General features: G+C 38.4%; 2 protein-coding genes across 10 annotated transcripts; both read right to left on the minus strand.

Moving 5' to 3' along the window:
• Nucleotides 1-25,037: 25,037 nt before the first annotated feature.
• TAF2 (TATA-box binding protein associated factor 2) lies at nt 25,038-89,337 on the minus strand. 6 transcript variants are annotated; one of them, XM_052787138.1, is made up of 26 exons: nt 88,451-89,337; nt 86,886-86,939; nt 85,972-86,132; nt 76,347-76,462; nt 74,853-74,994; nt 74,256-74,487; nt 72,839-73,023; nt 72,152-72,265; nt 70,708-70,807; nt 68,963-69,048; nt 64,205-64,340; nt 62,590-62,744; nt 60,377-60,491; nt 60,167-60,276; nt 59,326-59,391; nt 57,093-57,345; nt 53,497-53,637; nt 52,070-52,180; nt 50,241-50,434; nt 49,521-49,660; nt 44,061-44,130; nt 42,390-42,499; nt 39,782-40,011; nt 36,948-37,100; nt 36,424-36,535; nt 25,038-26,074 (listed from the first exon to the last, which is right to left on the minus strand). In XM_052787138.1, the coding sequence occupies exons 1-26, from the start codon at nt 88,502-88,504 to the stop codon at nt 25,809-25,811; spliced, it is 3,606 nt and encodes a 1,201-aa protein (XP_052643098.1). In that variant the 5' UTR covers nt 88,505-89,337; the 3' UTR covers nt 25,038-25,808. The 6 variants fall into 6 exon arrangements, with proteins under 6 accessions (XP_052643098.1, XP_052643096.1, XP_052643099.1 ...); XM_052787136.1 differs by having other exon boundaries at nt 76,347-76,465; nt 88,451-89,335; XM_052787139.1 differs by having other exon boundaries at nt 36,430-36,535; nt 76,347-76,465; nt 88,451-89,332.
• A 1,296-nt stretch (nt 89,338-90,633) lies between these two features.
• On the minus strand, nt 90,634-105,331 carry DSCC1 (DNA replication and sister chromatid cohesion 1). 4 transcript variants are annotated; one of them, XM_052788401.1, is made up of 9 exons: nt 105,094-105,331; nt 103,032-103,200; nt 100,446-100,580; nt 97,378-97,468; nt 95,916-96,054; nt 94,868-94,920; nt 93,474-93,631; nt 92,762-92,910; nt 90,634-91,963 (listed from the first exon to the last, which is right to left on the minus strand). In XM_052788401.1, exons 1-9 carry the CDS (start codon nt 105,261-105,263, stop codon nt 91,855-91,857), a joined length of 1,173 nt encoding a protein of 390 aa, XP_052644361.1. In that variant the 5' UTR covers nt 105,264-105,331; the 3' UTR covers nt 90,634-91,854. The 4 variants fall into 4 exon arrangements, with proteins under 4 accessions (XP_052644361.1, XP_052644363.1, XP_052644365.1 ...); XM_052788403.1 differs by lacking the exon at nt 105,094-105,331 and adding an exon at nt 104,902-104,982; XM_052788405.1 differs by lacking the exon at nt 105,094-105,331 and adding an exon at nt 104,792-104,880.
• Nucleotides 105,332-111,911: the final 6,580 nt, after the last annotated feature.

A 111,911-nucleotide genomic window follows, 5' to 3' on the forward strand; every position in this document is an offset into this window, starting at 1 on the left:
CCAGTTAGAGTTATAGAAGTACTAAATGCAAGCAAATATTTACAAAAATAAACATTCTGCAATATCTAGAAGGAAAGTATCTGAACATCTTAACGCAAGGGAGCAAAAAAAGTACCTAAGAAGAAAAGACTAATTAGCAAGATCTCCCCACCTCATAGCAGGCTGTTCCCAGCATTGTGCTCCCTAATACTTGTTTGAATTCCATTTAAAAGAAGATGCCTATCACTTCCCTTAGAAGCTAATGTGCAGCCTGCCGTGCCATTGACAATATTTTATCCTTTGATCCCCATCTGACTTTAATATAATTTTTCATTTTTTTAAATTTCAGCTTATCACTTCTAATTAAGTTTTGCCCCAGGAAAATACATCTGTGCTACACCAGAGGGGCTTAAACACATTGTTATAAGTGCTTTGCTGAATAAAGACATGTTTACATAACAAACCAAACGCTTTCTCCACATTTACAGAGTTTATATATTACCTGTATTTGGCGACAAGCACGAGCTTCCCCACTTAGTCTCGTTTCAGCGTGGTTCACAAGAACTAGCACGATTTAGTATTTCCCAATATATTCATTGCAATCTAAAAGTACTTTGGTAGATCTTTACCCTTGTTTAACACCACAACATTCTTGGTCATACGGCTCTTGACTTCTTTGAGTCATACTCAGTTAAAATAAATCTTAGTCAACTCTCTCTCATTCGCATAAACAAACTCAGGCTATTTAGCACAACAGAAGCTGCTGTCTCTAGATGTCATGGGGAGCAGTGGGTATTGCTTTAGATAATGCTTCATCAGAATTAACGCACACTAACTAGCACAGTTCAAGCAGGGGCAGTGGCCCCGGGGCAGGGCACAGTCAGAAGAGTGCACAACGCTGCAAGTGGAAGCCAGTGTCCCGTCCTTAAGGACCCAAAAGGCATAGGAAGGGCTCTAGGAATGGATTTCTACCCATAAACACATCCTTTTTATACGTATAAATCTAAAGAGTTAGTTAAGATCCCTAAGAGGGGGTCTGTGCAGTGCCCCCACCACTCTTTCACAGACTGTGGCCATCACTGCCTTTTATCAAACATCCTCTCCCTGCGGTGCATCCCCAGTGAGCTATGACCAGAGCTGTTGGATCAGCTTTCTGGACTTGGCTTTAGGCAGCAGTGAGATACAAGCTGCTCAGGTCAGGGCAGGGCTGGACATGCACAGGAATATAGCTGCTGCACTTAGGAAATGTCCAAGTGTCGCAGGCAGCTACTTCACATTTGAAGGGGCAGCTCAGCTGGACAGGCAGTGGATTAGAAGTCTTGGATGAGGAATTAAAAATCCCCCAAAGTCCTATTTTGATCATGCAAAACATCCAGTCTAATGAAAACCAAAACACCAAGTTTCCAGGTACACTAGGTTCAGAAATTAGTATTCAGGAATTTGATTCTACAACAAATGCACTGAGGAGAAGACTTACTGAGGGGCATAGTTTCATGCTTTCATACGTAGCCCAGGCCAGGCTGTACTGGAAGGTTAATGAAAACAATAAAAAATATTCTTTCTTTTTCAATATTCAGAATGTAAGGAGATAATAGTGCATGAGACTGAACCTCTGCAGCCACATAGGAGAAAAGATTATACAGGCTCAGATTTAAAGCAGCTGTTCTCCTCATCAGAATCAGAAATCTGAACATGTCTTGATATTGTGCAATCAGAGGGAGTAGCTATATACTTAAATCAGGCCACACATTGAGCACCTATTATGGATTTCTGGAGCTAACATTAAGATCCTATTTTTAAAAGCTGTGTTTACAGATGCCCCAGCCTGCTAGAAATAAAGACCTTTTGAACTTTAATCCTTGCATTTTCTGCATCCATTTTTAAACAGTATTGTTGCAAATAAATTCATCAGAAAATTATACTGGCAGTTAGATATGCCATGGGTCATACAGCACTAAAATCAACCATAAAAAACAGCGCTTCAAAAAAAAAAAATCGCACCGTAGATAGTCAAGAATAAAAGAAGATTGTGACTTACAAGAAATATACAACCCCTCCTCCTGTTAATCTGTTCCACATTTGATGACTGAGCATGAATTACTGTTGAAAAATATCCCGGGGGATTACTTAATATACCGCCTAATCCAGCCATCCACCCCCTGCAAAGTACAACCTCATGCGGTTTTGCTTCATTAGGAGTTTCTCTGCAGCTCCAATGTCCCGGCTCAGTTTCACCTCCTGCAAACAGGTCTGAGCATGAAGAAATGGCTTCTGTGGCCAGAACTGTGCAGAAATATGTAATTCTGTACAAGCATAATTGCATGAGCTGAGCTAATGGAAAAAACATACTTTGTCCGGCTACCTTCTAGGCATGGCTGGAGTTACCCCTTCTGCAATCTGAATGGATGATGTGGTCTTGTATCACTGGCTTTGCTTTGGCATATTTTCCTTTTCTTAACCCTTAGTTTACAGTATTACAGCTGCATAACAGCTTTGCTCAAACTCCAAAGGTTTACCACTTCTCCTGTCCAACAACATTTTTCCTGCCATGAAATGTTGTTTTATTTCCACTAGACTTTGCCCACCAGTGGGGATGTTATGGTATCCTTTATCCTCAGTTTATGCAAAAACGTATCTTCACTTTGAAAAGTCATCAGACCCAGAGCTTCTAAAGATCCTCTGTCAAAAGATTAATTCTTCCCTCCTGAGCTGTTAACCACAGTATACCAGGCTACGAACAGCTATAAAGTAGCACAGCTTTAGAAACCTGCACCAGCAGGATCCATCTCCTTGAGGGTATCTGCCATGAGGATTTTGGGATGGAAGAGAAATGGCCATAAACCGTAGTTGTGGGTAAACGTGTGTGGGGAGACGAAGTGTGAATATGTGAAGAATCATAAAGATTGTAAACTAAAGCTCAGTTCTCCCTGACCAGTATGAAGAGGCTCTGCATGGGCTGAAGGTTTTCTCTGAGAGAGAGCATGACCTTGCTGAGATAGCTTAAAGCTTTATCACTTGGGCCATCACGCAGGGCACGCCAGATCCTAGATAAGGCCAGAAAAGGGCCATAGGGGAGAGCAGAGCATTACCAGCATCAGACAAGATCCTGCTCCTTGGCTTGAGGGCTGACACCATGGCTCCTTTATCTACTTTCCATATCACTAAAACATTGCTTTCTACACCTCCTATCCTTCTCTTCCTCTACGGGTTTTCTTGCCCAAAGCCAATCCCTATGCCCTATCCCAAACAACATCTCTGTAATCCAACACAGATACAGCTCCACCTCATTTTGAAGTTCCTAGTCTTGTACAATATCATAGAATCATGGAATGGTTTGGGTTGGAAGGGGCCTTAAGGATCCTCTAGTCCAACCCCCCCTGCCTTGGGCAGGGACACCTTCCACTAGACCAGGTTGCTCAAAGCCCCATCCAACCTGGCCTTGAACACTGCCAGGGATGGGGCATCCACAGCCTCTCTAGGCAACCTGTTCCAGTGCCTCACCACCCTCACAGTGAAGAACTTCTTCCTTACATCTAATCTCAATCTACCCTCTTTCAATTTAAAGCCATTACCCCTTGTCCTATCACTACATACCCTTGTAAAAAGTCCCTCTCCATCTTTCTTGTAGGCCCCCTTTAGGTACTGGCAGGCTGCTAGAAGGTCTCCCCAGAGCCTTCTCTTCTCCAGGCTGAACAACCCCAACTCTCTCAGCCTGTCTTCATAGGAGAGGTGCCCCAGCCCTCTGATCATCTTTGTGGCCTTCCTCTGGACTCACTTCAACAGGTCCATGTCCTTCTTATGTTGGGAGCCCCAGAGATGGATGCAGTACTCCAGGTGGGATCTCACAAGAGCAGAGTAGAGGGGGAGAATCATCTTCCTTGACCTGCTGGCCATGCTTCTTTTGATGCAGCCGAGGATATGGTTGGCTTTCTGGGTTGCAGACACACCTTGCCGGGTCATGTTGAGCTTCTCGTCAACCAACACCCCCAAGTCCTTCTTCTCAGGGCTGCTCTCAATCCACTCATCACCTAGCCTGTATTTGTGCTTGGGATTGCCCTAACCCATGCACAGGACCTTGCACTTGGCCTTGTTGAAATTCATGAGGTTTGCACGAGCCCACCTCTCAAGCCTGTCAAGGTCCCTCTAGATGGCATCCCTTCCCTCCAGTGTGTTGACCGCACCACACAGCTTGCTGTCGTCGGCAAACCTGCCGAGGGTACACTCAATCCCACTGTCCTTGTCACCAACAAAGATGTTAAACAGGGCTGGTCCCAATACCAACCCTTGAGGAATGCCACTCGTCACTCGTCTCCACTTGGCCATGGAGCCATTGACCGCAACTATTTGAGTGTGACCATCCTGCCAGTTAATTATCCACCGACTGGTTGTCCTGGTTTCAGCTGGGATAGAGTTAACTGTCTTCCTAGTAGCTGGTACAGTGCTATGTTTTGAGTTCAGTATGCGAAGAATGTTGATAACACTGATGTTTTCAGTTGTGGCTCAGTAGTGTTTAGACTAAAGTCAAGGATTTTTCAGCTTCTCATGCCCAGCCAGCGAGAAAGCTGGAGGGGCACAAGAAGTTGGCACAGGACACAGCCAGGGCACCTGACCCAAAGTGGCCAAAGGGGTATTCCATACCATGGGACATCCCATTTAGTATAGGAACTGGGAAGTGGGGGCGGGGAATTGCCGCTCGGGGACTGGCTGGGTGTCGGTCGGCGGGTGGTGAGCAATTGCACTGCGCATCATTTGTACACTCCAATCCTTTCATTATTACTGTTGTCATTTTATTAGTGTTATCATTATCATTATTAGTTTCTTCTTTTCCATTCCATTAAACCGTTCTTATCTCAACCCACGGGTTTTGCTTCTTCTCCCGATTTTCTCCCCCATCCCACTGGGTGGGGGGGAGTGAGTGAGCGGCTGCGTGGTGCTTAGTTGCTGGCTGGGGTTAAACCACAACACTGGTCCACCCATCAAATCCATGTGTCTCTAATTTAGAGACAAGGATGTCATGTGGGACAGCGTCAAATGCTTTGCAGAAGTCCAGGTAAATTATATCCACTGCTCTTCCCATATCCACCAATGCTATAACCTCGTTGCAGAAGGCGACCACATTTGTAAGGCACAATTCACCCTCAGTGAAGCCATGTTGGCTGTCCACAATCACCTCCTTATTTTCCATGAGCCTCAGGATATTTTCCAGGAGGATCCGCTCCATGATCTTGCCAGGCACAGAGGTGAGACTGACTGGCCTGTAGTTCCCCAGGTTTTCTTTTTTTCCCTTTTTAACAATGGGGGTTATGTTTCCCCCTTTTCCAGTCAGCGGGAACTTCACCGGACTGCCATGACTTCTCAAATATGATGGACAGTGGCTTAGTCACTTCATCCGCCAGTTCCCTCAGGACCCACAGATGCATCTCATCAGGTCCCATGGACTTGTGCACTTTCATGTTCCTTAGATGGTCTTGAACCTGATCTTCTACAGTGTGCAGTTCTTCATTCTCCCAGTCACTGCCTTTGCCTTCCGTGACTTGGGCGGTGTGGCTGGGGCACTTGCCGGTGAAGATTAAGGCAAAAAAGTCATTGAGTACCTCAGCCTTCACCATGTCCTGGGTAACCAGGTCTCCTGTTTCCTTCTAGAGAAGGCCCACATTTTCCCTAGTCTTCATCATTGACGTACCTATAGAAGCTTTTCTTGTTGCCCTTGATATCCCCAGCCACATTTAATTCTATCAGGGCTTTAGCTTTCCTAACCTGATCCCTGGCTGCTCGGACAATTCCTCTGTAGCCTCCCAGGCTACCTGTCGTTGCTTCCACCCTTTGTAGGCTTCTTTTTTGTGTTTGAGTTTGTCTAGGAGCTCCTTCTTCATCCATGCAGGCCTCCTGGCGATTTTGCCTGACTTCCTCTTTGTTGGGATGCATTGCTTCTGAGCTTAGAGGAGGTGATCCTTGAATATTAACCAGCTTTCTTGGGCCCCTCTTCCCTCTGGGGCTGTATCGCATGGTAGTCTACCTAGCAGATCCCTGAAGAGGCCAAAATCTGCTCTCCTGAAGTCCAGGGTAGTGAGCTTACTGTGCGCCCTCCTAGATGTCCTAAGGATCTTGAACTCCACCATTTCATGGTCATTGCAGCCAAGGCTGTACAAGTTATCTCAAATTCCACATTCTGAACAAGATGTACAAATTTCTTAAATGAAACAGTAACTCACAAATTGTAACTAGGGACCAAGTTAATAAAATCCTTCAAGAAAATTTTTATATATATATATATATATGCCCCAAAAGGGAACACCACGATTTCAAGGCTGCTTTTATGTGGTACAGAAAATCCAGTGTTGAAACCTGAGTGTAAAGGCTTGAAAAGAGATATTCCACTAGGAGTAAGGGATACGCAGATAAAATTTAAAAAAAATAAAAAATAAAAAAAAGATGAACCAATAGGATAGCTACACACTCCCCATGAATTGTACCCTTTTTACCTAAGAGCAATGTACCAGATGATAACACTGATCCACAGGTGAGAGTAGCCAACAAACCCAGCCACAAATACAGCCAACATACCCTACAGAACTGAGAAGTCAAGAAACGCCAGAAAAGGCTTACAGAGGAAGGAGTGATGACTTCCAAGGGGTCCCACTGCAGGACAAGGTTTGGCCACACAGATGGATTTGCAGGTCATACAATAAGACCAGCCTTTGAAGCATGATGAGGAATTTCAACCACTCACCATCTGCTGTGCTAGCAAGAAGCTGTTGGTCCAACAGCCATGTCATGACTTGGGTTGTTCATGCAGCATTTGTAATTCAAGACCAGCAGATTGGCCACCATTACTATACTGCCTGGATTTTCATCTTCTTGAAAAGAAAGTTACAATCTGGAGAGAACATAAACATTTCAACCTTTTGGGGGTCGGGGAAATCGGTCGATTTTTTTTGGAAGAAAAAAATAATAGTAATTTCTTATTTCTTATCACCTACAATTGGGGTATAAAAGCTACTTCAAGTGAATGAACAACTCATCTGTGCATTTCAAGTGAAGCCCATAGAAAATCCATTGTGAAAGGAAGCTACAAGCCCCACTGCAATGTGGATTAGGGTCTTCTGAGTGCTTGACTGAGCAGGTATTGACAGCTGCTTCTGCACCGAAATGCACCCGATTCTGGGGAAAAAACTGAGAGCAAACTGGCCCGTTCAGTTTTGGACGCTGCAGAGAGGAGCCGCTGTGCAGTGAATGTTTTGGGGCTACACAAACAATTTCTGACTTGAATTTTACATATAACCATTTGAGACTTTCAGAACAACTCCAGTTTGTTCGCAAAGCTTGGTTTATATTCCTGCTTACAATTTATCTTTTGCTTTTGATTCCTCACAACATCTGTGTCCTTTTTCCAGACCCCCCTGCATGGTTTTATTCACTAAAGCTTTCAGAGTTTTGTTTTTGTTCTAAAGTTTTTGCCTTCTAAGTTGTTTTTATTATGATGTACACCACACTGAGGGCTCTGGCAGCCTGCGAGGGATGTTTTCTAAGAAGAATAAATTATGGGCATTAATAAAACAAAGCACAGAGCTTTTGAACATTTGGTTTCAACGTGGAAGGATTCTCTTTCATATGAGAATCATGTTGAGGATTTATTTCTAGGGGGACTTTTTCTGTTATTAAGATCTAACAAAGCAGTATTTTACTGAAGGCTTTTTGTTTTTTCCTTGCCCACTCTGTCATGGTTATTGCAAAGCTCTTCTGCTGTTTCTCATTTGACTGCAAGGTACCTATGTGCATATGAAAGGTATACTGTGCAGGGTTTGCTTTCAAGTTTTCATTTAAGTGGGGGCAGGGAGGTTTTGGGGGTTTTGTTTGAGCTTCTTTTGTGGAGAGGGATTAAGGTAAGGATACGGAAACCAGGGGCAAAGTAGTTCTTTAAAATAAATCCAGATCTCCCCTCTGTAAATACATGCCAACCAAATATACAAATTATCGCAAATTGGTTGGCTGTGTTCACAACTGGGTTAGTGCTAAAAAACAAGAGCACTATAAGCATGAGTTACAACGTTTATTTGGACCTCCTTGAAAAGTCTTCCTTTCAGTAGGCTCAACTCCTGCAACATAAGCAATTTAGCTCTCATGAGTAGTCCCATTGACTAAAAGCAGGGCCTGGATTTACAGGGTCACCTAAACCAACAGAAGAGTTTTCAATGCAACATTTTCCCATAAGTCACTTCCCATTATACCCTTTTGCCACCTGGACTCCATCTCCTTAAATCTGCTTTATTAGTCCCATATGCCTTTATTCAGCGAAGTGCTCGAGCTTTGATGGAATGGAAGGGACGTAAGCGAGCACCAAACAGCTTTCCTGAACTGGTGCTGCAGCCGTACTCACGATTAATGCCTCCTTTCATATAGCTGCGTCCCCACACTACATGCAGGGAACAGCCTCCCACTTGTAGTTCCCAAACACGCTGGCTTTCTCTTCCAAACTCGCCCGCAAAATCCACGGCATCCCGGCTGCCTCCAGCTCACAGCTTTGTGCCGTTGTCCTTTACACAATGGAGGCACCTTTTGCTAAGTACCTTTGAGTGCTTGACACCACCAAGTGCTTAAACTCCCAGGGGGTTCGGTCCCCGCTGGTTCCTGAGAGCAGGGTCTCACCCACAGCCCAGCAGGTCTGGGGGCTGGCAGCCCCCAGCTGGCACCTCTGCCCCCTCCTTGTACCGCGTCTGGCCCTCACTTGGCCCCCAGGGGGTTTAACTTAGATCCCCAAAAGGCACAAAACACTTTTATCCCCCTGATGTCGGTTGGATTTGGTTTCTGGCTATTTAGCAAGCTGACTCACCCCATCAAGGTGAGGCTCTGGGCTGATGCACAGGAATCCCCAGAAGTGGAGCAGGAGGACAACAGGACTACCATGTTCAGCAGTACTGGATTAACTAATTGTAGAATCATACCCTAATTCAGAAAGACACAGTGGCAGCTCCATATATCCTCCTTCCTGCAGTGTATCTCCATGCACTTTCTCCTTTTTGTCTGCATTTTACAATACAAAAATATGAGAAAATATTTCAGTGTAGATTTCCTGAAAATGATGGCAATTTTTGCAACCGGACAGATTTTTAGCAGCATCTAAACAGATTTCAAAGCTGGTATATGTCAGCTATACACCTACTTTTAAGTTAAAGATGCAAACAGTTTGATTACATCATACTCCAGATCAAAAAGTTGGGGGTGGGAACCATAAACTTCACAATGTTTGACTTGAACTCAAGTGAAAACATCTGAAGGCTTTTATGGGTGTTTGTATTTCTCAGTGACAGGAATCAAGGTAAAAGCGTCCTGATTGTTTCTTTTTATCATTTTCCAGCCATGGTACAAAAACAGGAATCCATTAATTACTTCGGACACCGATGGGGTTGGATTGGCAGCAACGAGTTGCTCTGAGCCTTTTCCTTGTAACTGCTGTAATGAAAAACTCCCATGTGTTTCCTTCCTCACCGCATGTCTCACAAAGAGATTTATGGCTGTGTTTTAACCACGCGTCAATGAGCCATTCAAGATTTACAGCAGCAAATTTGGAGACTTATCTGCAACAGAGTTTTCCCACTGATAGGCCATAATTTATAATAAGTGCTTGCATATTTAATTAGCTGTATGATGAGATGAAATACTACAGAATGGTGGCCTAAATGAAGGAGGCAAGGGCAAGTCAATGGCACCGTATCTCTTCCTAGGAGGGTGAAGAGTAAGCAGGACCTGAGGAATGAGATCAGATTTCTTAGCCGCACCATGCTACCCATAAGCGGCAGCAAATAAGTGTATAGGAATACCAAGAAATGGATGTTTATTGGCATGTCCTGAGGTTTTGTTTTAGTTCTTGCATGATCTCTTACCATCAATGCTACTTCTGTCAATTTGTTTTCAACTGGACTCCCAAACTTCTCAGCAGAGACAAGGACCTATACAGTGAATTTAAGCTGGCAATCATGTTGACTTGTTTAGCCACCTTTTACTAAACAAAGGGTTTGAAAGACATTTCTCCAGGCATTTTTTGTTGTTTTGGGTTTTTCTGCAGTCCACATGCACATGACAGGGCTCTGTGAGGCTGGAACAGAGAGAGGCAATGGGCTTGCAAGGGGATGCCAAGGAAGAGGCCTGGGGCAGGTGAGAGCTGAACACCCATATTTTCTTTACATGCCATCTCTTGTCTCTTGGCACTGTGTTTCTTAACAGCTCTCAGCCACGTTCATGACATGCACTCCAGGGAATGAAACAGTACAGCAAGGAGCCCCTGTAGAAGGTCTAAGCAATACAATTTCCTGCTACCAGAGATGCACTTTTTTCTCAGGTCTTCTCCCAGCTTATTACTTCTCAGCCAGGGAAAGCTCAAATCCAGCTAAAGAGGTGTCAGCTCCTCCCTCTCAATTTACGGCATGTGCCCTGAGCATAATCTTCCTCCACGTTTCAAATAGCAAACCCTTCACTAGGGCTTTGAGCATTTCCAGTTTAAGTTGTAACCTCTTCTGCGACATATTGACATAGCCAAAAGAGCACATACAACTCAGACACCACAGCAGCTTGCCAAGTTGTGTTCAGCTGAGTTTCTTGCTTCCATTTGGAGTTTGCTGTTATGGATCACAATATTGAAATATGCTTATGTCAGAGCTGTTGAGCTGAATCAGAAAACTCCAAAAAGGTCTCTATCACAGCCTAATTTCAGGTTAGCTTTCTTTGGTTCATCTCTAAGGTTCAGTAACTCCATTCCTCAAGGTCCATCATTCTTAGTACCAGTGTTGATATTCTTATCACCCCTTTTGGCTTAAAAGGTGAAAACACCTCCAGGCTTGGCCTGCTATGCCTCTTAGTATCATCCCACCTGTAAATTCATTACTTCAGAGAGAGAGAAGCATTTAACAGAACAAGCCCAGGGAAGCCTGACCCAAATTAACAGCTGACAACACCCATCCTTCTTCCACTTTCTCTTCTTGCCCCACTGACAGTCATTTCCATATAATGTTTAGCATATAAACACCTTGGTGTAAACCCCACATTTTACAGTTTACAAAGTGCTCATAGCACCTCCAGAAAACATGTAATTACTACCAAAGTAGAATTTTGCTGTTTGAACTATCAGTCCTCACACATCTTCCAGGTGACCAATATGAATTTCAAAAGTAAAATTAAGCACAAAATATACTTTAAAAGACAACTTTTCAAGGTGCCTTCCTACATTTTAAAGGATTTACAGAACACAGTCCCATCTTGTTTCCTTCTCAAGTTACCTGCAAGACACTCAGGAATTCTTGAAGCACAACAAAAAGCCAACTGGGGTATAAACACAACACACACATAGCAGAAATAAAACAAGTAATCAATTTTAAAAACTAATTACTGGAGCATATACTCTCCAGCAGACTTTCACCCCTCTATTAATCAGCTCATTCTTCACCAATAGGTAAAAACAGCAGGATCAATGTGGAGCCGTGCAAATAAATAAAAAGAGCAATAATACAGCTTGCAAAGGGTTCCAAGAAGGTGTTGCCTCTCTCTTGCAAAGCAACAGTCTTCTCTCTCTGATCCCTTATGCTTTCGCCATTCATCTAAGGTTGGAAGTAAGACGAAATTGTTAAATCAGAGGCTGGGGAGTACGCCAGGCTTCTAAGCCCAGGCTGTGAAAGGCCCCCTCTGTCCATTGCAGAGTTTTACGGGGACTGCAGACAGCAGATCTGAGACAGCCTTTCAGGCCTGTCTTTATCAGTCAAATCTCCTCTTGCGCTCGCTCCGGAGGAGCTCCCTGGAGAGGCTTCAGCCCCCCTGGTTGTGCTGGCACGAGGGGGCTCAGCGGTGTGCACCCCCAGCCAGCCGGACCTCCGGGCTGCCAGACTTTCCCTTCGTGCAGCCAGTTGGCTCTCAAGCAGCACAGGCCTCCCTCTGCTTGCAAGACTTCTCTTTCTTACACCAGTTTCGATGTATGGAAAAATAAGATACCTGTCAGGAGAAGAAATTAAGCCCCTTGCAGTTTTATTACATTCCTTCCATTTTATAGGTAGGCTGTTTCTTTCTTGTTTGCTTTGCAAAAGACATTATAATAATAATTAACCAGTGGAAAGAGTTCGCTTTTGATTCCTTTGGATGTATTGCCTTAAAGGGACTGTGTCTGAAGTAGAAGAGATTAGTACTATATTTACTAACACGCCACAGGCTCAGTGAGAGAAGGGGAGAGTAATCCCGCAAAAAGGGCTGTTTGTTATAAAACCCACCACAAGTAATCAATACACCCCAAAAGAGCAAAGGCAGCGATGGAGCAAACCCTTAATGTGAACCAGACCGAATAACATGAAACAATCAGCTTGATGGGTGAAGTAGTGATTTGGCAAATGTTCTGATGCTCCTTGCCATGGGATTTCCAGACAGTCATGGTGAAAGTAAGTAAACACGCTTCATCAGAAAGAACATTAGCAACAGGCACAGCAGTAACGCCCAGCTGGGCTGTTCATTCAGAAAAGGGATTCCTTCCTTTACCTGAGACTAAATCTTACCCTCCACATGCTGCCACAAAGCAGCTTGGATATGAACTTTGTATCAAAAATTCACTTCCACCAAAATACTTTTGAGCTGGAGGTGCAACAATGCGATGGCTAAGTTCACACTTCATGACAAAACTGAGAGGTTCCCTGAACGAATCCATATCCATTATGAATGTTTGAGGAAAACAATACGGGAGGTGGCACTTTCTGGCTCCCAGTCTCATGCTCTATCCATTGCACAAAGAAATTCTGTGTTTCAGTGACAGGATTACCCAGGCTTTTCTGAAGAGTTTTAAGCCAAATTGATTTGCTCACCTGGAAAGCAAGAATAAGAGGGTTAAAACATGTAAAGGGTTTTAAACATTCACAGTGAAAATGCTAATTGCTATTCTCCATGTAGCAACTGAATCTTGATTTTTTTTTTGTTTGTTTATATTTCATTGAAGGAACTCCTCCCATCCCTGGGGAGTGTGAACTGTGAAGAATGGAGGGAAGCAGAAAAGGGATGTGGAGGGAAGCAGAAAAGGGATGTCTCATTTTGTCAAGACAGGGATTCAGTCCCTCCAGGAAAAGGAATATAATGCATAAAATCACTTTATAAATCTTCAGCTCCAGAGCTACTAATCCAGGGTTCCCCCAATGTCTTCAAACTCGGATGATCTCCTAATGCCCAGCCCTTCTCTCTGATTAGCTGTGAAGAGATGTGAGCTTTTTTGGTGACACCAAACTTGGGGAGAATTTGAGACATTCCCCTAGACTGGAAATCAAGAGCAACGATTGTATACAAAGGTTTGGATTTTTGGATAAAACATCAGGGCCCATGGGGAACATTCCTGCATTAAAGTCAGCATTTGATTCCAAAATTTGACATCTCCAAGATGCTAGAGAGCTTTCCAGAAAACAAGACCATCACTCAAAGTGTGACAGGGGCTTCTAACTGTTACAACATCATCTCCAACAGGCATTAACACTAAGCTTTAAACACGGAACACTGGGGTTTGATGCAGCTCCAGGAAAGTGCTTTGCTAAGCTTCGGAGAGGATGTGCTAAATTTGGAACGTTGTCCAAAGAGAAAACCAGCTATTTTCACCAGAAGTCCATCTAATGTTTTGCAATGACCTTAAAGCAGGCAGATATATCAAGGGATGGCAAGTAGCCACTGACATGAATTATATTTCATCCCAGCTCCAAGGTCACTTGTTAAATACAAATAGGGATCAAAACTGAGAAGACACATGGTGTTCAACATGCAGCACAAGGCTGAAGGGAGCTTGCAGTATGGCTGAGGGACAGCCTCCTGCCTTCTACAGAAGGAGCTCCCAGCTGGTTGTGTGTTTCTGTGCTACTGAGGACCTGATCAAGACAGTGACCAAATCTGTGTTGCAGAAGACACCAACGCAGGCCAACATTTCTCCTGCACTTCTTAGTATATTCATCTCTCTGCAACAAACAGCTTTAGCATACTCTTACAGGTATCAGCATGGTCACCTAAATGCAAAATACATCACCCAAAACGTACTCCAAGTCACTCAAACTAGGGTAGATTCCCACTCCCACTGGAGTATGTCCTCTGGCAAGATGCTGATTCATGGCTCTGTTGCTCTGATTCCAGTGTGTCCTGTTTATTCAGGCACTTTCTGCATAGGTCCTGGTGCTCCTGGTGCTGTAGACCCTTGTTTCAAACTACATCATCCACAACAACAAGCAGATGGTCTTACAGCACCCTTGCTCTATCTGCTTCCGCAGATCAACATCACACTGCAAACCAAGTCAGGGAGCTGTTCCAGATCAGCAGTTTTGAGCCAGCTTGCTCTCAGTCAGATCCATTTTGCAATGCTAAATGCTACCGAGAAGAAAGGGGCACAGTTCCGCATGCTTGCTGTTCCTACGCTGCACAGTTGCACATTGGGCTGCAGGACCAGCTGAATCTTCCAGGTGCTGCCAGGGATACCAACAGCAACACAGAGCAGCCCAGCACGGTCACTGCATACGAATTCCTGACTTCTTTATTTATGGAGCACCATTCAAAACTGGACAAGACGATCAAGAGATGTCCAAGCAGTTTCCAAAATATTGTGACAACACTCCTTTGAGGTAAAGGCAGCATTATCACTATTTTCAGATGAGACATTAACAAATTATTTCCACTAATTTTAAGAGCCTGCCTTAAGACTTCAAGAATCCCAGTTTCTAGAATTCATGGCATTATATAGCACTACTACTACAGTCTGTAATAGGCAGTACCAGAGACTCGCTGTACTGGATGTGTGCAGCACAGACCCCTGTTATCTCCAGCTGAAGCCATCGAGAATCAGCAGTTCTCCTAATCAGAGCTGTGCATCTGAAGCTGAGTGATGAACAGAGAAGCTAAAAATGACCTCTTCTAAAAATTATAGCTGAAATGACCTGGCAGCATCCCATAATAATTCTGTCTATGGAGACACAGAAACAGGATTCAGCCCTCCAAAACAAGATTGAGCTGATGTGAGCATGACCCGATTCCTCCTGCAGCCTCATTCCCCACTCAAGGTACTGCCGTGAGATCGTCTCATCATACTTCGATGCCAAGGAACTGAGTAACGTTGCTCAGACGGTCTTAAGTCCACTTGAATTGCAACCTTAATCATATTCTCCAAAGAGAATACTTTGTGTTTGGGGTTTTTTTTTACAAGATTGAATTTGAAGAAGAGCAATTTCTACTGTGTTGATGATGTGATGCATGTTGACTCTTTTGTGGTTCAACAGCATCACTGAAAAACATCGGGCTTGCGCAAGGTGAAAGACTGGCAACTAAGAGCTGTTGTAGATTGCCATCCTTTTGGTAACTGATATCTACAGAGGAATAGAGCATGCATTTTAGCAAACAGGTATGAAACCTGTTGCCCAGGAGCACTGGGACTCCTGAACCTCTGGTTACAACCCAACTTCTGGAGGGATTGTCGTTCAAAGGGATTTTGTCTAGTCATCTTTGCCCATTGTCCCTCGATGCCCAGCTGCTTCTCCTTGTTGCTGTTCCCTCTCTGATCTTCCTTTGACTTTATTCTCTGTCACTGGTTCCTTGTTCCAGCTCTTGATCCATTTGCTTAGTTCCCCCACTCCCTGGGCTAGCTTAACTTTCTATTTCACGTTCAACTCGCCTTCACTGGGGGTCGGTCTAAACCGCCAGACTTCACTCTGGAACGGCTGAGCCCGAAGCGCCCATTCCCTGCTGCCGCCTCTGCCCTGAGGGCAGCCATTTCCTGAACTGCTTCAGCTGTGTATCAAAGTGGTAAGTCTCATAGAAATTCACAGGGCTTCGATTTTGCCATGCTGGAGTCTTCTGGAAATCGGGCAAAGACTTCTAAATCCCGTGGATGGTTTGGTCGATTCTACCTCTCATGTCCACTGAAAACTGTGAATCTTTTCGTTATTTCAGGCAGATGTTAGTGGATGATTCAGGGAGCAGATATACATAGCTGCCAGCCACTGAGCTGAAGAAGTCCAAGAGAGTCCAAGAGATGATAAAATTGAGCAGAACGGAGAGTTATCCAAAGCTTGTAGCTTGCGCTTAGCTCTCCTGGGAACACACAACACACACTAAGCAATGGATTCCAAAATATTAAGAAATAAGCTAGCGTGTAAGAAAAATAAGGATCTCCTGTTGAATTAAGCAGTTAGGTCATTAATGCTTGTTCATATTACATTACTCACACTTGAGAGACAAATAACTATCTGTTGCCTCACTAACCCACATATTTATTTGAACAAATATTTCCCAAGAAGTAGGGAGAGAGAACCATTTCAACTGAAAAGTTCTATATTATGGTCTTATCATAACAAGCCACTTCACAGTATGCTGATGTGTATCATATACAAGCATCCATTGTAAAAAGCTATTAAGTGTATCTCATTTTATGGTGCTGACATGTTCGTTCATTCACAGAGGTCATTAGCTCACAATGGGGCCTCTCATTTCCATATGCCTTACTGAGGTTTTGCTATATTTCAGAATCAAACCTTAGTATGAGCATTATTAACTCAGAAGGACATGATCGGTGCCATATAAAGTCAATTTATATAGAAATCCCGCAATCATTCAGAACAAATTTTATATAAAAAAATCTACAGTCTCTGAACGGAAAGGACATGGTACATGACTAGCTCAACTTCACATGCTTAATATTTGTAACAGAAAGCTAGCCTTTTAAAAAGAAAAAAATACCCAATCCTAAACACAACTACCTATTTTCCTCTAGGCTGAAAACACTGCTCAGCTGCCTGTTTACAGGCTGGCCTGTAAACACGGTGCTGGACGTGAGTTGTGCGTGGAGGTGAATCGCTGCTTACGTTTTGATCAAACCAGTCGGTCATCGCTGCTGGAGTGCCCGCGTGTCCCTCAGCCCAGCAAGCAGAGCCACGCCAGGCAGCGGCACTGCCCTCTCTCCCCGACCGGCTCCACTGTGCCAGAGCTGTACCGGGCAGCCAAGGGCAGAACACTATCCATCCGGGCAGTAGAAAACCCATGGAGAAAGTCAAAACCTCCGAAAAAGTAGAACAACAAGCTATGGCAGTAGACAGTGGCTAATTAGCAGACTGCCCTCACCCCCACACATGCACGTACAGTTTTACCCATCTCTGTAATTGTCTCAAGGGCATGAAAGACTATTTGGTGGCAGGTACTGATGCTTCTGCATAAAAATATTTCCATCTCCTCATTCTGCTCCTCATCCCAATGGGGTCTGAAACCTTGACACCCTGAACAGCTCATGTCTGAGGCTGTAGAAAAGGAAAAAAAAATAGTAGAGGAAAAGAAAATGCAGAGAAGGAAGAGGGGAGACAAGAGCAAGGGGAGGGGGCCAGGGAGAAGAGAAGGAGCCCAAGAGCTGATGGGGTGCAAGGTGACCTTTGTCTGTGCAGTGTATTCAGCTTGTGAGAGCTACACAGCAGTTCACCTTCCCATCTCTCCCCCTTCCCCAGCCTGGCAAGGTGCTGGTACAGCATGAGCAGGCGCATGAAATATCTAGAACAGCTCACTTAAGCAGCAGACATGGCCGATAAGCATATCAATCACAATGCAGAAGGAGGGTTGGAGAAAAAGTCCTGGCAGTTTTGACTGCAGCTCAGGTGAGCTCTAGTGTTTCTTGTCTATTTTATCCTGTCCCCCGGGAGGGCAGAGAAGTCATTTGCATGCACATAGAGGACTTGAGCAGTAATTTGAAGGAAGAGAGAGATGTTGCCTTCACGGAGAGAAACTCTGTGGATGCAAAAAAACACTCAAAAAAGCCTGAATGGTACCAGGATCCAAAAAGCTGGGATAGTCATGTCCCTCTGATGAATGTCAAAGCCCCAAGAATATTAGGTATTAGGCATGCACCAACTCACCACCTGGAGCTTCTTTTAACAGTAACAGCATTATGGATGCCTTATACTAATTCACCTTTACTTTAAATATGAGTTTAAAAAAAAATGCCCTAAGGTTTACAGCTTCCCTGTTTTTCTGTAGCAGACAGGTAACTGTCAGGAGTTGCTTCAGGAGCCCAGCATGTGGAGCAGGATCATCCCAGCCTGGAAGTGCCCATACTGAATCTTCCCATCATCCTCGGGTGAAGCCTCCACGATATTTAAGGACAAGAAAGGTAGATGAATGAAGAAAAACTGGCACTCAAACTGGGGAAGCTGGAAGGGGCTTTCAATGGCCTTGTAGTATCTGCTCCAAATGGTGACACTGATTGCCTAAAACAAGTCATTGCCTCAACTCAGAACCATGACCAGAAATACATATTGATAAAAATACAGCTCCTCTGTGCACAAAGGCCAATTCCCAATTGTGTTTCTGTGCAGCTCAAGTACACATTACATACATAATTATAGAACAGGTAAATCAGGTTCAAAGTCTATTTGATTTTTGTAAAACAACTGTAAACTACATATTTAGAAGCTTTCTCTGTTCTTGATAGCATAAATCATTAAAGGAAAATTAAAAGTGAAAATCCAAGCTGTTTTTTTTCAGTTAGATGACAGGTATTCAGTCACAATACACTGCTTGATGCTGGAAAAGAAATGGAGCTCTTGCTAGGTTCTCAACACCAAAGAATACAATGCTCAAGGACAACAGTCAAAAATTCAGCAGCTGTTTTATGTTATAGACATTATCAGTGTCTTGTTTTCATTTTATAAATGCATTTGTCTCCAATTAAATTGTTGAACTTTTATTGAAAAAAGAGTACTGTTTTCAACTGCCCTCTCCACACTATTTTATTTAGAGGTTTTCGTATCTCCTCCATCACAGCAGTAGTCAACAACCGGTTCCTTGAAGTCCTTCATTAATTCTCCTACAACATAATTGCATTTCTCTCTTCCATGAAGAGATGTACAAAAAAGCTTTGTTGTCTCTCCTACTCTGTGTCTTGTCCTGGCTTGTAAGTGCTGAGTGTTTTATTAAGCACCTGGAAGATTTTCAGTGCTGTAAAAACAAACGTCTATTTTTAAAATCCTGAGTCTTAAAATTGAAGCAAGTGAAAGTGTTCAGTATTTCGAAATTAGTCAAGTACTCAATAACAAACATATGAATTCCATCATTTTAAAATGACTGCATCCTTTGGTAAAAGCATTTGAGATAAACATTTTTTATACATACTTCTCCAAACACAAGAAAGATGCTTGCACAGAATCTGGAACTGTAAGATGTCCATAAGGGACAAGGAACATCTATGCCTCGTCCTCAGAGAGGAGAAATAAGCTGTAGTAGCCTGCTGGTCGCAGAGCTGGGAACAGACCATGAAAAACCACAAGAGACTCAAAGCCCCAAGTGCAGGATATCATCCTGCTCCAAAGCAGCTTAAACCCTCTGCTTTGGTGGATGTCTTTGAGTCATCTGCCTTTCCTGAAGCTTGGACATCTCTCAGATGACTATTACATCAATAAACTGGAAGAAGACTTGAAGGTAACGAAATAGTAGAGGAAAACAAGTGAAGACAGCAGCAGCTCCATGGGTGAGTCCGTAATACCTCAAAGCAGTAGAGGCTGCCTTAGGAAGGTGAGTGATAGGACCGATGCGAGACCTTTAATGTCTCTGAGTCTCTCTTCACTGTCGAGACAGACCATCTCAGTCCCTCCTCTCCCTTCCTCCCTACCTCCATTTTTTCAGTGTACAGAAAAACTAGGCATTAACTGACAAACTAGCAAAACAGTAACGCACTGTCACTAACTTTTGTATCAACTTGAAAAGCTGTACTCAAATAAAACTGCTAAAAAACTTTCTCCCCCCATATGCTTCAATTTGACTCCTGGGTGGGAGATGGGCTACCAAAAGACCAAAGCCTTTGCTATAGTGCCAAAGTTTAAGGCATTAAAAAACTTGAAAGATTTAGCAAAATGAGTGACTAGAAGCTCAGCAGAACCAGTAGTGTAAGGTAAAAGAGGTCTGGGACTGCTTCTACGTGTGCCGTAGCTGGGCACTGAAGGAAAACCGTGGCCACCTTTCCGTTGCTCTCTCATGGTGTCCCCTTGGGTCCCACGCCGAAACCCACACCCCAGCAGAAACAGCGAGGCTTGGCATGAGCCGTTCCAGCACCCACGACAAACAGAGGGTTACTCACACGAATTCAAACAGCTTTTAAATCGTGAGCGAGTTTGAGTCATCCCTCCTTTTCCTGGAAAGGTGAGGAACAGATAACTTCCAGGAGAGGCTTTTTTTCCTGAAATAAGTTTTTGAAAAGGGGAAGAATCAATCAGGTCTTGAAATGTGCTTTCAAACTTCTTCCTTCTTCTTAGGGCATATTTTCATTTAGAAGTTTTATCAGTTACTTATATTTTAGAGTATGATTTATTTATAAAATACAGGAATCTTCAGAAAATGAAGAGTGCATTTTCAGAACGAAACGCTTCACATTAACACTCTTCTGTAGATAAAAGTAAAATAGAATAGAATAAAATAGAACACTAATAAATAAAAAAAGAATAAAATAATTTAAGAAACCCTATTTGACCTGAAACAACCTTTAGAGTAATTTTTGAAGAGCGTTTCTTTATTGTTGAGACCATTCCTTTTCTATCTTTAACACAGTGAAGAAAAAAATAACGGCCAGTCATGTAAGCTCATCTCACTCCAGCCTTCCAAATTTCCCAAATGAATCCAATTCAAAACATTCACTCAACCAATTCACAACAAAATTAAGCCTCCCAAAGAGGCGCAGATGTAAAAACTTGAATTCACCCTATCGTATTGTTTTCTCAGAGCGAAGTCGCAAGGAGCAGCGGAGCCAAACGAAGCGGCTGCTGCTGCCAAAAAGGGTTTTGTTCCTGCTCGCGCCTCCCTCCCTCCCTCCCTCCCTCACCCCACTCCACCCTCGGCTCCACAAGCCGTGCATCAGCCTCGCTGCCTACTCAGCCTCTGCCCAAAAGTTTCAGCTCGCCAACGGAGCAAGAATTACCCCTATTTTATTCACAGGTTAGAGAGTCATTATTGGGCCACAGGAGACCCCTGTTAGCACCCAAAAAATCCAATGTGGGACTGCGGGGTCAGGAGTTGGGGGGAGAAGTGTCTCCTTGCTGCAGTGGTGGCAAGCTGTACATCAGCCCAAAGTGTACCCGTGCAGTTTCACTTTCACTCAGAAATGAAAAAAATCTAGCCAAATGCGCTTTCAATTTTATCTGTCACTTTATGATGTTTACCACATCCTAAGCACCATACTAGGTGAAGTATTTTTCAATAAAATACAAAGTCTTTCAAATGAAATCCTGACTCATCCACATCAACAAAAGTTAGTAATGTTGTAGATTTATGTGGACAAAAATAATAATAAAAGAAAACCTTGGAAATGTGTTTAGAAAAACTGTATTTATCATGTCAGATTACTATGGAATTATGCAGACTTTGAATTCCAGCTGCCATGGCTTAATGTGTATGCAAAGTCTGATATATTATTATTGCCGTTTCAAATTATAAACCCAGGAAATAAAGATATAAAATATTTTATGAATAAAATATATAATTCTATGCATACATAAAAATATGAACATATAAAAGTAATTAAATCTCATCCAAAACATTTCTATTTACCTTGTGTATTTTAAGGGCCCCTGTGCAATGCTGATGCTCCATTAAAAAACAGGTTAAGTTTCTGTGAATTAACTGTCTTAAGGAACTCAAAACATTGACAGGACTAAAAGTTCCTTATATTAAAATTTACAAAAAATACCATATTTCTATGAATACGAAATCAACTAAAACTAAACAGCTTTTATATCCCCAAAAGCTAAACAGTGTAAGATATCTTGTAATCATTGATACAAACCCTAATGCCAACTGGAGTACTGTACGGGATGGCACAGTTTATGATAGAAAGATGGTACCAGCTCACCCAAGAACTCAATGAAGTTGCATCCTGCTGTCCTTCCTCCACAGCATCAGGACAGACTGACAGAGCCTGGTAGTGAACTGATCAAAGCTGAAACGAATGCTTACTCGGACACCTAAAGAAAGAAACTATATCCTAATTAGGTACTTGAGCATGTCTACAGATCTAAGAGATGCAGCAGTTACTTCGTGGACATATTATTCTATAATTATGCTGAGAAATAAAGAAAAAAACCCAAGATAAATGAAAAGTCTGCATTAAAAATGCATATAGGTCTTTCAATATTACATATTTGCCCTACGCTTATGTGTATTATAATGTTTATAATGAACAAAATAAAGGAATTCATATTAAAAACTGAGACGTCAAAACAAATTCTCCAGACTTTGACCTTGCACATTTTCAACAACATATGCCTTTATACTTTCTATGTGTAATGCGTATTCTTCCGGTATTTGGATACTACCCCACTTAAATATTTCTCCTTTTGTTTCAAGGAGAGTGCACTACAAACCAGAAGTTTTGACCAAAAATCAGAACCCAGACCAAAATTAACTGCAAAGGTTACAGCCCATCTACGACGTTTGAAGGTGGCGAGGATAAAGAGCTTAACCCACTGTCCAAATACAAAGTTTTAACTTGGATTGATGTCAGGTTATAACTTTGAAATAGTCATCACTTTTTCAGTAGAAGAAAAACCCAAGCTAAACCGCCATCAGTAAGATCTTTGGCAGGCAAAGACCTCTGTTTCCTAAGCCTTCCACAAGTGCCCGTCACATCCAGGGAGCCACCACAGTAATTTCACCAACAAAAATGGAAGATCAAAGAAATCATGAAAACAAACCATAGCAGCAAGGTCCCTCCCTGCACTGTGTCAAGGCGAAGCATTCCATAAACATCCCGTGCAGACGTTTGCCAATCTGCTGCTTGAAAACCTACAAGAAGAGAGCTTTCACATCATCATTAGGTGCCTGTTAGAATATTTTCCATCTTAACATTCAAAAAACATTTTTTTTCTTACAAATAAAGCTAATCCCTCCCTTCCCACAGGAAATATCTAGAACAACTGATAAACGTTTTTTGTTGTAGCAATCTTTTAGGTATTAGAAGGGAGAGTTCCTTCCTCAGACTTCTTTTATTCTAGACTGGGAATGCTCAGCTCCGTTTATTTTTTTTTTTTCTTATATGCAGTATTATCTATTGTGTCCAGTTGGGGGAATTTGCCCACCTATTTCTTAAAATGTGTTGCCCAAAATCACTGGCACTTGATAGAATAATTACTTTCACATCTTATATTAAAAAATTCCTGTTAATGCTTAAGTGAGTTTTACTTTTGCCGTAGTATCAGGTTGCTCACCTCTGCAACCAGATGCTTTTTTTTCCTCACTGCACCTTGCAAGATGGGGGGAACGGCTTGCTTTCATGCACTTCATTTTCCCTCAAGTTCAGTATTTCACATTCATTCCTACTGAATTTTAGCTTGCTGCTTTTGGGTCACCTGTGCAATCTACCTAATTATTCTGACTTCTAAACACATCTACGAGTTTGTGAGCACTGCCTGTCCATGTTGCACCACCTGCAGACCTCAAATTTTCTTTGGATTCCATCAAACACATTAATGGATATTCTGAACGAGGACCATGACAAAAACCTCAGAAACTGCACTGGAAATATCTTTTTAGATTTTTTTTCCTCTCCAATTTTCTGTTAACAGCGTCTTCACCATATTTCCTCAGCATACATTTGATAGTTCACTTAAAGTCATACAGCCAAATATATGACGGTAGAATTACCGTGTTACAGCTCTGCCTCAGTTCTGTGCTTGTATCACTGAACAATACATTTCCCTTCAGCATGAGTGTAAATCCACGTCTCCAAAAGTAAAAACTACACCAGCCTAAATTATCCATGACCTCATTTTTAAAACATAAATGCATCTGCCTTCCCCCTCCCAAACAATGCCAGCTTTCATTGCTTATTAGCCCAGGTCTCCCACAAACACCTTTGGCACTGTTACCTCACTCCTTAGCCAAGGGAAAAACACCTAAAAGTATTTCCATCGAGCTATTACTATAGCCTCCCAACCTCTCCCTGTGATTCACCGCTCATGATGCTAATATAACAGCTCGCTGGCTCAAGAGGGGCGGTAAGCTGAGCTGCACACATGGCTAGCCTACCCAAAACACACTCAGTACCTCAGTCTACCCAGGCTTAGGTGTTTTCCTGTTCCTGTTGCACCTTTAGCTCATCTAAGCTGCAAGAGCTTGCGGTCGTTGCTAGAGAGGAAACAAAACACACCAAGGTGGGCTTCACCTAATGTGAAGAGCTGCTGGCGTGGTAGCAGATGGGGAGAGGCCGCAATGCTGACCAGGTCCATCGTGTCCAAATCCAGCCCAAACGTATCTTAACTTGTGTTCCAAGTACAACGATTAGCACAACTATCCATGCAGTATTAAAGGGATATAGTGCTTCAATAACAAAATAAGTATATGTGTATTACAAAATACCTGAGTCTATCATTTTTCCATTCTACAGATAATCTGTTATTACAAAAACTACAGGATTCATCAGCAGGTATATAATATAAAAGTATTTATTAACTTTCATGAAACAGAATATGGCTTAAAAAAAATCTTCTTGGGTCCCTGTTGAACTTTTTCTCTTTGCCCTAAGAAGGAGAATCAGTCTTTCACAGGAATTTGGGGGGAAAAAAAAAAAAAGAAAAAAAAAATTTAACCCAAATACAACCATCTTACAGAAAGCTAAATGTGAAGTGAACTCTGGGCAACAGAAGTCAACCAGTGCATGGAAATAAAACCCCTGCATCTACATACAAATAAAGAAAACATATAAAAAGTGGCAGAGACAATTTATCTCTATTATCAAAACTTCTAAAAACTTAAGGTTTTAAATAAAACATTTGCTGGGTGATAGTACACTGCATAAAACACAGCTGAAGAAATTTAAATGTATCCATCATTTAAAGTCTCAGACCTAGCTTAATCTACTAACATATTTCTCCTGTGGATTCATGAGCTGATCATACAGAATGCTTCCAAAAAAACCATCCCTCAGCAGAAGGAAATAATATCTTTTTCAATCTTCTAATCTTTAAACTTTTCAAAAATATTTTTTTTTATTTTAGCAAATCCACCTTTCAAAAGCATATTCCAATGTCAAGCTTGAAGAAAAAATTCTGCCTCTGTCAAAATAATTCGCAAACTTTATTGGATTTTTAAAAGCCTGATTACAGGACAAAACATGCATTAAGCATTTTGCTAAAATTCCAAAAACATAATTGCAGAATGTCACTATATTCAGAGGGTCATGTCCATAATAAATACCTGCAGCTTAAAAGCAGCTTGGAATTTTTTAAGAGTTTTAGTATCTGAAAAAGGCGAATGTTCTATATACTGTTCTTAAAATTCTGACATTACATTGCAATGGTTAAAGCAAGAAACAGCTCAACTGAAGACTACAGAAAATCCCTGTCTTCTCAGGAGGTCTACACTTGGTTATACAATACTACTCTGGAAACAGCACTTCACCAAAGGTCTGGCAATTGGTTTCTGCTTAAAACACACTCTGCCTCATAACATTCTTCAAAGGATTAAAACATAATTGATTCTGGCAGTACACATGGTCAGCATGATGTGCAGGGGGTTGCCAGTGGACATGGGGCCCTTACATAAAGGGCTGTGTTCTTTGTTTAAAATGGAAAAAAGAGTGGGAGGTGTGGAAAGCAGTGAAATACAAAATGACTCAGAATCATAAAACATATTTTTTGAATCAGATTATTTCAACAACCGCATATGCAAATAGAAGGCTTCAAATGAGGACGGTGGCAGAGCTTCTGAATTGCTAAGGCAATTCACATATTCTTATTTCCATAAAAAAAGATAGAAGCTATAGTTATATACATCCTTCTAAGTATTCAGAGAATATTGCAAGCTGAACTCCAGAGAAGCCATCGATATCAGTCTGAAAGTGATGGGGAACGGATTGATCGTGCACTAGCTGGACTGTTAGAGAAAGCAAAGGGATCCTTTTCCTTTTCTTTATTATCATGTTTATGTTTATGCTTATGCTTATGCTTGTGTTTCTTCTTCTTTTTCTTGTGCTCATGGTGGTGATGGTGATGGTGATCACTATGTTTTGAGGAGTTTGATTCTTTACTAAACACAGAGAGTGGAGCTGCTGAAACAGGGTGCATGTTCATCTCTCCCGAAGATTGTTCTTTACCTAAAAGAGTAGATATATGGGATTAGTAAACATTTAACTTGCATTGTTTTCAAACATAAGAAATTCTGAAATATTAAGATAAAACCTACATTATCATTTAAACATGCAAACACGGAATCTGTTACGATACTTGTACCATTAACTTTTTGTTTTTTTCAGAAAAGGCTCTGAACATGCCATTAAAGTCCCCGTACTAGCGACAATTTTTACAGAGTTACCTCTTCCTCAAAAGTATAAATGTAACCCAGGCAATTATGAATTGTAAAGAGCTAAGAAACTGCAAGTTATACTAGCTTCCAGAAATTCATTTTTAAAGAGTAGGAGGGCCACAATACCATGAATAATGAAAATATAACTGCTTATGAAAACTATGATATAAAGTGCAGGACTGGTATACATTACAGTGCAGTTTTGGGATGTAAACTCCTTTTAGTCAGGAGCTAAAGCTCCCTGCACGAACATAGAAACCTTCTGATACTGAACAGAAGAATTAAAATTGCTTTTTCAAAAAATTGCATCTTACAACCAATTTAGCCTATCTGAAAGATTATACAAAGTTTTGTTCTTAAACAAAAAGCAAATTCCAATAAAGACAATTACATCATCTTGTTTAGTATATATTTCACAAATACACTAGAACTACTTATATATTGAGTAAGCCCGGTATCTCAATCTGAGGAAGGAAAATCTGATCCATGACTTCTCAATTCCTGAACGACATTCTCTTTGGCTCATTTAATATTTCATTACTTCACACAAACTGCAATAGCTTCAGTAGTAGGAATTAAAGGGCAATTATCTAAGAACAACATTGTTAACGAGGGGAAACACTTGGAAGGTAGGAAGGCTCAGATTCCTTTAGGCAGAAATTGAATCAAATCACTCACACTGCAAGAACATGCTTTAACTACTAGATAAATGTAAGAAAGCACCATCAGATTTTTGAAGGCAACTGCTCCTTTAAGTTTTACTTAAAATGGATTTTCTTCAGTGCTGCTTTAAATGTTTGGGGCTCTCCCCCGCCCCCCGCCTCCAGTTTTTGGTGAAAATATCCCTGTTAAATAACACAGAATTATGTTATATACTTTGTAATTATCTTTTTCTGTATATTTAAAAATGGATTTTTTTCCCAGTACATCTTTTTGTTTGTTTGTTTTGTTTAGTATCTTTAAAGGCAAGAGTGATTCGTCTATGGCAATGATTCCTGGACGTCTGAAGAGCTAGCTCCCTGTAGTATGACAAACAAGCACTGAGCAAGATTTCCATGCAACCTTTCTAGCCTTATCCAAAAGATTAAGAACTGATTCAATCAAACACATATATAGGAAAGTTTCTAGACAGTACAGCTGTTCTGGGTTTTGTTTGTTTTTAAATATGTCTGGAAGAAAACAAAATCTACATCTATATGCAGTGTTTAGAAGTCAGAAAAGAAATACAAAACATTTTTACAGCAAGGATAATCAATGACTTGCTATGGGACATGGTGGAATCTCTATTGCTTAAAGTCTTAAACAGCAAAAGTGATGTCTTTCTAGAAACACGTTTGGGCTCAACCACAAAATGTGAATATAGTGCAATATAAAATTCTGCTGATGTTACGAAGAAGGCTAGATGAGAGTACAATAGTTTCCTATAGACTTAAAATCTCTAATATACAAGTACTTTAAAAAACTCTAATTTTTATTTCACCAGAACTATGCAGTAATAAGCTCATGTTATCAATGCAAAGATTTATTGTTAGAACTCACAATGACTTTACTTTTTATTATGGCAGATAAAAGATATGCACACAAATTCAAACTTCCAGTTGCTGACTTCAATGCACAGTTACTACAACTTTTTTACATTGTTACCTGGATCCATTCTCGACAATGCAGACAGCATGCAAGTATTCTGTATTTGATGTAAAATGGCACAAGATTGCTTCACAATTTAACTATTTCTAATTATATTTCTCTTAAGGAACCTGTATCTAAACTTAGCCCTGTAACCTAAGCTCATTCCCCTAAAGCATACAGCTTTTAGACAAGTAAGAAAATTTTTTTTAGCAGCTGCAAGGATGCAAAACCAGCCACTGAACAGAAGACAGAACAGTGGAAAAAGGAGCATATCTGACTTGGGCCATTAGAAAAGGAATGGTTGGAGGCTGTACCTCAGAAAACCAAAGCACACAGTATTTGAAACCATTAAAGTAGGCTATAGTAGTTAAAGGTCAATTGCGGCAGTGACACAAACACAGCTTCTAGTAACACAGAAATAAAGGTCATGACAAAAAGCCTGAAGAAGACTGATCAGTGTTTGTCCATAAAAGATGTACAGAAGATTATGTAAGGTACAGAACACATTCTCACATGCTCTCAAGCCACAGGCACATGATGCATTAAAATATAGAAAGCAAACTAAAGTCAACTTGAGTTAACTAAAGAAAACAAAAAACCCCCACACATGACACAAACCCTTAAGACTTCACAGCTCCGTTATTTCCAAATTGTGGAGTTATTTTTATATGGAAACCTAACCTGTAAGTCTAGACACTACATTTGTAACAACATCAAACCAAAGCTAAGCCTCTGAGCTTTAAAAATTTTAACCCACTATAACTGGTGTAAGGACATGGGCTTAAGTCTGCAGGGATGATGTAGCAGTAGTGCTATGTGCCAGTGAAGACCAAGGATGCCATCAAACAGACCCTCTTGACACTGTTGTACTACCTGCCACTTGTGCAAGTTTCCTGCTGTGTACTGAACTACCAGCTCTGCTAAGGCAACAGTCTGCATTATCACTTCTTTACTTATTTCAGGTGGGTTATTAAAAAAAAAAAATCTATTATTTAAAGCAGTTAAACACCATTGACTGGAGCAAGTTAGGGAGCAAATACATCAGTAGCTCAAGCCAACAGGACTGAAGGGGTGGTGATGAGCACCTAGAAACTGAAAAAGACAGGAAGATCTTCAGGAAAGGGAGAAATGGAATCCAACTGCAACTCAAGGGCTACTGACACTTAAGAGGACACTCAACATTGGTAATATAGCACAAATGTCAGTAAGAAATGAAAGAACGTCATTACAAAAATCTACTTTTACTGAGCCAGTACTAAGAGTACACATACACTTTCTTCATAGAGGTCAATGATAGCTATAATCTGTTGGATTTTTAAATGCAAAAGTAATAACTATCCAGAAAATTTCCTCCTACTGTTAAAGAGTACTTTGAAATCAGGAATCAAATATATTGATCCTGGACAATGGCTCAGAAAGGACGTACGCAGACTACCAAACTAAGTTGTCTGTAAAATGGACAGACCTACAAAAGCTCTGTAAAAAATTTTACAGGTTTGTACCTGTAAAATTAACTGTTAAACTTGCAGAACACTTTTTAATTTCTTTTTAATTAATATCTACTTAAAGCCCATGCCAGGAACCTGCCAAACTAGGCAAGCAAGGTTAAATAGGAATTGCTTTACAGGCCATTAATACCATCCTCACAACAACAGGGCTAGCAGGGTTGCTGCAAGGAGGCACGAAGCACTCCCCCTTTCTGCAGGGAACCCACTTCCTCTTGGCAGAGGGAGCAGGACTGGAACCCGGGTTTCTCAAATCACAGAAACACACAATAAGTGGAGGGTGAGCCCAGGAGCTCGCTTCTGAAGTGGTTAGTAGCATTCCTTGGAAGAAAATGCACATACATGTGTCTATCCACTTGGATCTCCTTCTGTTTGGGATGTGGAGATTCCAATGTAATTATTGGCTTTGCAGTGTTCCAGCTAGCTGGGTAGGTGTTTAAAATTAGACAGGATTACTATCCCATGGGAGAAAGACCATAAACTTTGTACACACCTTGTCACAGGGACCAATACAAATGCTATAGATATTGTGAGAGAGAATAAAATATGAAAACACAGATCTCGTAGTTTAGTTTTCGAATGAAAGGAGTTTAGATCTTGATAAGCTTTAAAGTAACATTTTCTGTCACAACAAAAATCACTGTCAGATAATTATAACATCCTGTTCATCAATTACCTAGGGTAAGTTTTTTTCTTTTTAAAAATCATTGGTGCATGAACATTGAACAATGCTGTTCGGTAGAGTGTTTTTTACTCTTATTTTGTTATTGAACCTTTAAAATATGGGAACATGTAACTTGAGACTTTAACATGCCAACAAGCCTTCATAAGATCTTCCATATGGTCTCTCCTATATTTCTGATTTTGTGTGAAGAGGGTGGGACACCACAGACTTACAGTCTCTGTTTCTTTACATGTACAATGTATTTAAAACAGCTGGCTTATGTAGGACTTTTCCAGATTGATACTTGTTAAAAATGACCCCATTTGCACCCTGATTTATTCAAACATCAGAGAGGGAGAAACCAACTTCATAAATCACAGCAAACGGTAAGGCCTATGCGTCCAGTGTTTCGGCTGAGGACTGGCTGGTGCTCCAGAACCTGACACCGACCACTTCTGGGAAGAAGGGGACATCAACACAAGCATGCAAGCACTTAATATGTCTCTCCCAGAACCCAAAGAAAGCTTGCTAATGAGAAAAATAATGTCCTCTTTTTGCCTAGCAGTTGAACTGTAGCTCTGGCTAGCATTTTCTCTAAAGAGAAAACACTAAAAAAGCTGAAAAGATCTTAACCATTTTGACAATTATCCTGTTTTTCCTTATTTCTACTTTTCTTTTTTAGTATTACCCTGGAATTGTCCAAGATACACACTATTTTTTAATTTAATGCTGTGTTTATGCATCTGTTGAACCATCAACAAAGCACATACAGAAAGTTACTAGGCATAAATAATTACAAGCTTCCAGAATGCAGGAGTGTCTTGTCATTTGTCTTAAGAAGCAGAATTTTCAAATTATATATCTCTGAAAAAAAGTTATCAATTTTCTGCCTAATAGTGTTTTTTTTAAGGACCATATGACAAAATTTAAAGTTTGAGAGTGAGAAGTAAAGGTCTAGTTAAAAAAAAAAGCACCCAAATGTTTTCTGAGGATGTTGTTAAACAAATCAGTTAATTTGGCTCCCACATAAGAATTTTAACTAGTTCCAATATACAGATTCACTTGACTTTGTATTTTTAGTGGGATTTATATCCAGATAGATAATTCCTTATACCTATACCAAAGGATAGCCTCTGCTAAAGTACTGCATAGACAAGCTGATGATTTAATCAAAATATACTTTTAACTGGTATCTGTTTTATTAATTTCCTCATTTGACTTCCATTTAACAACTATATTGCTTTGTCCTTACATTAAAATAATAGCTTAGCTGTGGTGCTATTTTTACTACAGTTATGTTAATATTCTAGAAAATTCTAGAGTGTTCCCTACTCTAGAGAAAAAGAACATTTAAATCAGTAAGTCAATTCAGAATACTTTGTGCCTCTAACAGTTTCAGGTAGTTCACCTGAAAATTTAGTTGCTAGCCTTATCCATCTTCTAGGCTTGAGAGTGATTAGTTGTTTTCTCAGTCACAGCTACAATATCATGTTGTTTTTATTACATCATGTAGTTGACACACTGCAGCCACACACTGATGCAATACTCATTTATGTTGTCACTTTATCTGCAGGGCTTATGTTTTTGTTAAAGCTGCTTTCATGCACTTTAGGATAAAGCACTTGAAAACACCCTTCCTTGTGAAGCGTACAATTGACCACACACTATTTCAGTGAGGCAAAATTATCTACGGAACCTCAAAGCCTGTAAGTTACCAATTTGGAAACAGTTATATTTTAGGTAATAAAGTCAACATATGTGTAACGGATACTATCAAACAGATACTATATTAATATTATATGCTATTAAAGGGTAGTCTGACAGAACAGTTTTAACAGCTTTTCCTTCCTTAAGAAGTAAAGCAAAAATCCATCATTGTCAGTAGTACCCTCATATCCAAGAAGTGTTCATTTATATATTTGTCTGTATGCTGATGTTTCTGTAACCCTTTTTCAGAGGGAGCCACTAACTAATGCCTGAACTTTGAGGTACTGGTGCTCTTATAGCTAACTCAGGTAACTGCTGAGCTGCACAGGACTGGGCTTTTTATACAGTTCAGACTGAATTCATATTAACTACTGTATTCACACTTGAAATGCAGTGATTTGCACCATAAGCTCAAATCTACTGTTGTAAATGTACTGTTTAAACATACATAATGTTTATAGTAGTCATACATAATGACTACAGTAGTTTCCCTCTACACTTTACTGCAGTGTGTGCTGTATCCAGTTTCAAATAGCTCCAGAAACAATTCAATCCAGCTAAATCATTATTTCCTGAAACTCCAGACAGTAACTGTGATAAACAAGACCGCAATCCAATCAACATGTATGAGTGTTGCCTAGACCTTCAAAGTTTCATGTACATCTACATGGTAAACAGAGTGACCTACAAGGTCAGCAGTGGAAATTTCCAGCTTGATTATCCTGAAAAAGAGCAAAAGGATTAATAGAATTAATAGAATAGCCAAAGGATTTTTCTGATCTGAGTTCGAATGCTCAGGATGCGTCCTCAAAGCCTACTGCTCCTGAATGTGATCAGAAAAAGGACTGCTGCTGCACAAACAGAACTTCGCTGTATTTACTTTCTTTTTCCTTTTGTAAAAATAAAGAAGAGAGAGAATTGTATACTGCTTTGCATCAACTATCAAACTACCCAAAATAGTTGGGAAAATTCTAATTAAATGTTGATCAGTAATGACCTGTTGAGTCACAATGACATGTAACTTCACTGGCAGATCACTCTGGCTACAGCCAGGCATTTACAATCATAGAACCATTTAGGTTGGAAAAGACCCTTAAGATCATCAAGTCCAACCGTAAACCTAACACTGCCAAGTCCAGCACTAAACCATGTCCCTAAGCACCACATCTACACGACTTTTAAATACCTCCAGGGATTTTGGAAGCAGAAAAGAACAGGCCAATCAATAACCACGGATACATATAGCAGAACTTTTTAAAGGTTAATTTTGAAGTATTGTACTTTCAGATGAGTGAAATATTAAAGTAAATAAAGAAGTGTATCTTAATCTGATTTCACTGAAGTCAACAACGCATGACAAGTCACCTTACAGTCTGAAATAAGAGTTTAAATCTACTGCTTACACAAAATCTGATCTTGAAATTCTTTTGATCTTAAGATAAGATTAGGGAGTGTTACTACTATCCTTGATTTAGTAGCAAACAAAAACCTGTTCTCGCATTAGAAACGTGACCTTGCACAGCTTTAGAGGCTCAAAGGCGGCTCCCATGTTTCTAGTCCTGAGGGCAGATGAATAATCAACACAACAGCATTCTTCAGACAGTTCACAACTGATGTTTTGTTTGTTTTAATACCTTCTTGAAAAATGCTCAGAATCGCTTATAACTACCAGAGTCCACAGTTCTATTATCGTAGACAGGATGCTTTAGTATGAACTACAAAAGGTGCTGTAATTACTGTACTGAAACCTGTAATCCTGCAAGAGTTGTAGTACAAGACTTCTTTTATTGCCTTTGCAGCGTGCCTCAACCCTAACCTTTCACATCCATGAGCAGAAGCATACAGGAAAAAAAAAAAAAGGTTTTAAAGCAAAATAATATTTTCCTGGCTTTAGGGGGGTTATATCAACTTGAACAAACCCAAATTATCGTTCGTGGGGAATGTAAAAAAAACCCCCAAAACCAAAAAAGAATACACAGATACGGCAGGAATTAGACCCAACATGAACTTCCTCCTGGCAGCTGCTGTTCACAGGCTGTGTTTGGCTGATGACCTCACACTTCATGTGACATGTGGGGACATAACCCACAGCTGTGAGAGGAAAACTGAGTATGGACTAAGAGCTCGCTGCCTTCCAAGTAAGAGTCACAGAACTGAGGCAGATACAAGATCTCTCAGATTTACTAACAACATACTGAGACCATTTCAGAACCTGTTGTCAATCTATTTCACAATAATCACTCACTGGAGTGCACCCATCCTCCATCATTGCTGCAAAAACTCAAAAGGCCCTCAGCAAATATTATCTGCGATTCTTTTGTAGAACAGAACGCTCCAATGTGTGAACAATTTTATTTACGTATGCTTTTATTCTTCCCCCATCTGTTTCTTCTCAGAAGTATACCATTTCCTAAAGATTGAACTGCCTTTATTTACTCAGTCTGAAATTCATACATCTCTGCTTCTAAGAAAAATGCTATGAATAAGAAACAGGTGAAATTTTAGAAGCAAAGACTATCTGAAGTGGAACTATTTCTAGCTGCACAAACCAAAGAAAATGAAATTAATCTGAAGCGTTTCAAAATAACACTTTTCAAAGGCTTATTATTTAAAATGAATTCTGTGGCAAAACCCAGCATTTGTCTCATTTATTACCTAGGAAAGAAAATGTATTCCGGTGTGCTGAATGCCTAAACGGCAGAGGTGAGAAGGTCATTCAGCACACAAGTGAAACTCGAAGTAGCTTTTGTCTGCTGTAGGTCTACAAATGCAGCAGTCAACTGGCCATTACTCCACTCCTGATCAGACCTTACCCTTTCTGAACTCTAGTGCAGACTTAATATGCAACAGTCCTGGAGCACAGAGCTGGCGTACAGAGGGTCCCATAAGTCCTATTTGTGAAGTATTTGGCAGAGTTTTGTTTATGACTTTATATTCCGTAGAGTGTGTAAATCTAGTAAAAAAAATCTGTTGCAAAATATCATGTAAGAGTTATAAATACTAATCCTCAGCGGATCAGCTTTGCACTTGTGTGCCCTGGATGTGTCATTCTTTGCCGTAACAGAAAATGTGATGGTTGACCATAACGTTGAGGACAAAATTCAGAGCAGCTCCAAGAGGTTTAAAGTAAAGGTTGTGTGGCATTAGGCTCCTAAGTTCATGAGAGCAACCTACATGCAGCCTTCCCCTTTACTCTGCTGAAATGCCTCTGCTTTAGGCAAGAAGTTGTGAGTTTTGCTACTCTACATATCTAACAGCAAATCCATCCTGGTGGAGCTGGCTGTACAGGCACATGTCATTAACCAAAGGCCATCTGGAATCCAGAAACTAGACCTCCCTGTGTTTTATGTCCCCATATGAACTTAATTTGTTAGCTGAGCAATGACAGCAGTTACCTTTTATAAAAAAAAACAAAACCCCTTAGTAGCTAGAGCATCTGCCAAAGAAGTAAAAATGTTAAGTCGTAGACCCTAAAAGAGTATGAGCATCCACACCCCTGGCCAGCACCAAGGCACCAGCCTCAGCAGGATACTCAGAGCAGGAACATCCACCAGCCCTTCTCTTAAATGGGGCCATTAAATTGCCAGGTCACAGGGAATGCAGACGAGGTCACCTGTCAGCATAGCTCAGGACCTAGGGCACTCAAGATGGAACCAACGTTCCAGATCCTGCTGCTAAGGTCTACTTGTATTTTACTTTAGGCAACCACTGGATAAAAAGAGAAAAACAAGCAAGAGGGTAATTATTCTGAATCCTACTTCTAAGGCCAAATACTTCACTTTTACACATTGCAGTACTGCAACCTTAAAACCTTGTTTTGGATGTGTACCGAAGATCTCTCAAAATGCTTGCTACACAGTCACGCTACCTCGGCTTAGCTCCACTGGTACGTTCTGGAACTAAACTTAAGAAATGTGGTTAAAATATTTTGAGAAAATGAGACTAACCACTGAATTTCTTTGCTAGTGACAGATAAGCAAAGAAGGTGGAAGTTCATCAGTGAAGTTCAGCCTGCCTTAAGGTTTCTAAGAAACAATATTCTTTGAGAAGTAATTTTGTGAAATATTTTATGAAAAAGATACTAAGAGCAGTAGTAAAAGAAGTGCTTGAAATAAAACCATTTTATTCACAGATGCAATCTTTTCAACTTTGAAAAGCCCTTCTAAGCATCTCTGAGGCTTGTATGTTTTTTATCTACTGATATCGTTATGAATCATTAAGATTAGAGATTTTTTTTACCTGAATAGTCTTGCTATTTTTTTTAAAGTGAATCTTCAAAATTATTATTTTTTAAATGACAACTATGGCAAAATAAGTTTTACCTAATTGCTTATGGGGTTCTACTTCAGCTTTACATTATTTTATTCATTCCTTAGCTTTTCACTTTTATAAGCACGATACATACTTGTCTTACTTAGATGTGTATGAAAATACACATGTACACAGTTATCTATAAATATACTGGAAGCTAAAGAAATGTTCCTATGCACCCTTTACACACTTCCTGGAATTCGGTTAACATTTAACACTTACCAATACTGTATACATAGGAGTAAGCAGTGGCAAAAAAAGCCCAAACAACCCCACAACTGAAATAGTTGAAAAATTTATACTATCATTTTGCCAATAAGTTACTTGTACCTGGTGTGGATGGTCTCTCCAACATATTCAAATGATGGTAAATAAAGGCTTGACTGTCATGAACTGTGTCCATATCAATTTCCTCCTCTTCTTGAGAGTTTGAGAACTAAGATATCAGGAAAAAAATAAGCAGATGCTAATAACTCATAAGAATATCACTAAATAGAACTTAGAATATTTTATTTTTGAGGTAAACTGGGGGTGAGAGGGAAAGGAAGTGATATCTACCACTGCAAAGGAATAAAAATTCAACAAAATTAAAAAAGGTCAGTGCCTTTTCTTCTTTCTAATTTACCGTGAAGCTGTGTGAACAAAAGCATTATTTGTCAACTTTAGTTCTTGCCAGCCAATAAAGAATCTGATGGGAAATGATTTTGCCAAAGTAACCGTAACAACTACTGTACACATATACACAACATATCTTTTGTTTGAACATAGCTTTAAGGGAAGTCAGCAGAAGCCACTGCTGTTATTCTGAATATCCTACATATTGTGCAAGTTGAATTTCCATTTCTTACTCTGATTTTGAGTTTGACTTTACTGTCTTCATTCTTCTCTAGTATTTGCCCTGGCTCCAATGGAGACCCGAGTGGCATATCAGCCTTCCTCTTCACCCCCTGCTGATGACCAGAAATGCTGGATGCTGTTTCCTTAATAAGATGATCATCCTCCTGAAGCAGCATTAAAAGACCAAAATTAGAAGATAGCAAGAGCCATGTTTCAGCCTAAAAGAGACCTGATAGCTGAAAACACTTCTGAGTAAAGTGGGTGATTTGAACAAAGTTTTCCCTGTAGTTCTGGCAAAAAATATTTCCTAAAACCCTGTATGGATTTGTGCCAACCTCTCCTACAAACATAGTTTCTCTTTACTTCTACCCCTGCTGCCTCTGCATATCTAGCATTGGCATCTTTTCTGTCCCTGCTCACAATCATGGTACTGTTGGTGTGCAACAACATTTGCTGCCTCTGAATAACCTTTCTATAAATCTGTGCCTTGCAGACTCTCCTCACTCCAAATCTCAGTTGAAAAACTGTGATAGCCCCTGATCTACACAGGCAATTTAGCTAAATCTTCTTTTAGTTAGCTTTAAAAGCTAATGCTTGCTTTGTTGAATAGAAATCATAATGAGCACTTGTAACTTGTTGGTTTTTTTTTTTTTTAAATTTCACAACAGTATTTATTAAAAAGAGTTAAACTGTTCTGTAAATTACTGCTTAGATTATCAACAAAAACAGGGTCAAAGGTATATAAAAATAGCAAGAGTCTACTAAGTTACACATATAGTCATTAAAACAGGAGACAGGTGTTCCAACAAGTCCAATACACAAAATATAGAAGGAAAAATAGAGTATCCACAGAAGCAAACATAATTAAAAGCCCACTAAAAACTAGATAAAAGCTGTATCATAGACCCTCAAGAGCATATGCTGCTCCACTGAACTGCTCTTCCTCTATCCTACAAAGGGCACTGTAGACCCACAAACTCTTGCCCTGAACAATTCAAATTCAATTTTATGAAGTGGGTTACTTTTACCATCCTCAGCAAATTCTATGTCACAAGTCTATCAGTACTGATTTTAACATGTTTATGCTCTCAGAATATACAGTCTGCTTTAAAGAATCTAGTCAATCTTATGTATTCTATCACCTGTTAATTCTTTTTTTCCCTCAAATACATATTTCCCTGTTTTCATTCCTATTATTTAACTCAACACACTGCTGTTGTGAAACACTTTTGGATAAACTTTGCCTGATGTGAGAGGCAGGGGTTTTTTTTATGTTACTGGTCTGATTTTTTTTACAAGGAAAATCAGTTCTCTGAATTTTGGGGGAGTTACAGTGAAAATGGTAACCTTCAAGTAAGGCGTAGGAGAATGGAGATGAGACATAGGAGAAGATACGAAGGATGAAGTGTGAATTGAGGTTTATACTAATGCTGTATTTTCACACTAGCATAAGCCAGTACTGCTGCTGGAAGAAGCAGCCTCTTCCTCTTCCTCACCCATTTCTGTCCTGGGCTGCCACAAGCATTTGTATAACTACATGATGAACTGGACCAGGAAACTGACCTAGCAGGGAATATCAGTTCATAAAAAAGGGTATTTTTCAACCAGATTCTCCTCTGATCCAGCTCACTGGATGTGAGCATAAGGGAGAGGACAGTATAGGAAGAGTTAAGAGGAAATTTTTTGATTAAGATAGTCTGGCTGCAAAAAAAAAGTGTGGATGTTCACTGAACTGCAGCCTAAAAACCTGCCAACAAAATGCCTCCTGCTATTTAATTCTGATGTTTATGCACAGCAAATTAGGACTTATTACATGATCTGTAAATATGTAGGATAGCTCTAATGGTATTTGACTCCATCATCATTTTCTCCCCCTACTGGAAATAGCCTGCAAGGTACTGTGATAATTTGCACTCTCAGTATAATTCTGAATAAAAACATTTTAGAAATTAACTATGGGACTGATAAAGTAACAGTAAACCATCCTATTCAAAAGGGTGCAAAGTGTTTCAAACATGCTAACCACATGTTCACATTCTCTTTCAGGATTTACTTCTAAGCAGTTTCAATCAAATGTAGTTTTTGAAACTAAGAAGAATTTAATAAAATTATTCATTATTTCCATGTCTGTTGAGTTTTTCCCCTTGTAATTAAATTTGTCCAACAAAAAGACTTGCAGCAGTGGCAGTTATTCTTAAGAAAAGTATGACTTGAATAGCTTGTAATACCTATTTTCTAACTACACAATTAGGACTGAAGCCTCCGAAGCCAGAAAGATATCAAACATAATGTATGTGATTTTTCAGAAGTTGCTACAAATCCTTCAGAGCACAGTGCTAAGTAGTCAGATTCAAGTGTTCAATGAAGATGTGTTAAAGTTTCAACTTTCACATCTCAAAGTTGTTTAAAAAGAGGTATACCTATGTATTTTAAGATGTAATAAATTTACTGATAAAAGGTTTTGTTTTGGAAAATTGCATAACTTGCCCATAAGCAATATTCTTTGTCTAATTAAAAAAAGTTTTCATCACAGCATCAAACATTTCTGTGAATCACTTCATGTCTCACAAGCAATATAGGAAAAGTAAAGTTTTATAAAGAACAGAAATGATGAGATGAGAAAAAACAAGTAAAAAGCTTGCATACGCTATGCAAAACAGTTTTAAAAAGTCAAAAAAGTTACGGTATATGCCAGCTTTTCAAGTGGAAGGAATAAAGAGTAACAAGGTATAAAGGTAGCTTAGGCAAAGCATGAGAAGCTTGAACACAATACAAAATTAAATCAGCAACCAATGCAAGCACTCAGAGCCAGCTGAATGGGATGTATGCAGATGGTTTGTCTTACGGTGTTCTGAAATCCTACTGACTGTCCGTGATTGTTAGTACTATTCACAGGTTCCTGATTATTTGCAACTGATTCAGGGATAATCGTTGGATTAAGTACAGCCTTCTTTTCTTTCAGATTAAGAACAAGTCCAAGCTCTGGTAATGGTAAACAAGAAGGTCTGCTGAGGCCAAAAAGTGTGAAATAGAGGTCCACAGCACCACATCGTAATCTCCAGTCATGTGAAGTTCCTAAAATCCAAAAGAGATTATTGTTAATACAGAGATACAATCTTCTCCCCCACAAATAAAACAGTTTAAGTGATCTGGATCCACCAGAGCATGACATTTTCTGTGCTTCAGATACAATTCCCTCATTATTCCTGCCTCTTATTGACTCAAACTCACCTGCCACATCCTGTTTAAAAGGAAGGCTTTAAGTTGTTTTGGTTGTAAACTGGACAGGTTTAGTAAAACAAGACTGAGAAAGTAAGTGCTATAATAACATAATGAAAAATAAAACGAAAATAATCACACTCGTATGCTTTTATTTTTGAAGTTTCACTTTAAGTTTTACTATCAGACAACTAAATAGAACATTTTGTTACCAAACTGGCTTCCCATATCAATGGATTTGGTCGCACTTGCCTATGTACTCCATGAAATGTAGTAGGAGCCTTAAGCATGACTGAGATCCGTACCCATTGGAAACCACACTGATAGAGAACACGGCAATGCATAAACATGCTTTTTGACGTCACTACTATGTCATGTACTTCATGGGATACTCAATACTTTAATTTGTATTCATACTGGTGATATGTATTCTTACTGCACAAAGCAATGCTTCATTGATTTCATTTTTCACTGCAAACTGTGTACTGCTTTTATATCTTCATACACAAATGGTCAAAGCACGTTTGGCACCAATCACAACAGAAAGACATCTAACATCTGGTGCAAGGCTGCAAATACAGTGATTCTGGTGTTAACTCATCCCAGCTCTTGACTGATTGCAAGTTTATTGAACATATTGTTCCACAGCAGGAATAGAACTGTATCTGGTAAACAAGACACAGATGTGCCAACTGCCATGTTAATGTGGCTGTGCAAGACTTAGCACAAAATAAAATTACAAGATCTATCCCTGTAAATAGTAAGTTTCATGGGGCTTAATAGTGTTTTGAGTAAGCTTAGCTGTACATACACTTACCCAGTTACAAGTCAAAGCAATATGAATATTAATCTGGACATTTCTAACATTAAAATACTCTCCAGAGAATGACACATTCACAAGTACTAATTTTAAAACTATTCTAGTATTTTAACAACAAATAATTTAAAACTAGTACATCTTAAAATGATATGATGAATTCCCATTCAGTATGTCTCTCCTTTTCCAGCTGAACAACTAAGCTTAAATACAATTGGTTACTGAATTTCTCTGCAATCTTTGGAACTTGTGAGCATTACCAATTTAATGCAGATTAACAAGGAAAAAAAAAAAAGATTACATATATCAATCAGAGTCTGTTTTCTATTGCATGTGCTTATTTTAAATGAAAGCAACTCATGATTCTAGAATCATGCAGCTTTAAACCTGGCTACTAACTTGTCTCCCATTAACAAACATTTTTTCAAGGCACCCTGGAATGCTACAGTTATCCCTTACAGAAAATAAATTGAAACATTATGTCATCTTGATGCACAGAAATTTAAGTACTTAAAGCCCCATGAATCATAGTAAGAATGTATACCCTATTTGTTACTTGCAAAAGGAGGCAATGGTTTTAAGTAACACTGCACACACTCTTCTCTCAAGAAAAAGGAAAAACAAACTCTCTGATGGTAACATCAAAATCGTTTATTTTCTGTGCCTGACACCTGGCAAATCCTATGAAACTGAACTACTAGTAGTCTCCCCACTTCAGCCCCTGGAGTGTAGCTGTAAACTTTTAAACTCTAAAAATAATGATACACAGAGAACAGACAGCCTTCAATGACCTAAAAAAAACTATATAAACATTTATATGTAATCTATGTAGTAATGTGCCAGATGTTAAAGGGCAGTTTGTCAGGACTGGATAAAACTGCTTCAGTAATGAAAAACAGGTCAATGGTAAAGATGCAAGCCCTTCTCTCATTAGGATCTTTCCTAATCACACAAGGCAAATTGAGTCTTAGGTTTATAATGCACTTCTAAAAATCTCATTTAAATTATCTATACAAATGTTATCCTCTCATATTCTCTCAGAGTTTAGTAAAAGAGGACAAAGAGAGACTATCTAATCTAAAGCAAACTATAAAGAAAAAGGTAACACAGACACCATCATTTGAGGAAACATTTGCTTTGAACATAGGGGTCAAAGAATCATTCTATGCCAAAGTGTATCAGAAGCACACTAGAGTAGTAGACAAAGGAATGAAAAACAAGATTTGGTACGCTGGGTCACTGAGAAAGTTCTGGGAGTTCCTACATGATACTGAACTTCTGAAACTGAATTTTCAATTCCTAGCTATAGAAACTAAGAGAGATCTTGGCATATTCTGAAGCAAGTCTTAACACTTATTTCAAAAAAGCTTACAATAAAATAACAACAAAACAACCAAACAACAAACAAAAAACCAACCTGAATTCATCAGTTTCCAAAGCTGATCTACCAAAGCTTCATTACATAAAGGGGACTCCATGTTCTTGGTAAAAGGTGGATTCTTAGTCAGCATATCCAGAATCTTATGCCTGAAAGAAATAGAAAAAACCATCTTCATTAAATCCAAATGAATATACTAAGAATACAAAGTCTGTTCACTTTGCATTATTCTTACAAACTTATTCAAATACAGGATTCCTTCCAAAATTTTAACCAATGTTTTATGCTTTTAGCTCTTCCTTCTGTCCCCGATATGCATAGACACAGATTTACCATCAGCAATATAACTTAAAAAGTAAGGTGCAAAGCAGCAGGATGTTATTAGACATCATTTTTAACAGTTAGGTACAAAATTGTAGGCTATATTATGTTCTTCTGTTTAGTAACAATCTTTTTTGCACACTGACTTGATCATTACAAAGAAGGAGCAACATTGGCAAATAAACTCCTTACATACTGACACCAAAGAATTTTTAAACAACTTTAAATGTTTATGACTGATTCAAAATGGCAGGACCAAAACCAGTGACTTGCACATTTTTCTGAAAAGGAACAGCCATCTCTTAAGTTACATTGGTGTATAAAGATTCTGCATTTACCATGTTTGCTTACAATATTTACACACTGAGCTGAAAGTAGATACATTTTTCCCCACTTTCTTTCCGTAAACTTGGCCTTGAAAACATTTTATGAATGAGAATAATTATTTGGTCCATTACTTATTATTTTAACTATTTTCCCTGTATAGCCAGCTTTCCCCTTGCTGTCTTACACATTTGGAACAAGAAAACTCTTACAGATATTTTTTTTTTTCTTTTCTTTTAGAAGGGGCTTACATATTGCCCTCAGAAATTTAAACTCCTCTTTAAAAAGGTACAAATCAAATTAAATCTCCTTCCCAGACTGAAGCTAAACCTCCTCTAGTGAGTCTAACTGTATCTACTTTAACAAGAATGACAGAAATAAAATAGAGAACAATCTTGCAGCTATGATCTTTGCAAGAAATCACCTATAGAGAGAGAGTAAAAGTAACACTATTTATCTTTGAAATTCAGTATTTTAATGGTGGCCATAAGAAGAAAGTGTTGGGGAAGAACAATGATCATGAACCCTGGTATTCAATGGTGTATAATGAATGTGCTACAATATCCAATCACTCATTGGTGAAAACAAAGTTGAAACAAGCAGTACTAGAAATTACACCATATTTTCATGTTATCCTTTCACCCCATCTACAGTCTAACAATTGCTTTACACTCCTTGCTGGCAAAACACTGTGTGCACTATGTCTTAACCTTTGTCTTTTCTAAATACCACAAAGTCTTTTTGCCACATGCAACATCAGACTTATATACTTTATTTATAATCAGGGAATGACCTCTAAATTCAGACTTCCACCATATGGGTAGAACATAAAAGACAAAAATAATATAGTGGAGATTAAGAACAGAGTATATTAATTTTTGAGATGTGAACCGTTGAAAGATCAAAATACATTTCTATTTATATAAAATAACAAGAAGAAAAAACAGTTTTATGAAGAAATATTAGGCAGTTAAGCATTTGGTCTATTCTAGTGATTCCAGGCCAAGAATTTACTTAGTAGTTCCAGAATTAGTAAAAATACTGGTTCTTTATTAATTCACTAACCTTATGTAGGGTACAGGATCATTCTGAACCATAGTAAGCAGCCACTGTAGTTCTTCATAGCTCCTATCAACTGCAAAGAAAAATAAAATAAAATGCCTATAAATATATATAAACTGGAAGGATTTTGATGAAGACAATCACAAGTTCCTGAATTAGCACACAAAGAGCTTGAATCACTGCAACTAAAGAGGAATTTCATTAATTGTATTGCAAATTCAAAGTAAGAGGTGGTTTACTTTACACTGAAATAGAAATGTGCACGAAACTCTTTCATGCTTCAACTGTTCAATAATCACCAACTTGACTATTAGCAGGTAACTGTCACTCACGAGCATTGATTGGGAAGATCACAGAGTAAATGATCATCTTGATATTGTGTGCTTCCTAAAACAGATGCATTCAAGTATCTTTTCAACAATCAGAAGTACAGTATTTTCTATAGGGAATAGAGAATATACAATTCTCATACACAGGAATCTGTGAAAGATTATTATCTATATATAGGATAGAAAGAGGAAGACTACAGGGCTTATACAAAACTGCAAGCATACTCCTCTCAGTAGCCTTCCTTAGTTTTTTAAATCAGTAAGCCTACTGTATTTTCAGTACTAAATACTTTAGTTCAATTTTCCTTCTTGATTTCAGTCAGTTTTCAGTCAATTTTTAAATACGACTTTTCTAGTCCAACCAGTTCTAATACCTACTATTCCCTTCTTATTTCACTAGGGTAAGTTGCTTTTAAAGGAAGAGGCAATTATTCAGATTATATTATGAGAATCAGCACTTCAGTTCTATTAGAAGTTCTTTAAATACTTTGGACAACTAGAACATAAGATCTCTTCCTAGGTTGGGAGGAGGCAGCCAAGTAGTTAAAAACTACGTTATAATATTGCTTAGAAGATGGCTGAATAGTCTTTTGCAGGCCACTTGCAAGTCAGCTCTGCTCTTCCTACAATCCAGCAAAACAGAACAGGTTACACTGGTGAGGTACCGAACTGGGCTGATAAGCCCTGTTTAGAGGCAGAATGTATTAGCTCATGTTCTGTACCATTTAGACCACAGCTACACAGTTACGGATGCCAGAGCAAATTTGTATCCACACAGACCAGAACTGCAATCTCAGATTTTGCCTTAAAAATCGAGGAAATCTTTGAAAAGCTATGCCTAGGACATACTTTTAAGGGATTAGTAACTGCCTGTGCTCAACTCCATGCACAACTGCTTTTCCTGGCAGCTACCTTGCTTGGGATAGAAGGCAGCTAGAACACTGCATACAAAAGTTGTTTTGCATGGAAGAAAAATAATATTGTATAACCATGCAGCAGAGACTCACAACATGGCGAACACATTAAGTCACTATCATAAGCAAGCTGCAATTATTTCAACAGCTACAAAAGGGATTTAAAAATGGTTTTTGATTAGAAAATGAGAAATCTAGGAAATGAATCCTTTAGGCTGACAGTACTGGATAACAGAACCATGAAACACCATACTTTTGTGGTCAAAAAAAGTCTTTTTTGCTTCTTAAACTTATTTCTGCTTGAAATAAAGTAAGTCTTCCCTGCTATTTGCCTTATAGCGTAAACTAGGCCTGCTAGACTTCCAAAGCTTTGCTACTAATGCATTTAACCTGCTCTTCAAATTTATATAGCAACTACAAAACATTTTGGGGAGCAATGATATATTAAATCTGATCTTGGGCAGAACAAATCTTATTAGCCAGAAGAATCATAAAATCATACAACAGCCCAGTTTGGAAGGGACCTCAAAAGGTCATCTGGTCCAACTTTTCATGGGAAAGGGAGCCTCGATGAGATTATCTAGCACCCTCTCCAACTGCATCTTGAAAACCTCCAGCGATGGGGACTCCACCACATCCCTGGGGAAGTTGTGCCACTGATTGGTTGTTCCCACTGTAAAAATTTCATTGTTATGTTGAGATGAAACCTTTCCCCATGCAACTATTACCCATTGCCCCTTGTCCTTTCCACATGGCTCCTTCTGAGAGAGCCTCCGTCCTCTTTGTAGCTGCCCTTTAAGTACTGGAGTACTGTGATGAGGTCCCCCCAAGCCTTGCCTTCTCTTCTCTCTTCTCTTCCTCTCTCTCGTCTCTTCTTCAGGTTCTCCAGTCCTCTGATCGTCTTTGTGGCCCTCCTTTGGACCCTCTCCAGCCTGCCCACATCTTTCTTGAATTGTGGGGGCCAGAACTGGACATGGTACTCCAGGTGCAGCTTGACAAGTGCTGAGTAGAGTGGGATGATCCCATCTCTATCTCTGCCCCTGCAGATGCAGCCCAGGATCCGATGTGCCTTCGTTGCTGCAGGGGGGCACTGCTGACTCATGGTCACCTTGTTGTCCACCAGGACCCCCAGGTCCCTTTCAGCGATGCTGATCCCCAGCCACACAGATCCTAGCCTGTACTGGGCTCTTTGGTTATGTTGGCCCAGGTGCAGGACCGTACACTTGTCCTTGTTAAACTTCATACAGTTCTTGCTTGCCGGCTCTTCCAGCCTGTCCTGGTCTCTCTGTAAGATGGCTCTCCTTTCTGACACATCTACCTCACCACCCAGTTTAGTGTCATCAGCAAACTTGGAGAGGGAGCTGTCAATGCTGTGGTCCAGATAATTTGTGAAGATGTTCCCTGCGGGACCCAAATTGTGACAGGCTGCCAGCCTGAGTAAAAACCATTGATTGCCATCCTCTGAGTGCAGAGGATGACCCAATTTCCTACCCATCTCACAGACCACCCATCTTGTCTGTATCTTGCCAATTTGTCTAGAAGGCTGTGGGAAAAGAAAGATGTGTAGGTTTTCATACTTCTGGTAGACAAAAAAACAAGTGATTGCTTTCTGAAGTAAAAATCCTCTTGAGATTTTTTCAAATTACAAGAGATGGTGCATCAGTTCTCAATTACAGCAGAGCATCTTTGAGACCCTAAACTTTAACATTCATGAGATTAGATAATCGTGGATACTTACTTAGAATGGTTTGTTGTTACCTCTTCTAAATATGCAACTGCTTTGTTGTATACATATAACTACTAATAGTCATATAATTTTCAGAAGCTAAGTTAAAAAAGTTAATAAACCCTGTTCATTTCAAGCCAGTTTAGATCAACTGTCCAAGCCCTTATATGCTGCCTCAAGCATTTTACAGAGTTACTGTGTCTCAAAAAAAGCCTTACTATTAACAGCAAAGAAAACAACTTATTCAGTTCCATGGAGAAATGATTTCTTTTAAAGTAACTTAAAAAAAGGCAGTGCTATTCCTGCCCTGAGAGTTGACAGAAAAACATGGGAGTTCCACACTGCCCCAGAAAATACAGACTTTCCTTTTTATGGAAATTACAAAATCCATCAGCTTCCTTTACAAGAACTGTTAAAAAGCCAGCTTTGGCACAAGCAACAGGCATTTGATAGCTGCTGGTTTACATCCAGTATGAACTGGAAACCAGGTAACTGGGAACAACGAGAATCAGACCTCTTGGCAATAGACGCCCAATCATTTCTCCTTCCAAACCCAGGTTTAGGGCTCTGCTAGACAAGCGCTGCTAACTTCTATATGGGTAGCTGAAGAAGTCAGTTAGCACACAGAGCTTCCAGATTTACCCCTCCACCAAAAACTTACCAGTCTTAGAGCAGGAGCAGAAGCTAATGTGTTCAGTGCTGGAAGGTTGTATTTAAGAAATGATACTGATGACCAGTAGGCTGTGTTGTGAATTGTAGTGACTTTATAGCAGACAGATATTTGCATCTGCTACCTCTGCATCAGAGAAAAAGCTGTTGGCAGTAATACTCTAATCCATCATTTCCAGATCTCACAGTGAGCTCAGTCAAAAATTACATTCAGCTCAATCACTGATTTCTTCAAGTAATCTTTCTACTACCTTTTACTATTCAAGTTTTACCTTCTTGTAGAGTATTTCAAGCAACTTACTCTATCTTGCTTATACAGCAACCCATTTGATCAGCTGTTTTAAAGATGTACTATATTACTTTGCAGTACAAACACTTTCTTATCCAAGTCCGTTATTAACTATAAACACCATCCATAAAAGGTCAAGAATTTAATGAGAAAACATTTTTTCTATCAGTTTGTCTTTCCAAAGGGTGGGATGAATTAGTGAGGAGATTATTCTAAAGGAAGCAGGCTGATGAGTAAGCTTTCCATTCTCCTGCAAATCTTTCCACTAACACTCTATGAAGGGAGGAACAAAGCAAGTAGCCTAACAGAGAGAGATGCATAGTACCAGCAGAGTTCTGAATTCTAGCTGGGTATCACTCACAGGGTCACCAAATGGTACATGTGCCATGGGTTATGGATCCAGAATGCTTGGTGAATTACAAGACTGAGGACTGAGCCTGAGAGTGAAGTTATTAGTTTTTCTGTATGACAGTCTGCTTTCCGTCTGTTAGTGTATGTATAAATTCTGCCAGATGCGTTCACTCAAGACTCCAATTGCCTTAAAACCTCCCATTGCCTATCTAGTTTGAGAAGTCTTTGGACAGAATGACAGCAGTAAGATCAAAGTAATAAAGCCCTTATAAAAAAGAGAAAACAATTATTCATGCAAAAAGCAAAGGAAACTCTCCATTACCCTGAAAATGAGAACAGGAAATTTGAGGCAGAATAATTACAAGTCTAGAATCACCAGTCTGCTCACAGAGGAAGAACTGAAGGATTTGGCCACTTTGATAGGGATAACCCTTCAAAAAAAGAACTGTCACAAGTCTGCTGAACAGAGAAAGACTAACCCAAATAAATGAACAGGCCAATGTAGTACTAAATTCATTTTATAAAATGCAAATTATTAAAGCTATAATTTTAACTGCCTCTAGAAAATCTGTCAGGAATGAATTTCAACTTCAAATGGCATTTAAGAAAGCTACCCTGTATTTTTTTCAAGGACCTGCAACAGTCAACTAAGATAAAGACAGTATTAAAAGAATGGAAACATCTCACAAACATAAGCTATGTATAAGGAATGGCAAAGCAGAATCAACAATAATCATTAAAATAATCTAAGTTTCCAAAATTTATAACCATAAGATGCATGCAAAAAGCAAAATAAAGAGATTAGCAAGAAGGTAAAGCAAGACCAAGAACTTTGACTAGCAATTATGGCTGAACACAATCGAATCAAAATCACTGAAAATGAAGTGTTAAAAAGAAATTGCCAAAACCCCTTACCACTACTCATTGTGCTGTCTACTCATTTCAAAACTTAGGTATCTGATTCAATTTGCAAGACACTGAGAAACAATGCTCACCACATCGTCATAAAACTTGCATTCTCTAGGACAAAGCATTAATAGAAATCTCAGCTTCTTACCAATACATCTGTCATCACACAAGCTTTTCTGGTGGACACTATTTCAACCTAATATTAATGAGGTAAGTATAACCTTTTTCTACTATATCACAAGTGTTACAAAGTGTCAAAATACTTGAAAAAAGTACCTTTTGTGTAATCAACAACAGCCTCCAATGCTGCTATTCGGACATCTATGAAGTGCCCATATTCTGCATATGACTTGAAGAGAGCAGGATCACTTGGGACATGACCATTCTTCTGAAGCACTCGAATAGCTTTTAAACAGCTAGATATGGTAGAAAGAGGAAATTTACATTAGGTTTATGGAATGCCAGCTAAGAGGAATAAAACTACTTTCTTCAAAATCAAGTACTGCAATTTTTCTAGAATTCTATTATCCAAATTAACATGTTACTTTCACAGCATTAACACATAGCTGTCATTAACCCTGAATTAGGCAGAAACACAAACAAAATTCCCCACCATGTCAAATTCATTGTTTGGTTTCAGTAGAACTGTACTAACTCACAGAGAAAACACAGCTCAGATCATGTTGTGTACTCTACAGATATTGCTACAAGGCTACCTTTTGCAAAACTTTCATAAACGCTTTTCTGAAAGAGGCACAAGCATGATCAATTTATACCTGCTATTGAACGTCTACATTAATAGAAATTAATGTTGAAAAATAAAGTCATCAAGACAAACTTGCACTACCAGCTTCTGGAAATTAGAAAGAATTTGACATTTAAGATTAAGACACACAAGCTAAAATCTCAAATCCTAACTACAGAAGGGCACATAAAAAACAAATAAGTAGCGTTAATGTGTCTGCTCTCTTCATGTGTACAATTATTAAACCACACCTGACTGTAATGGTATGCCTGTAACTGGGAAGAAGCTTCTCCATATTTAGGAAACGGGTAATTTCCTCAAGAATAAGTCGAACATCAGGATTTAAATTATCCAATGTTCGAACTTCATTGTTCACACTGACTGCAGGAGTTACAGAGTTGGCTAGGGCATCGATCAGCTCAGCACGATAGTAGTTGTCTGAAAACTAGATAAAAACAGCATTTAAACACAAGCAAATATAACAATATATATTCTTTAAAAGCTAAGAAACATTGAAGCACTGTTACAGAACAAGATCTTAAAACAAAAACCATGTGAGAGCAAAACAGGAACAAATTTGTTCTGAAAATGGATTTGAGAGTGATTGAGCAAGCAGACATACTATCAATCATTAATCTTTGCTCTGTAATAAGAGCATATTAATAGTAATACAAGAATATTAATAGTAATACATTGTTTTATAAAAATGGAAAAACCAGGCACATTTCCAGATATGGAAGGTAAAAGCCATTATTTATTTCTAAATGTGAGCATCTAAAACTACCTGTCTGTTTCTATATTCTGTACCAAGGTTACCAACGTTAATGGGTGTTTCGCACCTCACAAAATCAGACAGTTTATCTAGCTAGCAACTTCACAAGCTTCTGAGGTGAACTAATGGGCTCGCTGCTGCTTAGTGAGGAAAATCTTGCTTCTTCATTCACTCCTTTTACCTGGGCTTACTGTTTCACCCCTTCCATTACGCTGGTTGTTGCATTTGTTGGTCATGTTAATAAGCAGCAAAGTATAAAATAAAATTAAAAAAGCAGAAAAAAGTACTGGATCTGAACATTAGTTAATTTAATCTAAACAAATCCACTGTCTGTCAGATCCAGTAGAAGATGTCAAATACATGCATGGAAGGGACATGTGGAAAAGTGAGGTGGGGTCTCTCCTTTGGTGGTGGGGAGATGTTAGCACAACTCACCAAATTTTGTGGCTACAGGTGCTTGCATTCATGTGTCTCTACCTCTTCACCCTCTATCACCCTCTTATTTCAGTAATCTTGCAACAAGTGTCTTGTCACAGTATGTGTTTCTACACACAAGAAAGTGAGGCTTAAGATGCTTCAGATTTGTTCCACTTAACTTTGAGTAATTAATTGGGAAGATTATGCTAGGCTCCTAGCAGTTGTAGATTTCCTCTGTAGCTAGGGAGATGGAATTTTGTATTTGTATTTTTAAGATCTCAGGATCTTAAAGGTCATCTAATCAGCTTTCAGAGGTGGTCTGTCTGGGAAGGAAATTTAGATGACAACACTTCTAACTTACATGCTTCAATTTCGTGATGGAACAATATTAACCTGGGTTTCAGCTGTTATTTAACTAGATGAAGACAACCCAGGTCTGTGAGCTAGAGCTGACATTCAGAACCCAGAATCCCAGAGTCCTGTATATTGTTAAGATTATTTCCTTTCCTTGCTCTTTCAAATACTCTTCTCAAGGTGAAAAAAACCCCAACAAACCAGCGCTTAACTTTACATGCTACATGTTAGCCTCATGCACATTTTCTCAAAACACATGGATCTTTTGAATGAAAAAGATTAAGGCAAGAAAAGTATGTGTGCAAATGAAGACAGGCTGGTCCTCAGTAAGTCAACAAGCACAAAGAGCTTTGAAACATCCAAGAAATGCTGCCACAGAAATGTCAGCTACAGAACATTCTGTAACATTTACTGTTTAGCTTAGTGTACCACCTTTCCATCAACTCTCCTAGCCAGATATTTACTCTCCTAACCAGTGTATTAACTAAGACTTTTTTCAACAAAAAAGTGAGAGATTAAAATAAACACATTCTTTACCTTATTTTTCCTGTTATCGTTATACTTGATCAAGTCCAAAATAAACATTAAAACCTCCTTAGGACAGAGGTTGTGAACATCTCTCAGAAGCGCCATGGCAACAGGCATAGTCTGTGTAATAAAATCAATACTAACATCATTCTTACATTAGTGAAATGATAGTTACACCCTGAAAAGAACTACATCCTGAAAATGAGCAATTAACAATTTTACAATAGCAAATCTCTGAAAAGTTGTTTTTAAATGCTTTTTGAAAGTCATACCACATGCTATATAATATTCAGATCAAATAAACTATGTAATTATTGCTCAGTAATCAGACATAGTGCAGACATTTGAAAAAACTGTGTATCCAAGAAAAGACTCTCAAGTCAAGGCACTATCAAAAAGGTAACAAATGAAAAATAATGAAACACAGAAGATGATGATGGAACTAATTCTGAGACAGGCACTGAATTTGGGTGTTTTCACGTGAATGTGATGTCTAAGCTTCCATTACCATTGAGAGGTATAGATCGAATACAGTCAGTAAAGCCTGAAGAATTATTAGCCAGACAGGTATTAGCTCCACTCACATAGATATAGGAGTCTTACTCTAGATCTAGAAACTTGGGACATGGGATTAAAAGGGAGAAAACTGTAAGATTTAGTGGGAAAGAATGAACAATGACAAAAAGAGCAGAAAAATATAAAAGAAGGTCCAAGAAAGAGATGAAGGGAGAAGGATGAAGCAGTTTTGGACAGAGTAAGAAAAAAAAATTTGAGTTTTCTCCAAAATCAGGAATATGAAATCTGTGAAATAAGAACTCAATCATCCAATAACTATAAAGTAAATCTTGAGAGAAAACCATTGTAATTCATTTTGTTATCCACTGTACAACCAACAACTACAGGTGTCAGTAAAAGAAACCTACATGAACATCAAAATAAGCTGCAGCAATATATGATGTTGACAATTAATATAAAGGTGAGGACAAGAAGGATTATGCAGTGCCTTGAACTAAAAAGCCCACCAATTTAAGATAAGATTTATGAGATTTTATTCGCCATATATCATTGCCATTAATAAAGACAGGTGCTGAATTTACCTGAAAGATAAAATGAGTAGCTTTGTTACTGTGCAATAAATTCTATTTAAGAATGAGCTCACAAATATTTACAAATAATTATTATATTTACTCCATCATTCTGAAGAAAATACTAATTTAACTTCAGCTACTCAGACAAAATTGCTAGAATTTTGTTAACTGATTTTTGACTAAGATGGAACAAACAGATGCCATATAAGAAAGAACTAGTTACTTTGGATTTTTATGAAGGGGCAAAGCAGGACTGTGCTATCCATGTTCCTGTAGTTGTCAACCATAGGAATGTTTTTGTATTTTGACATTTCTTTTAAAACATTCAGTGAAAAAAATGAATTTTACCTTTTGCAGAAAGTAGCTTTGAAAGTTCATGAAGTTGTTGGTCTTCACAATGTTTGGACAAGTCTTACAACAAAACATTCGGGTAAAGAGTGACTTCATGGCTGGTGGTCCTGTCCACGTACTTACCATGGAATTTGCAATCTGTATAATTAGGGGGGAAGGGAAATCGTATTAACATCACCACTACAAGTTTAGTTTGGCTGTAGAAAAATACACATTTCCCATAATCAAAAAGGATAACTGCCAAGAACATACTGTCCTTCAAATAGATACATTATTTTCATCAATGTATTGTCTTATATTAGCTAAGTTTTCACTGTCATCCCCAATGTATCTTCTCTACAGTAAAGGTAAATTTTATGGAAATTGCTCCGCTTGGAAGATGTCTGCAACTAATTATCTTTCCATGATAAAGTTCTGTTCTTAATTATTTTCTCTTTTATATTTTAGATGAAAACTCTGTGTTTACTAAGCCAAGTTTTTCCTGACTCTACAGAAGCCAGTGATGGAAGAGGCTTTTGCAATACCAACTTCCCAAATTTACCCTGCCAGTAACCTCAGCCTAGACTTTAAGTAGGCCTCAGCCACCCTAAGACTAAAAGACCACCCCTAAAGTGAAAGGCAAGTCAGCTACCTCTAAATTTAATCATAATTCACAGAGACTGTGCACTGAGACAAATGTATTGCTATAGTCTATTTTGGTGTAAGATGGTAAGGTTCCACAAAGACAAAACTGCTTTTGTGTCTTCGCAGCATCCTGGGTTTCATACATTTGCTGTATGGAGCAATGAAAGCCTGCAGACAAGAACAACTACACCTGATGACAGATTAAGCCTGATGACGGATTGCGTGCGCGCACACACAAACAAATGGGGCCAATGTACTCTACAAAGTAGCAGGAATTTCCATTGTTACAGACCTACCACAAAGGAAAAAAATATGTTTTCACACAGAAGAAAATGAATTTGATGATTTTCTTCTAGGGGGTATTACATACGCAATCAGAGAATGAAAAGTAAGAGGCTATCTGAAGATGGGTAGCAATCCATTTCACCACTGCTCTTACATAAGATGGGTGCTTTATTACTGAAAACCATTTTCCCAGTAAGTCAGGCTTCAAAGGAAAGTCACAGAGTGAAAATACTGCGGTCAGACTAGATGTTCCCTTTGCAATAACTGAAGTCTTCAAACTAAAGATACAGGTATAGCTTTTTCTGTAAGGTACATAACGACTCTTCCTGCAGAAGAAGCTTAATCCCAAAGACTGCTTAGAAACCATGATGATGAACTTAAAACTGCAAATGTGAAATTTATGTAGCTGTGTAAAATAAAACCCAACCTCCAAAATATTATCAAAGTTTACTATATTTACAAGATATTTGCTATTCCATTAAAATTGGGGTGTAAATTTTAAAATATTTTTTAACTTCTGCTTATTTTAAGCATTTAATATTGCAAAATCTATAGATGAACAACAGTATTTTCAAACTAAATCAATAGTAGTTAAATCATCATCTTTTCAGTATTTTTTGGTCTTATAATGTGCTGACTCATTTGAATTTCCCTTTAAATACTGACAGAATCCAAGTTTTCCATTTATTCTACTGATATGCTATACACTCTGAATTAAATATATTTGCACATTCCCCCCACCATAAAGCAAGTAGCCTGTCTTGCACTACTTCTACTTAAAAAGATGGCAGGTACACTCTATTTCTGCATCCTTCAATTCAGTATAGCATAAAAAACATGGCCTAAGATGCAACTGTCATGCACAGCTATGAAACTCCCCAATGTCTGAGGCAGGGGGGGTGGTGATGGTGGTGGAGTTTGTGGTGATGGTGTTGCTTTTTTACACCTTATAGCACATCACCAACACTGCAATGGATTTGAACTGGAAAATCAACCTGCATACTCCAAGGAATTAAAATTGTGACATTGTTCTCTCCTTTCTCTGTAGGGTTATTTGTCATGGACTACTCAGCAAAGTGTGTGCGTGTGTGCACACACGCATCTATTAACTTCTTATCAATGAGGATTTAGTACGTTACATGGATACTTCATGCCTGAGAGACTTAAATGCTGTTTTACAATGAAGTATACAGTACATTTAGAAAGTGCAGTAAATTCAGTTTTATAATTGCATTGTCACCTATCATTTCTCTGTATCAACATGAGAACACCAAGAACATTTCACAATAGTAACCGCAATCCAGCTAGAAGTTGCAAATCAACAAAAAAGAACCCTCCCCCTAATAAACATGAAGGACTTGGCTTTTTTCCAATAAAGAATACAAATCCTGAATATTTACAGGCTGAGAAAATTAAACTGAGTTAATGACAACAGGAAGTGATTGTTACTAACACCGTAATGTTGGAACTAGTAATAGAATACATTACAGTTTCCTCCTTGGTAACTTACATAAACATATCTACAACTCTGTCCTGCCATGCTCCTTCACCTTGATTTAATGTCACAGCCATACTTTCCACTTAGCTTTATTATCTTTTTCCTGTAAGTCAACAACCTTCTCTGTAGAAGCAAGATTTTTCATACAATTACAACTGAGCAAAATTGGTTATGGTTATCTGCAGCCCAGTTGCCTGAGAATTCAAAGTAACGACAGAAAAAACTATTGCATTTAAGTGCTGTAACACTGCTCAATATTTACCTGCAGAATATGCACTTTTAAATATTCCAAGTGAATTCATTATAAAAATGTGCATATTTTAAGTCAGATACTAGCAGTACCAATACTAGTACATATACTGGAAGTATTACATCAGTGTTTTATAACATTAAAATACTTTGTCACAAACATTTCTTGGATTTTCATTTTCGAAATATGGCCAAAGGATTTATTGCTGTACAGGTACTGATTTATTCTCAATAGGTAGACAGCAGAAAGTAAGCTATAGCCAATAATCTGAACTCTACAAATTGTCAGTAAGTATGCCTTTATGTCCATAAAAGTATGTCAACAGCATGCCTTTTCAGAAATTCTTATTCTTCTTTGTTTCCACCCAGTTGGGTTTATAGGGTTCTCTAATTTTCATTCTTAATGCGATTTTGTGTCTAAAGAAAAAAGATCTTCCCTTTTCAAGGCAATTATTTGGCTTTTTGATATTTAATTGCAGACCAACATGATGTTTATTTCGTGCCCCTATTCAATCTGAAACAATATAGACCAGCAATCCGAATTCACATTAGACAGACAGATGAATTTCAGCACTTCAGAGTTCTCAACAGACAGGCCAAGGAACTTCCCAGTAATATAAAAAAATGTACTTTGGCTCTGAAAAAAATTAAACAAAAGTCTTTTATTTTTACCACTTAATGAAATCCGGAAAAATCCCTTGTGGTTTTTATGTCTGACATCTCAATTTTGACAATTATGAAAGCCTTCTACAGTCTCCATTTACAGACTAAAATAATACAGCTTTCCTTTCAAATCAGTCATGTTAAAAATACTTGGCAAACACTTTTAAGAGGCTAAATATCAAGCCAGTTTAAGAACTGATGAGTGTTGACCTGTTTTCAAACATTTACAATGCCTAGTGGATTTCTTCCCTTACTCCCATCCACACAACCTCACCTTTGCAAGGCAGAAGCAGGCCAGCATTCTCACTCGGTAGAAACATTGTTCCTGTTCTAGTATATCAGTCAGTGCAAGCCGTGATGCTGGAGTAGGGAACTTTTCCAATGCCAGAATGGCTTCTTCTTGTGCAACCACATCTCTCTCATATCGAAGCTGATACTGCCACATGAAATCAGATTGTTCAAATTCTACCTTCCTCAGTACTGACATATCAGGGTCTATTCTTATCCAGAGCAAAGGGGAATCAGCACTAAGACAGATATGAAAAACATTAATAGCTTACAACATTTCAAGACTATAGAAATTCAAAAGATGTTCTAACTTGTTCTGAGTTATTTTTAGATTCAAAGAACCATTAAAGAATCAAAGTTAGAGGGGACTTTTCAAAGTCAGCTGGTCGAAACTCCTGCTTCTAGGATGGCAATTCTATAGCCTCCCAGGGCAATCTGTCCAAATCTCTAATGTCAAAGTGAATACAGTGTTTTAGTATTTTTAACCTACAGATCTGAGTTCATGGTAACTACTGTATAATCTCAATATATTTAATTCTACTTCCTCAGACACTATAACTTTCATAAGTGAGCAGCACTGTATCACCTTCTACAGTTTAAGACTGCAAAAAAAATCCAAAGAAAACCTGGTCATAAACACCCATTTTTTTATATACTATTTTTGATCAATAGATGTGAAAGTGCTTTACAAACACACACATGCTATGATGTTGAAAGCTGACAAGGGTAACCATGCAAATGCACAGAACTGCTAAGCCAAATGATGATAAAAGTGAAAGTATCAACAGACAGGATTAAAGTTTAGTCCTACAGATAAAATTACTCAGTTGTATTCCACCCAAACAAGCGTTTTATATGTTAGTATTCACACAGCACCATGACTGCAGAAGAAATTTATGGCAGAAACAAGCACAAACTATATAATAAAGTCCCTTAGTTTTCCACATAAAATTGATAACAGCAAAATAAAGACATGGAATTAGGAGAGAGTTTGCAATGATGAAAAGTGCATCATTATAAATATGATGCATATTTCTGTATACATTTGTAGAATATCTAGAATTACTGTCAAGATAGTAGCTAAAGAAGAAAGGAGAGTGAAAAGAAGAGTGCATACATGGGATTTAGAATAGAAAAGAATGAAGATTATCACATATGCTTGGAGCAGAGGAGTCCAAACTGGACAAAAGAATGACAGCATCGCAGATTAAAAGTTTAGCAGATAAACAAAGCATAAGTGACTTGCATAAAATCATACACCAGTTCAAAGTTAGTTCTAAGAAGAGCATTAAGGTCTCAGCTCAGTGTGACGCGATAGCTACCTGAACATAACTCATCAGAACTACTCACAAATATTTATGCTAATTGCTTTTAAATACAATTAAAACGCTATTTATTCATATGTCAGCTATCATATAGAATCAGTAACAATAACCTGCTCAATGAAAATATCCCTTATAAAATTATTTCTCATGATATTTTAGATGAGGTTACATTTACGAGAATTTCCAACACTTTTAAGGTGACAAGCAATCTATCCTTCTTCAAAGAGACACCATTAGTTTTCAAAAGCAGATTATTTACTTCCCTCAACAAGCAAACAAGGTACCAACACCTTCAGTATTTCTAAGAGCACCACTAGATCCAACTCAAGGAGGGTAAAGTGGGTATTTACATTGAGCAAGAATTTGCTTCCAAAGAGCTGAACAGTTCCAAGTGAAATTAACACCAGTATGAATTTCAGTACGAAGCATTTCATCACTTATTTTCAATCTAAAAGGATTCTTTCGTAATTAACCACAGATTTCAGGAACTTCTCTTAGTGCCAGTTAAATGGTCTTCATCGAGGTCCAACAAAAATGGCTCTTACTTTGTTTCAAGCAAATTCTTGTTTACCTTTTACCTATGAAGTCAGCTGAAAGATATCATTAGAAATGTGTAAGAAAGAATCAAGTAATTTATTGTATCACCTTACCATGCCTAAGGTTTTTTTTTTTTAAAAAAACTGATTATAGTAGCTAACATATACATTTTATACTTCACCAGCATTTTCCCAGCTACAGAAGAAAAGTCTCAAAGGCAAAAAAATGTGGCATAGTCTTGAAATTTACCAGTCATATAATGAAGTACATTACTATCAAATCCTTCAAAATAGCATGCTTTAGACAAGGGGAACATGGCTCATTCTCACACTTAGAAACTCCAACAAGCTAACTTACTCCATAGCAGAAAGGTCCATGTCCACCTCTTCTCCATTCATCAGTGGAATCTTTTTCTTCTTATTTCTATTAAAAAACAGAAAATGGAAAAAACCAGGTATTAATTACCAGAATAGCAAAGGTATGTTTATAAATGGAGCTTAAGCCTGCAAAAGTACTGTGTATTTTACTACACCAAAAAATAATGGTCTCTCCAGCAAAAAATATTGACAAAACTGAGCTGTGCATCAGTTTTGTTCAAATAATAATCACCAATACTTTACATTGGTTTAAACTTGACTCCCACCATTTTTACAATTACACATAAGCATACAACTTTGAGAAGTCGAGGTCAAAGTAGTTATTAAAATGCATCAGGAAACTGAGAGAATCCATCCAGGAAGTATGTAACTTTTCTTGCTCATTAGGTTTAGTGAACAGCCCTGGTACTCTTAACAGAAAAGGAAAACTATGCAAGTGCTTCATTCATATATCTTCACTTGAGGTACTCCTCTGGCCTACATTTGTCTTCCTTCTAATTCGTCTTTTCCATTCAAAGGCATTTTGAATAATTTGATCAATGAGACTCTTCATTCAACTCATTCTATATAAATAAGCTTTTTATAAAACTTTAATAAAATTAGTTATAATTAAGAACGGCATATAAAATGTAAGGTGTCTTGCTGTCCATAAACAATAGTAAATTCTATTCTCTCCCCTTACATGAGAGGTAAATCTTATTCAGTAAGATTAAGAAAATATAAACACAAAATTTAAAAAAGCATATATTTGTCATCAAATGCACTATATGTTTTCATATATCCATATTAAAAATACCTACAGTTTGTATTTTAGTTCTTACCTTCTGCTTTTAGAATGGCAAGGTATATCATGTTTAAGACTGTTTTCTTCAATCTGCAATGTATGGTTGAATGATCCATCAAGTTCTTGCACTGTCACTTTAAGAGGACCCTTCAGGTTCACAAGATTTTGTTATTAACATTAAAATTACGCTTATTAATGTATACATCATACTTGTACGTGTAAGTAGAATATGGAAAATTGACCTTACCACGTATTTCTGAGTCCCAGGAGACGTGTAGTCTTGTTTTATTTCCAATTCCAATACATTACGTTTTCTATTAAATGCAAAGCTACCATAAAATTTTACCACTCCACTCTGATCCCTAATAAGCAGTATAGGAATTAGAGTGCACAATGCAGTAGTTAAACAAACATAATTCTCAGCATTTTCATTCTTTACATTTGCTTTATGCTTCTTTATTCCTAGAATTTCCTACCCCAAGAAAATCAGGAAATGAAAACACATGTTTGTTCATGAAATTTTAAGATTTTTTTTTCTTTAAACAGTTCTTTAATGTACAATCATGTATCTTATAGAGAAAAACTGAAGTACAATGAAGATTATCTAGTAAGAAAAAAGTCATTATGAAAAACTATATTGGACCCCACCACATCCCATGTCCTCAGCATGGAGAAAGTAATTGAGTAAGACTTCAGTAATGTCAATATGATTTGTTTGACTATATATTTCAGTTAAATAAAACTCAGGGCAAAATGTAGACATTAGCTTCTGTTTTCTATCCACACTACATTTAACTCAATTATTTTATTGCTGTTTTTCAAACTGGGTGTGTGTGTGGGGTGTGTGTGTAACTTCATCATTCATTATTTGTAGGAGAGCCATTACTACACTTTATTTAAACTAAAACACTAGAATGAATTATTTTAGTCTAGTGCATGCTCCCAAGAAGTCTCTAACAATGTAAGACAAAAGCAGGGAAGGAAAACCTGTTCTTTCATGTCCTGACATTTAAGACAGAATCTTCCAGGTTCAAAGAGGCTTCTTATCATACACACATAATTAACTTTTCTCCCAAAATATGGTCATTTGGCTAGATACCTCAGACTGGTTCTGGTCGCAGTGGCTGACTTCATAAAGGTCTGTGACTTTGCCATCAAGTACAGCTTAAGGCATTTTTAGTGGCTTTTTCAGCACAAGGTTTAAACTCAGCATCAACACAGCACTCGTTAATAGTGTAAGATAGCACTAGTTAAAAGTAATAAGATATCCTCCCAAACAATACAAAGACCTCCTGCAGTCTTACAAGGTGGAAAATTTACTATCACAGGTGCAACAGTGTTTGAAGCATGGTAGGGAAGTTGCAACCATAGGATTAAACACAAGTTAAAGTTAACAGGATCAGCCTTGGGGCCAAAGTCCAGAGAAGCTGAAAAATCCCCAAATCTGAGAGTTACAATTCTTCCTTGCTTACAGAACAGATGTAGTTAAGATTCACCCAGCTCAGATAGTAATGCTGACATGTAGGTATAGCTGCAGTGTGAATATATGTACATATAGAACCCTTATCTTCCTCAAGTGCTTGGCACAGCTAAATATGGAAATTAGAACAATGTATATTTATACTTTATGAATACTTTTGATGCAGATAAAATACTAACTTCTCATATTACTCTATAAATATTAACTATACAGTGACTTTTAGTTAGATATTGAGATGCATGAACATTAAAGTCAGCTCAAATAAATAATGTCTAAATATAAATTCCTACTTCTGTTTTCTGTTAGAAAAGTAAGGTATGGTTTTGCTGCAGTCACAAATGATTTTAGTCTGCAGTCATGTTAAATAAAATTACCAATTAAACCTGTTGAATGGAGCAAATTCAAATTTACCATCATATCAATCCAAAATAAGAAACCCTATTTCTTGACTAATATCACTGAAATTTGAAGAATCAACACACAGAGGTTTATTCTACCTGAAATTGTAATATTAACACAAGCTACCAAGCTATTAAATGTTAGTGTATTTTAAACTATCAATCTGTGCTTTACGTTACTTATTTCACAGTGATTTACTGGAAATTACATCTTAAAATGCACCAGACTATAGCATTTTCCATGTCAGACTTCAGCATATTTCTATGGGCAGTGTCCTCTGGAATCCCTTTAGTGTAATTTGGCCTTACATTCCAGCAGAGTTCTTGTGCTTCTTTCAAAGTAAAACTTAAAATCATGAAATCCTTTCTAGTACAGAAATGCAAAAAAGCCAGCATACTCTAAAAGACTATGAAAGGAGTGTGAACCTGTGGCTCACATATATATCTAATTCAAAGAATAATGTACTTAACTGTTTTAAGCAAAGATACTTCATGCCTTTCTTCACATTCCTTTAATAGTGCCAATTAAAAAACAAATTCATTCTCCGTATTAACAACCCTGACCAAGAATAAAAAGGATACACCCACTGCTTTATTAAAGGTTGGATGTCTTTGCCAGAGACATTTGAGATAGATTTCAAAAACCCAGATGTGGAAACCAACATCTGACTCCACATGTGTGACTGGAACTTCTGAGATGAAGCAGTGCTGGCCAGACTCAACAACTTGTTGAAAACCTAGAATGATAAAAAGTTATTACTTTCATTAAATACTTCAATATATAAAATAAGCTTTTCTGTTTAGTTGCAGCTGAATTGCAACTAAAGGCCAATAAACTCATTCTCTGATAACTGGCCTCAAAAAAAGTCTTTCAAAATAAAGACATTTCAGAAAATTATTTGCTTGTCCATAATAGAAATTGTGATTTGCAGACACAAATGTATTTTTACTTAAGGCAAACCATCCACCATGCTAAGAAAGCTCTGAAACTCCAGCTTCTTAACATGAGAAGTGTTTAACAGTAACAAACTAAAAATGTCTTCTTCACTTATCACTGCTACAGGTACAACTTATCATGCAGCCCTTTAACAAACAGACTTGAATTCAAAATGGAATACAGACACACTTTTTGGCATCCATTTTCTATTTCTAAGCACCTCTATACTTCAAGACCATGTATTTGTGAGGTTAGTCACTGCAAGCAGGTGTGGCCTTCATTGACCAAATTATAATGCAGAGTGCAAGGGGTGCATTTTTAATCAATTCTTTCTACCTGAGCTTTTTCAAGGAACCAACTTCCTCAGAGTTACATATACATACACAAAATCCATTAAAAGACCATCAGCTTTCAAAAATTATCTGCAGTAAAACAGATCACTGACTATATCTGCTTTTAGAAATAAAACAGTCATCAGGTTTTCTGCTTTGCTATTCTTTTTTAAAAATTGCAAACAAGAATTAAAATTTATGTAAGGAAAGCTGTAAAAAAGGCGTATCTGCTGTATTTTCAACCTGACAACTGCTTATAATAGCTCTAGCCCAAGCACATATGTTTTCCTTAAAAAAACAAACCAAACAAACAAAACCCCAAAACCTGAAGTTGATAGGAAAAGGTATCACTCAGTTTCTAACTGGGTGTTTGTTTACAGCACCCTATCTTTTTTAAGGCATGCCACAAAACATATTTAGTAAAGAAGAGAAACTACAACTCTACAGAAGTTTAGCATTTCAGACTAAAATTAGAGTCTTCTATTCAACTGCTTCTTCTAATATAAAGAGCTATGCTCCCTCTAGCACTGAAAATTTTATACAGTGGAGAAAGCAGAAGCTGGATTCTCATTACTTTGATTATTTATAATTTGATTAGATTAGCTCACAGCAACACCAGTTAAGGTCAGTAAAACAGGTCCTCAGTGTTAATGACTGATCACAATAACCCAAAGCAATGAAATACTTTAACATTAAAGAGAATATGCAATATATAAGAAGTATTACAAGTTATGTATAGGAATAATAGCTAACCTTATCCTAACACAAATGACCTACATTTTTTGTCTGTTCTATCCTGCTAAAACTGAAAATACAAATGGAATCCTATCATGATCCATTTTGTTCTTCCTTAACTCCATTTAATGAATAGAAATACAACTAAAGACAAAAAGTTGTCTATATTCCACATAATCATTTAAATACCTACCTGTAACATGAACTCCATGCTAATCCTGTTCTCAATCAGTCTCATAACAAGATGTGCTTTACACTGGAACATAGTGTAATATTCCCAAGACAGTGTATGAGGGTGTTTGATAGAAAAATGTAAATGTGATGCAGGGCTGAAAAATAAAAACAAACCTCAGCTATCTATTTTGCATTTTATGGAATGAAACTTAAAATATAACTTAGCAACCAAGATTATAGCTGCACCAACAATTATTTAGGATCTCTTCTACTATTTTAAAGTTATAAATTAAGACATGCTTAAAATGACCGCACACTTGTACAGAAAGGTGACATGGGTGTGTGTACCTGGCATACAGCAAGTACTGTACAGAGAATAATGACAGATAATACATGCTGTGTATTTCTGTAAAGACAGTGGTAGCAGTAGCAACCAGAGCAAGGAATCTGTGACTTGAGTCTGGAAATTACTCATGAATTGACATTCCCCCTGCTCCACTTCCATTTAAGAGACTGTACATAGTCAATATTTTATATTTAAATAAATAATTGTTGCAATTAAAGGAAAGTAATAACGTTTTAAAATTCACAGCAGACTTTCATGTGAAGAGCCAAAGAAATTGCTTGTTTTTTGTTTTTGTTAGCAACTTTATGCTTTCAGCATTTCAGCAAACTGACATCTAAATCAGATGACATGCCAAGGAAGACTAGGCAGAGCATCACATTACAGCTGCCACATTGTTTACGTAACTTGAGCTATCTGTGGTGCTCCTTCACACATACCCTTCATGTCTATAAGCAAAATACTTTAAATAGTTTAAGTTCATTCCCTATCAGAAGGCAAACAAATGGTGAAACCCTGAAACTTTTAAAAACAGAACGGATTTCTGGATAGCCTTAGTGGCTGTACAGCAATAAAACACCAAAAGACTTAATTTTGATGAGCTTTAAAAGTAATTTTCTCCACCAACTTTTACATTTTAGAACACAAACATTCTGACCTATAGCCCAATTTCAAAGTAGCTGTAATACTGTAATTCTTGAGAAAAATAAGACCTTTTTTGCCCCATTTCAATTATTTGAGAAGTGGAGATAATTAGAAGTCTTGACTTTATTTTACTGATGAACCAAGTCTGTGGCAATTGTATTTCATTATGCTATGTTTTTTCTTTTAGTTCTTTTCACAGGACATTTGAGTTTTCCATGAATGAATAACAAACATCTGAAGAAACTGGACCCACACCATGCCAGGCCAACTTCTTAAGAAGTGGGAATCCAGACTTATTTTACGCCAGTTGGTGGAAAAATCACAAATTGGCCATTGCGACATAGAAAAAGCCAGCTACTTAAAATTTCTGGGCTCAAAATTGGATTCTTCCCCTGTGATTCTCGCTTATAGATAACCTAACTAAACCATTTCCAGATGGACCAGACACCTGATTTGTCCAAAGACTTTAGAAGAAGACACTGCAAAACAGAATGAAATAATTAAGGAATTGTAATGATCAAAGACAAACGCTATAAGCCTGATCTTTCATGCAGGCTACCTCAGGAAGAGACTGGTCTTCCAGAACCTTCAAAGACCTATTAAACAAACCATTTTAACTTCGACCAATCTTTCTATGCAGTTGAAAGATGTATGCCAGAGGACCAGCACTTAGCTACTTATCTGCAGCTCTTAAGATTTCAGGAGGTGGCAAGAACCAAGGTAGCTGCAACACCTTAATATTTTTTTCCATCCTTCTATTTACTGGGAGACTCCCTTGACTTTACTTATGAATGTCTGTTTAAACATCTTAAGAAGATACAAAAAGAAAAGCACTTCTAAATTTAAGCAAGTATTATCCTTCTTAAGTATAATAAGTAGATGAATATGAAGGCACTTATGTTTACTACTTGTTGTTTCTAGTTGATAGGCAATTGCTAAAGTTCTCCTTATCAAAATTGTCCTGTTATTCTGGAGGTAGGGAAGGGTTAGCAACCATGAAAGAATTGAAATGCAAGGAGGAAACTGAGGTTGTGGCTCAGACATTATATAATAATTTGGTCTCAGTATAAAAACTGTTTATGCAGCTTCAAATTATACAGTTGATTGACTTTGGTAAAATCCTTTTCTTGAAAATTACAACCAAGCCAGGACACACATTCTTGGCCCTAAATTTACTAAGTGTTGATTGATTTTGGTTCTGGTTACATTATTTAACTGCAAATCAAAACTGAGACAAGTTTGCATTTGATAGTTACATTCTGTAGTTCATTCAATATTAATACATTTGTTCTGATTATATTTTTCTTCAATCATTATACTTCTAAAACTTTTATCGAATTGGCACCAAATAAGAATTAAAATTAGCAATATGGACGTAGAACCTTTATCAAAGTGAATAGTGAACTAGCTCTCCCATGGAAATTTATAATGGTTATGCTCTCAAACACACTCCAGTCATTCAATGTAAACCTGTCAATACACTTCCTCCATTTGAAATATATCTATATAAATTTCTTGAGGTTTTTAATTTTTACAACAGGGTGGTACCAGCACAATCAAAGACTGAAGAGAACTAAAATCTGAGAGAGGAGAATACAAAATGAAAACATAACACATGAAGCTTTGTTTTGATGCCTTCATCCATACAGCAGTTAACCTGCAGTTTCCTTTCTTTCATTTTCCCAAACTCTGGGATTTTTTCTTTTAAAATAAGTGCTCTGGAGAACAGCATTTGTGTTTCACCAGACATAAACAGGAAGAATCTGAGAGACCTGTGTTTTGCACAGAAATTAATTCATGTGTCTGAAAGAAGTCTTTTTTCCCCAATGATTTCTTTCAATATTCTACTTCTAATGTAGTTGAAAAATGAGATTATTAATGAATCTAATTTTTTCTTCATATTATTATTAATTGGGACTGCTGTAACACAAATATGCTTGGCAGGAAACCATATCATAACAACCAGAACAAAGAAATGCAAAAAATATATTGCAAAGAAATGTTCTAGACATCATTATGAAAATACCTGCCCTAATTACAAATCATTTCCCAGACTCAGGAACATATACGTAATTTACATACAAGGGATCTTTGCAATCTACAAGAAACAGCAAGTTGTAATTTATATTTAAGTGATGTTATGATTATTATTAACAAGATGTAATACAATGAAGTAGCAAAATAGCTGTAGAAACATAGAGTGTCTAACATCTAACATCATACATAACATAAATGTATGTTTCCTCTAAGAGCATTAGAACAGGATTTTGTCAATTATTTGTGTCCAATTCTAGAATAAATACAATAAAACTGATAAAATTAGCAGTTACAAAAAGACTTTTGTTTTAGTGAATTTCCTTTTTTAAACATATGCCCTTTTTCTCTAGTGTCATCTGATCCTACTAATGTGAATTTAGTTTCTCTGTATAGGGGAACATGTTGCCAAATTGTAATGCCACCAATTAAAAAGTCTGCCAAGACCTAATTCAGTACCCCAAATTTTCCTTAAAAAAAAAGACATCATCACCAACATCATGCACTAAAATGACTGCTGCTAGCTGTAACTTGCTTTTCAGAGGTGTATGTAACAAAAGCATCTAGATACTTGGTCTGCCTCACTACTTGAAAGGACAGTGAACTAAATCAAAAATCTATCATGAGGAGACAAGCAAAACTCAGTAAACAGCTTGGCATGCATACACATACACAAGCTGCATCTGTGACTGTCAACATCCAGAAAACACAGTAGCTGTTGAGGATTCACCTGGCTGGGAAACTAGCCAATATGTCCTATTCCTGATTTCAGAAAACACTTTCTTCTTTTCAATCTCTCAAAAAAAGATCACTACTCAAATTTTAAATGGGTTATTGTATACTTCACTCAGTTCTAAATCCAGAGTTTTAATTTTAAAAGAACAAAATCTGGATTTGCACACACTCAAATGCAAAAGAACCACTGCTGCAGACAATTTTGGTTGTATTTTCATAATACAGGGGCTTCTGCTGCAGTAAAGACTTAAATTCACATATTCTCCCACTCCACCTGCACATGCTTAACCTCACAGTTTTGCACATGCTGCTCATGAGTTTCCAAAGAGCAAGTCTTTGTGAGGCTGTGTTGTAACTAGATTAATTTAGCCAAGGAAAGAAAACCCAGCAAAAAGTTGTCATTGAAACCTGGACCAACTTACTGACCTGACTTCTAGTAATACTTTTCTACCTCCAGTGGTTAGCACTACTCAGTGACTAGTTCAGGATTATCACAAAAGAGGTAAGGGGAAAATTCCTAAGCTGGTGATACTAAAGCTACAGTTATTGGGAAAATACAAACTGAGCCAGTCCACAGTTACCAATGGTACTTCACAGATGACTGATCTAATACTTTTTTTCCCAACTGATTAAGAAATCTCAGCATAAGATTGCAAGGTGGTAACTGAGAGTGGAAAGAAAAAATACTGTAAAAAGCCTAAAGATTACTAACCACTCCAGAAACAGCTCAGGTCAAAATTCTGGCTCCATATTCTCTCTCATCCTTTTACTAAAAAGTAGTTTCATAACAGCATTAAAAACAGTCATTATACTTAATTACATTCATGATTTAAAGCGAAAGAAAAAAACCCCACAGTGATACAATATACTCAAGATGTACTTTATGAGACTGGTAATACATGCCTTGGGCAGCTGAAGATCTTCAGCTTTTGGCCTTGTGCTATACAACACACTCAAGGCATATATTAATGGCCCCATAAAAACATACCCTGTAATGACTTGCGGCTTAAATAAACATACTTGTCTTTCTCTTTTCCTCCTCCGAATATTGGATGCAGTAAAACTCCACCAGTCTTCAGTTCATATGCCACTATTTGATCTAACTCCTAAAAAGTACAACATACATAAGAAAGCACAATTTTGAAAAGTAGAGAAATTATTTAAAGACAGGAAAGCTTTTCATATCATTGTTCAAGCCATACGTCCTAATTAAACTTGTTTACAAACGCAAAGAGCATTTTAAAATCAGGGATGTTCCTCAGCATGTCAAACAATAATAAACCAGTAGACATTAGCAGTTAATGCTTGTTCTGGCCCTGGATTGTGGGTCAACCCACGACAATATTTAACTACAATATATCTAAAGAGTATTATTGTTCAATAAATAAGTTGTCTCTGACCAAAAGAAATGAAGGTGATTACTATTTCCTTGCAGTGGAAAGTAATACTGGGTATACCTACACAGTAGACTGCAGCATATAGAAGCTCACCTTGACCTGCGCCTAAGCCAGACAGAAGCTGGCTCTGAACTGGAACATGAGTTTGATTATGTGTGGTGCTGTGCCCACGTTAACAAGCACACTTCAAGGCAGGATGTTTGCATGGGCTCACTATCACCCAACAGTCAACACAGCTTCTGAATCAAATCGGATCAGCTTGAGCATAGGGAGCGTGAAGCGATGTCTGTCCGCAACCCCGTGTTAGTCAAGGAATTTCCAAGTGTTTGATATGTACTGAAATTTATTGATTCATACCAACTTACACACTTTCATATATTGATAATACATTTAAAGCAGTAAGGACAGAACTGGAGGTGATGACAGCAGCACCTCTTAGTTCTATGTGGAAGCACTTGGCTAACTCATAGGGAAGAACATGAGCAACTAACATCCATGCACAGAGCAGTGAACTCTCAATACAGACCTTCATCCAGTTCTGCTGTTCTCTATAGCACTTCCACCTTTAGCACAGACAGCACACGACTGGTGAGCTGAATGTACATTAGGCAGGTAAGGATATGGTATTGGGTCCCCATGTGAGTAAGCCATGTACATGGGAGCCCATGGCGTTAAGAATCTAGTTTTTGGAATAGGAAGAATAAGATAATGTGATGAAAGGAAGAAGATATATACCTTTCTGTGAATGAATGTTACTGGCAAAGAATGAGGAGTCACAACTGCTATCACTAGAAAGTACCTATCTCAGAGCATTACATCTGGAAATGTAAGGTATAGATAGAAATTTCTTTTCCAAGAAAAGAAATCCCTTCAACAGGGATTTTTTACTGTTTCATTATTTCAATTTAGTACTTAAATGATACTAAAAGGTACCTGATCTACTATTGATCCATGCTAAAACTGGAGCCCTTCTGAGCTATACGGACGGCCATCACAGTATAGCAAATTCACCAAATATATCTCCTTATGAATCCCATATTCTACTCTAAGTGTTAAAAAAGTACAATCTTTTTTTACTTTTTCTTTCTGGTTTTGTGCAAAAGCCCAAACAAAAAGAGGAAAATTAATTGCACAGAGAGACAATGAAAATTATTATTCATAAGGCAGTCACAGAAACATACTTTGGTTAGTATGTTTGGTGTTTTTCCTTGCAGCAAGTGGTAAAAATATTTCAGCTCTAAGTTTTGTCACTACTAAGCATTTCTTTAGATTGCAGTGCAAAACTATATTATATTCTCGTTTTATATTGCATCTTCTTTGATGCAAAATGTCTGAAAGCTGTAGAAAATACTACTATTATGTTGTTACCTGTTTAATCCAGTGGCGATACTCATTAACACCAAAGGTTTTTTTCATCCAAAGGCCATAAATATAACCAGAGATTCCCTTTAGCACCCATTCATCTGACCTATAATAAGAAAGAAGCATGAATTATAGCACTTCAGAAGGTATTTTGTAAGGGATGGTATTTTTAACCAGCTCAAAATAGCCACAAATTTCAGCAGGTTATATAACTTCTCTAAGTCAATAGGAGTCTGATGAGCTGTGAACCAATTTATGTATGTGACTTGGCACCTGGATGGGACAGATGAAACTGAAAAGCCAGTGAAAACTGAACTTTTACCACAGAAGCCCAGATTAAAATATAAAACCAAACTTTTAGCTGAAACAGTAACAATAAAACAGTGGAAATGGACACTAAAGTTAAAAAAACTGCTAATCTATAGGATCTTAATTTCTTGATAAACATCCCAATGCAGTGCAGAAGATTTAGACAGCAAGTCGACAAAATACCTATCTCACAATTTGGTGGACAGCCATTTAAACACCTCTTCTGAGAGTTATGTTCTAAGAGAGATAGAAAACTACAAAATGATCATGGACAAAAACAATGGACAAAAACTACAAAATGATCATGAACTAGAATTCTAAACATAAGAATGACATACAGGGTATGATGAAGTGAATAAGACATAAAAAAAGGGAGTCATTATGAGGGAAGAAAAAATTGTCTTCACCATGGAAGTAGGCTAGAAATAAGGAAGAGAGAAAGAGAAATTAAAATAGTACAAACATCAATTTAAAAACATGTTGATTTCTTGGTTTTTTTTAAGCCAAGGGTACTCTGGGACATACACTTTTGCCATGACAAAAGTCATGGGCTCCTTGTCCCTGATACATAAAGCGTATGCAAAAGGCTTTAAAATAAATACTTATCAGAACTCAAGAGCCAGTTGGGGGAGATATTCTGAGAGATGGAGTTATAGGCAGCTTACCACCCCAATGAATTTGCCCATTTGACACTAATTTCTGCATTCCTCTCCCTGAACTTCTTCGTAATTTATTAGTCCTGTGCTCCACAAGTACTTCCTATGCAGGCTACACTTCTTCATCCAAAATATCTCACAAAAATTTACTGATGATACAAAAGAGTCTCCCTTCTAAAACTTCCAGATGCCAAAGCACACTACAACATTCAGTATCAATAATTTCTAAGAGAAGACATGTTCAATATCTACAGTCTTTGGAACCTTTGTATCTCACATTCTCCATTCAAACAAACAAACAAAAATACTCATGGATTTTCACTTATTGAGCTGGCTTTATTATTTTTTCTTTTTGTTGTTTTTTTTTTTCTTCTTTCTTCTACAGTAACTGTTTCACTTATTCTGATAAAAATGCAGCTTGCAAATTAAAATTTGACTTTCCTAGATTTTCCCCATTTTCTAGAGTACAATGGTAAAATACTTACCAGGACATTCTGGATATAAAACATCCAAAGAACTGCTGGGCCAGGGCCTGTGCTAAGCACCTCCTTGTCAGTGGAGTTTCATCTATAATCATTGCGCTGTGTAAGAGATTTGTGCTGGACCCCCATGAAAAGAAAATAACACAATATGAGCACCAGCTCCAAACAAAATAAGGGTCTTGCTTTAAAAGCCCAAACAAATAAAATAATTCCTTCACTGGTTTTGCAATGAGATAGTAACATCTTTTTTTTAATAGCCTTAATCCAGGCAGATCTCCTGCTATTATCATCTGTATACAACTCTCTGTGTAGAGCCAAAGTAGTCTGGCTTAGCTGGTGAAACTCTTTTGGATTCCTGGTACCCTATCCCAGCTGAAGAAAAATAAAACATAATCGAACTTCTGCACTTAATTTGATCTTAAAATACTTCATGCATGGTGTTTCTAATTCAGTAAGAAAACCACTGCCAATTTTTTCTTAAAGAAAATACAAATCCAACACCTTTATAACAGATAAAATTGGAAATGGTGTTAAAAGCCTGTAATGTCAACAAAAGCCAGCCTTTTCAAACTAGAGAGCCCAAAGCTCAGGCTACAAAAATATTAAGAGCTTCATGTATTTCTCAATAGTCTTGGATCTAGAGCTTCTAGGCCTGTGGATTTAGAAGGTGCAATTTTCTCAAATACTAACCTGAAAATACTCATGGATGCATAAGCAGCTACTTCAACATAAGCTTCATCTATAAAAACAGTCTTGAAACAGGAGTACGGATAGCGGCAGGTAAGAATCTCCTCATAAAATTCAAACACCTCATGAAGGTATGACGTGGTATGTTTGAGCAATGGGAGAAGTTGTGGTAAGCAGAAGTGAGTCACCTACAAAGGAAAATTTGGTACAAGACTGACAAATATATTTAAACCATAAATATCAAGTATATTACATAACAGACACCCCCACCCCAACACAACAAAAATATAGCTGCTGTAAATTTAACTGAAAAAAACATTTTCAAGCTGTGATAATGACTATCATGGCAGAAAAGTGCACAAGGATGTCCATCTTAATTGTGAGAGCAACAGGAAAATAGTTTTTAGCAGGCAATGCACAATAACAATGTCTACCTAGTGATGTCTATCATTTAAAAACACATGACATTTTTCTTTGATTTTGCAATCCAATATCTTTTGAAGATAATATTTTTCTTTTATGCAGTAAAGAATTAGCTGTTTTCAAATCAGTCAAGCAGTGCTACTGTTTAGAAGACTTGTTACAGCTAAAACTACAAGTAACCCTTGATATTAATGTTTTTTCTACAAAATTATGATGCAGCCCACAACATTGACTTCAGCAGTGACACAGGAACCAACTTGAGAATGATATATAACTTCAAGTTAGCTCTATAGAAGTCAAACTCTACAGAAATTTATCAGTTTGGGTTTTTCAAATATCAACAACTGATTTTTTTTTTTTTAACAGCTATTATCTTTTACAAGTGAGTATGTCCCCCGCAGTAAAAGTCAACAGAATACCATTGCTGAGGACTAAAATCTGATGTTTGCCTTTGGATCAAGTGAAACATAGCTATTTCCCAGTATTTTCCCATCCTGCTTTCAAAAGAAGAATATACAGGCCAGTCTTTATGCTAAACTGGTAACTTAACCTGCCTGCCAAGTCCATCCTCACCCAACCTGAAACTACAGATGTAAATATAAACTGGTGTACTTCAACATTATGACAACAATCTGTTAAGAATGAAAACTCAATGTCAAATTTAGTTCAGAAGACTACTCAATTGTGTAGCAATAATTTTGATCTACTACAAGCAACAGTATGGGTTTAAAGTGATTTTGAGAAATATGCTTTCACCAACTCCAACTAAATTAGCCCCATAAATTCAGGCATAAATGGAATTACTGCTCATTCAAAGGCTTCACTTTGGAGATAAATTTAAATATAGGCATTACTAGGGAAATTTTATCATATAAGTGTACTAATGGAGGTTGTATCTAGACACACCCATATTTGATCAACATATACTGGTTGCAACATAATAGTCATAATTCTTAACAAAAAAAAAAAAATAGGAGGCCTCTCTGAAGATTATTACCTCATGCATGTATGGATCAACAAGTATTTCAAAAGGTCCTATTGCCAAGGAGATGTTAGAAGCTGCAGTTGGAATAGTCAGCATGTAATGAAAAGTCTTCTTTCTCATATCGTGGGTATATACAGTTTCCACCAAATCTCCGTTTGAAACAGCCACCATTGCAGCATCTACAGTATACTCAAGTTTCCAGGTACACAACTCAGAATATGAATCAACACAAGGAAACCAAAATCTAGGGAAGTTAGGATTGGGGGAAAAATGGTTAACAATTATAATCTCTTTTTCACAGATGATTTTTCTCTCAAGTTCCAAACAACATTCTTAAATACTTTGAATATTGACATACTGACTCCTACTGTACATAAATTTTATAAAGCACTACAAGTTTCTTTGCCGTCACCTCCTGCTGAGTTATAAAGACTAGAAATCCTAATTACTAATCATTAGGTGCTACTTCACATCCGTAAACTCCTTTCAAGCACAAACTAAGTTTTAGAATTTTTCAAACCTGTAAGAATTCAAAGAAATTATCTGCATTTCCTACAGTTTGAGATTAAATAGGAAATACAGTCTAACATTCAAAGACAGTTTTCTTACCTTGTAGAATTTTGATAACCACACGAAAAGACATGAGCCCCTCTTTCTGCCATGCTGCCCTCCATGTTGGGTACCACAAAATGAAGGCCTCCTTTTGGCTGGTCCAGAGAAAAGTTTATATGCACCTTCAGGACTTTTAACTCTGCAGCACCAAGACCGAAATTGGAGTAAATATATACAACTTACATGAAAATTATTTCAGAATAATCATTCAGTTTTGGACTCTTGGTCTTTCAAGATTATGTGTTTACTTCATTCTCATGGGCCTCCAGGTCCACTTACAAAGCACAGCTCACAAACTTAAAAACCTGAGACCTCTTAAGTTACAGGATATGAATTTATAAGAATATTTATTAATGAATAAAAACTGCAATTGGAGTTACATTTCATCTTCCAACTGCCCAGTAGTAAATAATCTTTATACACTGATTGTACCCTAACCATGGTCTCCTTTGTGCCTTGCTGAAATAATTTTCTACAAAAACTGCATGTAACAGGCACATTCTTAAAAGACATGTTATTGTCATTTGCAGTTTCTTAAAACCTCTTATTATAGTTAAAGCTTTTCCTGTAATTTCAGTGTCTTTGCTTTGGTTTAGTTTCACAGAAATCTCACCTATGAATAGACTGGCAAAAAAAGAAATTCAAGCATATGGTGAAATTTATCCAACAAGTCTCACCATATTTTGGCATTCAAACTTTGAAAAGAAAAATTATACCTGTTTGAATATTTTCCCTTCTAGGCTTGCAAGTAAGACAACAGGAACGTAAACAAAAATTAAAATAAACAAAAGTGTCTTTCCCATTAAGGTGTATCTGACAACACTGCATGAGCCAGCTTCATGATACAGTTATTATTCTCTCACAGGTCTCTCAAATCCACGGGAAAAACTGAAAAAACCATGTAAGAAAATAATACAAGAAACTAATAACATCCATGCAAGAAAGTCATCAGTACTGGAGAGTGATTTATTAAAAGTTACTTGCTCCACGATCTAGTATACTAGTTATAAAGTAGTCTACTTTTCACTACCAAAGCAATTTTATAATGACCATTCTTCAAAGTGAGATGGGAAAAAAATAATATAGCTCTTTAAAAAAAGATGTATATAGATATATCCTTGTCAATGATTTTCTTTGTTGGATCATATATATTGTGAGCAGCATCAAAGTTACAATTTAGCACCCAATATACTCCATTACACCCACTTCCTCATGTATACTTCTGGGCTCATGACTACCCAAGAGTTTGTTTGTAAGGAGTGTTAAGAAACCTTGCAACCACTTCTCCGTATTACCAAGAAGTGTGAAGGTATTTTTCGGACTTCACCTGGAAAGATATTGGTGAGGAAAAAGGAAACAGTAACCACCATTTCACAAAATAATGCAATGCTACTTCTATTTATTTAAGTGTACTATCTTGCTATGCAAACTCATAGCTAACAACTCTATGGCATCTTAAATTAAGCTTTCAGTGTCATCTCTTTACTTTACCATCAACATGTTTCCACAGCTCTGAGGGAACCTTAATGCAGAGTTCTCCATTTCCAGCATCTGGGTCCACAGCACTGACTGCGGCAGCATAGGCATTGGAAAAATAGTTGAGATTCCTCCTGTCAGAAATACCCAGTTAATTCTTAAAGTACATGCTGAACTACAAAAAACAACTTCAGAAGTTATATGATTTCTATACTGAAATTCATGGTACATGTTCAACCAAGTATTTTGTTTTGTTTTTAAAGGGGTGGAGGGAAAAAGGAGGAGTAAAGATGAGATTTCAAAACCCAGAACTTCAAAGTAGGCTCTTACAAAAGTGATCAAAAAGACTTAAGCAGTAATAATCCCCAATAAATTAAATGAGAAATGCTCAGTGTTCTCTTCTTCCCAATAAGAGTAATATTTACGTTTATTGGAATAGAAATTAATTTTTTTTTTTTTTAGAAAATTTTGGATTAAGTTTGTATGTTTATTCTAAAGATCTGTCTTGAAGATCTGCCTCCTCATATATTGCAGTTTTGCTTTTATGTTGTTTTTCTAAATGTAGCAAGATTTTAGATTGGCAATGGTATTTTACCCCGTCTTAGCCTGATGGATAGGAATAGTTTTATTTCAGGCACTTGCAAATATCACATAAAATATTAGATGCTAGAGTTCTCGCCTTAATACACACACAATGAAATATGTATTATACTTTTCAGTCCCTAGAAACAAATGGTTTTTTTAAGTGTTACCATAATTTGTTTATTTAACATGCAGACACAAATTTTTGTATCAGGTTTGAGCTGTTCAAGCTACTATATATTAGCTGCTAATTGACTGCACATTTCATTCCAAAGTCATACCATTACTTCAGTTATGAGTTAGATTAACAGTTTTCTACTGAAATGAGCAGGAACATGCATATGTCCACCACTAAAGTGATTACGAGCAGGATGCTATCTTCTTACTATTTAATGTGTTTAAGTTCAGATACTGGAGGATGACCAGTCAAGTCCAAAAATAACCCTGCTTTTGCATCTTTATGCGATAGCTTTTATACTTTTTCAAAATGGATTTTTAAACTGTGCAAAACTTTTCTTAATTCTAATCCTCTAGTACACAGAGTTCTTCAAAAGCTTGCACAACTCTATACCTGAAGAGAAAGTGTTTGAAATACTTACCACCTTTTTTTTCCAGAATTTAGGTACCACTGATGAAACCAACCACTGTGGGGGCAGAGCCACAATCAAGCATAAAGCTACTGTAGAATCATAGAATAGTTTGCATTGGAAGGGACCTTTAAAGGTCACCTAGTCCAACCCCCCTGCAATGAGCACGGACACCTTCAACTAGATCAGGCTGCTCAGAGGCCCATCCAACCTGACCTTGAATGTTTCCAGGGATGGGGCATCTACCACCTCTCTGGGCAACCTGTTCCAGTGTTTCACCACCCTCACTGTAAAAAATGTCTTCCTCGTATCCAGTCTGAATCTACCTCTTGTAGTTTAAAACCATTATCCCTTGTCCTATCACAGCAGGCCCTACTAAAAAGTCTGTCTCCATCTTTCTTATAAGTACCCCCTTTAGGTACTGGAAGGCCGCAATAAGGTCTCCCTGAAGCCTTCTCTTCTCGAGGCCGAAGAATGCCAACTCTCTCAGCCTTTCTTCATTGGAGAGGTGTTCCAGCCTTCTGATCATTTTTGTGGCCCTCCTCTGGACCCACTCCAACAGGTCCATGTCTTTCCTGTGCCGAGGACCCCAGAGCTGGACACAGTACTGCAGGTGGGGTCTCACCAGAGCAGAGCAGAGGGGCAGAATCACCTCCCTCAACCTGCTGGCCATGCTGCTTTTGATGCAGCCCAGGATACGGTTGGCTTTCTGGGCTGCTGTCCTGGTTTCTGCGAGCACACATTGCCGGCTCATGTCCAGCTTTTCATCCACCAGTACCCCTAAGTCCTTCTTGGCAGGGCTGCTCTCAATCCCTTCATCCGTCAGCCTGTACTGATACCGGTGGTTGCCCCGACCCAGGTGCAGGATTACCGCACCACAATGGAGTAAATTAACTTTTGGCTGCGGACTCCACTCTTCCATGGAATCTGAAGTCCACACAAAGCAGACATGACCTCATTTCAGGATTTTACTTTCATCTAACCATTCTCTATTCACCACCCACAGAGAAAACAGCATTCAACCCAAATTACAGTACCTTTCTTGGAAGAATGAAGGGTAATTAACCATGCCAGCATCATCCTATAAGTCTAGGTATGTCAAACACCATGCTTATAGTCCTAGCCTTCCACATCTAAAAAACTTTGCTAAAACACTGAAATATATTGAGAACATATTTTCATGCAGTTCTTCATCTTTGGCAATAATAGTGCACAAATTCCCTGGCACCACTACCAAGACTGAGAATATTAGGAGCAGTAAACTTGTCTACTTTGCTTGGAAGCTTCTGAAAATAGGACGTGAATAGTAAATGGGAGCATATGAACATAGAAACACCCAAATCCCAAGTCTTAATACATAATCATTTTTTCCTTTTTCATAGCTGAACTGTACCTAAAGATAGGATATGATGCCAACAAGCTTTAAAAGCATAAGGTTGAATTTTACACTGGAATATACTACAACTTCAGCTATGGTTCCAGAACAATTCAAACCAACTCAAACTCCAGCTGATGTGCTGTCTCCTAGTCTCAGCCACACATTCCTACTCCCTCACTCATTAAGGAGACTACTGTTCAGCCGACCCTGCGGTGATGCAGCTGAAAGTGCCAAATGGAAAAAAAAGAAAAAAGTCTTAAAAGTCTTTTTTTTTTTTTTTTGCAGACAGCTTTCGGTTGGTTTTAGCTCCCTGATCTGTCATAGAGGGGTCAAAGAAGTGCTACTAATTGAGGCATGGGAGACTGTCAGTGGGATCTTAACCACCCCAACCAATGTTGCTTTAAGCTGTCTTCAAATGGCATCCTAGGAAGGCAAACGAATAACATCTTTAAAAAAAGACTGCATGACTAAAAACTATCTTAGTAATTAAAGAAACTAGCAACAGAAAACAACAACGTTCTGTTAGATTGTAAAGTCTCAAAGTTTTTAAACTGGTCCTGAAAATTCACTATTACTGATAGGGGATGCCTTTCCAATACATCAATGAGAATTTGTTCCAAGTTTGACGGTCGTGATGAGCATGTGGTTACATTTTAAACATCAATAGGTTCATAGACAGGAAAAGGTTATGATTTTATAGCAAGAAAGGTAGATTCCAGAGGGCTTAACATTTTATGGAAAACAGTCTATTCTGATAGTTCTATTTTTGCGAAGTGTTCCAATTCAAATGGGTGATTCATTGTAAAAGGAATCCATTAAAGGCTTAGTACCACAGATTAATTTTTTCATAGGTTGAACTATTCTCAATAAACTGGATATAGCCATTTTAACAAAAACAGAGCACATGCCAAAAGTTACAGCCCAAGGAACAAAGATAAATTTTCCAAATGCTAAGTGTAGATTGACAATGAAAAAGTAATATGCATTCATGTTTTTTCCTGGTAGAGATACATTCTATTATCAGAATTCACCAAAAACACTGTTAATTACAGCCCAAGTGCATGCTTGTTGACTGACTGGAAACAAGCGATCCTGCTGAGACTTATTTTTTAAAGCTACTCATTGATTCCAAATACCTCCATGTCAACTTTCCATAGCATCTCTCACTACTAGCTGCAGCAGTGCAACTTAACTGTTACATAGCCCAAACATAGTTTATAAACCACTTTCTTTCTGCGGTACTTAAGATCAACTTGGCAAAACAAGTTCTTTGATCCACATGTAACTCATTACTCTTCACTAGCAGTAATTAATGTACTATTCTACTTTGCTTCCAGGGTACAATTAGCACTTGGGTTTGGAGTCCAACCCCAAAATATATGATACAGCATATTTTTATATATAGCTATATCTATATATATCTCATATGTACACATATAGGTAATTTATTAATAAGGCAACAATTTGAATCTTTGGCACACTGAAAAACCTAATTTTCATTCTTGCCCAAGGTTAAGGGCCTTGCCATCTCTTTCTTCAAAAGTTCTCTACACCTCTGTTTATTTCTAAAAAAGTCTATCATGAATTTACAACTAGATGAGCATCATACCAGTGGAAACGAAGGCTATTTATTGCAGCAAAACAACACATGCTCAGTCCACCAGTAATTTCTCTATTTTGTGCATAGGCTAAAGGCTTGATCACTGACTTCTCAGAAGAAAGAATATTGCAAGACATGCCCTGAAGGCTACGATATTGCGCTTTCTCACGGGCTACTGCTGCTTGTAACTAAAGCAACAGTGAAGTTGGAGGATATCAAAATATCTTCATATTTTTAATGTTTAAAAACTACAGGCTTCAAGTTTAAAAAAAACAAACCTGAACTAGTGAATGAACAGGTATACACTGCTAAAGGTTAAAATTACACTGAATAGAGTACCTATGCATAGGAAAGCATCATGTGCACATCAGCTAGCTATACAAAAACATACTTTCCTTTACAAAGAAGTAATAATGAAATGCAGTAGCTTCTCAACCCTGCACCACAGTTACCACACAAACACGTGAAGCACATAACCAGGCAACAGCAGGATCATCACAAACTTCACTTATCACAGATCAAACCACTGCATCAAAACTCCAAACTTTAGCTGCGGCTATTTAACAGTTTACAATCTTACCCTTAGGATTAAGAAAACGGAGATCTCCTTTGCCCATTTAAACATAAAAGAGGCTGAGATACAAGCAGTTGTCTCAGCAGTAAGAATACAAGCTGTGGGATTTCTGCGTACTACAGCCCAGAAAAATAAATCCCACTTCCCTTATATTGACAGAATCAAGAAAGCAACAATTTACAAGGAAAAGAGGGAAGATGAGGAGGACAGAGGCAGCTGTAACACTCAACAACAGCAGCCCTACGACAAGACCCAAACAGACATTCTCCAACACTATTTGCAGTCTTTGCAAGATTTCCAACTCTTCCTTAAAAGTATGAGCAAAATGGGATTCTCTGCCACCTTGTGTACATATGGTAAAACTATCTGAATTGTTTTACACCTTACAGCACTGTTTAGATGTTTGCTCAGCAAGGGAGAAATTGATTGCATTATGTAAGTTCATCCATCTATTCCGATATGAAAAAGCCATGAAGTCCTGAAGCCTCAGGAGGAAACTGCAAGATGGAAGACTGACTTTATTTCTAGATAAAACTTTAAAAAAGTTCTCTCAGTTGTTACCTGAAATTATGGTTTGGGATTGACGGATAAACTGGCAAATACATCAAATGCACCAATTAAAGGTTTCTAACATTTCCTACAAAATTCACCAATTTTTAGTTACCTTTTTAATGAGTTTTTTTGTGTCATTCAGCAGAAGTGCCAATATACAAGACCAAAAAAAATTGTTTCACCTTCTGCAACACAGAAAATGTGAAATGACAGATACCACATATCAATGATTTTTGCACCAATAGATGATAAAACCCAAAAGTATTACTTGAACCAAAAAAGTTGAATGTTGAAATTCAAAACACAAAAAGCTGATCTGACAGATGTCACCCAAGAAATAGCAGAGAACATCATGATGAGGCAAACAACTTCAGCTGGCGCTGCTTGTATTTCATAAAGCTCTCTTCAATCCTGATTTCTCAACCCTCTTTTAACTATGTTTTCTTGCATGCCAAAATTTGCACATCATCAACAATTAACCACCTCACTTGACCTTCACCTCATATCAGCAAACATAACCTCCTAAGTCAGGGATGCTGTAGCAAGTCTTCCCAAATAAATAATTATAGTGGTTTTAAATACAGAAGTGTCCATTTTTAATTGAATTCTGTTGCTAGCTGAGGGAGTAAGAAGTCTTTAAAATATTTTAACTTTGATAAAAAAAGGTAGAAAAGAGTCCATTAAATTAAAAACTTTTTCTACATACTTTATGTATTCTTTTAGAAATCAGTATTTAAGAAAACCAAAAGCATTATCAAAAGCAAGAAGATGGTTGTGTATAAAACCTTAAAACTTGGACTTATTTTTTTATTTGCTACACACCACAGCAAAGAGTAAAGATATAAACCAAATTATGGGTTGCTAAGAACCATCTTCATTTCAGATTTACTAGTTCAACAGACTACTGAAGAAAACTGTGCAAAAGATAACTATCCCTGTAACATTAGAAACAAAACCTGATGACTGATCTGTGTCCTGTTCAAAATAATTGATATACCTAGTTAAGCTGCAAGAGTACAAAGGACATCATCACTAAATTTGCCATACAAACAAGAACATGGAAGAGATGATGATGACTAGGTAAAGACTACTACAAACCACTACTGTTTCTAGAAGCAGTTCTTTTAAAGAAGGGCAGAGGAAACCCACTGACGAATTTTGGGGGGGGGGTACTAATTCAAGTGTTTTTAGATTTCTAGCATTTCTGTTTGTAATCCTGCCTTAAGAGCAGAGATGCTGTATTTAATCAAAACTTAGCTACCATCATGCTCAATACCCAATTATGACCAGGTATTTCAATGGAAAAAATACACATCTCATCTAATACTTTGTAACCCATGTAGCCTTTGACTTCTGAGATACAGAAAAGAGACATACTAGTTTTTCGTTAAGAATATTTGGTGATCCCTCTCTTTCATAACTATGAATAACACAGGAGTTATGAAATACAGAGACTTTCTATTAAATTGCAATGTGAAAACCTGCAGCAGTGAAAACCACAGGCCACTGTAGCCCTCTGTGAGACAGTATTTCACTCTGCATGCATTATCCTCAAATTTCGTTCACCTCTCTTAAACAGGACAATATGAAAAAAAGGATGATGTTCCACTATACCACTAGGACGCTAAACAAAGAAATTAACTTTCTCCACAAAATGATACACAATTATCTCTCCTAATCCCTTTCTTAACATAATGGAGTGCTCACTCAGATAATTTTAAATGCGGCTCCTTTCTCACATCTTCCAGAAGTTATTCAGGATTCAGTTATTACAGAATCACAGGATGGTTGAGGTTGGAAGGGACCTCTGGATGTCATCTGGTCCAACCCCTCTGCTCAAGCAGGGCCACATAGAGCCAGCTGCCCAGGACCATGTCTAGACTGCTTTTGAGTATCCCCAAGAATGGAGACTCCACAACCTTTCTGGGCAAATTGTCCCAGTGCTCAGTCACTCTCACAGTAAAAAAGTGTTTCCTGATGTTCAGAGTGAACCTCCTGTGTTTCAGTTTGTGCCCATTGCCTCTGGTCCTGTCAGTGGACACAAGTTAAAATACATGAAATTCCATCTGAACACAAGAAAATGCTTTTCTACTGTGAGGGTCATCAAACACTGGAGCAGGTTGCCAAGAGAGATTGCAGAGTTTCCATCCTTGGAGATACACCTACCCCAACTGAACACAGCTGTGTGCAATCTGCTCTAGCTGACCCTGCTTGAGCAGGGGGGTTGGACTAGGTGATCTCAGATAGGTCCTTTCTAACCTAAAGGACTCTATGATTTCATATCACCTGCTATTAAACATGTATAGCACTTTCACTAGAAGTTCTTTAACAATTCAGCAAACTGTAAATTCAACTAAGCCAGTCAAAAGAAGGTGTGAGAACATGAACACAAGTTTCAGTAAAATCAAAAGAGTACACTTAGTGAAAATATTTGCCCATGGTGCTTCTCTTACCGAAAAACAAACTGATACGAGATTTTTACCACAGTCTCTTCCCATATCATTTCCCCAAAACATGTGGGAAGCTACATGTTTTTAAACTTGCTCTTCAACATCAGATGGTGAATAATTTGAAACATTTCCTTTCAAATTTCAAAGTGAGTTTAGATAACATACTAGGACTTACACCTTCAACTACAATGCTAATAAATAATGAAAGTTTGATTCCTTGGGAAAGGCCAAAACCTTTACTTTATAGCTCTTCAGAACAATTAGAATCCCCTGAATGAGGATTCTGAATTTTTGACTTGCTGAGCAATAGCAACAAGAACAACAACAACAAAATCAACTCACAAAACAGACAGGACTTACAGAATTAATAGACTCAAGTGGTTCAGTATCAGAGCTCAAAAAAAAGTCAGAACTCTGATATCCAATTCAGTGTCCTATACAAATGAACATTGTATATGCAAACTTAATTATTTAAACTCTTGCATAAGTGATGAATAAAGGAATATAGAGTCTGCCATAAACAAACAGTTCAAATCCAAGGATGCGTAACTTAGGATAAAAAGTAGGACTTGAATCTCAGTAACTGAACAACAGAAGTTCTCTTTAATACTCTAGTTTTCAGACAACAGTCAGAGAATTTAAGTCAGGTTTAACCTGAAAACTGAGATGGGCTAAGAAACATCTCAAAGGTTCTAATCATTAAGGCAATGGTTAGACAACCTGTTACAGATCTAGCTACGTCATTTGAGAATGCCACTATTCTCACAAATCTAACCAGCAGGACTGTATGAACGCTCTGCAGTTTGCTTCAGAGTAAGTCTACCCAGTTCCTACCTGTCTTCATCAGCTGTATGAGTTAACCACAGTGATATCACCTCTGAAGCTGCTTACTGAGCCCTTTCCATCTTTTCAGCTAGCAAATCTCTCAGAGCAATCACTGTCCAAGGGGATACAACAAATAGCTGAAGGACAGTAATAAGCATCTTAATTTAGTAGTCCAATAGTTAACCTGATACAATCACACGATTTGCCTTATTCCTATTATTTGTTTCAAAGTAATAAGCTAATTATATATAAGGCTATCTAGACATTTAATAAAATCAGAAACAATTCTTACAAAATCTTCTTAGGAAAATGGGAAATATTCTCAAAAACTTTGATACCATGTGAATATTCTTAGGCTTAAAAGTAGGAAGAAACAAAAACAATCACCCAATCTGACATTACACATCATAAACATCAGGACAATTTTTGCAGGACAAATTATTGGAACATAATAGTTTTGGTCTACATAGTATTATACTGATGCAACCAAATTGATTTAACCAACTGTGCTGGAGTAAAAAACAAACAAAACAGAAACGACAAAAAAACCACAAAACCCAAAACTAAGGGCAATCCTTTCACGTGGTACTCTCATACGAATGTAGCTGCACCACTGTAAAATGTTCTCTACAAGACTACAAACAAAATGTTATTGCCACAAGAATGTAACCACATTTTCTTTAAATAAATGAAAGTAAAAGTTGGGCATAGATAAACCTGAAGTCCATCAATGATAAAACATTTTAGCCAAAGATATTTTCTTACCAAGGAAAAATGCATGAGAAGCACAGTTTCCTAGAGCACTGAGAATACTACTAGCATCCACCACTTTTTTCCCCATAAAGTACTTTTAAAAAAGTTTCTGATACTTTTACAAAACAATACAACGAAATGTTAGTAAAAGAAATCCTAAAGAAGAATAGCGTAAGAGTCAAAATTATTGCCAAAATAATTCCCCCAAATTAAGTCACCATACCAAAAGTTACCATTAGGAAATCACGAAGTAAAACTTGCCAGTACAGTAAGAAAATAGGTCATGCTTAAAAGCAACAGAAGACACTACATCTGCAGAGTTTTAAACACATCACTTACTGCTTTGACTCATGGTGACAAACCTCCAGCGTTGGATCGTTATAGATGAAAGCTGCTTCTAAATCGTTGACTCTTACTCTGTAAATCCGGCACTGTTTACTGTTCAGTTTGATTCTATTCAGGTTTGCAACTGTGGGAAATATTGTCAGTTCCACATAACCCTATGAAAACACAAATCAAAACCTTCTATAAAATATTTACCAACTGACAAAGTAGAGATATATAAAAAAAATTATTAATGCATTTCAAAGGAAAATCATAGGTAGAAAAATGTTAATTTCTTATTTAAAAAAGAAACTGGTTTGCCCTTTTAGATGTCTAGAATACATTTTCTTGCATACCATTTAACAGGTGCTTTCCCAGCTGTGAAATAAAACAAAACACTTCAACATGACTGACAATCATGCTTGTTAGTAGCATCACTGTGTTTTAGGTTCTGGTATCTGAGCTTAAGACAACGATTTTTAAAAACTAGGTAGAATCCATTTAGGCAGATATTTAAATTCACAAAAAACCTCCATGATTTCAGGCCTGAAATCGTGAAAGTCTCTTCAAAGCCCCCGTGAACTCACATATAAGCTAAAAAACTCTATAACCCTATCCCTAACACCAGCTAACACTGTGTTGAACATCAATTTTGAATTGCAAATTGCTTTGTAATATTATTTACAATGCAGCGACCTTCTTTTAGAAAGCTTCTCCTTACAGAGATTAAAGTGTTCACAGTTTGAAGGTATTTTATTTGACGCATCTCAAGAAATGACAGAATTATGAGAGGCATCAGATTAGAAAGCATAAAATATAAAGAAGCTGAACAACATAATCAGCTTGTGTGTGCAGTTGTTTCCTCTAAAAGCATGAAGAAAACCCAGACTTCTAATCTCTACTTTCACATTTTATTAAAAAATACTTACTACAACAGACTTTCTCTGAAAATTTATGTTGTTGATACAAACTACCTGGTGAGTTGTGCTGGGAAAAAAAAAAAAAAAAAAAAAAGAAAATAAGTAAGGTTTTGCACAAATGCCAGCATTTAAAATATTTTAACCCAGTTTTAAAAAAAATAGAGAGCTCACACAGGATGTATGTACATATAGATAAATACTGCATATAGCATATACCTATGTAAGAATTCATGATTGTCTAAATCTCTGACATGGTCCAAAACAAATAATGAATAGAAGTTGCATACAAGGTCAGAAAAGTTCCAATAAAATCAAATATAGTATCATACTAGTATGAATATTACTAGTAATACAGGAAGACAACAACATCGCTTTCAAACATCACGTAACAGTACGTAAAAATATAGTATTACTAATGGCACAGAATCAAGTTCTAACACTTTAGTGATGTGCAGTGTTAGAACTGGCATGCAGCCATAGTATTTGCAATCAGAGACCTGTGAAAAATTTACCTGGTGAGTTGACTCTCATACATAATTTACATAAGCAGGTACTATACATGAAAAAAAATATAGTACGTGCTTTTACAATTAGTATGTCATAAGAATTCATTATTTTAAACAATATATATTAATCAAGATGGGTGTTTTAAACAAGTCAAATACAGTTGCTTAAGTTTTCAGTGACATATTAGAACTCCTGGTAAATAAAACTCCAATTTAAAAAATGGAAGATAAAATAGTAATTCCAACTTCTTTAAAAATCTATAAGTTATTTCTATATTTTTTCTGTAGTTGGTGGCATCTTCACCACACTTCACAGTAGCGCTATTCGTGACTCAAGATACAACCTTGTAATAATTCAACTTTTATGCCACATCACACATTATATGCACATACTCATGTACGCTGTGCATTAAAAAGTGACTTTGCTTCAGTTGAGCAAGTTCAATAAAAATTCCTACATGAGAATGGTAACATCTAGTATCCAATGATGGATTCAAACATTACTTACACATTAAAATGTGTATGATAACAAGAGTGATTCTATTTAGAAATACATTTGTGTTACAGATTTGTGAAGAAATCAAGGAGGTAGAACAGAAATACATAAAGATCCACTGAAATCCACAACCGCTTTACAGCTTGGTTACAACCAAAATAATCAACGTCTAAAAATGACAATTTGGTTAACAAAGCTGCCTGCTGCAAATGCAAGCATTTTTTTTTATATAAAAAAAAGCCCTAAGTCAAAAGGGGTTGACACAGCAGTAAGAATGAAACATGACAGCATGGTCTGTAGTGCCGATATTGTGTGGAGAGATCTCCAAGGTTTGAAAAGCACAATGTAAATATCTTTATAAGATGAGATTGCATGGTTGACAGACTCACTGTCCATGAGTGAGTCCATTTACACAATAAAACATATACCTACAACACATATTTTCTGAATGCAAGCTACAGCATAAGCAGTAGTTCCAACCTTCTCAGGTAAATAATTACTGATCAGCCTGTGGCCTGTTTCTAATGTGCAGTGGTCTCAAGTATAGCTACTTTAAAAAAAACAGATACTTATAATTTATACGGTCTTGGGCTCTCAAATCCTTTGTCTCCTTTCTTCCTATTCATCCTGAACAGCAGCACTAAAGACACACTGCTGGCTGTCAGACTGGCATCAACATCATCCTCGCTCGATGGGTCCTTCGATTTTTCCCCGCGTCAGGCCGTATTTGATCACTCATCTCCCCAGCGGATCTGTGACTCCCAACAGTCAGGCATCTTCAGCTCGAACGAGCACCATAGTTACAGTGCAAACAACATTCAGTCTTTCCACATAACCCTTTTACGAGTGCAGCGCACAACCCCTCTCTCCACGGGGGGTACGATACCAGTTCAGAGGCGCTGCGTGCTTCCTTTCCGCAGAAGCCACGTAAATCAACCGGCTCAAGGGGCAGCGGAGGTGGGAGCTACTGAATCAGGAAGGCCGGGGCGGCTGGGCAGGCACGGCCGAGGGGTCCCCTCTCCTGGGACAGCCGGCGGGAGCAGCACCCTCCGCTGACAGGGGGGAGAGGCGCTGCTGGGGGGGGGGCGAGAGGGCCGGGGGCGGGGAGCGCAGGCGGCGCCGCAGAGCCCCCGCGGCCCGGCCTTATCGTCGCTGCGGACGCGGGCGTTGCTCCGGGCGGCGGCTGGGCTGGCGGCTCCCGCGGGTCGTTCTCGTCCGGGGCGGTCGGCTGGGGCCGGCCGGCATGGAGGGCGGGGGCGGCCCACCGGCAGGGCGCGGGCTCGCCGGGCCGCGCAAGATTCCCCTCAGCAGCACGCCCACCGGGCCCCGCCAACGCTGTCCCCCTCAGCAGCGGCCGCCATTTTGTCAGTAACCTTTGACCCCTGGCGGTTGAAAGGTCACAGTCCGTTTAGCGGCGCTTGCTTCCTTGAAGGTTGGAAAGTCCGTTGGAATCTTGTTTTTCAGAAGGGCGGTGTACCCATGTCAGAGGCAGCCATGGGCCAAAACCAAAAAAAAAAAAAAAAAAAAAAACCAACCCAAAATAATCCAACCGACGTTTATGGGGTGCGCGCATGTCCTCGTGCGCATGCGCCCTGCGGGCCCCCAGCGCCGGAGCAGGCAGGCGCGCGGGGCAGGGAGGCCGCCGTTAGCGCATGCGCACGTGCTGCCCAGGGCGGGGGCGGGGTGCCGGGGCGGCGGAGGCGCGGCCGGTGACCGCCACGCGGGGGGAGCCCTGTCAGCGTGGGGCCGGGGGCAGCTGCGGCACAGGAGCGGCTGCTAAACCTACGGGGGGGGCTTCCGTCGGGTCTCCCGCTGCTTACACACGCGTGAGCCTCCCCGCTGCCTGCACTTGGACTCGTAGCGCTCCAGTGAGTGAGGAGCGCTGACATCCGCTCGAGTGGCCAGACTGAGGTCACCTGAACGCACCCGGGGGCCAGGCTCACAGGAGCGTACTGAAACACATCAGTCTTCACTTTTGAACCGAAAAGGGATTTAAGACGGCAACGACGCTGCTGGAAACATGGCACAGAGCCACACCGTGAGACTGGGTCTGATGACCTCTTCCCTCCCGCCCCGTGTGTGCTGCGCAGTGTCTTCAGTTACAGCGTCAGGAGGACACAATCTGAAGTTTCTTCACCACCGAGATTTGTTCTTTTATAAGCAAGTTTTGATCCATCTATTTTATATTAAAATAAACGCTTGCATGAGAGAAGGTAATGGAGCTAGCCCTTTCAGCATCAGCAGTTATTGAAATTTACAAAGCATTGTCTCGTTTCCAGTGTCTGACAAAACAAGCAGAAGCACCGTTAACACACAGAATGATTACACATGCAAAAATAATTTAGATAAACCCGAATCATTACCTCGGTATTATGATACAGCTCTATTCACGTAATACTTAAATTCTTGCTTGTTTCACAAACAAAACCCCATGTAAATATGCACTGTTGTATCGCAAACTACAAGACTATTAACTGCCTTTGTGTTTGCATCTTCTGTGATGCAATCGAAGTTATTTCCAAGGCTTTCACATTCACATTACTGTTGATCTCTCTGAGAGGGAACCTTCTGGTGCTATCAAAAGGACCACAGCTGTTGAAACCAGACAGTGAACAAGGCAATTCTTCCCAGCAGAGAGCCACCCTTAGAACCCAGCTGAGTCTCCACACAACTGGGTCACACACCACACTTGTACAATGCAGAAATGGGGAGCACTGGGAACTGATCTTGCATCAGTGGGCAAGAATAAGCAGAGTTCAGGAAGTAGTTTTTATTCAGCTTTTTATCTATAACAGAATTCCAAGGATACACACATCCACCTGAAGAGTTACATTTGATTTATAGTTTCTTTCCTCTCCCCGCTAACCCTACATTTGCCATGCTAGCAGTTCCAAGGTTTTTCATACCTTACATCTGAGTTTGATGCAGCAAATGCTTTTTGTATAAAAACTCTGCAATTGTTAAGTTTTAAAAAAAAATAAATCTGAAAAATGCCTAATATTAAACTCTGGTTCACTGACATGCAAACAATCCTTTTTAATGATTACAAAATTTCAATTTCAGGCACTCCACTTCATGACAATATCATAGAAAAATCCTGTTTCATTGCTCTACACAGAATAATATTCCACCTTACGTTTTCAAGACACAATTTCTATGTCCAGTTATTTGCCATAACAAAGTGTAAAAAAAAATAATATTACAAATTTTATAAGCTCTCCTTAAAAAGCAAAGGTAGTCTTCTGTAAAACATTAATTCTACATCAGCTACATTCTAATGGCAGTTCCTAAGAAGTTCATAACACAATGTCCAACTATTCTCTCATATCTTCACACTTGACTGCAATTTGGTTTTTTTGTAATATTTAAAAGGCAATTCTGCCAAGTGTTAAAGTGTCAAGAGCTCGTGCCAGTGTTACTCACAGACATCACCACAAAAAGAACCACCCTCCAAAATTAAGACTAGCATAGTCTCAGTCAGGAATAATCTGTTCATGAGCTTGTCAAAGTCTGCAGTATTCAAAATGTCAACACTGCCACGAAATCTTAATCTCTAAGAACACTCACTAATGGGCAAAAGACTAAGCATTCCATTTTGCTGTTGAAATCAATTCAATTGATTCAATTATTATCAAGGAGGTTTTAATTTTTAATGTCAGACTTCAGTTTATGGATAGACAGGTAAAGTATATTCAAGAAGTAGCTTGACTCCTGGCATAACTACAGACACAAAGGAAAAAGAAGGTGGGCAAAGGAAGGTGGGCATTGGCTGATGACACTATAGTTTCTTAGAAGAGACAAGCACCCTCACATTCTACTTAGCTGAGCAGAAAACAGAACTCATTCAAGAAGCTTAGCTGCTTAAACTCGAGAACATTGTATAATACCGGTTGACAACTCCTTTCCCCAGAAGGCAGCAACAAGCAACATTCACTGTTATTCCATTCAGTATTCTCAGTTCTTAAAACAATACTTGTTATGAGATAGGTCTTCTAGAATTATAAACTTTAACACCGTTCTGCATTGAGGAGCGAGCGTATTTTGTCAGAAGAGCACCAACTGTCTGCTTCTCTGCACATAAATCTCTATAAAGGAAATAAAGCAGATGACATTGGCATTAGAGAGATTCTCATACAAAATGAATCCATGAAATACTTGTAAATATAGCAATAAACTGGATTAGGGTATTGGAAGGAAAAATAAACCCCAACAAACTACTACCGTTAACTGTCACATAATGCTTTAAATTACCTGAAGTTTAGAATTTGGCTTGACATTTCAGCAACAGGCAAAACTACATTATTTACTTCAGAAACAAGGAGTTTGGTTTTTAGGGGGGCTGGTTGGTTTTTATTATTACTGCTCTCAAAAGGGTTTTCAATCCAGCAAAAGTTAGCTTTGAACTACTTAATTATATTACAGTAAATTTAGAGCCACCCATAAAGGTTTGATACAGTTACTTCTGGGTTACCATCTGTATCTGCTCACATGTATCATGGCTGGGCCTTCCAGATAGCACTGTAGTGTAAGGGTTAACCACCAAAAGAACAAAGGACACGGTATAGGAAGCACTATTGCTCTATAGTTCTCGTGTTATAAATATGGAGGCTGATAATAAATGTCAGGAGGTTCATCCTTTAAGTCTGTCTCAATCAAATAAGAGAGAGTTATCGCCCACTTAACTTTAGTAGGATCAGCTTTTTACACAAGTTTAAATCCAACGAATGTAGCTACAGTTCCCAGTTCTATTCATATAGAGTTTGTATTCATTTAAAATGGAAAGTATAATATTTGAGTCAATCATAGCTGCTAAGAAGTCAGCTCTGCAAAATGGGGAGAATATAACACTAACTGTATCTTAATAAAAAGAAATATATCCGTACTGTATATAAGGGGTAATATCCTCTTCTGTCCACTTTTCCCGTATGCTGAATAAGCTGTTGAATCTTTCCTGATTGTCTTCAGGTAAGTCTTCTACTTTTAGCAGAAAGATGGTCTCTGGTCTTGAGCTTCTATCCACAAGAGCCAAGCCCTGTACATCATCAGCAGAGAGAAAATGTTAAGTAAAGACAAAACAATTAAACTTCCTCCTTTCTGGCAATAATCCATACAAGTTGCCCTTTGCACCTCCGAAGCCTTCTAAAACCACACTACTAGAGGCAAAGTGAAAAAGTATCATAAAGGTGCTGTATTACAGGCAGTATTTATCACTTCCTTTATGACAAGAAGGGAGGGGAAATCCATTAAATTCCAACATCTCTCTACATCCTTTGAGCAAAAGGATTTTGTGCTTGCCTGTCACTACAGTCACTACTGCCTGTCACTACAGCCTGCTCGACTTCTGCTTCTGTTCTAGTTACAAGTATTAACTGTACAGCTGCCACTTTTCTTCAAACAGTGAAACGTGCCAGACTTAGAGAAACCTGAATTGTCAGGATTCCAGACTACCGGTGCTCACAGAGGACATCGCAAGTACTTTAACTTGAAAGGTGACAGAAACAACACAATCAATCTCCAGTAATCGATAAAATCTACATATGACACAAGTCAGTTAGCCTACTCACAGAAGAATCCGTACTTCTTTATGGTTTTTACCTTAAGCTGATCAAGCCTTGTTGTCATTCCTTCAGGGACGCTTTGTTGCCAGACTTCGTGAAACTCTGATAGGTTGAATTTAACTGCATTTTGCAAAAGCATTTGTGCTATAGCTCTGCATATTTTATCTTCATGCATTTCAAAGTAAACCTCCCCTGCTGAGAAACAAAAACCAGTGTATATTGGGTTCTTGCTTTTTGATAAAAAAACCCCAGAGAACAGCCTTGTATTTCCATCCTGTTCTACAGTCTTCTACAAACCAAGCATCCTGTTTTTTCTTTTACTCAGGGAGTAACCTGACCTGGTATTACTTTGGATAAACAATGGTACTTCTCATTCTCAAGAACAAATTAAGCAGAATATTATGTGTGTGTGCAGCACTGCCCAAGCCACAATATTCATTCATATCAATTGAGATATATATATATATATATATCTCTCCTTCCCCCAATATCTCCTTTTCCCCTTTCCACAGTAACACTGTTTTTCCTACAGCTTTCATTCCTATTTCTAAATGGCTTGTATATAGCGTTTGCTGTCTGTGGTTGAACTATTAAACCAAAACATTCACTTCCTTAATCATCCTTATAATATTAGATGATTAAGGGAATAAGGAGAATTTATTTTCATTCTCACTACCTTGACTAAAATTCTCTGAGCAATGTCAGGCATAAACACTTCCTTCCACTTTTTCAGTCATCTGGACTTCCTGCAACTCAGTCTTGTTCCTTGCGTAACCTGCCTAAATATACCAAGCCGACAATCTGTGTCACTCCAACTACTTTCCTACGTCCTTTAAGGTTGAGTGCAACTCCTACTTCAGCCAAAGGTGAGATGAAAGCAACTGTGAGGAAGAATTCAGATTAAAGCACTGAAATACTATGTCTATATGCGAGATGGCCAATGGAGATTTAATCAATACAATCAATGGATCTTGTGGTGCAGTTCAAGGGACCAAAAGACAGATGTCTACTTCAGGCAAGCTGAATTCAGGGAGATCTACATGCCACTGACTATTCACAATAGCACAATTAATTGCTTAAACACGTGATATCTGAGACCTCCCAGAGTATCTAAAGAGAGATTCCATCTAACTTTTAGAAGTGATCTGTCTTTAGTCACAAAATTATGGCTTGTAGAAACCTAATAAATCACTTTGGGTACCTCTGGTAGTTCCTGATTTGTTCCTAGTGTCTTGTACAGTTTAATAGTCCTTTTTCCTATGAAACTTTCTCCAAGAACTTCACTGATTTTTAGCTCACTGTTTGCTCCCTCCTTTTACTGGCATATTAGCAAATTCATTTGTTTGGGCCATCTGCACAAAATCTGCATTTACTCATGAATAACTCTTTCCTTCATGCAAAATTAAAATATGTATGCTTTCCCAGACTTACCATCATCAATGTATTTCCTTCCATAGCTTAAGAGAGTATGTTCTATCATCTCTCTGAAAAAAAAAAAAAGAAAAAAATTAGAAATTAAGTTTTAAAACTGTTCATTAGGACATTACAGAAACAGCTACCAAGAAGATGAATGAACAGGTAAAGGAAAAAAATCAAGGAGAATGGAGGATGGGACACATCTTCATGGCTGAAATGAACAAATTGATAAGAACTTAGAACTAAGTTAGAAGAGGACAAAAGGAGACAAAAAGGACAGATGGGAGTTAATTCAGCATGTCACCCCCGAAAGTCTCTTCCACTTTCTCGTTATAACTAGTAAAGACTAAAAGGCGTAAGGCGAATAAGGAAAAGAGACTCCTGCCATGTCACTTCTTTCTAATGAGAAGCAACACAAGTCACAAATTTGGCAGTTAATTATCCCTTACTGAACAGGAGGCATTTTTCTAAAACTATGGCATAAAATTACAGCCTAACCATAGACACTAATACTAAAGCAAGATTTCTTTTTGAGCCAAAAGCCAAATAAATGGAAAATGCTACACATTGTAAACTTAAGACTTTGTTTGAATGGTAATCTTAAATTATTTCATTACTCCAAATGGCAGTACAATAAACTCAACTCTTGCAATCTGAATTCTGTATTATGCCAGAAAACATACAACCATCTCAGACATTACACAAGAGCTAAACTGAACATTTTTGGCTAGCTATAGCTTCAGAACAAGTATTTCAAGATGGCCAGCAAATTACACCTTAAGTACATGCTACTTCCACCATTTACAATTCAGTAGTAATATTTCTACTACCAAATCAATGGAAATATTACCAATATACACTTAAATCAGTTTACTAACCTGTCTGCCTAAACTACTAATGCCCTTGTACATTTTAGAGCCAAAGAAAATATATCATTAACACCACGGTAACTGGAATCTAGAGTTACAACACTATAATTCTAATAAATAATTAATAATGATTGTAATTAGTAATAGTTAATAATAATTGTAGACAATTTTAAGTACTAAAAGTAATTGCTTACCTGGGCTCTAGAGATCCAAGTTCCTCAAGGCAGGTACATAAAGGAACCTTACTTAAAGACCAGGACTCTGAGTCTATTAGCTGAGTCACATGATTCAAGAGTTTCATCTCATAGTCAAATTCTAGAATTCTCCAAAATCCTGCCAAATAAAAAACCACAAAACAGTGTTAGAAGGAAAACATTAACACCTTAATTCTGTTCCCCTGGAGATACATTACAGGAGTCTGGACATTTAGGTCACACCTTCACAAAGTACAGTGACAGCATTCTGTGCTTTTCAGGATTAAAACAGAGAAAAAGAACAGAATAGTAAGAGCAGATGTAAAGGAGAAAGAAATAAAATCATCTCAACTGTTCATAACTGTTTATGTAGATTAAGTGCCACATATACAAAGACATTACAAATCCCATCCCAAGATGAATGGAAAAACTAATAATTAATTCAGGCACAGAGGTGCGTGAACAGAACTAATTGCACTGGGCCTGCAAAGTGGCAGTTCAGGTCCAGCCAAGTTCACAGAAATCCAGATGTGACAAAGCACAGATCTGGTACAACGATGCTGTGCAGCAGTAAATGACAAGGAAAGTCATCTGTGAGATCCACCTATCTAATGGGACAGTATAGAGAAGATGGATCAGCAGTCTTCCCAGTGGTGCTCAGTGATGGGACAGGAGGCAACAAGCACAAGTTGCAACAAGGGAAATCCCAGCTGGGTATCAGAATTTTTTTCTCCTTGCAGGTAGTCAAACACTGGAACAGCCTGGACAGAAGTTGTGCAATCTCTACCCTTGGAAATGCTCAGAACTCAACCAGCCAAGGCCCTGAGCAGCCAGCTCCAAGTTGGCCCTATTCTAAAGCAGGGGTTTGGACCTGACAACCTCCCGAGCTCAGTTCTGCCCTATATTATTCTATGACTCTAGGACTGCTGTCACCTGCCACCCAGGTGAGGGTTTGGGCTTGGCCAAGTATATGATGAGTAGGACCTGTCCCAAGGCAACACACTTGTTCCAGCCTTGCCTGACACAGTAGGGAGACTTCCGAGATAAACCCCGTCTGGGAGGAACAAAAGACTATGAAAGGGCTGGAGTTACCTAAGGATCAGCTATTTTTGCCTCTAGAACTGCAGAAAGCAGTACTCACTCATCCATGAAGAGGGCAACCAGCCAAAAAATATTCATGCTATAGGTGGGATACTCTGATGCCAGTGTTTGTAGCAGCAAAGAAGGAATTACCCTGGGAAGAGCTAGACTGCTCAATGCCTGCTCGGTTTTATCCTTTTGATCAGCTTCATAGCAGCGGAGGACATAGGAACTATGGAAGCAGATCTTCGTACTTTGAATTAACTTGCACCTTGAAAGATGAGGATGTGGAATGGGCCTTAGAAAAAGGAGACACAGATATTTTGGGGATAAAAGCAGGGTTATTGCCTCATAGGCAATAATATTCTTTAGAGACAAATACCTTCAATTTTGCAGGCATCTAGAACCTGCAATTGGTGCAGTATTTCTTCTTCACTTGCTTGAATCACACTTAACAAATCTTCTGTTGTATACTGCAACAAGAAAAGAAGGAAATAAAACAGGTTATCCTTACTCCTCCTTTGCTTCAGCAAGCATGCTAAATGCCTTAATAAGATATAATGAAAGAAAGACTTAGAAGATTGATGTTTTCTTCCTCAGACTCTGAATTTTCTAATGTTTACCACACACTCTGAAACCCTTCCTGTAACTTACAACATTTTCTCAAAGGGTTATTGAATATAAAAACCAGTCTAACCACAGGGAAGTCTTTGTGCCACTCATAAGTAATATACTTGTATTCCCAGGACGTCAAACTAGCGCAAGTAGGCGTCGCAAGTAAAGTATCACAGCAAGAATGAAAAGTGAATGTGTTCTGTCTTCCCTAAACCACATATTTTAATCTGTAAGATTCAAAGAAAAGGCAAAACAAAAATCACTTATCACTTTTGGATAGAAGTCAGAACTCCAACTTAGTACCTCCGTTGAGTGAAAGCCTCCTCCAGCATGACCTCAACAGTTAGTATTGTGTTTTGGTGTCTGCTAACCAATTAGCAGACATGTAGCACAGAGCCAGCCACAGTACATACAGCTCCTTGCAGAACAGTTACTTGCTGAGATAGGAGGGCGCTGTGGTACTCTGGTAAAGATTTAGGAGACGTGGGAGGAACAGAAGGTATCATGAGGACTGAAGCAAAGGAAAGGAACACCAGACAAATCCATAGGAAACAGGGCTTCATTAATTCCTTTATTCGCCTTGCAGCCCTTTTTAATTGCCTTACAGCCTTTTTAAACAACTCTAATATTTAAGTTTTATTGATTATAGCATAAGAATATTTCCTATCAGAAAAGAAAAAAATTTGATTAAGTACTTGAGATCTGTTAGACTACAGGAACACAAATGGAACAAACCAACACTAAGTTTGGAACATCCACATGTTAAAGAAGCATTTAATAAATACAGAAAAGTCTCCGCTTCCTGTTGTGCCATTCCTATTAAACAGTATGTTGAAACATCATCAGGCTAAGCAGCACTGAACTCACATCAGTATTTCAGCAAGGGATGACCACAGTATATAGTACTTAAAAAAAACACCGCTAGCAATTGAGAGCAAAAATATTCCCAGATCAATATGAAAGTGTGTTTGTGACTTAGATATTGCCATTCAGATAACACCTTGCACCAGAGTCCTTGGCATTTCTTCCCCCTCCGAGGCCTGACTAGCACTCCAACGGCTTTTTTTTTTTAAGAAATGACTGCTCTCAGCTCTGACGCTTTCGTCAGCTGCATCACCCTTGCAAACATAAAATGGAATGGGTTGACTTGCACCATGTCCGCACCAGCAAATTCCAGATAATCTATTCAATATGTTTCTTATCCTTAACACTGATGCATGCAATCATTTCAGTATGCATTGCCATTTCACTGTAAAATCCAGGATTTTAATTTGGTGCATCCTGAACAAGCTGTGTACTAGCCCATTTATAAGTTTTCCTGTAGTTTGTTAACTCACATCACTATTCAACAGGCTTCCTTACAGTGCTATAGTTTCTTATGGCTCTTTTGCTGTGGTTCTCTGCATAAGATACAGTACTGAAAACTGTAAGAAGCTTACAGTAAACCACCAAAAGAGAGTAACTTGTTTTTAAACAGCTTAAAGGTGGCTTATTAGTTGCCAGCACACGATAAATATTAAGTGTAAGCAAACAACACAGTGGAAGTCTTTACTACACATGTATTGTTTGGGAATCCAACACGAATTACTCCCATAGGAAAGACAGCTTTCCCATGGAGACCTTTCAGATTCATTTAAAGTTCCACCAGTGGCAAGATAAGATTTGTATACATTTATATCAGATACATCTAGTTGTTCTCCAGTAAGCCAATATAGGAAATACATTCTCCTTCAAAACAAATGGAGAAGATCAGTCCTCAAACTAGGCACTAATGTTTGGCAAGACATTGACATATTTTTATAATATTTGTTCAATATTGTCAATAAATATTATTGCATATGACATTTTTTGTGTTGCTAGCGTTTGTCAATGCTTATAATTTCTGGACAATTTAAGCCCTTTTCCCTTTGCCATCCCTTACTTTGCTGTATGTACTTCTATGCCTAGACCAGAGTAGGTGGAAAAAGGCAATGCTGGAGGAAAGATTCTGAAACTGATCAGAAATTAGTCTGTTAATCATCCATGAAGAGAGAGGCAGCATTTCTCTCCAAGGGAGAAAAGTAATATCCAAGCACACACAAATGATTTGATGGTATCAGCTTCAGCCAAGCCTTAGCACAAAATACTTTGAAGCAACCATTTTTGTTTTTTAAAGTCAAAAGGAAAACCAACCAAACTAACAAAACCCCAGGATTTTTATCAGCCTTTTATCTGAGATCATATGCTGCACAGTCCAAGTATCTGCATTACTCTTTAGATCCTAAATTGGATTTCCTGGAAACATAAAAGAGCAGCAGGACAGGATTTTATTTGTGCTTTCCCTTCTTGTAGTGTCAGTCTTACTCTCTGCCTCATATCATCCTTGTCATTCTCTGCAACTCCCTGTTTCTCCTTGTCATCATAAATTACTGATTGGCAAGTGACTTGCACATGGGTGTCCTCTGACCTCATACTTTGCTCATACATGAAATGTCATACATGACAGCCCCAAAGAAGGAGGAAAGGCTGCATTATACCTTAGTAGTCATATAACTCTCAAGGAACTTAGAAAAGGTTCTCAAGACTGTCTTCAAGAAACTTCCCATATAAAAAGGGAAATCCCCAGTCTCTTTCGGTGCCCCTCCTTTTCCTCTTTTTACTAAAAAAAGGTGCTTACCTGCTACTCAGTGGAAGTGCTAATAATTACCAACTTGTTTAGAACAGTAGGCTTAAAAAATTGACTCAAAGCAGCACTGTAAAACATGGGAGGAAAGGCATTTTTCTTGTTAAGAATGTATCTTCACTTTAATTTGCCCATTACCAATTACAAGAAAGTAGTTTATGTAGCTGATTTACCTTTGAAAATGTCAAAGTCTGATCCTTCCGACTATCTGGTCCTTCATATGGATCTTCCATTAAAAGCTTCCTCAGTTTCTTCAGTTTTGGTCGACATCTCCTTAATTCCCAATAGTTATTGGAGAAGCCAGCAATCTACAAGAATAAGCAGTGACTCTTAAAACATTTTAATATAGCATTTGGATTCAAAGCAGCTTACCAAAATTATCAGCAACAAGTGTTAACCTGGTCACTGAGAACAAGAATTTATTAATAGGGTAATTACTTTAAAGATGAAACAATCATTGTAATATTGTCAATAAAAAAATTTACCACAGGCAATGAAGAATAAAAATCCACTATTGATTGATAAAAATACGTTCATAGTGCATATGACAAAGGGAACAACAGCCCTCTCCCTCTATATGCAAATGATAGAATATCATCATGGGATATATTCCTGTGATAGAATATCACCATGGGATATATTCCTGCACAATTCTTGTCAACATTTCTTTTCCTCTTAATACTAAATTATATTACTGCCATAAAACCCCTCCTATATTTTATGAGGGGGTTTCCATCTTCCTCACTTCTTCCCATGCTTGGGATCTACTTCATGGTCTTTTTACACCTTAATGAATCATCATAAACAGACATTAATGAGACAGTAAGCTACACTTGCACACAACTAAAAAGACATCTCTGTTCCTTACTCTGATTCAGCACACAAATTAAAAGCGTGCAACAGGAAGCTCAGGTGTAATTGATTCAACAGGACTAATCTAATAAAACTTTACCTTCAGAGCAATCCTGAGGTGTTTCACGGCGTACAGCCTGGGTTTCCTAGAAGATCCTTTGAAGAGGACAGAGTATTGGAGGCCTTTCAGCATTGTTTCTGCTATTTACCAAACCAACACAAGCAGGTACAGAATAGCAGAGGCAGAACAGGCGCCTGGTTCATGACTCCTGACCCAACCACTAGCCCCCTTGTAAAAAAGCCTCCATGAAAAAGCATCCAGATAGTACTTTCCAATACCCTAAATGCTTTACTAGGCTACTTTTTTTTTTAAAGGTCATCCATTAAAAACACCCCAAAACTTTAAAATAATGTTCCATTTAAATCGACTATAAACAAACCACCTATATGTAGAAGTCCTATCCAAATTCTAAGACAAAGAAAGCTCTCAGTTTTTAATCTAACTATTCCATAGCTTGCTTGGCACAAAATTCAGGTAAATACTGATTTCCTGATAAACTTCTAAGCTTTTCTTTCCCTCCATGTCAAATAGCATTTACCTAAGTGTTAGATATTTTTTTCCTGCCAAGTTTTTTTCTGAGCAATTTAGTAATGCTGCACAGAAAAGAAAATAAATAATTCTAATTTATAATCCAAAGCTCGTAACTAGAGCTGGTCTGTGTGAGGTGAATAAAATGTCAGACGCTTTGGCTATGAGTATTAGCCTTGCAAGTGGTACAAAAAGCAGGACCAAGACTACAGAAAAGCAGTGAAGCCCCAAAATACTGAGTAAACAGAGTATCTTTTGCTATGTTTCACAATTTACAGTGCCAATACACCATGTACAGTTTTTGAAAACACTAAGAAAGCTCTTAGAAATACAACTCAAAAAATAATTCGTAAGCAAATCACATTTATATGATATCGGCATGTGTGACTTCAGAGAACTAGTGAGATCATTAAACATAGCAAGAAAAAGAATATGGAAGAATATTACTTTCTCATTAATCTACTTTAGTTTGAATTAACTTTTTCTATTAGCTGAACTGCTGACCTCATAAAAGAAATTATGTTGTTTTGATTTATTATGTTCATCTAAGGACAAGCAGGATTACTCCTCAGTGATGTCATTATATCCATTACAGCAAATAATGACCTAGTAATAATATTAGCCTAACTATTTTTAGTAGAATTTTATTAACTATGCTTCAGAAGAGCAGTGAACAATGAATTCTTTAAACTGAGAACTCTAAAATCATTCACTCAAACAAATCTTTCCAGATGCTAGTTGAAAGAGAGTCACCTTTGAATATATTTCTGTATTTAAAAAATAATATTCAGGCATGACATGGTATAATCTGCCTTTTGGGGAAAGCACTCCTAAGAATCAATTTGCAAAAAGCTTATTTTAAAAACAGCTGCTATGAGAAATCAGATTTTCTCTGAAAGCTTTTAATACCTACCACAAGTAAATACTATCCACTGAAAACAAACCAAAGTTTTAACTTCTTAGAAACAATAATTATCATACATTATGGATAAAGTTCGGTTGCCTAAAGAACAGCCCTAGAGCCATTTTGGACACCCTAAGGGATAGCATGCCCCCTGTGTATAAAGTGTATTTATAAAGACATCCTCCTGGGGCTGTTCAATATACAAAGAACCTACAGGAGACTCATGTCCTTCTGCAGTGGCAGCTCATAGCTAGACCAATACCACAAGGCATCTAAAATGGCATTAGAAGCCTATGTTTAGGCAACTGAATACCAGCCGGGTTTCACGTGTGCATCATGGATAAAATACAAGAAATTATAGAGAATGAGAAAGTAGAGAATTAAAGCAAACAAACAAAACCCAGAAAGACATACCTGTGAATGAATAACATTACAAGACGCTTGATCTGCATTCAGCTGTTCTGGAGTTTTGCAACCAGGAATAAACAGCAGCATATTTGAGGTATCTGCTATTTTCATGTCATAAGTTTTATCTTTGCTGCACAACACTGCTTGTTCATCCTTTTCACCACGGATTACTAGGCTGGAAAAAAAAAGAGCACCAAAATAAAGATGTATTTTTACCTCTATTTCAGGATGAACACCTATTAAACTTCTCTGATATTTTTTCACATTTATATGTTGGTAAAGAAGTTACAAACTGCAGTTCTATTTGGTAGCAGCAGTCACAGTATACCAAAATATAAAGACATAATTGTCAATTAATCTAAAATATCTTAACACTATGCTTTTTCCTCTCCTTTTTGAGTTTTCGCACTCTGAAAGACAAGCATTCAAGGTTTTTCTGCAGATCACAGTCAAACCACTTCACCTGCCTATTCAGATGACCCCCCTAAAACACTGATTAAACGATGCTTAAAGCCTGAACTAGTTCACTAATCTTAGAAATTAGATTACAACTAGAGTTGTTTTTTAATAAGGACTGAAACCAGCCCATTGTGAAACAAGAAAGCAAACAGAAATTGTCTACTGTACAGTGCCCTTCAGAAAATTCTCTCTCAAAAGCATACACATTTTCTTGCAAATAATTCCACGCAGGAAATAAGACCATCTTCTAGATCATTTCAGTACAAAGAATCAATGCAAACCCCCTCTTCAGCTCACATACTTGATTAAATAGAGATTCTTAGTGAGGATGTGATAATACTGAAGCAGGACCACAAGAGGGGAACATTCAGTTCCTCCCAGGCTACACTAAATTAAGTGCTCTTGTTCGATTTAATCAAACTGCTCATCCTGCTTCCAAAAGCTTGCATGCATGAACAGAGCTCAGCTGTGCCCCAAGCGGTTCTCAGCATGACTCAGGCCTCTAACCAACGACACCTTACCAATATTGCACTGAGTGTGAACAGGCTTAATAACATCCATCTCTGAGGACTATTTTCTTTAGAGGGAGTTCTAATATTGTATCATTTTAAACATTTTTATTATGTTATGTCCCTGGCATTGGAGCAAAGGAAGTAATTTTAAAACAGTACCAAAAACGTATCTAGAATCTGTTCTTGGTCCAGAGCTAGATATCACATAACCATCCTACCAAATGCCTATGCTAATATTGTATGTCCTTCACTGTTCTGTTTGTCTAACTCGTAAGCACCCTGACATCCGCCTGATCTCAAGAGTTCCAGTAAGAAAATCTCACAAGCCAGATGGATTCTTTTACAGACATAATCTCCTTCCCTAAACACAAATTTTTAGGCATCTATCTTTATATGCCTGGCAAGAAACTCTCCTCAGTTTCGGCTAGAAATCTCATGAGAAGCAATTCTTCCATATGCAAAAAATTAAGAAAATGAGAGAACAGTCCTCCATACAACAGCCTACAGAAGTGGGAAACCTTAGCAATAAAGTTGCTACTCTGATCAGATTGAAGAGGCAGGGAACAGGAACTGAGCCTTGTTACTGACTCACACCGTAACAATACATGAACTATCCCCTATCCCATCTTTTTTTTAATGCGCACAACAGTTATTTTGCTGAAACAATTTAAATGCGTTGTAAATACCCATCATAAAGTGCTGGTTACGTTTGCTTTGTCCAGCTTATTTTAGGCGGTGCTAGCTTTTAATATCCAGTATAACCGAGCTAGGTTTAAGGGACAGTTACGCCTTCACCCTATCAGAAGAATTAAAGTCTGGGAAAAGCGCCGTTTAAGAGCCACGCCAGCTAATGAACGCTAAAGATGAGACCCATCCCGCGCCGCTGCTCCGACTCTCCCACTCACGGCGAGGCGGAGCTGCAAGGGTGGGAAAACTCCAGCCTTCCACCGCCGGTCCCTCAGCCTGCCCCGGTCCCTCAGCCTGCCCCGGTCCCTCAGCCTGCCCCGGTCCCTCAGCCTGCCTCCGATCGACGTCCCGGGGCTAGCGGAGGGGGTGTCGTCGCCGCCCTCCAGGGGGCGCCCCAAGCCCGCCCGTACCTGCGTCCCGCCTCCAGCTCGGCGCAGAGACCCGGCTCCAGCTGCAGCAGGCAGCACTCGCCGGCGCCGGCCTGCGCACCGAAACTGAGGCAGTGCACGACCGGCAGCAGTTCCGCCGGGTTCAATTTCGCCGTCCGTAACGTAGCGTCTACCTCCGCCCGGCTCCGCATGGCGCCCGACGGCTCGATCCTTTTCCGAAAAGCCGCGCCGCACCAGCCCCCGCCCACGCCGAGGCGGTGCCCCCGTCGCCGCAAGGGGCGGGGCGGCAGGCGGTGAGGCGGGCGCCGGCCGCGTGGATTCGCTGGTTGCTCGCCCTGCGCCCGGCCGTGGCCGGCGGGGCGGGCGGCAGCAGTTCGGGGTTACGCTGAGGGGAATCGGTGTCTTCAGGCGCAGCCGGTTCCCGCCCGGCGAGGCTCGGCCCAGCTCCGCTCGCAGGGGTGCCGCTCCTACAGCGGGTCTGATCCCGATTTCTGTCCTGCTGCAGTAGAGCCGGGCAGGGCTGCAAGAAAATATCTCGACTTGCCAATAAAATGCCATAAAAATCCACAAAATGCCCTAAATAAAATATATCTATAAAATACAACAAAAAGAGGCCCAGTATGGGAGCCCCTGCCCAGCTCTGACTGAGGCAGCACCCTCTAGGTGTTTCCTTGAGACCAGAGCGTGAGAGCAAGGGTGGACAGGGAGAGGCCGACCCTCTGAGCCGCCATTACGGGGCCTGGCTTGGCTGGGAAGACACAGGGTGAGGCAGCTGCAGGTGGGCACCCACTGGCATCACCCACCCCTGCTCATCCTGTCCGGACAGCTGTGAGGACAGTCCGACCGATGGCAAGTATCTGCTGGCTCTCGTCGCCTCGTGATCCCTTAGGAAAGGGATTGCACAGGCCCCACGGAGGGGGGTTCGTCTCTCCGTGGCTCAGGGCCCAGCTGGGCTTTGCGCTGTGGCCTGACCTGGGCCCTGTCTGCTTGAGGAAGCTGTGAGGAAGTGCTTGAGCTAAAGCCATGACAGAGATGAGTAAAAACCACAGGCAAGCACAATTACTGCAATGGAAAATAGTCCGCAGCTCAGAGGTTCAAGAGGAAGTCTACTGACATCCTTTAACCATAAGAAAAAAACCAAAGTGGAGGCTCAGAAGACAGTGGCTCAGCACCGCTGAGAGTCAGTCCTCTGCAAGGAGCAGCACAGGATGCCTCTTCCCTCCCTCATCCAGGATGGCCAGCTTTCCAAACGCTGAGTTCTTGCGGCAGGGCATATTAACACTTGGCCTAGTAGCGTGTTAGTCCTAGCTCTCTGCTGTGTGCATTAGCTAACAAATAATTACTTTGTACTCCTAAGTTGTGTATATCTGCTTCCAGAGTTCCTCTGTGCTTGGTATAAGCCTGCATGAAATGACCCAGACAAGGAGGTAGTACCACGTTCGTGTTGGAACCAGAAGCAGGAGCCAGTGGGATGGAGTTGGCTTGGTTCGGTGCCCAGCCCAGCAGAGAGCAACTGTTGTCACATGCGACTGAGTCAGGCGTCTTCTGCCTTCAGAAGATCCTTTGCCTGAGTGGTGCCAGCAAGGCAATTGGCCTTGGAGAAAACTTTGACTGAAGTAATGAGGCAGTTACCTCTATCACATGTGCAGTGGCTTGTTCAAAGACTCAGCCATCTATCATATTTTCATGTTTTATTTCAGTTACTGAAAGGTGGAAATACAGTCACTGTGTACACAGGAAACCTGAGGCACTCTGACTAGTTTCTACTAATGTGTAGGTGCAAACTGTTACGTGTACAGCCTTATCCGAGACTGTTACATTTTGCTTTAATGTAAATCTGTTCCTGCACACCTCTAAGGTAAACCAGAAAATCACTGTTCTATCAAGTAAATGCTCACACAGTTTTTAACTGTTTAAATAGCAGCTTAATTATGCTGGTTTTAATTTATACCTTAATTTGTGCAATTTCCCAATGACCTCGCATGCCTGCTTCTTCTCCTTTCTCCTTTTCATTCTGTGGAATAAAAAAAGGAGATTCTGATATAGCCAAGGAACTTAACCCAGTGCATGAATTCATGGAGTTTGTATCTTAAGAGCTCTGCTACATAACAAAAACCCAATGCAAAAAAAAAAAAAAACCTGAATGTTATTCAGGAGTTGACACTGATCTGTGGTCAGGAACATTTGTACTAGTTATTAATTTTTCCAACCAGTTTTGTTTATCCTAGTAGTTGTGGTTGTAGATGCTTTTCATCTTGTTTCCTAAGGAGCTGAAACGTATATGCTTGTGCTGCCTGCCGTCCTTCTCTGCCTGTCCCTCACTTACCACGCTGGAAGTTGCTGTTCAAGTTCAGGCAAATTTGGCAGGTAAAGTTTCTAGAAGTTTTGTGGAAATCAGTGGCTAGGCAATATATTGGAGCCCCTACTTAGGGGGAAAGCAGATCTGATCCATTCTGAGAGGCAGCAGGCAACTGGCCTATCAGCAAAAATGTGGACATAAATCTATAGGAAACATGGCTCATTTCTCAGGAAACAACTTGCATTATGCTTCGGTTTTCACTGGGAATGCTTCAGAGCAGTGACCTAACTGACAAAAACTGGTTTGTGTAGGAACTCACGAAATTAGTTTCTTGAAACACAGATGAACCATTTAATGAATTTGAATTGCAGAGAAAATAAGGAGATGCTGAACTATCAATGTTGCTGTCAATATATAAGGAAATGCATACTATGGCAAGGGAGCTTGGCAGAATCCTGAAGTCCTTTTATAATGACACTGTGGGATTATTTATTTGCTCTGGAGTTGCTGTAGCATAAATGAGTACTGTTTTCACTTTGAGCTGGTGTGGTGGGCTGAAACTGTCAGGGTTCAGGAGCATGTAGCATTATGGTACAAGCAGGGGTGAAACTCTCCTGTAGCAGAATGGAGGAAAGAGTTGAGGAAGCAATTAATTCAGCCATCCCAACTTAACCGATCACCAACCGAAGTCAGGCCCCCAAGGTGCACATCTGAGGCTTTCAGTGACTGCTGTGAGTGTACAGCTGAGAGGTACACCTCTCATTATAAGAGAGAGGTAGACTGAACCACTAAATAGCCTGCATCCTCAGCTGGGGTGGAGAGGGGAGGCAGGAATGAGGTCAAGTCTCAAGCAAGATAAGCTTTGGTGTATTTTTGCAGTTGACTAAAGTTAGTGGAAATTAGTGTTAACGCAATCTGGTTCACTAACATTGAGTGAAGTTAGCAAAACAGAAAATGGATTGTTGAAGATTATTATAGTCTTGCTTTTGAAGTTCCTGGCCCTGTATAATGTTTCCCAGGACTCAAACATCAAGGATGTGAACAGCAAAATAAATGAAGGGCAGCTGTGACAAATCAAAGAAAGGAAGTTCAAATAACTCCAAAGATCCACAACCAAGGCATAAAACAATGAACCACAAGATAACATAACATATGTTGTAACAGTGCACATTACCAGCGTCGGGCTGTAGTTGTCAGGCTGTAGTTATCAGGCAGCACATTAGGAGGATGACTTCCTAGGTGTGATTTCAAGTGCTTGGGAGCTCTACAGTAAAATGTAGTGAGAGAACTGGGCTACATAAAATGGGGTGTTTAAATGTCAAAGATGTACACTCTAGAAACTTCTGAATGTCCTTCAAAGCACAACATAGGTAGCTGTGAAAATAAAAGGATAATAAAGCCAGCACTGGAAAAACTGACACAGCACCAAAGTTGAATACTGTAACATGCTATCAGTCTGGCGATAATTACACAATTCATATTTACAGTTCTTGGAGATTATTCCACAAGAGAGGCTAAGTTTGATTAAAGCCTCACAAAACTTAGTTCAAGGATTTATCTTTTCAGCTGAAATGCCATCTGCAATATTTAAAATTAGCATGTATGTTACATTTTCACCATTAAATGACAATTCCTCATTGTCTAGAAATACCTGTCAGTGGACGTGCCCATTGTGCTTCAACACAGAAGGTGATCGTGGCAGCTGGACCTGTAGGTGTGACTGGAGTTAGAGCACAAGAGCTCTGAATGCCGTTTCAGCATGTCCCAGACTCCTGTGAGACACTGGGAGGGAGAATAACTGTCTACAGTGAATGTGCTACATTTCCTTCCTAGGAAAACAAGAAAGATAAAAAAAAATCCCAAAACAGAAAATATAATTATGCCATTGTATAAATCTATGCTGCACACATATCTCGAATAACAGTTGTCTAGTCTGTCTCAAAAGCAAGATCTGGGGAATACTGCTAAAGTGAACAGAAAGTAAGTAAGTTATGGATAACAGGAGAAAAGACCTTTCTATGCAACACATAGTGGATCTCGTGATATGTGGTAGAAGTCAAAACGGGTGCGATCCACAAAAGAGTTAGACAAATTCATAAAGGTTAGATGTGTTTGTCTCTGTTAATCACAATGTTTAGGTTTTAATCATAGCTCAGGACCCTAAATAAACTCAGACCCCCGAAATCACCAGAGCACATGCTTTTCTGCTCTCTAGCTGGTTATTGAATTAGACATGTTTTTACTTTTTTTTTAACCTTTTTTTTTTTTTAATGAATAGCTGAAATAGCAAAGCAGTGGCTTGCATATTCTATGTTCCAGGCATTGATTAATTTGCATTATCATGTCCCAGTAAAACTGTCATACCTGATGATGTCAGCCAGCAAGCACCACAAAGCAGGACATAATGAGTCCAAGACTCAAACAGGGAAAATTCCAGCCATTTAGTAGAAAGAATAACCAGATAGCTCATTGCTACCTCAGATAACTGCTGTCTTGTCACTTATAATAGGCCAACAGGGAGATGCAAAACAGTTATATTCAGATTAGGAGAAAATAAACAGTTGTAACCAAACCTAAATATTTGTGTAAACTCTACAATAGCTTGGAGTATCTCAGTGACATAAAATTGGTTCTGTGCTGGAAACAGTGGAGAAGAAACACTCAAGCACAAAGCTGGAGAGCACATGCCAAAATAGCCAGGGCACAAACACCATCAACACAGTTAAGAAACCACTTTGAGAATTTCACAGTACACAGTTGTAACAAACAAGAACCCAGATGCCCAATGCTGATGAGACAACTAGTGCTAGATACCTGTTCCGTTGTTATGTCATTTCTCTGCAAGGCCAGCATGTGTAATTGCAAACAAAGCCAAAGGATCAGTGATGCCACAATGCTGTCATTCATGATAAGGAGGGGTAAAACCTGAACAAGCTGGTACCCAGCCTATATTCATAGCTTCTCCAGTCTCAGCGAGTCAGCCAGGACATTCTTAGCTACAGAGCGTGTCCTCACCGTGTAAATGCTGATGCAGCGGGTGGGAAGGTGCAATGATTTCTGTTAACATTGGCATGAAAGAGCAGGACGTTTTTTTTCAAGAATATATTAATTATAGGGACACAGTCCCTTTTAGATTTAGAGTATATGACAGGCGTGCATGTCATTTAATGCATGAGTACACCATGAAAATCTTTTCCTCCATCTACATTTTCTGGATAGATCTCCAGAGTGCTTCTATCACAGCAAAAATTGTAATTCAGACTCAGCTGATTTTGCTAGTTGGCAAAATTAACAGCAATACTTTACTGCGGGCCCTAAAATTTAATCACATAATACACCTGCTGGTAAAATTATTTGAAACAGTGTTATTGTCTAGGAGATAAATGTCTATAGATAAATGGAATTAAATGTAATTTTTTTAAAATACTGTGTAGAGTGGTTTGTGGCTAATTCCAAGGCTCAGTCTGGAGACCTTATTAAAAGTGACATACTAAACATCAGTATGTGTCATCTGGCAAGTTATCATATTGTCTCGCTTCTTGATTAACTAGTATCTGCATAGTAGTAACCTCAGAAAGGTTTTTTTGCGGTTAATATATTATTATTTTTTGAGACATTGCTAGGGCTAAGCGTTACAAGTATATCCCAGCAAACTACAAACCTATAATATCTGTATGAATCTAAAATAAATAATAGATTAATTAATTAATATGAAAACCATAGCCATATTATGCAAAATATAAAAAAATCAAGAAGATGCGTCAAATGTTCTATTTGTGAAGAGTATACGATGGAGGAGTAGAGTGGTACAGGAAAATGATAGTGGAAAATAGCTGGCTGAAAACTCAGATGAGAACCATGAAGAAGCCACTATAGGAAAAGCTTGTGTAACAAAAGGAGCAGAAGCCTCACAGAGGGAAAAATTAAAACAACAATACCAATAAGCACATTGTAAAAATTCTGTCCAAAATACCCAATGTTGGCATGATCTATAAACTGCAGAACAAATACCTGATGCTGTTAAATTCTAGTTGCTTCTCTTGTTTCTGCTTGAAGGGCCTTCTAGTCTCACCCTCAGTTCTGATGAATAATGAGATCTCAGGCTGTAACCATCCAAGAATTACCAGTTAGCTCGATTTTGTCATTCTCATCTTTCCTCCTGGTGCTGAAATGTGAGATGAGCAGGCTATTCCCTTCCCATCCTGTTCCCCAATATACCTAGGAGTCCTTCTTGTCCCATGTCCTTTTTAGCCCCAAACCATCTGCTTGACATGAAACTGCAAAAAACTCTGCAGACATCTCTGCAAGAAACACTTTGTTCTGAAGATTTCCATCTACCCCCCTCATCAGGTATTACCAGGGCCTATGCCAAAAGCATGAATGTTTCTGTATCAATTATATTTTTTATAGGTTTTTTTTTTTTCTGCGTAGATCCTAACCATCTGTAGGTTTTTTTTCTCCTGCTGCTGAATACTAGAGCTTGTCATGAGGCCAAACATTTTTCCATTGTAATCGCTGTGTCAATGAGGAGCTGGAATTT

The sequence above is a fragment of the Harpia harpyja genome, chromosome 5, assembly GCF_026419915.1.
Source record: "Harpia harpyja isolate bHarHar1 chromosome 5, bHarHar1 primary haplotype, whole genome shotgun sequence".
Classification (NCBI taxonomy): domain Eukaryota; kingdom Metazoa; phylum Chordata; class Aves; order Accipitriformes; family Accipitridae; genus Harpia; species Harpia harpyja.

Excerpts from the sequence above, each read along its gene's own strand:
- TAF2 (XM_052787136.1), bottom strand. The coding sequence starts at position 88,504 with ATGAATAGGAAGAAAGGAGACAAAGGATTTGAGAGCCCAAGACCGTAT. Across the intron at positions 49,661-50,240 it reads AGGCATACCATTACAGTCAG|CTGTTTAAAAGCTATTCGAG; the intron begins GTGTGGTTTAAT and ends TACCATATCTAG. Across the intron at positions 40,012-42,389 it reads TTGGAAACTGATGAATTCAG|GAACTTCACATGACTGGAGA; the intron begins GTTGGTTTTTTG and ends TTTGGATTTTAG.
- DSCC1 (XM_052788401.1), bottom strand. The coding sequence starts at position 105,263 with ATGCGGAGCCGGGCGGAGGTAGACGCTACGTTACGGACGGCGAAATTG. Across the intron at positions 92,911-93,473 it reads CAAGGCTTGATCAGCTTAAG|GGCTTGGCTCTTGTGGATAG; the intron begins GTAAAAACCATA and ends GATGATGTACAG. Across the intron at positions 91,964-92,761 it reads GATATTACCCCTTATATACA|AGATTTATGTGCAGAGAAGC; the intron begins GTACGGATATAT and ends TTTCCTTTATAG.